Source organism: Callospermophilus lateralis, chromosome 14 (assembly GCF_048772815.1).
Source record: "Callospermophilus lateralis isolate mCalLat2 chromosome 14, mCalLat2.hap1, whole genome shotgun sequence".
Lineage (NCBI taxonomy): Eukaryota > Metazoa > Chordata > Mammalia > Rodentia > Sciuridae > Callospermophilus > Callospermophilus lateralis.
Genome location: NC_135318.1, coordinates 62,496,449 through 62,618,344, shown reverse-complemented (window position 1 = coordinate 62,618,344; position 121,896 = coordinate 62,496,449). Strand labels below are relative to the sequence as shown.

Below are 121,896 nucleotides of genomic sequence, written 5' to 3'. Positions count from 1 at the left end.
CCTGCTGTCATATAGCATTGTTTTTAACAATAGGATCATAATATAGTCATATTCCTCGGTATCATGGAGGATTGATTTCAGGACTCACCAAGGATACTAAAATTCACGAATGCTTAAATCCATTATATAAATGGTATAGTATTTGCATATAACCTCCACATACCTTCCCACAGGAGAACGTAGATGTCTAGACAAGTTGTAATACCTAATATAATGTAAATAGTTGTTATACTGTATTGTTCCAGGAATGATAAGAAAAGAGCTTACATGTGCAAACATCAAGGCCTAACTACATTTTCAACTCTCAATCCGTTGGATCCCAGGATGCAGCTCCCTCAGAGGGCAACTGTTCAGGTTCTAACACACTTGGGGCATGAAGCAGCATCCTCTGAACTTTGTCCTTGTTATTAAATATTCTTCTATAATGCCTATAATATTCTTTGATAACACCATATAATGATCTTATCAAAGACCATAATGTAGGGCACATGCCAGTTACTTTGCTAATTGCTGAGGTCCAAATCATCCCCGCTCCCTGCTCTTTATCCCATTTCCCAGGCTCCCTTTACCAACTAGGTTCAGCCATCAGGAAACACTGCAGAACACTAAAAGGTGGAAGAGAAACCCTGGTACCTCTACATCCCCCACCCAGTTTTGTGGTTCCAGTTACTGCCTCTTCACTCCCCCACCCCCAGCTTTTGCACTCTGATCTAGGCAGCAGGATGGAAGCACCTTTTCCTTTTTTTTTTTTGGTATCAGGGATTACATCCAGGGGTGCTTAACCACTGAACCACATCTGCAGTCCTTTTGTATTTTATTTAGAGGCAGGGTCTCACTGAGTTATTCAGGGACTTGCTAAATTGTTGAGGCTGGCTTTGAACTCACAATCCTCCAGAGGCAGTTTTTTTTTTTTTTTTTTAAGTTGTCAATGGACCTTTACTTTTTGTTTATTTCTATGCAGTGCTGAGAATCAAACCCAGTGCCTCACACATGCTAGCTAGGCAAGCGCTTTACACTGAGCTACAACTCCAGCCCCAGAAGAAGCTTTTCTTGATGTCATAATTTCTGGGTTGCTTCTCTGTACTATTTGGCTTCTCCACTTTCCATCACCTGTATAATCACATCACTAAATTATAATGTTTGGAAAAACTGGACCAATTTACCAACTTATACTCCCATGATCTCACCACTTTGTTAAAAACAATAGGAACTAATTTTAATTTTTCCTTCATCATTGGCTCTATTATGCTCTTAGCCTTGATCATTTTCCTTTCTCAGTTATTGTCAAGCAATGTTGTCAGTGTCAGTGGGCATCACTAGGGAATCTGTTCCTCAGACTTGTGTTTTACTTCTTGGGGGCCTGGTAGGGAAAGACAGGCAAGTGCTTATTGGTTCACATCAGCACTATCATGCTCAAAGTAAACCATATCTGCCTATTGAGGACAGCTAGGACCCTGGGAGTGAGGCTACATCCCAGCCCAATTGTCTGAGCAGGAGAAGCTGGACTAGCCATGGTTCTTTGTGAAGTTTGACACCCAGGGGTCAGGAGTAACCCAGGAAAAGTTGCCTTTCAGTTCCATTAGGACTGGGTTTTGGAGAAGGGAAATCTATGGGATAACTCTTGACCCCATGCCTGTCAAGTTCAGTCACTCTCCATAGTTGGAGAGTCCACATCCAAGGATTCAACCAACCAACCTTGGATCAAAAATATTCAGGAAAGCTGGGCATGGTAGCATACACGTGTAATCCTAATGAGGTAGGAGATTGCAAGTTTGAGGTCAGCCTCAGCAACTTAGCAAGTCCTTGTCTCAAAATAAAAAATAAAAAGGACCAGAAATGTAGCTCAGCCCAATTCCCATCTTTAAAAAAAGAAGAAGACGGGTGGGGGAGCATTTGCATGTATATTAACCATGTACGTTATTCCCTAAACAATACAGCATAACAACTATTTACATAGCATTTACATTATATTAGGTATAATCTAGAGATGATTTAAAGTATGTGGAGGATATATCATAAAATCTATGCAAATACTACACTATTTTTTCTATAAGGGACTTGGGTCTCCAGATTTTGGTATCTTGAGGGGATCCTGGAACCTGTCCCCCATGGGTACTGAAAAATGAGCACTCTCAAAATCAAGATACCACTAATGATTCATAGACTGGCCAGGAGGTAGTACAGTGCCCCAGAGATGACTGCCTTCTTAAAAATGCATTTGGAAGATTTTGCTCAGATCACACTTTGAATATTTTGAAAAATGTTAAAATTTATTAACAATAGTTAACATCACATAGTTAATTCAACTACTTCCCTATTGTACATAGTGACAACAGTCAACATCTTCACAAGACTGCATGCTCAAGGATTTGAGATGATCCATATTCAGTGCATCCCAGTTGAAGATTGAGATCCACTGTATTTACGCCAAGCAAAGCAGCATCATTGAGGGGGCTGCCAGCCCAATGCCAGGAACACAGACAGTCCATGTGTATGGTCCATTGCTCTCGTTTGGGAACCAACAACACATCTTTAATAGCCATACACACATCTCTACCTTAGGGGGAAAAAAGTGTAATTTCATAGACAGTGCCTAAGTTTTAAAATTTACAAAGTCACATTTCAAAAATAAAATTCATTTGTATTTCACAGGCATCCTTTAGGGACCCACAAATCTAAAGCTGGCCTTCAGTTTTCATTGCAGTTGGAGGCACCCATATTTTGGATCAAAAACTGCAGATGGAGGCAGCAGAGGAGTAACATCAGACAGGCACAGTAAGAATGGAACAATCAAGGACCTGTCCCCTTTCCTCTGTGCTTCGAAGAAGGAGCTGGGCAGTTTTTACTAATTTCTACTCCATCTTATTCAAAAATGATAACCGGGCACTGTTCTCAGCACAAGTTTGAAAAATGTGCAAAAACTGGGTGTGATCGAGCCGTGGATTTCCTCTCCATCTTTCTGTTTTTGTCCTTGTGTCCTACTTAATAGTGGTACAAGGCCATTCCCTCTCTGTTATGTTGTATCCAGGTTTAACATCTGTGCTGATTCATATTTTAGGGCAGAGTGGGCTTTCAGGTTCAGAATTAACTGCACTCTTGGAAAGAGTATGGCAGCTATGATACCACGGTCCATCCCTGCCAACAGTTTGAAATAAATATTGTGTATAAAAAACAAACACGGGTCAGCAGACCAATGCCAGCTCAGCCCAAGGAAGCACATAGACAACATTTCTTATAAAACATTTATAAAACAAACCCAAGGTGAAATTTGCCAAGAAGGCACAAAATACACCAAAAATGTTGTCCCTGAGGTTTTGTTTGTTTGGTTGTTTAATTGGTTGGTTTTGGTTTGATGTTGACAATTAGATACAATTAAAAACAAAAAAAAAATTTGGTGGCTTCCTTTATCTTGCCAGACAGCTTCAAAATAGAACTGACTTTCCTAAGAATAAAAATTTCTAAACAGTGAGTCTATTTGAAATGCTTCCTTTGGTTTCCTTTGGTTAGCATCCCATGGAATATTGCCCCAGGAAAGTCTCTTGACAGATTAGCCAGTTGTTGTGGTTTCTCCAATCCATGGGCTCAGCCTTGGTCTCCAATCCCTGCCTTCCAGAGATTTCCAAATCTGTAGGGTCAGGAGGAGCCAGAAAGCGGATGCTTTTCCATTCACTCACCCCGGAGAGGCTTTCCTTCTCTTCCCACAGGCGAATGAGGTATTTCTAGTAGCTAGTCAATGTCTTCACTTTCTGTCCTTAACTGTACTGATCTACCAATGAGTCTAAGGAGACCCTGCATATCTATATACAGAACAAATTAACATATAAATACATTACATACAATCCACCGTTACATGATGAAGGAGCAGACCTACTTCATGAACTAAATAAATTTCAAACATAAATTAAAATGAAAATACAGTGTCTCCACTTTTGCAGGTAAATCTTTAAAAACAAACCAAAAGGCTCCCCCCACTCCCCCAAAGGTCCACTGCTCATGAGTGATCCAAGCACCCACAAGGAGATGCAGCGATAAATCCATATTGCAGGATGCATCTGGCTTTGGTGTCATTGCCCAGATGCGGGATTTCTCAATTCCAGTTTCAGTAAATGCTGGAATCCACGGGGCAATGGCAGGTTGAGAAAGGGCTGCCACACGGATTTCCATGGGATCTCCCTCCACTGCCGTGCTTCCTCCCTCCCCACATCTGCTTGCATGACGATCAGGCTGAGTGACTAGCAGAGACCTCCTGGATCTCTGATGGGAGAAACAGTATTGACATCCTTGCAGGGGGATGCTCTCCAACTAGAAGTACCTGGTCAGCCCCAAGGGGAGGCTATCCCCATCCTTTAGGATTGTACAGAGACGTGGAATTCCGGGAGGGGGGGCGAGGCGCTAAGGATTATTATTATTATTTTTTTTTTCTTAAGTTGTATGAGAACCAATGGGAATGGTTGTGACCAGTATGAACAGTCCTGGCTTCTGTATCTCAGGAAGGCCAAGACTTGGGCACAAAACTCGACGGTGAATGTAAAAAAAAATCTCAATCCGACGGGGTCCTCTCTGCCAAGGAACAGCTGAGGGGACTGTGTCTCTGACACAAGAGGATGACTCCTTATAATTTAAAACAGGGAAGAGGGGGAAGCAGAGAAGTCCCTTCTGAATTCCGGGGTCCTATCGCTGTCCGGCCTCACGGATGCGACAGGCCACGGCAGTGATGAGCGCGGCCCCCTTCCCGCTGCCGTCCTCTGACTCCAGGAAGGACACCTCACATTTGGGGGCCAGGTCCTTCACCGTCTCATGCATGACTTTGGCAAAACTGGAAAAAAGGGGGAGAAAGACAAAAGAACAAAGCACCTTAGTCATGACAGATTTGTGTGCTCAGAGGTGAGATGCTAAGAAGTAATGCTGGCAATCCACGGGTAATTAAGAGAAGAGCATGACAGCTACACTGTGGGTCTATGTATCTGTACCAGAAAATTAAGTCTCGGAGATGCTAATAATCTGTCCAAGTTCAACATCACAGTGTACCCACTTAGCTCTTAGCTCAAGAGAGCTAAGATTTCACTCTAGGACAAATGCCTTGGGATTCTGTTGAACTGTGCTCTTAAAACTAATCAGTAAAAAAAGTTCAACAGTCCTGTGAGCCACCTATGAGTCTTGCAGAAGTGTGTAACCTCCTCTGCAGGGGAGAACCAAATTCTGTGCATGTGGCTTTTATATTTTCCAAGGGTTATCACTTCACATGAGACCTACACCGACTCCAAAATGCCATTGAAGGCAAGTGGGGCAGATGTATAGGGTTTCTGTTAGGACATTACAGAGATCACAGATCATCTTCATATGGGACTGGAAAAGAGACAGTCACCATCCAACCCAACCCAACCCAAGAGGGTCAGGATGCCCTCCCATCTGTGAAGCTGAGGATGCCCAGTCCCAGGGTTGGGGGCTAGGTTTCCATACCTGCTATAGTTTGGATCTAATGTCACCCCCAAAGTCCCTCATGTAAGAGGTGGGAGGTTTTTAGGTCACTGGGGCTATGCCCTTGGAGGGAATTGTGGAACTCTGGTCTCCCTTTTTCTTTCTTTTCCACTTTCCAGTCACAAGGTGAGCAGTTTGGCTCCACACACACTCCTGCCATCGTGTGCTACCTCACCACGGGCCCCAAAGCAGCAGGGCCAACCAGTCTTGGACTGAAACTTCCAAAACTGTGAGCCAAAATAACCCTTTCCTCTTTATAAGTTGATTATCTCATGTATTTTTCGACAGGAAGAGAAAGCTGAATAAAAGTCCCTTTCCCAACCCTCATCTGGAGCCAAGACCCCTATTTTTTACAATGAGACTTATCACTGAGGAAAGGGACTTGGATTTTTGGAGGTTCCCCTCTTTTCACTAATAGTGCAGACTCAAAGAGCCTCTTAGGTCATTAAAATAAATGTGGTGACAGCTCAACTCATAATAGCTAAACTATGGAACCAACCTAGGTGCCCTTCAATTGATGAATGAATAAAAATGTGATTGATATAAAATTATATATATGACTATTACTCAGTCTTAAAGATGAATGATGGTATTTGCTGGTAAATGAATGGCACTGGAGAATAAGCTAAGCAAAATAAGCCAATCCCCAAAAAACAAAGGCTGATGTTTTCTCTGATATGTGGATGCTAATTCACAATAAGGGGGTAGGTTATGGGGATAGGAAGGATAGTAGAATGAATCAGACATTACTATCCTGTGTACATATATAACTATAAGACCAATGGGATTCTACATCATGTATATCCAGAAGGATGAGAAATTATACTCCAACTATGTGTGATGTATCAAATTGCATTCTACTGTAGTGTAAAAATTAAAACAAATAAAAATTTTAAAAAATTATCAAGTAGCTGCTATGTAGCTAGTGTATAATACTGTCCAAATATATTGAAACTATGTTTATAAATAAAAATGTTAATATAAACATTTTGATTTAGGAAAAAAAAAATACACAAATGTGGGGAGAGGTGGTCAGTCAATCCAGGATTCTCCACCCTCCCTCCACCCTGCGGGTGCTGTGCTGGCCGGGCACTGCTCTACTCTTTTAGTTTTTAGTTGAAAGGCTTCTAGAAGAGAGTATGTGGGCTACTTCCTGACTTCAAAATAAATTATTCAATAGACAAGTGAGAGAAGACAGAAGCAAAATGGTAATAAGAAGGGAGAAAGGAGAAGAAGAGGGAAACAAGGAACACAGTTGAAAGAAAGGGGAACTTGGTATTTCCATATTGAGGGCACGGCAAAGGGCCAGGCAGCAAACCCTTTCAGTGTCACAGGCCATACTTCTCCTGGGTAGCACAAAAGCGGCCATCGACAGCACATAAACACATGAGTGCCACTCTCTTCCAATAAAACTTGATTTACAGGAGCAATCATGGCTATTGATTGCTAATCCCCTGCCCTAGACCATAGCGGGAGAATCTTGCTTGAGTTCCAGCATGTTTGCTAGAACATTCACAGCAACACTGTTTGTAAAAGTCAAAATCTAGAAATAATCCACATAGCACATACTTGGGAGGCTGAGGCAGGAGGATTGCTCAAGACCCAGCCGTTTGAGACCCTGGACAACATAGCAAGACCCCATCTCCAAAATAAATAAACAAACCATAAATGCTGTGTAAGAAAAGCCAGTCACAGAAGAAGCCATGTGATTCTATTCACTGCAAGTTCAAAAATCACGCTCAATTTCTAGCATATGTTTACTAAACAATACAGATGTGTAACATAGAGTCTTGGGGAAAAGAAAAGCAAGAGACTAAGTTGGGGCAGCCCTTATTCCTGGCAGGGGAGGAAGAGGATGCAATTGCGGCGGGGTGGGGGGGTGGGCCGCACACTTTCAATACTGAAACACAGGCCTGATTCTGGTTCTGATTGCTGATCTTCAAACTATAAACATTAAAAACACTATTTAGAATGACCAATAATTTTCTATAAAGTTAAAAGGGGGATGGGGACAAAGACAAAGCGATAAACGTCTGGGATCAGGCACTCACTGAGGATGTAGCTTGTAGAGGGTCCCGTCCACACCCACTGTCACTTTGAGGGTGTCCAGCCCACGGTTTTCCCGTATCTTGTCCACAACAGCAGCCATGCCTGCGCCACAGAGCTGGGCGGCCCGCCGTGCCACCACAGTGCACACCTCCTTGACGATGATGCTGTCGTCACAGGTGCTCTCGAGGCCCAAGTGGCGCAGGATGGCACGGACCTGCAGCAGGGCCAGGCAATCGCTGGGGTGGAAGGGAGACGGTGAGAGGTCAGTCAAGAGCAGAGAGAGCTGGAGACCCCCCTCTTCCAGGCTTGGCTCTTTTATCCTGAGAGGCTCTCCGGGGGTCCGGCCCTCGGGGACCAGGCCCTACAAGGTGGGCCATGATCATGAACTCAGAGTAGTGCTCATCCCGCTGGACCACACTCACTCTTCCTGAGAGTGACAGGAAATTTTAAAAGAAGGTCCTCTTTCTACTTGGTGCAGGGAAGGTAGAACACTGTCACTACAAAACATATCCAAACCCAAAGGAACTTCACTGTCTACTCATTTGGAAATAATAAAGACAGTGGCCATGCCAGCATACGCATTTCTAGATGCAGAGCACGTTCATGTCCCTTCTCTCATTGCAGTCCCTGGGTCTTCAGGACAAGCTTTAACTCACTAGCATTACTCTCCTGCTTGATTTCCATTCCCCACACTGGGCAGTCTGCATTCTGCTTGTGCCCTTTTTATGAAATAGATGCACAAAAATTGTAGCGAGAAAATAAACCCTATTTTATAAAGAAAACTATTTTAGAGACCTGGAATCATTTCCTTATCCATCAGCTGAGCAGACTCTATTCACTGGTGCAGGTGCCCTTGGGGCCCACTCAGGTCAGTAACCCAGTTCCTGGTCTATGCCTTGAGAGTAACAGAGCATTAATTTTTTAAGGGCTCTGAAATTCACCATTCTAATTTGGAGCAGAGTTTGCTGCCATTAGACCAGAGGACAGAGGCTTCACTCTAACAAGCCACAACATAGCATGCCTCTGCCCTGCCTGAGATTTACTTAGTTCTTGATAGAGTGAAGACTGTCCTCTTTAATCAATCCTCATTGCCTGATTGTTGCAGCCAGCAGTGAAGATGGATCCCCAGCCAAGCATGGATGCTTCATCAAGTTATTTTTCTCTGCACATTTTAATTTATATCTTTTGATCAGGTTATCTTTCTTGTTCTGCTATTTAATCTAAAATATAACAATATCACTGTTCATGGTCCCATGCCATGCTCAGCACCATCTTTCATGTGTGAGCCACTAGATTGACTTGTGTGACCCCTGCTCTGATCTCACTTGAGTTGTGAAATCCTTCAGCTTGTCTGTCCATGAGAAATACACAGGACATGGCCCCATCCTCCCCCAATCCCTAAATAAACTCTCACCTCTCAATCTGAGACAAGAACTTTGTTTCAAAGATTCCCCTTGTCTTGAGCCGCTCTGAGATGCGGCCGCGGAAGAGCAGCCCACGCTTGGTGAAATCGATGAGGATGTTACGGACAATCTCGCCCAAGTACATGCCACTGATCATCTTCTCAAACCTGCAATTTACGGAGGTTAAATAGAAAGGTAGTAGGATGCGTTGAGACAGAACGAAAAGCGGAGGGCAGCATGGCGGGAAAGGAATGCCACTTAATTCATTGGGCGGGATTCCTATGTCCTCTCACACTGATCCTCCTCCACCTTCAGCAAAACTGAGCATGGTGCTCTCTGCTCACACCCTCCCCTCACCCCACCACCACCACCACCACCACCCATGGGGCTTTGTGATGCTGGCCCTTGACCAGTTCCGACAAGAGAGGATGCTAGACACTGGATGGCTGGGGGAGGAAGAAAGGATTTGCTCCTGTGTGGGCCGTCCCAGCAATGCTGTTTCACCCCAGGAGCAGCAGTGGCCCACTCATCATTTGTCCCTCACAGACTCAGCCCTAGGTTTTGATCCCACCCCCACCCCCGTTCTCCCAGGCCTCGCGGTGGAAGCAGCTTCCTCACGTTTACTAACTCAGAACTTTCCAAAAAACCATTGTCATCTCAAGATAATAAGCATCCTTGCTTATTATCTTTATTATTATTATTATATAGTCTGATGGAGACTCCCATCACTCATTGCTATCCAGTTCTGGGATACAAGGCCCACACCTAGTTGGGTGCCTACCTCTGTTTGCCCGGGTTGAGCGAAAGATCATCCACAGCCTTGTCAAATTCCGTGCGGAAGTCGTCCAGGCATCCATTGTCCCCGAAGGCCCCCCACTCCATGTTGACGCACATCCGCCCCTCTTCTCCATCCACCAGCTCCACGTTGCGCATCTCCTCCATGTAGCAGGCGTTGCTGCCCGTGCCTGCCAATCACAAGGGCACCAGGTCTCACTCAGCTCCAGCCTCCCACCCACCCAAGGCTGTGCCCCCGCCCCTGTGGGGAGGATGGTTGATATCCTTACCAACAATGAGGCCAACCTCACAGTGAGGGTCTTCATAGCCACATGTCATCATAGTTCCAACTGTGTCATTAACCACAGCCACCACGTCCAGGTCAAACTCCTAAGAGGGCAGAAGCAGATGCCTAGTCCACAACTGAACCCCAACATTCTCCCTTCAGACATTTGCAAGGACACTTACATGTATATAAAATATATCTCAAATGCTGTGATCCACTCCCTCATTTCATGCGAGGCTCGCTCAAGGCTTGCGTGAAGACTTCCCTAGTTGTACTACTATTAAGATTGCCACTTCCTTGCTCACTCTATCTGCTCTCCTTATCCACTTCATTTTTTCTTAGCCCTTAATAACAATTGCCATTGGGTTATGGGTTTAAGTTTGAGAACAAGTGCCTTTTTTTTTTTTTTTTTTTTTTGCAGTCACTTCTGAATCCCCACACCCAGAACAGAGCTTTATGTACAGTGGACACTCAACCATTGCTGAGCTGAGTGACTACATCAATTTTCCCGCCAGCCAAAGCAACTGCATTCAATGTTGCCCCTCACAGATCACTTCAGGCATCAAGGAATCAATGCATGGGGTCTCCTTTACCTCTCGCCGGTGGATCGCTTCCTTCAGCAAGGTGACCACGTCCTCACCCTCGCATCCAGATGCCTTGAAGCCTTTGGTCCACTTAAGGAGAATACTCTAAAAAAGCACAGAGAAGACCTCAGAGAAGGGCTCCTGGGTCATTTCTGGGCTCTCAACCTCATAAACTAGACAGATTCCCTGGAGTAACCAGCCATCTCACCTACCAGTGATCCTCAACCTAAGGTTGTTCCTAAGGTTGTTGCTTGGATTTACTGAGTACTTCCTGTGCACCAATGCTGGTGCTTGACATGTGCTACACCATTTAATCCCCACAGCCATCTTTGGAGAACATTTATCATGATCACACCCCACCTTTTACAGGTAACCCAGGCACCCAGGTGACTTGCCTAGGCCTAGTTTGAAGCAAGGAGCAGGACTCACCTCCAGACCTGCGGACTCCAATCAATGGCTCACAAGCACTGTGCAAATGTCCCAACACATGTTTCCTTCACTGGGCAAGGCAGTTTTGCCCTGTCCCTGTCCTTCACTTAAATCAGAAGGGCCTGTACGTCTCTTAATTTTTCATACTTCCATATCCAGTGAACGAGTACCTGGCCACAGCTGGGGAAGTGTCTAGGCCTCACACTCCTCCACATTTCTCAGTGAGGAAGCTCTCTAAGGCTTCTCAGAGTCCTCTGTGGGCCCATCTTCAATGTGGCCCTTGACCATGTCACAGGGCCATCTGGAAGTAGATGCCCGGTGGCTTTGCACGTGGGAGAAATCTTTGTTCACTGGAGCCCTCTGTGCTACAGAACATCAGGAACCAGTGTCAGCACTCCCAGATCCATTTCCCAAGAGGTTGGACCCACCAGTGGACTGTGTGCTCACTACCGCCCACTTGCATGGTGTCCCCAGGCCTTGCGTGGTGGTTCATGCCCATCCTTGGCATCTCATCCACCTGGATGTGTCACACCATGATCAGATCCCAAGAGACTCAGAAGAACAAAGTGCATCCCTGTGGAGCCTTGGTTTACACACCCACATCCAGACAAGGGTGTGCTCACCTCCACCCATCTCTCTCATCTGCACATTAGCTTCATATCTCTGGCAAAAGTTCGGTGCTTTAAAATTTATAGAATGTTCAAGTAACATCACTTCAGGTAATCCTTATAAAAAGACAGGAACAGGCCCCAACAGCTGGGGAGACTTGCCCAAGGCCAGTGGCGAGTAAGCACAGCCAGAGGCCCTCGGGCCTCCTGAGCACCTGCTAATACCTCATCATCAGGATGACCTCATCCACTAACAGATAGAATTGTCTTTCCCTTTGTTTGCTGTTCATTTTTATGATCCTAGACATAACATGTGCTCCTTACAGAAAATTGGAACATACAGATTAAGATCCAGCAGGATGACTGTTCTATTCAGATAGACTATTTCTATTCAGATAGAAACAGTTATCATACCCAATAAAATGTATAAAGATAAATACATGTTGGTATGAAAAGATAGTGTCTGTTTAAAATAAAATAAAATAAAAATTTGTAGGAAAAGTCTGGAAGGACTTTGTTGGAATGTTATTTTTACTTTTCTATTAATCATTTTTTCTTCTTTTCTATAATATAGATATCATAATTCTCAAAAAATTATAAATAAATAAAAAATAAAACCTCTCCCCATCAAGTCATTCTTCTAATTTGCTCCAAGTACTCCTCACCTCCTCCAGGACTGCACTCAGATCATCACCTCACTGCGTGTCTTCAGGGCTATAGTATCCCATTGCCATGGTCCAAACAGCAGCTCTTACTTTTCTGAGCTTGCTTCAACAGCCCAGTTTGGAAGCATCTAAGGCAGGAATCATGCCTTTTGCACCTGGCAACTGCATCCACAGCACCATAATCCTGCAGCATGCATGCAGGCTTCTACATGACTGGCTGAGTCAGAGAGGAACCACCGTTCAAATAAAAATACTACAATATCGAAGCCATCAGCCCAGATCCCAGCACTGCCTACTCAGCTGTCCTCCATCTCTTTATGTACTCCTGTCCAGTACATCTGGGAACACCAGATCTTCAATCCCTCTTTCATTTATCCAAGGCAAGTTGAACAGGAATGAGAGGCAAAGGTGAGACTAGAAAGACCAGAGCATCCACATTTACAGGAGACAAAATAAAAATGCCTGAGCCTGTAAGAGCTTCAGGAGCAGGAGACAGAATTTGAGCTCACGGGCTCAAGACATCAGAAAAACAGAATTCAAATAGTGGCTTGGCTACTCCCAAGCTAGATGACCTGGAGCAAGACACCAAGTACCTTTGTAGACCTTATCTTCTTTACTGAAAAATGGGCATATGAACACTTAACTTAGATGGTTGCTGTGAGGATTGAATGAGATAATGCACATAGGAAGCTAAATGTATTATGTGGCATACAATAAGTGCTTAAAATATGTGAGTTAATGTTTTGATTAGCATCACCATCATCATTCTTCCAAAGAAAGTTGGATCCTAACTAACCCACTTAACCTCCACCAGCTGCAACCAACTTATTCTTATCAATGCGCCCTTCCTCACCAAGGGTCACTAGTGCCCTTCTTTCACTCATTAGGGTCAATAAAGCCCATAGGAGAGCCCTGTAGGAAGGCACTGTTACCTCATCCAAGCTGTTCTGCTGGCAGGGGAAGGAGAAGGTGAAACCCAGAGGCAGAGACACACCCTTCATGCCCATGTACTCCAGGAAGTCAGCGATGCACTGGACGATGTGGTCAAAGAGCTGTGGGGAGAAGTTGGAGCACTAAGAAAGAGGCCCTGGCCTAGATGGGCTGCCCCCAACAAGGCCTCAGCAGGAGCTCAAGGTTTCCATCCAGAAGAAATGAAAGCTCAGGCACAAACCCAGAGAGCAGCCTGGGCCTGGGGCCCACCAAACCTTCCCCAGGTCCACGGGTGAACAAGGAAAGAGCTGTCATTGAAAGCAAGAAGCTTCCTGGGCCCTCCTGGAGGCTCCATGCTGCTCACCTCCTCGCCTGTGCCATGCATGACCTCCTGTGGGATGGAGTAGATCTTGTTGTGCATCTCTACTCCTCGCCGCTTCCCATTTCGCACACGCACCAGCAGGACCCGGAAATTGGTTCCTCCAAGGTCCAAGGCCAAGAAGTCCCCTTTCTCTGGAAAACAAATCCAAGGAGATGATGAGCTGGGGTGACAAAGAGTGACAGTTTATGTACCTTCCCCTGACAGGGGCCACCCTACAGCTTCAGCAGCCTCGGCGGGTGATGGAGTGTGAGCTCTATTTAACAGTGAAGAAAAAAGATGCCCAGGACGAGATCTCTGCTGGCTCCTTAGTGACTCTCACATGAGTCCACATGCTGGGGGCCCAGAAGTCACGAGTGAGCACTGCAGAGCTCTGGGGATGCTGATAGAGTACATTTAAAACTATCTAAATATGCTATTTGTGCCATATCAAATACCACCTTAGGTTAGATTCCAGACTAGAGAAGGAAAAAGAGAGTATAATTCTTTAAAAGAATTAGAAGGGAAATCTTTTAAAATGAGAAAAACTTCCACCATTAGGCAATGGTGTGTGTGTGTGCCACAAGCCTCACATACAGTCCCCATCCAACACTTAGGCCATCCTAAGGGATATAGTTCATTCTTTCTTATGGATGAATCAAAATCTGGCTGAGCTGAACAACATTACTTATGTAGAATCACATCAGTAGAAAAAGGGAGCAGGGATCAAACCCTAGTTTCTGGAACCTATACCAACTGCTACATTGGCCTGCTCAGCAATCATTTTCTCTGAATTGGGAAAAGACCTCCATTTATTAGGTTGCAAGACCTACAAGAGGGTTTATAGCAATCTTTTTCTGTAAAGTGACAGACAGGAAACATTTTAAGCTTCGTGGACCACATAGTCTTGCTGCAAACACTCAACTCTGCCAGGGTAGTGCAAAATCAGTCATGAATGCTGTACAGACCAATGGGCATAGCTGTGTTCTGATAAAACTTTATTCACAAAAACAGGCATAGGCCAAACCTGGCCCAGGTAGTACAGTAGGCTGACCCTTGACCCGGACCAAGTGATGGTTGTGAGCAGTGGCTCTGGTACCTGAATTCCTGGATTTGAATCCCAGCTCTGACATTTGCTAGTAGTGTGAACTTGGGCAAGTTTCTTAACTTCTCAGGCCTCAGTTTTTTGCCACCCAGCAGTTTGTTAATACACAAAAGTAACTACTGTTCTTTAATAGCTAACAAATATTAAAGGAATTAATAGGCATTAAGTATGTTGATACATAGCAGGCACCAGTAAGTATGGTTTGATTTTAACTGAGGTGTGTCTGGTTGACCCTAGGATTATAGTAATATAGCTTCAAAAACAGGTGGCAGTTCAAATGTCCAAGGCTAATGCTAACGGAGCTCCCCAAGCATCGATGCTAGGACAAAGGCCTGCCAGGTGAGCATCTCTGCTGCATACCTGTGCCATCGGGGGTAGCACACACGTAGGTGGGCAGCATCTTCACAGGGGCAATGGAGTGCGTCTCCTTGCTCAGACCTCGCTCCATTTCAAGCTTCATCCTCCTCTTGACCTCCAGCAGCTGCTCATGGCTCAGATTCAGAGGCTCCAGGGTCTTCTGGCGGGCTCTTTGTTGATCAGCCAGTCGGTAAGCTACCGCTGTCACCATGGCTGCCCCTTTGCCGCTGCCATCCTCGGAGCGCAGGAAGCGAATGTCACAGTCAGGCACCAACCGACGCACAGCCTTGTGAAGACGCTTGGCAAAACTGTAGCCGCCCAGGTGAGATAAGAGACAGGTGTCCACAGTTAAGGTCAGTGGTATAAATGGTTGCACAGTGGCTCACTGCCTCAGCCCCAAAGTTGGACCTGCAGGAGCAGAGGCTGCCCTCAGCCTTCTCCCTCCATTCTTTCCCATGTTAGGAATCACTGTATAAAAACTCAGATGACCGCCCTGGCGGGGTTTATCCCCCACTGAAAGGAAAGGACACTTCTAGCAAGCCACTGTTCCCTGAGTGCAGTCACAAGAAATCTCCTCTGCCCAGGAGATTGCAATCAGCCTCTGCCAGGGCAGTCTAATAGAATCAGGTGGCTCTAAAGCTACCCATTTTTCATGTTCTATTACTCATTTTATTTGATACTGTCTGGCAAAAAAAAAAAGAGAGAGCACATCTAGAAACATACTTCTTCTGCACTCTCACCTCTCTTTTGCCAGTTTCTGCCACCCATCTCAAGGTATCTGAACAGCTAAAGATAACATGTTATGTTCAGCAAAAAATTCTCCAGGTGATGACTGCTTTGAGCTATGGCTCTGCTACTCCAAGTGTGGTCCATGAGCCAACTGCCTCGCTGGAGGCTGTGAGATGCAGGATCTCAGGCTCACCTCAGACCTTCTGAACCAGAATCTGCCTCTTAAGATCCCCATGTGATTCATGTGCACATTAACTAAAGTTTGGGAGGCACTGAGCTAGGAGATTAGAGAACCTCAGGGCTGAGACCTTCCACAGTGACCAGCTCAGTTAATGATGCCATATTGACCTGGCACTCATGTTAAGAGAAACTAAGTGAGTGCAACAAGAGGCATCTTCCAGGTCCCAACTGAAACTTGAATGTCTGGATATATATAACCCAAGGGATCAAAACATGCAGCGTGGCATCAATTCAATACCCAAATCAGAGGCTGGTAACCCCCAGTGCTGAGGTGGTCCCTGGCAGAATACATAGCACATATAAGAACCACCAAGAATCATAAAGAGTAAAGAATGAAACTCTGTCTTATAAAGAAGAGGGTGGCCAAGAAGAGCACCCAGCAGCCAGGTCATCAGCAGCCTTCAGAAATCACCTCCACCCACACCAGGAACGACATCCCCCAGTAGCCACCCGATGGGAACTATAATTCTACAAAGACCCCCAACACCTTGGGATGCAAAACAGAGCTGCCCTATGGAGTCACCAGGTCCCAGGTACTCTGGGACCTCCTTCACTCCTGGGCCCAACCTGCTGACTCACTGAGGGTGTTTCTTGTAGACGGAGCCATCAACCCCAATGGTGGAGCGCAGCCGATCCTCGCCCTTGTTCTCCTTGATACGCCGCAGCACAGCAGCCAGGGTGGCTGCACATAGGTTGGCCGAGCGTGTGGACACAATCTGGCAGATCCGGTGAGTGGCCACACAGTCCTCCTGCAATGGATTCAGACCCAGCCGCACCAGTACCTGGTAGGCCTTCCGGATGCCATCCTTATCACTGGGAAAGAGAAAGATAGTGTGTGGGCACCTGTCTGACCCACTGTGGCCAATAGGAGGAGGGTATGGGTTGGCAAGAAAGCCCATCAGCTCCAGCAAACCCCATCTATCAGTGAGGGCAGAATCTCTCTTATGACCTTGCTACCTGTTTGTGAGCAGGGCGGGGGCAGGGACAACAAGAAGGGAATACAATGCAACATCGCCACCCTGAGGTTCCTTTCCCAGACATCACAACACACACACTCTCCCACTCATTCACACACACTCACATACAGTGCTACTCTGGCTCATTTTTCCCCCAATAAGAAAAACCAGTATTTCTTTTCTGTGCGCTAATATAAAGATAAGACCTGGTTCATGGACCTTCTGCACTCTTTGCATTTGCCGTTTGCTTGTCTTAGGGTAGACAGACAGAATCTCTGCCTCTATAAACAGTCATCTCTAAACATGTGAATCCAGCTGTGGTGCCCATCTGTCCTCTCTAAAGCAGCCAGAGTTTGTCTGTGACTCAAGATGGTGGGAAAGGGTAGGTGATTTGACACCATAAGTGCCCTTCTCGGGGGAACCAAATGCCTCACTGGACTGAGTACTACCCTCCCCTTGGGGTGTAGCAACTTTAGCCACTGTTTAAAGGTTCCACTCAGAACAAAGTCCTTGGAATGCTTTCACTGCTCCTTTTGGCACTAAAATCACCTCCTCTCTCTACCTGGTTCCTCAACTAATAAGACCCCCTCTATTCACACGAGGAAATAGCAAGAATGGAAAACTAGCCCCAGCTATCAGGATACTATGGGCCATCCTCACTCCCATCCCCCCAGCTGGACTATGAGTGGGTGAATATATCTGTGGGCATCCAAGCACCTATTTTTCTGTTTTGAAGTAGGGCTCAGCGTAGTCCCTTTTGAGAACTGCTGATAAGAAAAGAGATGTCAGAAATTCAGGAGAAGAATAAGGAGATAGATGCAAACATGTGTTAAGGTGCCCCCTTTAATGCCTCCAGGATTTAACCCAGTGCAACAGTCCAAGTCCCTGCATGCACAGGCCAACTGTTCCCAGTACCCTGAGTCACTTTGGTAGCATCACCCTCAAAATCCACAGGAGCACAGACAAGTAAGTAGAGTGAATTCACAGGCCCACCATGGGCCACCTTCAAGACCCTCTTGTGGCCAGGTGACATGGCACATGCCTATAATCCCAGCAGCTTGAGAGCCTGAGGCAGGAGGATCATGAGTTCAAAGCCAGCCTGAGCAACTTAGTGAGGCTCTAAGCAACTCAGCGAGACTTTATCTCTAAACAAAATATTTTAAACAGGGCTAGGGATGTGGCTCAGTGGTTAAGCACCCCCGAGTTCAATCTCCAGTACCACCCCCCCCCAAAAAAGACAATCATATGGACCTCCTGCTCAAAGAGTCAAAAGCCAATGCCCCATCCATGTTCCCCAAATGCCTCTCCCCATAACCAGACACTCGGTGAACAGAGTGGCATTGGGACCAGAAACTTACTCTTCAATATCTGAGACATCTTTGGTTTCAAAGCTGCCTGTGGTAAGCAATTCTGGGCTGATCTTCCCCTGGAACAGCAGCTCTTCCTTGGCCATCTTCACCAGGATGAGCCTTACCAGCTCCCCCATGTACATCCCACTGATCATCTTCTCAAACCTGCAGGGAAATACAGACCAAAACAATAATATCCCCCCACCGTCCATGAATGCACAACTTTCCTAGGGAGGCAAGACACAAATATGTGAGATTCAGCATGCTTTAGAGGTCAGCATGATTAAGGATTAACTTATTCAGGTGGGTGTCGATGTGACAGCTGGGGGGCTGCAGGAACTGTGGGGTTGGGACTGACCCTCAGGCTGGTGGGTCTTGAACAATGGGAAAGAACAGGACTTAAACAGCCAGATGAAACAATCAGGGAGCATAGAACATTCTGGAACAGACTGAATTTTAGGTAATTTAATTTTGTGTAGGAGAATGCTTTTTAAAATTTCTTCTCTCCAAAAAAAAAAAAAACTTCTTTGAAATAAAATCTCATGTAGAGTCCCAATATTTTGTTTCAAGAGGAAAAAAATTTCCACCTGATTAAATATAGGGCACAAGCCTCTTACAGGCCATTTGTGGATTCCTGAGAAAATGGTGGGGTCGGGGGACAAGTTGGGGCAGGAAGATAGTGAGGCAAGATTACAAGACCAGGTTGGAACAGATCTCAAAGAGTCTGGGGGTAAACACAATGGAAGTTTCTGAGCAGGCTGGTGATAGGAGAAGAAACACGTTTTAGAAAGGCAGAGATCAGCTCCCAACCTGAGGCAGTTTGGTAATTTAATTTTCCAGCACTAGGTGACACTGTTTTCTTTAGAAGTCTTTCCAGCGACGACTATGTGGCAGAGGAAATTCAATCTCTTTTGGGCAAAGAAGACCCATTGGTCTCTCAGAAAACCTCTGGGTCTTAGAAAGAGGAGGTTCCCAGGGCTACTGGTACTGTCTAGGACTGGCTTCAGTGACAAGGAGGCCCAGAGCAGGGGTGTGGAGGGGATTTGGACATGACCTACAGAGAGACAACTCAGGCCAAGTCAGGAAGCATTGGAGCTAAGGGACAGATGGCAGCATTTGTTCCGAGCACAAGGCACATTGAAAATGTCAAAGCACCAACATGGGCACCCGCCTTGGGAGTAACCTGGCTTCAACAGTAAGGATTCCACATCTTCACCCGTGAAGCTAGCTGTATGGGAGCTGAGGGAAACACCCCCAGGGCAAGCGGGTCTCTACAGTGTGATGTCAAAGCTCATGATTTTGGGGCTACCTCAGCTGACAATTTGAAAGATGACTTCCCAATCTTTTTTTTTTTTTTAATGGATAAACCAGGAATATGCTGTCAAGACCTGGCTGGCAATTTTGTCTTTTGATACTTCAAAGGGTACAGGGCTCTTTGGAATGACATGGGTGTGTCTCATTAATGGAGGCAGGCATTGAGTGACTTCTCAGCTCATAAACCTCTGGTCATCCATGGCAGACACAACCGGTATGTTCTTAAGTTCAGGTAAATGGACTCACATTCCAATACGTAAAAAAAAAGCTTATGACTTAATAAAACCATGTTTTGAGGAAGAAAGGACTCCCCACCACTAACCTGGTTTATAGGGCTAGTTTTCCTTTCTAAGTAGAGATCTGTGCGAAAAGACTTCCCAAAACAGTCCCAGCACCAAGAAGACCAGAGAGATGCTGCATTGCTCAAAATGTTTTGTAACTATGTTTAGTGCTTGCAGCAAGCCTGTCTCAACATCTTCAGAGACATTTGGCAAATGTGAGAATGAAATAAGGTTGTGTAAGAGTCGAAAGTAACATAAAACCAAGTCTGGCCTGGCTGGAGTGTAGAACATTCAGGTCACAAAATGCTGGGGCCTTTTATCCGATCTACTTCGAGATCATGGTTGGGCCACAGACCCAGGGTGGAGCCCAAAAAGGCTTCTGAGGAGCCAGCTTTTCCATAGGCTTTAGTCAGTCTACAGCTGAGGCAGGAGGCCCTGGGATTCTCTGGATTGGCAGTTAGCAGCCGTCTGACATAACCTGGTCCTTTAGGGGGGAGTAGTGGGTGGGAGCTACTAAGGGGCTTTCAAAAACTAGAATATGACCTTCCAGAGTGAATGTGCTGAAGGATGACCAGGTTTATCACCCGCACTGGTTTTAGAGCCCTCTCAGCAATTTATATTCCCAAATGTTCCCATAATCGGTGGGTGCCTTGGTAAACTTTGGGGGACAAAGTAAGACTATAGAGATGACCTGAAAACAAATCCCCTGTCCCCGAGCAGCCCCAACCTCAGTTCCCAACACACCCCCCAACCCCGCCACCCAAAGGCCCACTCACAGTTGCTTCCCAGGATTCAACGAGCCCATGTCGATCTCTCGGTCAAATTCCGTGCGGATGTCATTGAGCGCGCCATCGTCCCCAAAGGCCCCCCACTCCATGTTGATACACATCCGCCCCTCGTCGCCCTCCACCATGTCGATGTGGCGCATTTCCTCCATGTAGCAGGCATTGCTGCCAGTGCCTGACCAAAGCAAGGGACTGCTCAAGCACCTCCCTACACGTCCCTCCCTGCCCCCATCTTCCTCTCACGCTACTGTCCAAGGCTGCTCAGTATTAGGATCCCTCCCTGCAGACTCCTGGGCTCACCCAATATATGGTCCAGAACTCTACTACCCCCAGCTCCACAAGCCTTGGCTTGGCCCTCCAAAGCAACTACATTGTTATCTTCAAATATAACCCAGTCTACAGATCGCTCCCTTCTTTTCAGCCCACCCCCCCAACTGCACATCTGGCTCTCACACCCAGAGCTCACTCACCCACAATGAGACCAATCTCACAGTTCTGGTCATCATAACCACAAGTCATCATGGTCCCAACCGTGTCATTCACCACAGCCACAATGTCAATATCAAAGTCCTGTAGGGATGAAATGGAGGGTTCTGACCTTCTCACCATCACAGAAGGGATGGATACAGGATGTGAAGATGGAAAAAGAGCAGCAAGACACACAGCTCAAGTGCAATGGGCTTACTAACCCAACTCAGAGCCAAGGAAGGTTCGAGCTGGAAAGCTAGATCCACACCCAAGTGAACATCAGGCAACTCACTCCCACCCTGCTTGTTCTCATTGTGAAGAACCATTTTCCTGACACCAGCCCTGTAGTCTAGTTTGTAGCCATTACTGCATTAAGAAAAGTCAATCTTGTGTGCTTCTTCTACTTCTCTTTCTTCTCCCTCTCACCTCCTCTCTTCTTCCTTCTCTCTCTCCCTCCCTCCCTTTCTCTTTTTATCTCTCTCCCTCCCACTCCTATGACAGAACTTTATCTTGCCCACTCTCTGCCCCATTCTACCGTCATGTCACCATCATGCCAACTTCCTTACTTGAAATGATATGAAGTCTGCTTCAGGACTGAAGGGTTTTTCTTGCACCAAGGCTAAGATTACTTTCCACCATGCTAATCTCAAAACCCCAAAGGCATCCGATCATATATAAAATTACTGGGTAATAGCAGAGAAGAAGAAAACCTCCCCTTAAGCTCTACAAAAGCTTCTCAGGCTGAGTTTGAGGACAGACTTCAGAGTGAATCCCAAAGGGCCTGCACACCCGAGGTCCCACCACTCCACACTCACCCCTCTCCGCTGGATGGCCTTCCGGATCAGAGCCACCACGTCTCTGCCTTCCACACCACTGGACTTGAAGCCCTTGGTCCATGAGACCAGGAAACTCTACAAAACAACCAAGGAATGAATATTGATTTTCTACAATTACAACACAGGCCACACTTTGCCAAGCATCATTAATAGAGCTCTCTGATGCCCGGCTAAGGTCATGATTGAATTTGTAGACTGTCTCCTAACTAGCGGAGGAAAAAGAAACTCAGGCTCCTCCCAGGTTCAGGAAAGGAGATCAAATGAGTGATTCCTTCATGATTTACCATCTCTAAGAAATAGAAGGAGCAAGCTATATACTTGCCAAAATAAGACACCTATATCCTTGAATCATTAACTCCCCAGGCATCCTTCTTCCAAGACCCTTCATCAAAACACTAAGGATCAAAAGAGTTCCTAGCTTCTCATTCCTGTCACCCTGGGTGGGATTGGGACACTATGCAATATGTGTGAAAGGGAGAGTAACAAAGAGCACCCACCTCCCCGATACTTTTTCACCCCCCAACACCTCCACACACGCACAGTCACCTGGAGGCCAGAACTCTCAATAATGAATCCTTAGCTATAAAATCCCGCGGTGCTACTGCCGATACCACAGCAGCAGATGGTCACCAGGGACTTCTTCCCAGTCCTCCCAGCCCCAGGAGCGAAGCAATGCAGCAAGTCTTCTGAAGAACCCATCTTACCTCATCTAGCTTAGTCTGGTGGCAGGGGAATGAGAAGGTAAAGCCCAATGGGAGCTTCTTGTCTTTGATTTGGAGCTTATCCATGAAGTTGGCCAGGCATTCGGCAATGTGGTCAAACAGCTAAGGACACATGATACAGGAAGATGAGCAGGCAGAATGGCACAGAAATTAAGACTTTGGGCTCACAAAGGAATTAGTTGAAATTGTACCAGATCCTCTTCCTACCCTCTGAGCCTTCATTTGCTTTTCATCAAAGAAATGGGAATGGTAACTGGACCTGCCCACAAACAGTTCCCCAAATGATTAAATGAGTCAGTTCATATAAGGGCTTAATACTAGTTAGTACTCATTAAAAGCTGTCCTCCACTTAGACCATCTGTCAAACCTATCTGTCAAAATAACCCTGAGAGGAAGGGGGAAATCATGGCCAAAGTTATCAGAAAGTCCACGCACACCCTACAAATAGGACATCCTTTGGTGGCCCTGGCAGAGACCCCCGGACACAGATGCCTAGCCAATTATCTTACCAGAAAGGAAAGTTCACCTCACCACCACGTAGTACTTCAGCATCCCTGTTTCTTGTGACTGGGGGAGTGGTGGAACATTCTGTGTTGGCATTCTATGAACCAACTTAGCAAAAACGAGTAACTTTTTTCTATTTCTTCCTCTATTCTAAAAACTAATTGCCTGGGGGCAATCCAAAGAAGTTATCTTTGTTTTCTACTTTCAAAAAACGGAAGACTCAGTTCTCTCTGAAGAGCAACAAAGAATAGGGTTTTGTGGATGGGCACTCTCACAACTGTGATCACGCTGAGCAGAACCCACAGCTCCTCAGCCCTGGAGAAAGATGCATTCACAATGAGCCAGGTTTTCAATCAGCCCCAAGGAAGCCCCCTGACTTCCTTCTTGGCCACTCAGCACCCTCAAAGAGAAGTTGGTGACCCTCTAGATGCTGAGAGGATGAGGCCAGAGGTTTGGGGAACAAAATATAAGGAGCTGCCAAAGAAACTGAACACATTCCAAGTGCAAGGTTAACCAGGTGGCAAAAATGAAAAGCTAAGTGGGGGAGGGGGAAGTGGAAAAGAACAACTATCTTTTCCTTTCCAGACAGAAGTAAAGATTCTACTAAAAATTTTCAAAGAATAGTCCTGGGCCAGCACCACCACCACCACCATCACCTGGAAACCTGTTAAAAATGCAAAATCCAGTCTCTCTCCTCCCAAGATCTACCATAGCAGAAACTCTGAGAGGCCCAGCAATCTACTAATAAGCCCTCATCCTGATGCTGTGGTTTAAACCACAGAAAATTATTTGCATTTACTTAGAAACTGAAAGGTTGAGGGAAGATTCACAGTCCTGATTGGCTCCCCATGTTTGGGGTATGGTCAGCAGAAGGCAGCTGGAAGGCAGAGCCAGCCCAACCTGGGAGGGGCCAGTTCTAACTGGGCTCCCTAGGTGGATTCTGTCCCTCAGTCTGATCCCCATGAAGTCAACCACAGCTGATACTGAACCGTCTACCTCTAAACCAAAACATTCTCAAGGACAAGTGCTAAGCCAGGACTGGGGTCTCTCACCAAAGGAGAGCACCAGTGCACAAGTGCCAACTTCCTCTAACAGAGGTCAAGTGTTTTAATATGCAAATAGGGTTTCTAGAGATATCTATCTTGGAGGCAGTTCTGCTCTTCTATTGGGGAAGTTGAGAAGAGAGAAAATATGGGATGTATTAAACAAATTCCCAGCACCTTCTTCCTGACACACTAGTCAATGATCTTTAGTACAAACAGTTTTATCCCCCCCAAAAAGGAAGTTGCAGCAGCTGTTCAAAGAGACAAAGCAATCTTTAGAGATGAAGAGTCTTTAAAAGGAGAAGCAGAAAGTCACCTTCCCCTCACCAGCCCTGACCATGGCTCCCTCCCTAGATGGGAAGGCAGAGGAGAAAGGCAGTGAAGATGCTTTAACTACTGCCCTGCCCAGAAAGTAACCACTGGCCATCTGGGGCTATTTCAATTCATTAGAAAATAATAAAAATAAAAATTCAGCTCTCCAATCACAGTAGCCCCACTTCCCAAGTGCTCAATGCCTCAAGAGGCTGACAGCTACAGGATCATACAGGCCAGATAGAGAGCAGTTCTCCCCCTGCAAAAAGTTCCCTTGCAAAAAGAACCCAGTGCTGGGTTCAAAGAAGTTTTTTTGTTTGTTTGTTTGTTTTTGGTTTTTTGGTACTGGGGATTGAACTCAGGGGCACTGGACCACTGAGCCACATCCCCAGCTCAATTTTGTATTTTATTTAGAGACAGGGTCCTACTGAGTTGCTGAGGCTGACTTTGAGCTCACAATCCTCCTGTCTCAGCCTCCCACCTTCTTTTAAAGTGGGGAAGAGAGACCATCTGCTTCCTTGAACTGGAAGCCTAACCTTTTTTCTGTTAGTTGAGGAACCTACAGATAAGATGCTGAGAGAAAGAGCTAACACCTTCCTGCTATAAAAAGGCTCAAAGGGCATCACTGTGTGGAGTTTGAAAGTTTTCCTTTTCTTTATTGGTCTACGGATCCACTCACTCCCCTTCCCACAAGATATACCTTAAGGATTGTAAGTGCTACTATTCAGGTTTATGACCTACTGCTTAGAAATGGAAGTGATGTGGCAGAAGACACAACTTCCTTTTTGGGGGGATAAAACTGTTTGCACTAAAGATCATTTTGACTAGTGTGTCAGGAAGAAGGTGCTGGGAATTTGTTTAATACATCTCATATTTTCTCTCTTATCAACTTCCCCAATAGAAGAGCAGAATTGCCTCTAGAATCTTACACAGGGACCCACTCTGCCCAGGTTCAGAGTTCCTCAAGAAACATCTGCGAGTTCGGAGTTTGGAAATTGATCTTGGTTTTAACTAAATTTGCATTTTAAAAATCCATTTATTTTCCTTTACTTAAAATACTCATACATAACACCCCAAAAGGGGTAGGAGGTATAGGAAAAAAACAGCACCATTAATTTATAACACTAAAATAACCCCTTAGATTTCCTTTCTGTCTTTTTTCCAAATACTTTCTATCATTTTAGATATATAATGTTAATTCTCTTGCTTAGGAGAAAAATCAACACCCATATTTTCTCCTAGTTTTATTTCTGTTCCATTTTTATATAGTTTTTTTTTTTTTTTCATTGATTCCAAACCTTCCTAACAACCCAACAGTTCTTCATTTCCATGTAGGTCTCATACTCTTTGGTTTTTGTTTATTAATTTGGACTAAAACATTTTGCCTATGTATATACATGAAGAACAGAAACTAGATGGTTTAAGAGATTTCTAGGTAAGCTTGTCAAGGAAAATTTCACTCAGATCATAAATGTTTGAAATGAATTCTCTTTCTGGATTGGCAGAGATACTCCACTTTGTCTGCTGGAGTCCCACACCCTTGCCAGGTCCTGGGGAGGACTCTACAAGGACTGTGAGGTCCTTATGCCCCTCATGGTGAAGGGTTAGTAATAGGCTACAAAGATGTGATGTGTCAGATGACATAAAAATCCACCTTACACATCTTCAGTGAACTGCAAGCATAGCCAAACTTCAGGTGCTATTTTTGGTTTTGTCTTATTTAGTTGATTCTCAAATATTTGTGATCTGGGGGATGAGGCTCAGAATGGGTGAGGGAGGCAATGGGAAGAAAAGATGATCACATCCCCCTTGGTGGCCACAGGATCCTGGAGCAGAGTACAAAGAAGCAATTGGAAGGACAGAAAAATAGTTGAGTGCCAGTTTATGGGCCAGGTTGTGTGAAATACTTAATGTGCATCCTCCTCTCCTCTAACCCCACCACAGTTTCCATACTCTCATCCCTCTCTTCAGATGAATAAACTGATGCTCTACGAAGTGCCATCATTACTTGCCCAGAATCCCTCAGCCAGATTGCCTGAACACAGGGGCCCAACCTCCTCAATGCAACAGCATGACACAGGTACAGGGGGAACCAGCGGAAGAGACTCACCCCTGTGTCTCCCTGACTTTATGTTGGAGCCACGTGACACCCTCCACAGAGATAAAATGCCCACAATCCCAGGGACCCAGGCTCCTTCTCCAACCCCAGCATTCAAGCAAGGAAAATAGGTTTACCCTCAAGGCCACTCCCAAAGTCAAATAAAGGATCTAAAAAAATACCTTCTTCACTTGCTCTGCTCATAATCAGGAATTCCTTTCCCAGGAGTGGCCTGGTTTGGTAGAAGGAACAGGGAACAGAATTATGAGGGCTCACCACCTCTCCCAAGCCTTAGGCCATCTTTGTGACAATGCTGAAGAGCATTCTACTCCATTTCTCCTCCAGGCATTCCTTTTTATTATTGAGCACGCGCTGCATATAAAATGTGGCAGAAAGAGCCAGGCTCTGGCCGACAGGGATCCCTACAGCTGTGCTAGTATAGTATCCATTCATGATAGTGTCTCCAATCTGAGAGCAATGGGAGAAGGTGCAGAAAGGACATCTCAAGGAAGGTGTTCGTAGACCCTGAGAGAGAGGCCATACCTGAGTGCCACTGCCTCGCATGATGTCCTCAGGGATGGCGTAGATCTGGTTCTCCATCTCAACCTTCTGGAGCCCGTTGTCCGTTACTCTCACACGGAGCACACGGAAGTTGGTCCCTCCAAGATCCAAAGCCAGGAACTCTCCATGTTCTATACACAAAGAAGGGGACACTGTCAGTTTGGGGAAGACAAAGTGAAACTGCCTCACAGAGACCAATCAAGACTTCAAACCCCGAGTCCCCTCACGGACACTGGCCATCTATAGGTGACTGCATGGCCAAGGGATTTTACTTCTTTTCTACACACAGTTAGATTTGATCTTCTTAATGTTAAGCACTTTTTTAATTTCCTTTTACAATTCACATCAACAATGAGGCATTTTCACATCCAACAATAGGGTGCTCAACCCCTCAAGACTGACTCTACTAAGGGATTTCTGCAAGTCCTCATGGAGCATATGGACCCCAGCAAACCCTGTGCCAGGCATCCAGGCCTCAGTCCTCAGAATATCCAGCAGGTCTGAGCCCTGGACCTGTGCCAAATTGTAACCACTGTACAAAACTGCCTAAAAATGTTTGCACACTCCAATGGCGATCTCTTACTACAGAATGAAAGAATCACATGATGGAGAATAGAACAACTGTCTATGTACTCAGTGGCCTAGCAAATAAGCCAACCAGGTGCCCCCAGAGGATCTCAGGCTTATTAGAGTGTGAGAGGATGTTGACCCCAGAGTGTGAAAGACATGAGTTAGACCACCAGCTGCTCCACTCAACCCCCAGAACTGTGAAGAAGTCAGAAAGGAGACAGTAGGTCTCTAAAATTTCCCACAGACACAAATCGGTCAAATCTTCACGTGCACCAGAAAGGCAGAGTTCCTTCCCGCCAGGAAACAAGCAGTGCAGACAGGAAACATCCAGATTCTGGATAATAATACAGCCGACCACAGGGAAGTGGCCCATTGTATGGCACAGAATGAAAATGCTGAAGAGGCGCGGAGCCCAGAGCCAGGGCTGGGAGAGGAGGAGGGCTCACGTGCACACCTCCTCAACCCATAATGGCTCCCAGAGTCTTCTGCGGCCCTACCACACAGCATGGCTTCTGGAAGGATACAGGGTAATTTCCTGGGAAACACTAATTGACATGTTTGTCAACACTTAGCCTCTTTCCCAGTGGAAGCCAGCCACTGAAGTAAGGTGCAATGGTTGGGAGGGTCAGGTACCTGTTCTCGCTAGATGAAATGAAGGGCTCATTCTGTGCCAGGTCCCCTGAGCACCTTCAGCTCTTTGGCCCTGAGAAAAGCTAAAACTTGCCAACTCCCTGACAACACCACCACAGTCCCCGAGTGCAAAAGGGACACTGGGAGCAGACAAGACGCACTGGAGATTCCTCAGGTTTCATCTGCACACAACCAGCTGTCAGGAGGTATGACACTGGTAGACAGGCTCTTCTGCCCATGTTACCTACATGAGAATCCTGGTGCAATCACTTTTCATCCAAGACTGGTTCCTGAGCCTCTGAGCCTCAGCTGCCTCATCTCTAAAATGGGAACAGCATACCTCATGGGATTGTTGTGAAGAGAAAAAATAGATGTTATGCCCCCAGCACTGTGCCAAGAACTTAAGGAATGCTCACTAGGTCCCAGATATGTCCTATCCAGGCTCTCAGAAAACACTGCCCCACATGTACGCTGGAGAGTCTCCCAGGCCCACGATGGCAGGGGAGACTATAGACATCTGTCCAAGTCAATGGAAGCAGCTCCAGTGACTTCAGCATTCCTCCTGAGGACTAATTTTCCATTCCCTGCTGGCATCTGGAGGCAGCCTCATCACACACTACAGCTGCCAATTCACTAAAGCAACCACCCGTCTGGGGTGGCTCTGCCCCCTTCATGGCCATGGGCGACTTTTCCAGACACTCCGGTTCTGAGCCTCCCCTGGTAGTGGGACCTCAGCCAGATTCTAGGAAACGCTATGTGGTGGTTGTCATGAGGGATGAAAAGGAAAATCAAAGATGAACTGCCTCATCAGCACTCTGAGGCCCAGGGCACACACGATCCGCTGAATCAGTGACCATGGGGGACGAGGCAGCCAGGGCTGGCCCTGGTTGGTTATCATCCAAGGCCAGCCCAGCTGGATTCACTGCAGGGGCACAGCTCCATCAGGAATGTGGTTTTGCCGTATTTTCTGGTGGGCTAAAGGGAAACCACAAATAATAAAGTACTGTCAAAAATTCTGTTCTAAGAAGGAAATGTCATCCCTTGCTTTCCTCACAACAGGCTCATCTAGAACAGACATCTCTCCTCATCCTTCCACATTTCTACTCCTCGTGACCCCTCCACAAACACCATGATCCCAACTATCACAGCCAAGGACTACTTCTGAGTCCGGAATCTGAGCCAGCACAATGACTCCATAAATTCTAAGGTGTTCTCTTCAGGATAGTAGACAGACCCTTCTTCTACTGCCCATATCCCCACCATGCATGACAGTCCCCCCCATGGTTCAGTGCTGGACCATAGAGACAGCAGACAGACCTTGTGAATTCTTGCTCAGCTGGCGTGTTGCCCTTGTGGCATGGGCACACAGTGTCCCATGTTATGTAGCAATTAATCTTTGCCAATCTGCTAAGTGAAAGTGATATCTGATTTCTTTAAACTTGGTTTCTTTCATTGGTATACAAGTTAACATTTTGAAAGGTTGAATGGAGTTTCTTTTTCTGTGAATTATCTATTCATGACTTGTTTTTGTTTTTTTAAGATAGTCATGATTATCTTTAGACTCTTAAAAAAAAAACTCTTTGCATAGTAAAGAAAACAGCTTTGATGATTATATATTTGCAATTATTTTTCCTAGTTGGATGTTTATCTTTTAATTTGATGCATGCTACTTTCACCCATGCAGAAAGATTTGATTTTTTATATTGTCAAAATATTCATAGTTTGAAGATTTTTAGTGTCCTATCTCCAAAAATTCTGAAGAATAAAGATTGTATTCAGTTACCTCCCTTTCTAGCTCTCTCCAATTCCTCTTAAACATGGTCACAACTGTTCTAATATAAGGAGGCAAGGGATCACCAAAGGTTTGTTTAACAGGGCACTGAGCCACACACCCGCCAGCCTTTTTTTTTAAAAAAAAAAAAAACAAAAAACAGGGTCTCTCTCTAAGTTGCTTAGGACCTTGGTAAGTAGCTGAAACTGGCCATGAATTTGCAAGCCTCCTGCCTCAATTTCCCAAGAGACTGGGATTACAGACATGTGCCACAGCACCCAGCTAAAATTCTTCTATTATGATCTTTTTGAAAAATAAAATCCAGGACCTTATCTTCATTTCTCTTATCCCTAGCACAGAGTTCAGACTTATTCCCATTTGGATGGTTATGCTAAAAAGAAAAAGAAAAGACAGAGGCAGGTGATAGGGAGATTTAGCAGACTGATGGCCCAACGGTGGATGTCTTGAACAGGAGAGAAACTGTTATAAACATCTCACTGATCTTCAACAACCCAGTTAGGCACCCTAATCCTAAATTGCAAAGGAGAAAAACAGGCTCAGGTCAAGTCATTCCAACCAAGATTCCAATCCAGGACTAGCAAAGGTTTCTGCTGCAATGAGCAAGGAGGCTGCTCATAGGAAAGCTGTAAATTTTCAAATAGGGAATTTTTCACTAACTACAGCAATTTATAAGACCTTGAGGTGACAGCAGGCCCCAAGCTGGCCTGGGTGACAAAGGAAATGATTCTGTGTCTCAGAAGCTGAATCACTTGGTGAAGGTCATTTGGGGGTAAATGAGAGCTAGGATTGGAAACCAAGTCCATCTGACTCTAAATTAGTCTGTGCTTTTCCCTTGCTACCACACCCTCATCTTTCATGGTTTCTGGAAGCCATAAAGTAGCAAGGAAGAAAGCAGACACCCTAAGCTTTTATCAGTAACCACAGCCCATATCCCTGGGTTTATTAGACGGCTATATCCTCTCAAACTGGACCTTCCATATTGAGTGGAGGATAGGACAAGTGAGGTGGCAGGTACATAGCCATTAGTAAGAGGTGACACACCCTTCTCTACAGTGGAACTCAGAACCTACTGATGCAGGCTTTTTTTTTTTTTTTCTTTTTGGTAGCCACAAATTGATGCTCTCTCCCGTACAATTATATCAAACCATTGTTCCCACCTTGTAGGACACTTTCCAAGTCCTCTCTGCTGAAGGACTCCCCACTCTGGCAAGAGAAGGGGCACCAAAAGAGGGATGGGAAGGAAAACACCCAAAGAAATGACAATGGTCTCTAGCTAAGAGGAACTGGAGATAGGAGTGTTTGATGGTGCCACCCTCCATCAAATTGCCCAACGGTGAGAGTTGAAGAGGTGCCCTCTGGCAGGGTTTGTTTGCTGACTCATTTCTCATCCTGGACTACGGGCAGCCCACTTTCAGTTCCACTCAGATACATAAGGTCAGCAAGATAAAGGGGTTTTAATTTCTCCTGGGAACTCACCTGTCACAGGGGAACCTTGAGGACTGAAATGACATTTGATTAACCACCTGACCATGATGGTCAATGTAACCTTAGTTGATGTGACATAACTAATTTATTTGGTGCCACCACTCCAGCATTGTTAATATTGTGTACTAACAGGTATCTGGTCCCAGCAATGTCTGAGTTGTATTTTTTCCAACAGGGTCTATTTTCAATCGTTAGGTACTTGCCACTCATTAAAATAGATCACCACCTGTTCCTTTCAGGCACTCAGAGCAGAGTGCCAGTCAGTGCTCTAAGCACTTGCAAACAGTTTTGGTTTTGTTTTGTATTGTTAAGCAGCAGTGCCCTTTCATCTGAGGCAACTGTGTTAACAAATGGTAGTGCCCTGGTTGATTGAGGCTGGAGCAGAGTCCAGCCCCTCACTCCCCAGCCTCAGGTAATTAAAGATACTTCAGACTGCAGGAGTCTCTTTCTTTCCTTTTATTCTTTTTCCTCGTTTTATTTATTTATTCTAATTTATTATACATGACAGCAGAATACATTTCAATTCATAGTAAACATATGGAGCACAATTTTTCATTTCTCTGGTTTTTCACAAAGTAGAACCCCACCATTGGTGTCTTCATACATGTACCTAATGATGATCAACTCATTCCACCATCTTTCCTACCCCTACCCCTATGCCCCTCTCCCTTCCCCTCCCTCCCCTTAGCCCTATCCAAAGTACCTCCATTTCTCCCATGCTCCCTCCACACCCATTATGGATCAACATCAAGAAAAAAACATTACCAAGAGAAAACATTCAGTCTTTGTTTTTTGGGATTGGCTTACTTCACTTAGCATGATATTCTCCAATTTCATCAATTACCTGCAAATGCCATGATTTGATTCCCAGGAGTCCCTTTCACCTAGTGTTCCCAGAGTGCTAGGCATCCATAAAGATGGCAAGGTCTGCCCTTAGTGAAGGTTAAGGGAGGTTAATTAAGATACAGCTCACAGCCAGGTACAGTGGCACACGCATATAATTCTAACGACTAGAGAGGCTAAATAGGAGGATCCCAAGTTTGAGGCCAGCCTCAGCAACTTAGTGAGGTCCTAAGCAACCCAGTGAGATGCTGTCTCAAAACAAAAATAAAAAATAAAAAAAGGCTAGGGATGTGGCTCAGTGGTAAATTGTTTCTAGGTTAAATTCCCAGTACCCCCCCAAAAAAAGATACAGCTCACAACAACAACAAAAAATTTTAACTAACAAATAAATATAAAAAAGATACAGCTAACCTCCCATACCCTCACTTCCAATTTTTATTTCTTCTCAGTGCTTCTATCGTTTACGTAGGGCTCTATCCTGTAAGATTTCATTTTGTTAAATTTGAGACTGGGGTCCACAATCAAAAAAATTGGAAAAAAAAAAAAAACTTCATTTCAAAAAATGTTTGAAAAAAATCACTATTTTAATTGACAAAAAGTGAATTTGTGATTGAACCATCTCACAAAGTACTTTCCATTCTTGCCATTAGTTGTTTCGCCAATGATCATGGGAGACAGTTACTAAAGACTTCTTAGCTATCTGGTGCTACATTAACCCCAGGCCCAGACTTAACAGGGAGAGAGGGAACAAGTATTGAAGGAAGGATTATTTCTGCTGTGACAAGGAAGGTTTCTTGGGAGGCAACACAAGATGGCCAGGATTTAGTGAATATAAAGTTGCTAGACAGAGAAAAGGGGACATGTAGATGCAGTGGCCATGTGTGAAAGTCCATGGCATGCCCACATATCCAGAAGGCAGGACAGTGGATTGTTTAACTATACAAAATGGCTCTGATTTGTGGCTTCCAGAAAATGGTATTTCCAAAGTGTGTCCTTGACACAAGGTTTATATAACATGGTTACAAGCATGCAGCTAATGCCATTGCCAATAACTTGGTTCTTCAGCAGGTCAGATTTGCATTTTCACTGGAGTTGGTGGCGATAAGGTAAGGGAGGCTGGCTAGAAGGCTGCCATGACAGCCCAGCTAAGTAGCAACAAAGGCCTGGGTCCCAGGCCATGCAGATGGTCATCTGTCCCATTTGCCAGGATGGAAGGATTTCCTATGGTGAAACTAGGGGAGTCCCAAGCACACCAAAATGGTTGTACTACACCAGATCCAACCATACTCTTCCAGCTCTTCCTCTTCACCCAATGCCTAAGCATGAAGCCTTCAACTTTGAGGCAGATCAAAGACACACATCCAGTTCTCCATATTAATTCAGTGCCTCCAAAGGGACCTGCCCCTTCCTGCCCTGCATTATCATTTTCAGTGGTCCTAGGTGAATGCACTGAACATCCTGGATCACCTTCCATGAGATGGCTTTGGTTTGAGGAGACCTTGTTCTTCCCCTGCTCACACATAGTATGGATTGCTCTAAGAATGTAAGGGCATGGGTTCCAACTGCATGGAGAACTAATAAGGTAAATCTCCAGGTCCTGGGGAGGCAAATCCAGCAAGACACAGGTTTTGAGGTGCAATTTCCCATGTACTTGGAACCACCACAGTCACTACCAAATCTGGCAGCCTTTTCTTAAGCTCCAGGATCCTGTTACTCTGTTACAATGCAAAGCCCACCTCTGCTCAACAGCTCAGCAATAAAGTGACCCCATTATCATTAAAGTTATTGTATTGTTGTGCTTAACAGTCAGCTGGTGTCTGGTACAATCAATTAAGATGGAAACAGGATCTTCTACACCTTTGGTTTAGAAACCATTTTAAGCAACAAGATACTTTTTTTTCCCAAATAAAATCAGCATTCTTTAAAAAAAAAAAAAAAAATAGAGCTGCTCCAAATGAAGTCCAACTGAAGGGAGGGAGTTGAAGCATACAAAAAGCACATGGTTAGTAGATTCAGAAAGCAGAGTCTGTTGCTTTTTCACACTGGAATGTTTCATACTTTCAAAATATGTGCCAGCCACAGAGAGGTGTTCCATTAGCCCCACAGAGATGAAATCATCCTTCAAAGGATTAAAACATGATTATGTTTCAATATTGTGCATGCTTTGAGCATGTTAACTTTTTTAGGTAGGAAGATCTAGGTTTGAATCCTGTTTTAACATGTACAGTATTAGCCACATGACTTCAGGTAATTTATTAGAAATCTGATACTCAGATTGCATCAGCTGTTAAAACAAAGGTGGGCAGGATAATATAACCTCCTCTTTAACCAACACCCCAGGACACAGGATATCATATACGCACACTCATAGGAACACCATCAAAATTCAACACAGTCAGGGCACAATGTGTGACGCAAGTAAATGCCATCTACTATAGGGAGGCTATCGGGGCAATCTTTGATTTATATTATCGGTACTACATAAATCCATTTATTAACTTGCTTGTGTGCTAGCTGTTGATTTAGGCCTTTACTGCATGGCTGTTGATATAATGTGCAGCAACCAAGATAAGGGCTTCTTTCAGGGTTTCACTGGCTTCCATGCAACCGATCACCAGCCCAGTCTCCCTTTATCATATCGTGTGCTTTGCATTATATGGCCTGGTATCACTCTCTAATTGTCTCATCTGGGTAAGCTTTATCTCCCCAAAGACAGTTTCCACTCTTCAAAGGCAGGGCACAAGGCAACTTGGCACACCGCTGCCTCACAGAAGGCCAAGTCTCACAGAGGTCTTTCTTAATCAAACTGATCAGCTAGACCTGACTTTGGAAAAGAAGAATGAATGCATTGTGCTAGCCACATAGGCAACACATACACATAAAATGTGCCACGAGAGTTGTGCTTAAGGACCCAGGCACTGGCATCCAGCTGGCTGAACTAAAATCCCAACCCTGCCACCTGCTTGTTTTATGACTTTGGGCAAGTTGGCTGCTCTTTCTAAATCTAGTTTCTTTTTTCTGCAGAATGAAGGTCAGAGGACCTACCAAGAATTCATGCATGCTGCCAGGCACAGTGGCACACGCCTGTAAATCCCAGCGGCTAGGGAGGCTAACGCGGGAGGATCGAGGGTTCAAAGTAAAAGGAAGGTGATAAGAAACTCAGTGAGACCTTATCTAGTAAAATACAAAAAGGGGCTGGGGATGTGGCTCAGTGGTCGAGTACCCCCGAGTTCGATCCATGGTACCAAAAAAAGAAAATAGAATTCATGCATGCTTAGCACAGTTTCTGGCATTTTAATACATCTACAATGTTTATCATCATCACCACCACCAATACCACCATTACCTACTCTCCAGGGAGTTAAGCCTGTGTAAGGTGGAGATACACTCACCTGTGAACATAAATCACAGTTCAGGGGAGGGCAGAAATGTTGATGGATCAATTTGAAATTGACTTGCCTTCAATCTACCTGATAAGGCAGTTATATCTTAACACACTAGCCAAAACAAAGAGGCGAGAAACACAGAAGATACTGTATTTCAAAATTAGAATGTGACTGGAAAGTTTATAGCTTTTCAATGGATTGTACTTAATTTTTGTTTTTATTTGTTTTGTTTGGGGATTGAACCCAGGGGCATTTTACTACTAAGCTATATTTCCAGTCTTTTTTTTTTTTTTTTTTTTTTTGAGACAGGGTCTCATCAAGTTGCTGAGGCTGGCCTCAAATATACAATTCTTCTGCCTCAGCCTCCCAAGTTGCTGCACTTACAGGTGTGTGTCTGTACTTTAAGATTACAAAGTCAATCCATTGATGATCTATTTTTAAAGATAATCTGATTTGTCCCAGAACCTTTTGTTCAGCAACATGAGCCAACAGAAACTACAAATCTTCTGGCCAGGGGGTACCTACCTCACTCCAAATTCTAACTCTGTCACTAACTGGTCACAGGTGACCGTGGCAATCGTCAATCCTCTTTTAGACTCACTTGCCTTATTTTTAAAGTGGGAATTTCTCTTTTGTAAGGTTTTTATGGAAAGTAAAATAAATTTGTGCAGACAGTTTAATATAGACATTATGTACACTCATTAAATAGTGCCAATTATTCCTGCATTTCCTCTTAATACAGAATTCTTCTCTGAAAAACTGACCCTTTTAATGTGTGTGTGTCAGGACCCTGACAGTACTGTGAGTAGGACTGGTGTTGCAATCCTCTGCTCAGTGATGGCATAGATTAGGGCTGCCTGCAGAGAGTTCAGGCTGGTGTCATCCCTGACAGACACAAACAATGCTTCCTTTACCTGATTCTTCACTGCAAAAGTCAAGGGACACAGACAAAAAAAATATTGGTGAGGATATGAGGCATGCAGAAGTCTTTCCACTTCGTAAGTGGAAGTATAATATGGTTCAACAATTTAGGGGAAAGGTCTGGGATTTTTAAAAATTGAAGCATATACCACATCAAACTATGACCCAGTAATTCCATTCCCAGTTGTTTTACCCAAGAAAAATGAAACTTGTGCCCCCGAAAGAGCTTGTGCAAGAATGTTCATGTTAGCTTTACTCTTAATACCCCTAAACTGGGAACTTCCTAAGCATCCACCAATATTCATGTCAAATATGACTCCAATGAGATCATGGAATCAATAACCAAAAGGAACAAACTACTGATAGAAACAACATGAATAAATTTCAGATTATGATGCGTAAAAGACTTGAATAAAAAACAAATACTCTATGAATCTATTATGTGAAGTTCTGAAACAGGCAAAGCTAATATGCATGGAAAATATTAAAATATGCTGGCCTCTGGGTTGTCAAGGATAGGAACTGACTGGAAGGAGGCATGAGAGAACTTTCTGTGGTGTATTTATAAGGATTGTATTAAACAGGTGCACATATTTTTGTCAATTCGTCAAATGATACATTCAAGATTTGTCATTTCATTGCATGTAGATCTTACCCCAAAAGAATATTGAACTCTAGACATGCTCAATTTTTAGAGTTGAACTGAACAGATTTTGGCAATTTATTTTGCAATGCTTAAATAAGATGGACTGATAAAAAAAAAAAATAAGATGGACTGATAGATGGAAGGATAAAGAGGTATAATAAGGCAAATCTAGTAAATATTATGCTCACTATGGAATACTTTGAACTTTTTAAAACTGGGGGGAAAACAAGAACTTTTTAAAATTATTTTATTTTTTTAATTATTAATTTAAGTGTAGAAACTCATGGGGTACCATGTTATAATTTGATACAATGTGTAATGATCAATCAGGGTAGTTAAGATTTCTATCTCCTTAACATTTTTAATGTTTAATTAACACATAATAATTGCATATAACCTGGCTGACATTGAACTCAATCACCTGAGTAAGATATTCTCGGACTTGTTTATATCCATCATAATATAGTTATTTGTGTTAACTATACATCTTCACACACATAGTCCACTCAGTTGATGAAGCAAAGGTACTTGATAATAGTCTTTGAACATCTCCACGACAGCAGGGTTTGGGATCTGCTGACATACCCTGCCTTCTCACAGAGAACCCATAAAACATGACTTGGAGGTTCATTTTCCTTCAGTGTAATGGAACTACCCATCAAAAGTGGATGCCCTGAAACTTCCTACGGTCTCTCCCAGATTTTCTACCTGGACTTACTGCCAGTCTAGAACAAGACTGGGCCAAGGATCATTTAAGGCAGATGCTTTTGAACTTCTAATTGAAAAACACCTAGTAGATTCTGGCTAGCAACTTAAAAAAAAAAAAAAAATGTAAAGTAATAGATCTAACTGCATCACACTTGAGAGTAAACATTGGTCCCTGAATCTAGTGTTATTTTGGATAAACATTAATGCATTTGTGTTTCCTGCTGTGAGGATATGGTCCAGAAAAGTCAGAAAGCTAGTGATTTAAGGATTAGGTCATTCTAGATGAGAGGTTTAGATTCAAGGCTTAATTCCATGGATTAGAAAAGTAATGCTGGAAACCAATGGGCTGAGAACCAAAGGCTCTGATAAAGGTGGTATTGAATAGACACCACTGGAGCAAAGGTCTCGAGCCTTCTATGGGAGAAACACCTTATCACCAGTCGCCAACAACAGGAGGCCAGACCTTGGCCAGGAAGCAGGTGCAGAAGTGCAGCCCCCACGGCTGCGCATGACGCCACTGTCTGCCCACAAGTGTGCCTTTGGTCTTTCCTCTCAGCATTTTATTGTGATACCAAAGAGAGAGAGAGAGAGAGAGAGAGAGAGAGAGACAGAGAGAGAAATCTTTATTTTTAGTAGTCTCTGTCAATTTAGGAATCCTCAACCTTCACTGCCACATTCCATCACTCACTCCCCAAATGACAAAACATAAACTTGAAAGCCTTGATGTTGACCACTCTAAATTATTTCATTCCTTCACCTCCCCATCCCCAGTTCCATTTTCTTCTCGAGAAAAAAACCCAGTTGGTTACATGGTGTACATGTTCCAGTTTATATCCTATTAACTTCAGGATGTGTATAGGTATGGGTCCATAAGCATGTATAGCATTGCTTTGAGGGATTCTTTTAAAATTTACATTCAACATTAACTTTGCACATAGGAGATACATATATTTCCACATTTTTTCACTCACTCATTACTTTTAAATTTTTTTGTAAGGTACTACAACCCAGGGGCTTTCTACCATGGAGCTACATCCCCAGTCCTTTTATTTTGTTTTGAGACAGGGTCTTGCTAAGTTGCCCTGCCTGGCCTCAAACTTGCCACCTTCCTGCTTCAGTCTCCAGTGTTGTTGGAATTACAGGTGTTTGCCACACGCTGAGCTCTTTTATTATTTTTCAATGTCTCCATATTCACACGTGCTCATTCCTATGCTGAACAGTATCCTATCACATGAATATACCACAGACTGTTTCCAATATGCTGTCCTTATAAGCAACACTGCTATGAACATTATTGGACATGTCTCCTTGGATTCATACAGGAATGAATCATATGAGAGTTTATTCAGAGTATATGGTTGGAAATGGAATTGCTGAGATGTCATATACATGGCTTGCCCCATAATCTGTTCTTCCCAACAAATTTATTCACCTGCCTGTAGTGCAGGCTAAACCACCAGCCCCAACCTCATTTCAAAAAATTTTTGTTTGGCACTAGCTACGTGCTGCAGTTCCAAGTGCACAGGCCAGGCATGTGCACAAAGACACAATACGTCAAATGTTGTCTTGATACCTCAACTTTAGCACATTTGGGTTTGATTCCTGGCTGAGCCTCTCATTAGCTGTGTGATCTTTGGCAAGTTATTTGACCATCCAATCTCAATTCTTCATCTAAGATAGGCCGATAAAATTTGCACCTTTTAAGGTTTTGTGAAATGCAAATGAGTTCACACATGTAGGTGCTCAGGAGAGTCCTAATCCCATAATATATATCTGGACAATATTTAGGGTACTTACTTGATACTACTGCTGGGTAAATAAAAACTGTCCTTCAAGAGCCAGTAAATTTATCAGAATGTCAAATAGGAATAATAGAAATGGGTGTGGTTTCCAGTCCAAGAGAGATAGGTTCATTAAATGTGCCAATCTAGAGGGCATTGGAGGGAGAACTCCTGAGTCTGCCACCTCCAAGGACTCTTTGAAGGGCTGACACACACACACTCAGAACAACCCTGAACAAGGTCACACCATCAGCACTGAGTCCAGACTGGATCCTGAGGCTTCAGCAAACATAGACTTATTTTAGGAATTATACAAAGTCTTGTTAGACAAACAAGGTCCCTAAAGACTCTCAGGATGGTGAGCCTTAAGGACACAAATATGATGCAAACAGGCATGTGGTACGTGAATAAGCTGTAACCCATGCCTCCCTGCAGCCCGTAAACTCCAGCTCTGTGACTCCTCTGCAGCACCTCACCAGAGACCAGCTGACATCTTGGAGTCCTCTCCTCCCTTCTAGTTCTTGGACTTGGGCTTCCACTGCCCTGGCAACTGCTCCCTGGGCTCTTTCCCCTGTTCCTCTAGATGTGAGGATCTTCCCCTGGCCCCCCACACTCATGGGCTCACAGATGCTTCGTTTCTGACATGGGATGCTATCATGAGGACTGAATGAAACAAGTAGTGTGGAAGCTCTTACAGCTCATTATAACCTCTTCTCTAAGGATGCTGCCATCCAGGCAGCTGTGCTCAACCTCCTGACATTCCCTTTGAATCTTCTCTGCCCAACACAACATGCCAGGGACATTTCTGTATCTCCAATCTGGACCCCTCCACTCCCGCTCTGTTCCACAATTACTGTTGATGATATAACATTACCAAGACAGTTCTGCTCACAGTCCTTCTATTGACTCCCCAGTGCCTACGAAGAAAGACTGGACGTTTGAGCCTTGCATGGGTGGCACACCATGAAACAGGGATTCTGTATCCAATTAGGGAATTAAAGAAAGCATAATAGGTTCTTATTGCAATAGAACTTCAGAACCTTTGATACCTCATGCGCACTGTGGTTTTTCACATTTCCCCAAGTTTATTCAGACTTCTAGTATTTTTTTCATAAAGCTCAAAAAATAATCTAGGATGAGCCAGGCATGGTGGCACAAGCCTGTAATTCCAGTGACTTGGGAGGCTGGGGCAGGAGGATCAAGAGTTCAAGGTCACCATCAGCAACTTAGAGAGACCCTGTTTAAAAACTGAAAAAATAAAATGGCTGGGGATGTAGCTCAGTGCCCATGGATTCAATCCTCAGGACAAAGAAGAAAAAAACAAAAACAACAGGCAGGTGTCACATGCCTACAGTTCCAGCTACTTAGGAGACAAAGGTAGGAGGATCACTAGATCCCAGGAATTTGAACCAGCAACCACTGTGATATCCCCAGCTGAAAAAAAAGAAAAGAAAATGAAAGAATCCAGGACGATCTAAACTACACCATCTCTCCAGCATGCCTAAAGAATGTGCTGGCTATGTGCACACAGGTGGGCCAGAAAGCAACTGCCAGAGCCCATGGCTGTGACCATCACAGTATGCTTGTTGTGGCTCATCACCACAACTGTGAGCAATCTGTGTGGGACTGTAAAATCCCAAACAGCCAAGAAGCCTTTCTCAGCACATGATGGAAAACAAACAGCTGTCAGAGTGTCCAGGTAGCGCTGACAAAGAGGTGTTTCAACCTTGCCTGCCCAGACTGCCAGCTTTCCCAGCTTTCCTGCCTAGCCCATTCCACAGCCTTCCATTCATTGCCCGCCCGCTTACATTAGCCTAGATTGGCTTCTGAAGCTTAAAACCAAAGAACCTTTGGGTCCCAAAGTAATGACAACCAAACTGCTCAGGGCTACCACCCCCCAGCTGCAGTACCTGTCCCATCTGGGGTGGACCTCACAAAAGTTGGCAGCATTTTCACTGAAGCAGTGGGGTGGGTGGTAGCTCCAAGCCCTTTTTCCATCTCCTTGCGGAACCGCTTAGAAATCTCCAAAAGGGTTTCATCAGAGAGACGCATGTGGTAGAGATACTGCTCAACCTGAAAGAGAAAACAAGAATAAAGACCTAGGGATTAAATACATACATAAATATATTAAATATATATAGTTACATATATAAATATAATATTAGGTTCATCTAATAGAATATAACACATCCCTTCAAAAGAATAAAATCTGTCATTCGTAAAACGTGATTATTAAAGACTACTAATGGGAATCAAATTATCAAGATTATCTTTTTTAAACTGAAAAATTAAAATAATGAAAATAGATTTAATTTTATTTCTAGAGAATATTTAAGACCTGGGGAAAGGACAATGGGAGGAGAGAAGTTAGTTCTTTTCAGACAGGTTGAATTAAAACACCTGACAACTAAAATTCATTACTGACCCTCCTCTATTCCCCACATACCTCACATGGCCAGTCATGTCAATCCCATTGTCCCTCACCCTAGGCCAAGCGCCTCTTACGCCTCTTACCTGGGCTCACACAATCTCATATATCTTCCATCTGTTTTTCAACCCCCAAGCCAGACTCTGCTGTTCTCTTGCTTAAAAATCTATCCACGGCTTCCCATTGGAACCAAACCAGAAAACCTTCCAAGTTTCTAGGTGACCTGGCCTCTGCCCAGCTCCTGATCTTATGGTATGTCTCTGTACCCTTGAGCAGACTCTATCCCTGGTTCAGTTCCCAGCCTGCTCTTCCCTGCCCCAGGGTCCACGCACCAGACCCGGCCATCTCCCATCAACTCTTCAGGCCTCTCTCCACAGACTCCTCTTCTCTGACCTTCCTGAATATAATGGTTGGGACTCCCTGATACTTTAAGGACTCTAGCTTTCCCCAACACCATCCACAATTTGGAAATGATTGTCTATAGCTGCTCCTGGACTTAGGGTGAGGTTACATCCTGAGAAACACATCCTATACTGAAAAATGTCTCAAGTTGAAAATGTATTTAAGCTCTAATCTACTGAACAATTATAGCTTAGCCACGCTACACTGTAGAATATCAGTCATTCACCCTTGCAAGCACATGGCTAACTGGGAGCCACGGCTAACTGGCACTGCCCATTATACTACCATTATCCTGGGCCAAGATCAAGATTCAAAATTCAAAGTGAACATGTATCATTTTCTCAGTATCATAAAGTCAAAAAATTATTGGTGGAACCACAGTGAGCCGGGGGCCATCTATATTAGCGGCTAGACCATAGCACCAAAGGCTAAAAGACCGATGTTTCTTTGTTCAGGCTCATATCTCTGGAGTAGCAGAGTGCCTGACACATAACAGGGACTCTGTATAAATCACACCTCTCTTGTGCTTGGAGGTAGAAACAACTCTCCCTAATTATTTCACTGATCTTGTTTTCCACAATAAATGTACACAAACTTTTCCAGACTGAACACCAGAAGGAGAGGCCTCCAGTGTCCCTCTCAGACAGTTTCCTCCTTGGAAGCTCTCTGCCTTGGCCATGGATATTCCCAGTTTTGTAGGAAGAGGGCTGACAGAGGCCCATCCAAGGAGATGCATGAGTTTCCATATAGCCAGGACCCAGTTGTGACCTGAAGGTATGAGTACATGGTCCTCCTGTTCTTATCAGCCAACTGAGGGACTAGAGGGGATACCACATCCTTCACCAGCTCTGAAACTCACGGATTCCGAAGGGAAAAGGTTGGCTGATGTCCACTACCAATGTTACCCGCCATAAGAAACAAGCCCTTTACCCTGGCCCAACTTTAATGAAGGAGCAAAATTAACTTTCTCAGCCAAATATGGTCATTAATATTATTATAGCCTTTTATATTCTCCACCATTTTTTGTTGGCTCCGCTTGATTTTTCTTTTTCAACGGAGCTTGCAACCTAGGATTTCCAAAGGAACAGTACAGGTATTTAATCCTTTCATGGAAAACCCAGTGTCCTTCTTTGTGACAAAAGAGAAAGAGAGAGAGTCCCCTTACATCTTCTCCCTTCCAAGCCCTATTCTAACTTCCTACAGGGGTTGGACTGTCCCTTCTCTTTGGGACTGTTTCTGGCCCTGTAGAATGAGATGGGCCGTCAGATCACTTCAAAGATCTTGACCAGTAATGACTTCTTATCAATCTTCCAAGATTCTAAAAGTGGAAAGACCAGAGTCTGGGGTAAAATGTTGAAAGCAGCCGTGAGGAGCAGGATAAAGGAGAGCCCGTGATGCATCACCCACCATCATCCCCTTCCACAGTGCCAGTGCTCCAAACCCAAGGAATGGACACACACAATCCTCAAATGGGCTGGAGAAGGACAAAATAGGAGCAGAAAATGGTGACAGGACAATTTCTTCCCACTAAGTCGGCCCTCAGCCGCTTCTCCACTCCTTCCCCCAGCCTACAAAAAGATCAGTCTTATCAGTTGGGTTTAGAATTGCACAACAAGAATTTCCCAGAATTCCCCGTTGCCGTATATATTAAAAAACTGTCTCAGACTACTTAATAAGTCCATTGGTTTAAATCAGAGAAAACCTAGCTGTCCATTCTGTTTCATTTCAGGGTCCTAGCTCCTCACTTGCCTCATGTCCACTGCTTCAGCCTCCCAGCTTGGCACCCCACCTCCCAGGCCCAGGCCAGGTCACTGACCTCCTGCTTCCTAACCACTAGAGTGCACAAATGCACAAAGTTTAGGGCAACCCAGACCAGAGGCCAATACCAGGCCACATCCAGGGCCAGTGTTGAGCTGCCCTCATGGACAACAGTAATAACAGTAAGCCCTCCCATAGTGCCAGTTCTTGTTGTCAAAGCTTGGCACCCATTAACTCATTAATCCTCACAGGAGTCCTTGGAGGTGGGTACTGTTATTACCTCCATTCCACAGAGAGGTGAAAGCGATGTGCCCTAAGTCACATAGACAAAAAGGGCCAGGATGGAGCAGGGACTAGATGGAGCAGTCTAGCTGGCCTGTGCTTTTATCTACTCTGCTAGATGACTGCCCCTCTCCTCTTAGACTACAGCAGGTCTACACAGGCCTAACTAATAGTACTGCAGTGAACTCAGGCTGGCCACACCCATTAAAAGGCAATCTTTTGGCTGGATGCAGGGGCATATGCCTGTAATCCCAGCAGCTCGCAAGGCTGAAGCAGGAGGATCATGAGTTCAAAGTCAGTCTCAGCGACTTAGCAAGGCCCTAAGCAACCAACTTAGTGAAACCCTGTCTCAAAATTAAAAAAAAAAAAAAAAAAAAAAAAAAATTAAAGGGCTAGATATGTGGCTCAGTGATTGATTAAGCACCCCTGGGTTAAATTCCTGTTACCAAAACAAAAAAAAAGGGCCACTTTCTAGTCTAGTGATTCCCAAAAAATAGAGATCAAGGGCAAATAGCACAGTGTATGGCCTACAGGGCTAATCTGGCAGGTCAGGGGCAGCAGATATGTCTAGGGACATTTTCCTAAGTATGACACATGACAAAGTTAGAGATTCCATCTTACTATTTTCCCAAGGAGAGGAAAGCCCAAAGTTTCACTGAGGCCCCTTACCCACCTCCTCCACAGATGGCTCTGAGGATATACAGAGGGGGCAGGAGAATCCTTGGAGAAGAGCTGATCCTGTACTGCCTTAAGAGGTCCTAATACCACTTCCTAAAGTGAAAGGTCATGTCCACAAAACGGCAAATTCACAGCAGCCGTTCTTAGTTTACCTTTGATGTTGAAACTGCTACAAGACTTTTGGGAAATCCAGTCAGATACTTCTCATCCTTAACACCCAAAGATCAAGTTAAGCAGTTACACCTTACTCAAGACATATCATCCTTTGCCCAATAAATAGATTAGAATCATCTTTCCGTGTCCAATGGCAGATGAAAATCATGATGACCAGGATGTTTGTTAGCAGTAGCTAAACATTTATCAAACATTTCTTACTTATCAGCAGCCAACCTAACACTCTACTGACTTGATTAATCTCCACTGTCTTTTTGTAGAACTTCTATCCTGTTTTTAAGGGCATTTGGATGGTGAGAGGCAGACCTGGGGTTCAGGTCTACATATCCACCTCCAAGCCCCAGGACCACCATGTTTGCCCACTGCCCTTTGGTTTCTTGGATGACTCCAGGACCTTGGTTTCTTCTCCATCATAAGAGAAGGTTAAGAGAAAGGATGTGGAACAGATATAAGATGAAAGTCCTACATCTTGACTCAAACGTCCTCTCTTTCACTTTGGAGCTCTTGGAACACAGGAGTAGATGGCACCTGAGCATGATGATGTGTCCACCCAGTTTATTAGAGCCACAAGGAAGAGATGATTAGTCGCCTAATGTCACAGCTTCCAAAACACAGCAATGGAACCCACACAGGGGGCACTGCAGTGTGGGGTGAACAGTGGCCAAAGAAGCAGAAGTCAGAAACAAGACACAGCCTCCACGCAAGGAATGGTTTTCCTGGGTTGGGAGAGAAATGAATGCAGTTTTCAGAATTCTGCCAACTTTCTCCCCGAGTGCAGCCAGAGAAGGCCCAAAGCCAGAGGAGAAAGCCACGTAGGAGTTGCCATATGTACACACGGCAACAGGTCAACAGCTAAACAACATCCACTCTTAGAAAGGAAGGCCCTTGGGGTAAATAGTTCAAAATCCCAGTGAACACAGCATCTGAGTTTGTGGACTTCCTGTCTCACCCCAATAGACATCAGGCCCATGTTTGAATGCTTACAAGCATCAGAGGCTCACACTTCTTTAAGTTCCATTGTTGGTCAGAATTAGAAAGCTTTTCCTCAATCAGAGATAAATCTGCTTTCTGATAACTTTTATTCTCCATTCTCCCACTTGTGATGAGTTCCCAAACTTGACTGCTCATCAGAAATCAAACAAGGAACTTTTTAAAAGCATTAAAAGTTCCAAACATCCATTCCAGACTAACTAAATGGATACTTCTAGGGTTGGTGGCTCAAACATCCTCCCATGTCCTGGGCAGGTTTCTACCATGCCAATGATGTGATAATGACTGGCCAACACTGTTTGGTCAACACTGTTTATAAAAATCATTTTTACCACTTTTCTGCTTGGGGTCTCTAAAAGCCAGTAATTAAGACACTGACTGGGCCAAGTGTGTGCCTCTGAAATAATCCTGTGTTGATCCAGGGTGCTGGGAGTTGGAAAGACAAACCCTGCACTTGCTGGGAAAAGATTAAGTTGTTGGAAACTATCAAAGCAGAATCATTCTGGCCAAGCCTCATTTTGTAGCTGGTGGTGGTAAAGCAAGGACTTTGGCAACAGAAAAACCAGTGTGCAAATCCTAGCTGTAACACGAGTACAGGTGTGAGACATTGGAAAAGCCACACTTCCCCTGAGGCCCTGTTTCCTTGCTCTAAAATAGAATGAGGAGCCCTAATACAATGGTGACTATAATGGCAATGCCAAACATGAAGTTCTATGTTGCCCTGCTTTCTTTCCACCTCTTCTCTTTCTTCTAGATTTCTCTCCACCAAGTGGCATCCTTGGAAGGCCAAGGATGTTTCTCAACCCAACTTAGTCACACTCAGAGAACAAGGCAGAGCCTATTTCCCAAAATGCTTCCTTCTATGCCTGTGGTGGGCATGTGGCCTATCAGGACTGCTTCTCTTTATCTGGAAGAAAGGAAGAAGCCTTCCAGGCTAGGGAACAAAAGGCAGGCCAGGGCAAAGCCGGGATAGGGTCTGGGAAAGTTGCCTGCTTGCCCAAGAGGCAAGGGTGTGAATTAGAGAGAAAGAGTTAGCAGTTTTAGTTGATACCTATTCAGCAATGTTGAGGAGATTAGAACTTCCTCATTGGGCAATTTTGGACAGTTTCGTTTTTCCCATAACACACCAGCTCTTCCTCTACAGAGCTGGGGGTAGGGGCAGGGGTAGCCTTAATAAGAAATCAACCCCATACTTTTTATAAAACAAGAACCCAAATTATGATGCCATTAACACCCATCCCTTTAAATGTCCAAATTTCCCCCTGGACCAGCACTAAAAGGAAGGCAACATGTGTCGTGGAAACAATATAAAGAATGGAGAAAACAAAAGGTCAATCTAATAGAGATTCCACCTCAAAATGCACAGTGGACAGGCTGAGTCAGGCACAGCCCTGACCAGAAATGGCAGCGACCCAAGGGCACTGGAGGTGAGAATTAGAGGCCTGGAGGCGAGAACTAGAAAGGGCTTCTCGGAGGCCCATCAGGGAGCCGCCTTCAGCAAGTCCGGAGTTAAGACTAGAAACTAGACCACCCAGATGAATGACAACCTGGCTGGTCCTGAAGGGTCCACCTCATTTCATAGGCCAAATCCAACTGAATGGCTGGTGACCAATGCCTGGATCCTGGAGTCACCCTATCTGGTCTCAGTGAGAAACGGGCCGGATCAAATAATGTCTAGAAAAGAGCAATAGTCCAACTTTGACAGTTTATCTAACAGGCTAGGAATTCAATCTTGGGTACTTTCAGAGGTTTAAAAGGAAAGAAGAAACCATGAATCTCAATGTCCAAATCTGAGGAATTCATTATCATTCAGACCTGAATTCCTAACCACTGATGCCACCTCAGCCTCCTATGTTATAGCAGCTATTGAACACCAATTATCTATAAAATACTCTGGGGTATAGAACCATAATTTTAAGAGAAATTACTTTTGGATATGGATAGTGGTAATGGCTGTGCAATAGTGTAAATGTCCTTAATGCCCTTGAATTAATTGTACACCTAGAAATGGTTAAAATGGTAAATTTTGTTTTATATATATTATCACAATAAAAATTTTAAGAAATCAAGGTCCTGTTCTATAGGATTTTATAAGATAATGAAGAACCTGGTTTAAAATATAGACCAATAAAGGCCTCTAGAATGCACAGAGGGATGCATCTGGTAGATTAGAAAGACAAACATGATGCAGGGCATCCCCTGGAGTGTCACAGGTGTGAAAACAGTATTCAGAAGAGAGACATCTTTTTTTTTTTTAAAGAGAGAGAGAGAGAGAGAGAATTTTTTTAATATTTACTATTTTTAGTTTTCAGCGGACACAACATTTGTGTTTGCATGTGGTGCTGAGGATCGAACCCAGAGCCGCGCGCATGCCAGGTAAGCACGCTACCGCTTGAGCCACATCCCCACCAGAAGAGAGATCTCGAGCTAAGTCATCTCAGGGAATAAATGTTGACCTGGAGACCACAATGTGAAAAGTCTCAGAAGGGGTGAGCAAGCCCAAGATCTAAAATGATTTCAAATTCTAGTCAGGCATGGTGGTGGTGCATGCCTAAAATCCCAGTAACTCAGGAGGCTGAGGAAGGAGGATTGCAAGTTCTAGGCCAGTCTCAGCAGCTCAATGAGACCCTGTCTCAAAATAAAAAAATAAAAAGGACTAGGGATGTAGCTCAGTGGTAAAGCACCCCTCAGTACTTTAAAAAAAAAAAAAAAAATTATATATTATACACACATATACAAATGTGTGTATAGATATAAATATATTTTTTCTCATATATATGTATATATGATTTCCAGGTGCCAGGAAGCTATTCGAATCACTACATTTCATAGTTCCTCACTAATTGCTTTATGATTTAACTCATTTTTCAGAGCTCTTTATAATTTGCAACTGGTTATTCATAATCAACTAGTACAATGTAGAATCTGAGATATTTCAAATGGGACAACAGATAAAAAAAAAAAAATACTAAATTGTTTAGATGCTTCTAGGATCTAAAAATAACTATCCAGACTTTTTCTACCTAGTTAACAAGAGTCCCTGAGAAGCAAGAAGCTGGCCAAATGTGATCTCATTATTTCTAATCACAGGAAGGAAGGACTATGAAGACCACCCTACTCTAAGGACTTCGTCCTATTCACTAACTCTTCCTGGGCTGGTCATTTCCCTGTAGGGTTGAGTGTCAGGAGAAAGTTTGTCTGCCCAGATACACTGTGCTTCCTGCTATCCCAATGAGATGAAAATACCGATTTAAGGACAATGATACATTTTGTCTTGACTGTCAGGAAGCTCAGAGCTTTGTCCTTAGCTCCAATTAAGTTTTTTGGAAATCATCCCTGCCTGTTTGATGACTCTTGTTCTAGAAATCCTTTTACTGAAAGCTGACCCAAATCGCCAAATCCTTTTAGTAAGCAGGCAGAAAATAAATAATACACGAACGAGCAAATGCTCATCAGTCATTTCTATAGGACACACCCTCCTGGCAGAAGGGTAAATTCAAGTGATCAAATAGGATAAGAAAGTGGCTCTACAAGCTTAGAAGCATCAGGGCAAAGGATTCAGGGACACCTGAGGCACAGTCCGGTTCCTTTCTTCAGTTTTTGGATGTTTCTGTTAATATTTAGAATACTCTTTCCAGGTGACAGTGGAACAATCTTTTAGCTTCCAGACCCCAGCTTTCTTAACACTGTTCTTGCCCGGAAGATACAACCAAATCATCTATATTATTAGGCCAATGCTCCAAGCTGGCCTCCTCAAAAGAAATTTAAGAAGGACTGTGTTCTCTGGAAGTATGACTTAGTCTTGTCTGCTTTAAATCAAACACAGTCAGATCAGGGTGGGACAGGAAATACCACTTGATTTAAGAACATATACCTACAGCCACCCACAACAATGTAGATGAAGCTCACAATGTAATGCTGGGTGAAAGAAGCAGACGTGAAAGTGAGTCCACTCATTAAGTATGAAACAGATCTATGCTGTCAGAAATCATGATATGATCACACTGAGTGGTGGGGAGGGTGGGGGAAGGTGGGGGAGGAGTGTAAGCGCCTGAAAGTGGGACTGACACGAAGGATCTGTAATCGTGTCTGGGTGGCATTTGCCCCATGTGTTCAGTATCATATTTTTTTTTTTTTTAATGTGGTTAAGAAAAAAAGGCAGATGGCACTGACTTGACCCTAGTCTACCTACTACACATGGTCAAAGCACCAAAAGAAATCCAAGAGGTCACAAGAGGACATCCAGAGGGGAGATTCGTAGCTTAAATCCAGCCACACACAGCCTTCCAGTGACTCTGTGCTGACACATCTGGCAACTTAGGTTTGAAAGAATTTCATATTTTTTGCATTATTCCTTTGCCAATGTTTTACCACAAATCTTTGACAAGGAAACCAAAGCTTGGAGAAGCTTCCCCAAACCGCAAGCTAGTTCCTGGCAAGACCCACAACATCCGGTGGCCAGTCGAGTGCCCCAACCTGGGGCACAGGTGTGCCCATCCCGGGAAAGCCGGGCAAATGCTATCAATGACCTCATTAATAATAATGCCTTCACAGACTCCTCCTGGGAGGGCCGAGGCTGTGCAAAGAGCAGCAAGTTTATCTTGTAAAATTGCCAAGGCAAAACCAGATGTTTCTGATACAAAGGAAAAAGATGAGTTGGGGAGGAAGACATGAAGCAGAAGAACACCGGTTCATTAAGCCCCTGTCCTCTGAAAACCAGTTGAACAAAAAGTAACAGATCTGCTACAATGCTTTCTTCAGATGGGATCAGGAGGCCCCTCAGCAGGGCCACCATGCCACCTTAGGGAGATTCCAGCTCTGACACACCATGTACTCACAAGCCTCAGGCAGCAGGGTAAGTGTGGAGTTGACCAGGGAGGCATATGGGCCACTCCTCCAGGATCCTGTTGCACCGTGGTGAGTCACAGGGTTTCCTGTTCTTCCAGTTCTCACTCTCAGCTGCATCAAGTTACAGACAGACAGACCTCAGGCAGCAGCACCTGTCCCAGGGTCCAGGAGATGGACATTTGGGAGGCCTAGCCCAGGGCCCCTTCTGTCCTCAGACATTGTGTTCTGGCTGTGGAGCAGCAGTGCAAAGGAATAATATATCCCAGATGTACACGACCTGGCTACGTTCATTTACCCAATGGATATTGACTGAGCACCAAATTGAGTGTGCCAAGATTGGGCACTAAGGATACCAGGGTAAAGCAGACACTAGCCTTTTCCAGAAAGAGTCTCAGTCCATGGGTGGCAGGAAGCAAATAAGACAACAAATGTTTGACAAGGAAACTGAGGCTTGGAGAAAATTCCCAAGAATAAGTTCCAATCATAAAACTGAAGGTGAGGACAGACAAGAGGTGGTTTCTTTCACTGTAATAAAATGCAGACTTATAATCACTTAAGTCACACACATCAAATCAATTTTAAGGATCCATTGTCTTGAAAAAAGGTTAGAAACACATGAATGTGTAGACTCCCATGCCTAGAATGTTCTCCTCTGACCTAACAAACTCCCACTCGCCCTTCAGCACAAATGGCCTTTCTCCAGCCCATGTCAATGTACTTTTGACACCTCTTTCTTTCATTCTTACCAGAGGACTAAAGGTACCAGCTAAATCTACGTCATACTTGTGATGCCCACAGTTCTCAACACTCAAGATAAACTAGGTGCTCAAGAAATCTTTGTTATGGTTACCTACAAGGGGTAGGAATGCCAAGAGAAGAGTTGGAAGAGCAACTTGGTGAAGGGGAAGAGTGGGCTACACCACATTGACAGGTGCTGTGTATCTGACCTTGCTCTTCAGGCCTGCATTCTCACTGTATAAGATCCTGACATCATTTCCTCCCAATCCACCCCGCCGCCTGCCCTACCTAGGATGTTAGATTCCCTAGAGATAACACTCTGCCCACCCCTGGACAGTGCCATGCCAGTGACCAGAGTCTGCCTTCTGAGCCTCTCACCTCACAGTGACATCTGCACTCCCCACTTCTGCTGCTGCCATCTGACCACCTGCTGAACCAAATCCCTCTGGTTCTATCCCTCTGCTCCACATGTCTAGCACCAGACCTCCCAGTCTGTTTGTTTTGATACCCACCCCAAGATCACACCCACCATAGGAGAGGCACCCATATGTCCCAGCTTGCCCAAGACAATCTCAGTTGGCACCTGTGGTAGTAGCATGGCTGTGAAAAGTACTCTCAAAACTGGGCAATAAATTATAGGGTCCCCACAGGGACAGCCCACAAAGCAAATTCTTACTTTGTTTTTGAGGAACCTTAACGATATATTTAAAGGAAACAGGACAGGGATTGGGGGATTGGGTTCCAGATCTGGTGCTTATCCTACAAAAGCTTGGGCTGATTCATTTAGTTTGTAGCAGCTGGCTTCTTTGACTGTAAAAAGGAGTTTGGATTACGTGATCCCAAAGATCCCTTCCCGGCTGACACCTGACTCATAACCCCATGAAACTGAAACATTATCAACCACCACCAGTTGTCCTGAGCAGCCCCATGCTGAGGGGAAAGTGCATGGGCTCTGGAGTCAGGCTGCCAGGTTTTGAATTCTAGCTTGTCCTTGGTTCTGAGCCTGTTATCTTCATTTGAATGGTAAATAATAAGAAAAGTTCCTACCCCGGGCAGTTTAAGGGTAGCTCAGCTACCACACAAAGAGCAAGTGGTCAGAAGCCAGCTCTTAAGCACTATACTTGTTTGTTACCTTTTAAGTCCTTTGTGAGGGGAAGGAACTAATGGGACATCATTGGAAGGCTTCAGGGAAGGTTTTGTTTGTTGGTTTGGTTTGGTTTTGATACTGGGGATTGAACACAGGGTCACTTTACCACTGAGCTACATCCCCAGTCCTTTTTATTTTTACTTTGAGACAGGGTCTTGCTACATTGCCCAGGCTGGTCTCAAACTTGCAATCCTTCTGCCTCAGTCTCCTGAGTAGATGGGATTACAGGTGTGCACCACTGCAGCCAGCTCACAGAGGGTACTGAAATAGGAATATTTGGGAGAGCGCATAAGCAAGAGGAAGTCCCTCAAATGGGAAAGAAGAAACTGGCAACAGTAAGACAGGCCTGTAAACCCAGCTACTTTTGAGGTTGAGGCATGAGGATACCAAGTTCAAAGCCAGCCTAGGCAACTTAACGAGACCCTATCTCAAAATAATATAAAAAGGGCTGGGGATGTGGCTCAGTAGCAGAGCACTTGGCTAGCACGCAAAAAGCCTTGGGTTCAATCCCTAGTACAGCAATAATTAATTAATTAATTTGAAAATGGGTATGGAGGAGGCAACCTAAAAAGCTCTCATTAACCCTAATTAAAGTAGTCAGGTAGTTTGTCTGGCTTCATTCCTTCCTTCATTCAATGATATAGAGAAAAGAAAAAGGTTGAGAATAGGTCTTTTGAAAATACGGACCACCTCCAGCCTCCAGGGGCCAACCTAGGAGGCGTGGTGAAGGAGGTAAGAAGTTTGGGTAGGTGCGGGGGTGGGCACCAGAGCTTGGTTTTCAGAGCCTGACTCAATCTGCTGGTGAACTGTGAGATAAGGCTTAATATCAAGGTCCCTCCAGGGAAGGAATGTCAAGGAAATGCTTAGAGATCCAGAGACAACAGCACAAAAAGTTTGTGACCCACCTGTAAAAGAGGGTGGCACTCCTGGGAAATGTGTGACTCTATTCACAGGAACAAGGTCAAGACTCCAGACCTCCAAACTGGGTTGTTTTGAGATTTTTTTTTTTTTTTTTGGTTCTGGTGCTGTGGGCAAGCACTACCTCTGAGCTACACCCCTATCACCACCACTCCCCCCCCCCTTTTTTTTTTTTTTGGATACAGGGTCTCATTAAGTTCCTGAGGCTGCTCTTGAACTTGGACTCCTCCTGCCTGTCTGCCTACAGGCATACACCATACCCGGTTTCCCGAGTGTGGGTTCCACACAAAGGATCCTTTGAGGTTTGTCAAGAAGTAGGGGCACCCTACTCTCAGCAGGAGGGAAGACATGAGAGTGGGAAGACACTCTATGGCCAGGGGTCTGAATATGAGGAGCAAAGAGCTCCCTGCTGAGACCCTTCAGGGAATCTCCAGGAGTCAAGGGGAGCCAAGCCTCTCAAGGCCTGTCTTATGATTCTTTAGCCCTGGATACCTCAAAGGCTTTCCTCAGTGGGAAGACAAGGCCTATGGCAGACAGGAGCAAGGGTGAGCAAGGATCCAAAAGGCAAACTCTACAACAGAAGAAAACTTCCATAGGGAGAAGCCTGAGCAACTGCCCTTGGGGTCTCTACCCTTGTACTTTCTGGGAATTTACTGGGGAACAGTAGGGAGGGCATTCACCAGTGAACAGGAGTGAGTAAACTAACACCATGATCATTCAATTGTGTTTCTCATGGCATCACAAGGAAGATGCTTCAACCTGGGGTGCACCAATGGGCAAGGCATCCCAGAGATCACCAAATGGGGTTGTGCCTCAGAGAACCAGAAAGAAATCATGTTAGAGGAGGGGGTCAAGGCTGGCTCTCCTAAGTTCAGGGAAGAGATTTTAGAAGCTGAAAGGGACAGCAAAGATGTTTCCTTTTTTCCCAGCTCCAGGACTCTCCCCCACCCCAGCCCTTGGTCCTCTGATCAAATCTATCATAAGGAAGCACAGGCAAGCTTGGACCCACATACTCTAAAAGAAGCTCATGGGAATTATTTTTAGGTCCAAGCAGGGCCTCTTTCTGCTCCTGTCCACCTGGGTAAGGCAGGAGGGTAGGTAACAGTGTCTTTCTTTTTTCCTTCTGTGTACTATTATTTCATTATATAATAACTATATGTCCATAATAGTTCTAAGAGCTTGACATATTAACACTGTCTCTGTTTAATCCTTAAAATGATCCTCTTTAGGATGGTATTCAACAATCTCTCCCTTTTATAAAAGAAAGACACTGAGGCTTAGAGAAACTTCAAAACTAGCCCAAGCTCACCCTGTCAGGATTCAACCCCAGGGAGCCAGACTCCATATCTCACTATACAGCCTCCCCCCAAGAACTGCTGGGCTGTCCCTGTACCTCAGTGGGCACCACTGGCCCCTCTCCTCTGCTTCCCAGCTACAGCAGCTCCTGAGCTCAGGTTTCACCAGGTCACACACCTGCCTTGTCCTTAAGCCTGGCAGATACTCAGCCTCCCTAGAAACTCCAACACAGCCACAGCGAGAGTTTCCGAAGGACAAGAGCAGACTTCTTTCCCACTGGTTTCCTGGAAAATGGGCACCGCCTCCATTTTTCTGGTTGAGAACAGAAAAACCTCAGCTGGCTCCTGCCTCAGGAAACCCACCCTTCAGGGAGAGATCATGGGCATCTGTTGATAGCTGGAGACTGGTAACCTCACCTTAAATTCCTTATTTGTAAAAGCCTATCTCCCACCATGACTTCCCATGATGTGACACACTATTGAAAGCTGAGGGCTTTGGTCTCAACCAGGGCTGCCAACTAGCTATACAACCATGAATGATGTACTTGAAAATTGAAAGAAAAAAAAAAAGGAAATGGGCTATGTTCTTCTAAAGCAGTTTCTCACCTCCACTCTACAGGCATTCTGAACCAGATAATTACTTACAGAGAATGGGGCCGGGGTGGGGGGGACGGGACACAGGATGGGTATTTATCATCCATCCCTCAGCTTTTACTTATTAGATGCCAATAAAACATACTCACCCACCAACTGTGACAACCCAAAATGGTGACAGTCATTGCTAAAGTTGCCCGAAGCACAAAATTCACTCCTAGTTTAAAAATACTGCTCTAAAGGAATAGTAAAAAGAAACAGAACTCCATAAAGCTGGATAGGGTCTACAAATCTTGACTCTGTTGCTGGGATAGGCCCTCACGAAAAAAATTTCTGGCCCAAACTGTCAAAAGCACCAAGGTTGAAAAAAACAGTTTTAGAAATAATCAGGAACAACCCCTCCAGTGCAAGAAAGAGGGACAATGTCAAGAGGCATCCAATGAACGTGGGGTTTTGATTTGCCACACCCCACCCCTACTGCTTTGAAATGGCAACAGACAACACACAGTGTTAGAAAACAAACCAAACTTGCTGACTTCAAAACTCCACAATGATAATGAGGAACCTCTTATCAAGAGTTGGTTTTTGAAACAGGAAGTATCTAAACAAAGGAGGCCCACTTTCTGGGGCACCCAAGATTTTTTGGTGCATCAGATCTCCTTATTCCAGCTGCCACATTTAACTCTGTGGTTTGTGTTGCTCTGATTCTCCCTAGAAAAGGGCCCTCAGCTGCCCCCAAACTCCTCGGGGTACTAGAAAAGTTCAACTTTGAAAAATGAGAAGAAAAAAAAAAAGTAAAATGCTGACTTTGGCTGAGCAGCCTGAGGGAATTTTAATCCTTTCAAGAATAAAGAAAAAAAAAGTGCTTCTTAGTGAAAAGGATCTTGGCAAATGGATGATTCACAAAAGCTACAAAGTATTCTTACTACCACCAACAGCTGCCTTCTGAGCAACAGAAGGGGTTGTATTAAGACAGTAAAATGTTACAAACTGAAAAAATGACACATTGTACCTGACAGTTAACCCAGCAGGAATTAATAGTCAAAAATAATTTTATTAAGGTTTTAGCAAGTAGTTTACCCCCACTATTTTAACCCCTTATCTAGAGATTAATTGGCACTCACTCCCACCAACCCATGGCAATGTATCCTCTTTAGGTTTAATAGCCATAAGTTATCTTTTCCTGGAGACTTAGCTCTCCAGATAAATGCAAAGTGTTTCTGTTTCCTACATGGTACCCAGAAAGCCTTGCACCCTTAGGTGAAAGAAAAGAAAGAAAGAAGGAAAAAAAAAGAAAGAAATTAAAATTCTTATCTGTCTTGACTCTGGTTGCTGCTGAATCATTCTGCTTCCAAGATGCTCCCCTCAAGTCCACAGTTGAAGGTCACCACTTGCTTATACAGCAAGAAGCCATAAGTGAGCTCTGTATATTCCAGAATGGGCATAAAATGTTTTTCAATCTACATGTATCAAAACAATTTGATCAATGGATAAAGGAAGAGGTAAATGCTTAATTTCAGATCTACAGTTAACTCTGCTCTGATTCTTATTCCTACGAAACAAAAATCTTGTAGTTTGTATATTAATTTACCCCAATAAAATGAATCTTCTATTTCTCCAGATCGGACACAAAGCCTTGATTGCTAAAACAGGAAAGGTACCCCCTTCTTTCTTTCTGCCACTCAGGATCAGTCTTAGGCCATAATCCCAAGGAAAGAGTAGCCCTGAGAACTGCATTTCCTTCTGCCCATCTGCCCATTCTTTATTCCGCTTCTTTCTCCAAGAAGGCCTCCTCTTTCATTCTCACTGAGTGGCCACCTCATCAGCAGACAGAAATCATGGTGATAAAATTGAAATGGTCAGGATTTGGCCTGTCCTGAGGAAGGAACTGAAACTGAAAACCACCAACTCTCATGTATGGTAGAAATGCAACCAACACCATGCAAGATTCAAGTGCAGCAACGTGGGCACACAGGAGGGGTAATAAAAAGCAGGAAGAGGAAGTAGCATTGGAGCTGGAAGGGGTCATGTTGAGAAAAGCTAGGTTGCATGTTCAAGGCCACAAGGGCAAAGGTGGAATGACCCAATGTGAACGGCATACACTTAAAGGTATGGCAACTCAAGTCTTTGGGGAATGAAAAGAGGGAGGGGAGGAAGAGGCTGAAGATGAAGGATGGGGTCCAGGACATGCAGTAACCAATACAAAGTTGTCAGAGGCTTTTGAAATAATTCAGTCTAGCTCCAAAAAGAGAATAGAAATGGGGGCCTCTGAAGTAACCCATAGACCAGCTGACAAAGGTGGAGCAGTCAGAAAGGAAAATGATTTCAGAGCTCCCAATAGGAGACCTAGTTCTATTTCTGGACATTATTGAGTACAGTTGCTACCAGTAGGCATAAATCAGTAGTCCACTATGTTCCTCAGAGGTAGGCAAGTAGTGGTCATAAGCATGGTACTCTTACAAAAAGAAAAATAAGCAAAAAAAAAAAAAAAAAAAAAAAAAAAACCACCACAGTGCTCTTGCAAAAAAGCTAGTGACCTTGGGCAAGTTACTCTGTGCTTCAGTTCCTTACCAGCAAAATAGGGATGCGCTTAATAATGGTACTTATCTCATAGAGTTGTTTAAGTGTTTTTGAGGTAACCTATGTCTAGAGCTTAGGACAGTGCCAGGTACAGAGTAGATATTTCCTGTTTGCTCTTGAGTTCCAAAGTTTCAATCAGCAAAAGTGAGCAAATAACCCTTAGTGTTACCCTAAAGACCAAAACATTAGGATTGTCCATAAGAGTCAAGTGATTCCTAATGGGGCTAGTTCTGGACAGGTGACATAAACCTTCCATGCTCTCAAACTAGAATAGGTAAGATGATGTCATCACAGAGGAACTTCAGAACAGTTCAAATAAAGACCTTTCCAAATGACTATAAAAATTAAATTCAAACTTCATCCTTCTCTCCTAATTCTTCCATCCAGAAATTCATTCTGATTCTTTTCTTACTTTCCATGTAACTACAGCTAGAATCAAACAGCTTTGCTCACCCAAACTAAGAACTTAAATCCGAGATCTGACACCTGGTGAGTTAAAGGTCTGATTCAACTCTGCCCCCATTGGTAACTTACAGGAAATACATCCAAATATTCTCAGGGACATTTCACAGGCTGAAAGGTGGCTCCTAGAGAAGAGAAGCCTACAGGAGAGATATTTTCACTTTGTTGTGTCTCATCATACTTCTCTAAAATGGACAAGGCTGCTCCCTTATGCATCTTACAAAAATAAATAATAAGTCCAAAGCGGTTCAAGGTCCTGTGGTGAATAAGCCACAAGACATTAAAACTCATTTCCAGATTCTCTGGCTAATTTTCTTTCCACTCTGGAATCCGGGGAGATGACCCCCCATTCCAGACCCCAAGAATGGTACAACTTCACAGTTCCAGTCTTATTTCCTCTGAAGGAGGGAAAAGCAAACTTGTTCAAGAATTCAAATGTCCTGGAGCGGTATTCACTCAACTGAGACCTCCCTGGGATTAATGATCCTCCACTTTGTATTTTAGAGCTTGCCAAGAGATGACAGTCTCCGCCCCCCCGCCCCCCCCACCCACCCCCCGCCCCCCCCACCCACCCCCCGCCCCCAACAGTTAACTCCTATCTTGGGCAGAGAAGCCTACAGAAATTGCCAAGATCCTGCCAGCCCAACGACACGCTTTTAAATAAACTGAATTAAAGTGCAGGGCCACATCCCAAGAAGGGGTCAGAAAGTAAAGACATTTACAAACAGAGTAAACCAGCGCCTCTGGATCCCCCTCAGGTCTGAGGTTCATCTGCCATGGCTCTGGAAACATCAAGATTATAACCTACCATTCTTTCCTATGCCCTCAGGACCGCCAAAATGGGAATATGAACAGCTCGCCCCACAGAACGATGTCAAGACATTTTCCCTAAATAAGTGTTCCCATTGGACCCTGAAATCTCAAAGTAATTGAGCAATGCTGTCATTGCCTCACAGCTATAAAAGAAAACTCCCACCCACCCCCAGCCCAGACCACCCCCTCCCTCAAATCACAGTCAAGGACTCAGGCCAGGAGCCAATACCCTTAATCCAAGGTATTTCGGAAACTCAATTCTCCCCCAGAGTGAAAGCGCCAGGAGCCTGGCCCTAACTAACCCACCCCCACCTTCATACCCCGAGGCAGGGAGAGAGAGGCTCGCAGCAGGGCCCGAGGCTCTTTCTTATGTAAATGAACCGGCAGGCCGCCGAGGGAGCTCGGGTCTGGGGGCAGCGGAAAGCGCAAGGGGCACCGACAAGTCGGGGCCTGGCGCAGGAAAAGGCTGATTTTCAGAACCACAAAATCTCAAGGAATCTGGGGAGGGGGAGGGGTCCTCTCCGAGCAACTTCTAAGGGAAAACCAAAAAGTAACAAAAAGGGCGACCCCCCACTCAGAGGCGGGACCCAGGGACGCTAGGCGGAGCCGTCCAGAGGCTGATCTGCTAGGGGGGATGTACGCCCCTCGTGGAGCCTCAGTTCCGGGCACCTCAGTTCCGGGGAGGGGGCGCGGCGGCAGAGCTAGTCTGCGCGCTTTCCCGCTCCTTCCTGGGTCGACTTTTCCTCTGGCCCTCCTCCGCAAGGCGAGGAGGGACGACTAGGGGGGAACAGCACTCCTCCTAAACGCGTCCTTAAGCGCTGGAGGCCCCCAGCAGCCCCACGCGGCCGCGGCGCCTCCTCCCCCAACTACAGTTCTCCCCACGTGCTCTCGCCGGAACTCAGGCTACCGGAGGGGGGTTCCTCCCACGTGGGCCCAACAGTTCTAGACTGCGTGCGGAGCTACCCGCCCCTCCAAAAGAAGCTGGGGGAAAGGGGTAGGGGGAGAGCGCGAGCGCGCACAGGACAGCAGGGAGGAAGGGAGCCAGGCGGTGCTCGAGCGCTGGCGCCTCGCACGCGCGCACAAGTCTGCCAGCGCCTAGCGGACGTGGCTCCCTGCGCCCAGGAGTTTCCCAGCTACTCAAGACTTTTCCTGCGTCCCAATCCCTGAATGAGGAGGAAGCGGGTCCCGGCAAGATCCAAGAGTTTCCCGGAGAACCACAACTTTATCGAAAGCGAGCCAACCCGCCCCAGCCCGCCACTACTTACTTTCTGCACTTGGTTATGGTTGAGCTCCGTGAAGAGGCAGGCGATCATATGCGAGGCAATCATCCTGTTGCGGCCAGGCGGCGCCGACTTGGGAAACTGAGGCGCGAGGGTTTGCGGGGGAGGCGGGTAGCGAGGTCCGACCGCTTTGTATGCGGGCCCGGTTGCCCGGCAGGAGCGGAGATTCCTGGCGGTACACAGAGAAGGTTAACGCGGGCTGGGGGATCTCGAGTCTCTAAAAACAGGTTTGGGGAGTCAAAATTGCTAGAAGGCGCCTAAGTATCGCTCCGGGCGACGAATCTGGATGCCCAACGTCAAGGCGCTAACTTCTCCCACAGGGTCACTAAGGCTCAACTTAGCAAGAATCACAGCCCGTCTCCACTAGGGCGATCGGACCTATCGGGCTCACTCGCGCTATGCTCCCTCCCGCGTATCTTAGCTGAGTGACACGGCGTTGCCAGCGGTGGCCAGGGACTCCAGCGCTGGGGTTCGTGCAACAATGTGGCTTATTGAGGGGCTGCCGGCTCATGGGCGGGCGGGTCAGTGACGCGCGCAATCTCATTGGCCGCGCAGGGAGGGTGTGTGCGCCCGCGGGCCGCCCGCCGGCACGGGACAACCAATCAGCGTGTACAGCCCGCGGGCGCGGCCGCTCCGACACCCGAGCGGGCAAGCTACAGAGACTCGCCTCGGGCAGGGGGCGGGGCCGGGCGCCGGGGATGGGACGTGTGTTCCGTGGCAAGAGGCTGGAACGCAAAGGCGCATGAGCCACCGCCGCGTCAGGCTCGGCTACGGGTGGGGGGCGCGTGATCTCTGGCCCAGGAGGCGTGGAATGACTGGAAAGACAAGTCACTGGACCCGCACACGCCCTGGCCCAGTCGCGGAGAGGGACACCGTCTGGTATTTGGAGATCATGTGAGGGGTCCCCATCACCCAGTCACACTTCTGAAGCATCCTGGTTCTCACCCTAATTTAGGGCTCAACCGGTCCGCCTAACGCTGATGCAAAGGGAGCCGCCTTGACTGCTTGCTTACTCTCACAGCCATTAGAACAGTCGGCCCATCTAACCCTCACCCCACTGATAAGCTATGGGTTTACTAATCCTGTACTACATATGAGGAAACTGAGGCTTCCGAGGCCTCATGGCTAACCAGTGTGGATGGTAAAAGGAGCCCATATCCGTTTTGACTTTAAGATCTTATTCTCTTCCCCATTATTGTATCCTTCCTTTCTAGGAGCAGGAATGAAGAAGGCAGGAAAGGAGCGTTGTCTGCAGCTTTGGGTCTAATATGTGGGCAAAAATAGGTGATAGTAAGTGTGAAACTGGATGATCTTGGACCTTGGTGGGGTGGAGTGGCTTAGAGATACTGAGAAAAGCAAGGTCCCCAGATTTACATATATTAAGCTGGGGACGTGGCTCAATGGTTAAGTGCTTGTCTAGCATGGCAAGGCCCTGGGTTCAAGTCCTACTATCAAGAAGAAGAAAACAAGAAATGAATGTTCATTGTTAGGGGAAAACACACACACACACACACATGACCCCACCTTTCAGCAAAACTTATAAGCTGTGTACCCTTGCCAAATGCACATCCTCAGCCTTCTTCCCCTTTACTCCAGTCAGGATTGAAACCAAACTGCTTTGATCATAGTCACCATAATGGCCTACATGTTGAAAATCTTGTGTTCTCTTCTGTCCCCTGCCCTTTTTCCCTCCATCTCTCAAAGATTCTAGGGACAGTTGTTCACATCCTGCATCTGGACTTACCTTCTGACACCCAGTCAGAACCAGATGCTTCCCTCTGATGGCTTTCCACTAACTTCACTCCCCAGGCTCCTCAACTCCTGTTTTCTATAATGGTGACTGCTGGAGTATTCCAGGACTACCTTCCACCCTATTCTCTGATCTTGTCACATTCTCTTCCTGAGTAATCCCTCCAGCCCCACGACTGTTATGTCATCTGCACAGGGTGACTCACAAAGATAATTCTACAGCAAGGACCTCTCCCAGAGCTCCAGACTTATTCCAACTGCCATTTGTCATCTCCATGAAGTGAGAGCATTGCACACTTAATATATACAACACTGGATTCAACCTTTTTTCCTCCAATTTTTTCCTTGTCCAGATGTGTCAGCAAATGGTATCCTATTCACTTTAATCATCCTTGATTCCTTTTTGCTATTCATTCTCACATTAATTAATCCAATCAACAAGCAGTCAGTCTGACCTATCAAATTGACCCTGAGTATTAATGACATTTCTCTCTCCATGTCTTTGGACACATCCTAGCCAAGCCACCAATAACTTGGCCAGAGCCAGTACTACTGTTTCCATTCTTTTCTACCCCTATGCATGTTGACCACTATGATGTCTTTTTTTTTTTTTTTTTTTTTTTGGTATTAGGGATTGAACCCAGGGGCACTTAACCACTGAGCCATATCCCTATCCCTTTTTTAATATTTTATTTAGAGACAGGGTTTCATTGAGTTACTTAGGGCCTTGGTAAGTTGCTGACACTGGCTTTGAACTTGCAATCCTTCTGCCTCAGCCTCCCAAATTGCTGGGATTACAGGCCTGTGCCACCACTTCCAGCTTATAATGTCTTTTTCAACCAGGAACCAAAGTCATGTGTTTAAAATACAAACCAGACTGTCTTTTCCTGACTCAAAGCCGTTTGCCAGTTTCTAGTCTTCGAATAAAATTTGTACTAACAATGAACACCAGACTTTAAGATCCCTGCTTCCTTCTCTATCCTGTAAGACTTTCCTCAGTACACTGCTGAGCACTCACTCTGGCATGCTTTCCTTGAAAATGCCAAGCTCTTTCCCACCCAAGAGCCTTTGCTCTTTCTTTTTCTTCGATCTGGAATATTCTCCAGACCTGTTTCTTGCTGCCTTTTCTCCCTCAATGAGGTTCATCTCAGATATCGCCTCCTCAGAGGGCTTTCCTCTGACCATTTTTTCTCAAGTTCCCAAGGCACTATTATTTGGCTCTGTTGATTTCCTATTCTTTCTTTTCTCACTAGACCAAACTACAAAAGGAGGTACAGTCTGTGTCTATGTTGTTCCCTCATATTTGCAGTGCCTAGAATGGTGCCCTTCAAATAGTACGCATGTAATTAGGTATTTACTGCATAAAGTAACAGAAGAAATCCTAAAGATGTCCATGGTTCACATTTTGTATAGCAGTACAGAGAGTTTAGCTTTATATATCATTTCTCAAATGTTTCCCATCTCTCTATCTACCCCAGTTCACACACTCAGTATCTCTCGCCTAATTACATCAGCCTCATATCTGGGCTTCTGTCTTTAGATATCCAGCAGACTTAGATATCCAACAGAGATGTTTAAAGCAGGAAGTGATATGATTACACTTGCTTTTGTAGGACAATAACAGCCCTCCATTGGATAAGGGAAGAGGGTCAGAGACCAGAGACAAGAAAAGAGAAAAACTATAAGATAAGGGTCTGAGCCAGTGAGCTGGCTATGGGTTTAGGTGTTATGAAGTCTGAGGCTGAATCAATGGTTTGGGCTAGAGGCAGGGGGTAAGAAGAAAATGCCTGCTACCTAGAAACACTTGAAAAGCCAATATCCCTGCACTATAAAAACCCATTGTCTCCAGGCAGGTGAGACCAAAGCCAGTGAGACCAGGTCAATTGCGGTACCTTTTCCACAGACTAATTGTAATGGCCCCTCCACTACCCTCTCTGGTCCCATTTCATGTGGACCAGATAATGATCACAAAGTGCTTTAAGTATAGGTCATCTCTTACAAAGCTCCCAATAATCCTGGGAGATGGTTGGAATAGGTATTGTTTTCTTTCTGGGTTTCTTTTTTTTTTTTTTTTTTTACCATATCATAGATTGAATCCAGGAGTAGTTTACCACTGAGCCACATCCCTAATCCTCTTATTTATTTATTTATTTATTTATTCATTTATTTGAGACAGAGTTTCAAAACTAAGTGTCTCACTAAGTTTCCAAGGGTGGCTTCAGACTTGCAATCCTCCTGCTTCAGTCTCCCTACTGGCTGGAATTACAGACATGCACCACTGCACCCAACTTTGGAGTAGTTATTGTATGTGCCACAATTCAGACATGACAAACTAAGGGGAAACTACCCACACAACACTGAGACTTGTATCTTTGATTTCTTTGGACCCCAAACTCCACACCTAGAGTTTGTTATTCATTGATTCTCGCACACACAGGCACATGTGGACATTGAAAAGTGATGGACAGTCATACAATTTACACTCCATAGCTCCCTGACAAAAATCAATCAACAAATATTTATTAAACCCTTACAATGATTCAAGGAAACAAACTATGATTCCTGGGGCTGGGGTTTTAATTCATGGTAGAGCACTTACCTAGCATGTGTGAGGCACTGGGTTTGATGCTCAGCACTACATAAAAATAAAAGGGTTAAAAAATATTCTTGCTGCTAAGGGATCAACTGTTTAGTCAGAGACTTAAAAGCAACACATGTGACAAATATTATGGAATATAAGAAATCTATCATTAACAAATCAATGTGTCTGTTTCTTTGTCTGTTTTTTGGTTTGGGGTTTTATGTATTAGGGATTGAACCCAGGGATGCTTTACCTCTGGGTCCACCCCCAGACCTTTCTCACTTTATATTTTGAGACAAAGTCTTCCTTAGTTTCCCAGGCTGTACTCAGACTTTTCATCCTCCTTCCTCAGGCTCCGGAGTTGCTAGGATTACAAGCATGAGTCACCATGCCCAGTAAGTCTATGTCTTTACCTGCTGTAGAGTTTTGGAAGAGGGAGGTAGAAGACACAGGCCAATGTCAACCAAGGGTGGTCTGACTAGATGTGGATGCCAGCTTTCCAATTTCATGCCAGGCTGGTGTTGGCACTGTCCCCACATTACACTGGCCTGAGCCTGGCCACTGGACCTCATGAACTATCCTAGAAAGACACTACTTTGCCAAAAGACCTCCCTCTGCCAAATATTATTTTTGTTGTTGCTGTTGTCGTTGTTGTTGTTGTTAGGATTTATCAAGTTTCAGCATGGGATTATGTAGAGAATTTTAAGAATGAGGGTGGTGGACCTGGCCTGTATATAAATTTCATGTTATTTTTAATATTGGGCACTGACAGTCTGTATAATCTCTTGTATTTCATGGTTCAATTATAATGAATAAATTTCAGAGATTGGGAAATTTAAAATTTTAAATTTAATGAATAAATTTCAGAGATTGGGAAATTTAAAATTTAAAAATGGAAGCCACAAGGTTTCACAACAATCTCATTTCATTTGTAAGAGGTGCAAACAGGACCCATTCAAGCTAACTTAAAGACAAAAGGAGTTTATTGAAGAATATTAAACCCCTTACTGGACCTTCTGGAGGATCAGAGAATTAGGCTTGGAAGCTAACCACCTGAGAGTGATGCCTAGGCTCCACCCTAAAACTCTGCTAGGGGAAATTCTATTGCTATGGTCACTGGGCTAGCATCTCTGCTCATACTCCTGATGCCAGACATGGGATGCTATAGCCAGGATGTGCCACATCTGCCCTTAACAGCTGGATGTCTGTCTCTTTGCACCCTTGATGGAAGGAATTCTGTATAGCATTTCCTTCTTAAGGGTATTGACTTTTAAATTGACATTTTACAGCTGGAATAGCAGAGATTTAGTCCCACACCCATGGCCTAGCTGCAAGGGAAGCTACAAAAGCAGGCCAGGGAGTCAGGAGTCATAAGGTAGAAAAATCTCAAAATATAAGAAAGATGTTCAGGGCTGGAGATGTGGCTCAGTGGTAGAGCACTTGCCTGGCATGCATGAAGCCCTGGATTCCATCTCTAGCATCACAAAAAGAAACAAAGTTTTTCAAAGGAGTCTGGGAAGTACCAAAGCTTGGCAAATATCCACCACACTCAACAGTCACTGACTGTGCTACATTGAAAAGTTTAAAATGCACTTAGACAAATTGACCTTCTAAAATCCAAAATGCATCAAAGGACTGAAAAATAGGATATCTGTACTCCATGAGTTAAATTGGGGGGAAGTAGTCAGTAGGCAAATTGACACCAGAAAAACTGACACAAATGAATTGACAATGAGATGATTTGCCATGCCGACCCCACACACAAGGTGTGACCCAGAACCTATCCACGCATGCATGCAGTGTCAGAGCACATATAAAAAAGCCACTAGAAATATTGCCAGGGGCACTGCTCCAAGACCATCCCAAATATGAGGGCTACGTGTCTAAATTTCTTATCCTGATGGGCACAGAGCCATGAGAAGGGTCTTGTGGCACATGGGAGGCTGGCATGGGAATGCCAGTTGGTCTCGGGTCTTTCCAAGCCCTAATTTTGTCATCTGCAAAGTTCAAGAGATCAAAAGATGGAAAGTGTGAAGCCTTTCGTGTAGTGAATCCTGAATACCAGTTTCCTAAATGCATTGTTCATAGTGACAACTCCTCTGTGCAATAAGAACTCGGGGCTTTAAAAAAAGTCCAGGTAGCAGGAACATCAAATGTAAAGTCCCGGGTATGTGGGAAAGATTGATTTGTTCCCAAGAGAAGTACAATGGCGCGGTCCAGATCAGTGTGGAATGAGACCAGAGTCATGTAAGCGATGATGAAGGTTTCTGTTAGACACATGGCAGAAGGAAGTGGTGAAAGAAGTGAGAAAAATGTGAGAGGCAGCCTGGACAGGACATGATAAGTAATTAAATGTGAAGGGCGGGGAGAGGTGGAAGACTCCCGGGACAATGGTTCTAAGCCTTGACTGCTCTTTGGGACAGGATTGTTTTGTTGATGTTGTTGTTGTTTTGTTTTGGGTTTTAGTCAGTACTGCATATTGAACCCAGGGGCATTTTACCACAGAACTACATCCTAGTTCTTTTTATTTTTTATGTTGAAACAAGGTCTCAAGGAGTTGCCAAGGCTAGCCTTGAACTTCAATTCTTTTGCCTTAGCCCCAGGGTCACTGGGATTACAGACAGGCACTATTGAGCGCAGTTCACTTTAGAGAATTTATGAGCCATAATAAAACCCTTAGTCAGTCTGGCTTTTATTGTTGTTGCTGGCAATTCTAAACAACATCAATGACAAAGTACTGCTTTCTAGATGAGAGCAACCCTCCCTTCCTACCCCTTATGTACCCATTATGTGAGGATCACCTGGAGAGCTTTTAATAATCCTGATGCCAAATTAACAACAGATGTTAATGGCATCTTTTCTTCTATTATAACAGTGGACAAAAAGACAGAATTCCTAGGAACTTAATCCCTGCAAGGAGCTCAGGAGACTTGAATACATCAGGATTCCTAACAGTACCTCATGAATTTCACATCCCCTTAGGTTAATCTGTAAGTTTAAAATGCAATACATCTAAAAGTAATGGATTAAAAAAATCAACAGACTGATTCTAACATTCATATGGAAAAGTAAACAGGACTACTCCCAAAATTTCTGCAAATCCTTGGGAAAATCTTGTTCATTTGCTTTTTAAATCAATATTGTTGAATTGTAGCCATTGTCTGAGAAAAACTAAAAACCTAAATGCCATAAAAGTAAAGACCATAAAAGAGCGCCTATTAAGTCATCAAAAATATGTCAAATACAAAAGGTTTGTTTTCCTACGATATAGAGACCTTCTTCAAATTACCATGAAAAATGCATCCAACCTGTGGGTGAAGGACGCAGAGTTCACAGGAAAATAACAAATAACTATTTGACATATGAAAATATGACTAACATCACCCACAAATAATAAAAATACAAGTTTACACTCTACTGACACTTTTTGCCCATCAGCTGGGCAAAAATCAAATAATGATAACACACCTTACCAACAAAGTGAACAGATCTCCCAAGGAGGAAATGAAATTCATGAAACACTGTTAAGCCTCTCTTCTCCTTCTAGTCATCTGAGTTACATATATATTGAAGTTCCTGGGTATTTTATCTTTTTTTTTTTTTCAGTATTATAGAATAGACAGTCACATTGTTGGTAGGAGCACAGATTAACCTCATGAGATCTACTGGACACTCTCCAACAATATAGGTACACTGGCTCTATGGGTAAGTCCATAGAGTAAGTCTATGAGCCAGTGATTCCATTTTTTTTTTTTTTTTTTACAGGTACACCCACATATGCTGTGTAAGAGTCTTCACATCTTGTGCCATAGAGAGACTAGAACCAACCTCAATTCTGTCTACTTGGGGACTGGTTAGGTAGACTACAGCACATCCACACAATAGAATTATTGGTCTGTACTGGGAATGGTGGCACACACCTGTAATCCCAGCAACTTGGGAGGCTGAGGCAGGAGGATTGCAAGCTTGAGGCTAGACTCAGTAACTTATTATGCTAATGGTATAGAGCACTTGCATAGCATGCATGAGGCCCTGTGTTCAATCCCTAGTTAAAAAACAAACAAACAATTTGACCACCAAATTTAAAAACCAAGCTAAGTATGAATACAGAATGATCTACAATTTGCAGTTAAGTCAGCAGAAGCAGGATGTAGAACAGTCTGCATAGAAAGTTACTGTTGGTACATAAAAAGGAATTAACAGTAAAATAAATATATACTTGTTGTTTTAGTCACTTTTTGTTGCTGTGATAAAAATACCTGAGAAAATCAACATGGAGGAGCAAAGATTTATTTTGGTTCATAGTTTCAGAATTTCAGTCCAGAGTCACTTGGCCCCATCGTTGTGGGTTTGTGGCAAGGCAGAACATCATGACAAAAGCATATGGCAGAACAGAGCAGCTCACTTCACAGTGGTCAAGAAGCAGAAAGAGTGAGAGGAAAGGTTCCAGGGATAGGATATAATCCCCAAGGACCTGACGCCAAGGACCCACTCCCTTCAGTTTCTATCACCTCCCAGTAGTGCATGCAGCTATGAATTCACCAAGGGACTTACCCATTGATGAGATTAGAGCCTCATGATTCAATCACTTCCAAAGAGCCCCAACTCTGAATACTGCTGTATTAGGGGACCAAGCCTTCAACACATGAGCCTTTGGGGAACATTTCAGATCCAAACCATAACACCTGCATATACTCATAAAGTATCCTCTGAGAGAGAAACCAGGTGTCAGAGACAGTATATCCTTTTTTTGGGGGGGGTACTGGGGATAAACACAGAGGCACATTTCCACTAAGCTACCCCCCTCTTCCAATTCTTTTATGTTTTATGTTAAGACAGGCTCTCACTAAGTTACTGAGGTTCTGGCTAAATTGCTGAGACTGTCCTCCAATGTGTGATACTCCCACCTAACCCCAGAGTCTCTGGGTTTACAGAAATACACCACCACACCTGGCATTTACCAGGTACAAGTATATCTTATTTGCCAAAAAAATAAAATTAAGAAAAGAGTCCTCTGTTGTGAAGGTAGCACAGAAAAATAAAAAGGACAAGGGCTGGAAGTAGAGAAAACTGAATCCATCATAATTTTAAATTAAAAAAAAAAAATAAACGATACCTGGACTACACTCTGTCCAATTACATCAACATCTTTGGGGATGGAACCCAGGCATCAGAATTTTTTAAAGCCTCCCCCCTCCCCCCTCCATAGTTCCAATGTGCAGCCAATGGTGAAAACCAGGGCTGTCGAATAACTCTGGTGTTTTGGTTTTAGTGCTTGGGAGATCAGCTGAGTCTGGGTCAGCCCTGACATCTAGATCTGACTCGGCTAGCCCCTCAGCACCAGTTTGACCCCTTGCCTATCTCCAATCTTTGTATCTCTTCCTGGCCCAGCAGCATCTTGTTCTAATCTTTGTAGCTGCCTCATCCCTGCCCCTAGATAGCAGAAGCTCAGTTTTCTTCTTATGAACTTGCCAAAAACCCAAGTGAACGTCTTAATCTCCTGTCAGTTCAATGATGGGAAATATAGTGCTTCTAATTAAGAAGATGCTGGTCCCAGCAGACAGGAGCCCAGACCCTGTTGGTGGCAGCTTCAGCAGACTGAAGCAGCCCTCTGTCTGTGCCACTCTCTCCCAATGACTTCATTTAGTTTGGTTTCAGATACAAGTAACAGAACACCCTGACTCCTACAATAAGGATATTTGTTGTTTCAAATAAAAAGCTGCCCAGGGGTGGGCCAGGTGCCAGTCCCGTGCGTCAGGGTCTGGCCCTACTTCTCTGAGAATCTCTTGGCTCTGCTTTGCTCCCTGACTTGGTTCCATCTTCAAATGGGTGGCAAGATATCTGCATCCAGGTTTTGTCCACAATGAGATAAAGAGAAAGAGAAAGGAAATCTCGTTACCATGGGTCCTTTTGTTAAAAAAAAAAAAAAATGGAAGAGGAAAAGGAAAGGAAAAAAAAAAAAAGCATTTCCTGAAAGCCTTCAGCAGCTTTCTTTCCCCTTAATTTCATTAGCCAAATGATCACATACCCATTTTTCAACCAGTTACCTAGAAAGAGAAATAGGTTTATAATGGTTAGCCTATATCAGGGGCTCATAACTGGGTGACAAGCCCAGCATTTGACAATATCTAGAGACACTTTTTTTTTTTCTTTTGATACTGGGGATTGAATCCAGTGGTGCTTTACCACTGAACTATACCCCCAGCCCTTTTTATTTTTATTTTTTTATTTTGAGACAGGGTCTCACTAATTTGACAAGGCTAACCTTGAATTGAGATCCTCCTGTCTCAACCTCCCAAATTGCTGGAATTACAGGCATGCACCACCACACCCAGCTCTGGAGATATTTTTGATTGTTACAACTGGAGTGGGGGAAATGAGACTGGCAATGACACTGCTAAACATTGTCGAATACATACAACAGGCCCCCTCCACCCCAAAATTATCCAGCCCCAAATCTCAATCATGCCAAGGCTGAAATATCCTGGCTTTCGACTAATCAGGGCTCACCTCTAGAGCTGAAGAGAGTCATCTCCCCACCCCACACCTTTTTAAAAAATATTTTTCTTTAGTTGTAGATGGACACAATGACTTTATTTTATCTGTTTATTTGTATGTGGTGCTGAAGATGGAACCCAGTTCCTCTCACATGCTAGGTGAGTGCTCTACCACTGAGTCACAACCCCAGCCCATCATCTCCCCTTTTGTTATTGGACAGATCCCAAACAATATCAAGGGCTTTGGGAAGAAACAAGCAGCAATGCCTGCTATGTCACTGCTTCACAGGGTCACAAATCCAGCGCCTGTTTTCTGCAAGGTAACCCAGGTAACCCAGATGGGCAATTTAGAAACAGGTGGTCTCATTACAATAGATTATACAGATCTATAGTTCTGGAACTCAGTGAAGCAAACAGTTTTGTTTTGTATTTATATTTCTGCAGAAGTAGAAAGCTGTCACTCAAAAAAGGCCACAGAACACTTACTCATTGATCAATCTGAGAATATTACAAAATTGCTTCCCTAAATCTTATCAGAGAGAAAAGTACGGCACCACTATTAGTAGGATTTGAGCCATCAGGGGAAATGTGGGGTTGGCTTCTCCCATTTGCAACATTAGTTGGTATTTCAAGGAGACATAGGAGTTCAGGAGTCAAGGAAAAAGTATCAGCTTAAACATCCAGAAGAACAATATATCCCTGTTCTTGGTTTTTTGCTTTGACAATTACTTGTCCAATATCTCTTTGGAATGAAAATAAAAACATTAATTACAGAGACCTAATTTTTAGGGCAAAGATAAGAGTTGACAATCCATTCTTGGAATGGTGTATGGTTGTATGTGTTTCTGATTGTTAAGCCTTTGGGAAAGTTTTGAGGATTTACTCATGCCTGCAGCACAGGCAGGGACTGCTGGTGTCATCAGTATGCAGCCACCTCCCAGTGGACCTCAGCTGACTTGTGAGCCAACATGACTCTATCCCAGAGTTCTGTTCAGAAATCTAAAGTTGGGTTAGTTCACCCTACAGTTCACATCCCTATAGGGATGGTGGTAATTATTAGTTCTATTCACCAAATATGTGTACCTCTCCCTCTAAGTTCATGGAAGAATTACTTTACTGTGTCCCTCTAAGGTTAGATACAGTAATGTGAATTTCTTTGGCCAGTGAACAGTTCAGCAAGTGCTCCTCAACAATTGAGCTTTGGCTATCATAGAAGCACAGAGACAGAGGCTGTATCAGTCTAGATCCCGGATGGAGGAGGATATAGAGTGGAGTCCCATCAACCTGAATTGACAAGTAATGTAGGTCTTAGTTTTAAGCCAAATGCGGAGTGATTTGTTACTTCATCCTCACAGATATGGTACTTGAAATGTTGGCTCTCCTACAAACATCTGCTTCTCCTAACACCTCCCTGCATGGCACCAGGTTGGCAGTCCTCCATCTGATTTCCTACTTCTCACATCACACCCCAACATCTGGAGTCTTGCATTTTGACTTTTTTTTCTTTTTTTTTCATCCATTCCCCCGCCCTTTTCCCATTTTATTTTGAGAGAGGGTCTTACTAAGTTGCTCAGGGCCTCACTAAGTTGCTGAGGCTGGCTTTGAACTTACAATCCTCCAGCCCAGGCGTGTGCCCGGCACCTGGCTTGACTTTTGATTTTTAAAGCACCCTATGTATAAATGGTTCACTATTCACACTCTCAACACACAATCCCTCTATTTCCAGTTTATTTCTTTTCACTTTTTTCTTTTTACACTTTGATCTTCATACCCTTTCTCCTTCCCAGCATTTGTCATAGGGCACTTCTAATATGTTTGATATAGGTCCTTAAATATACAAGTGTTCAAGCTGAGACAATCAGTTTTCTATGTTTATATTTTTAAATTACATAAGTGATGTGCAATTTTAAAAAATGAGACCTTCTTGTGAGGTCTTGCTGTGTGGCTTATTCTGAAGAAGTGACTAAGATTCACATCTCTCATTTACAAATATACAAACAATACCCCTTGTTTTTTAATCAGCCTCAGTGAATCTCTATTTCTTGCAACCAAAATAACCCACAGAACACATAGCCTTATAGGGTAGTCCTGGAGGCTTCAATGAAAGCAGGATGTGGTGTCTAGACAACCTCAGCTCGGTGTTCCTTAAAAGTGTCAGAACTTGTTTTGGAGTAGTTGGCACTGGGATAAATAAAAAGTTATTTAGACCAGTGTTAAGAATTCAGTCTCCATAAGGTCTAGTTAGCTTTGCCAGATACCAACATGACCTCTAATACAAGTCAAAAACACTGTTGGGACACCTCTGAAGAAGAAGAAGAAGAAGAAGAAGAAGAAGAAGAAGTTAAAAGAGTTTAAAACATGAAGATAGACATTTCACAGATAAAACAGTGGATAGAGCAAAAAACTCTGAAGCAGATCCAGAGATACCTAGGGGTTTAGAATATGATAAAATTTTGATTTTTCAAGTCAGCAGGGAAAAGATAGATTAACCAATGAGGGGTGTTGGAACATCAAGGTGACTATCTGGAAATAAAATTAACATGAATCCTTATCTTACTGCTTATAATTCCAGATAGAGCAGATTTATTTATCTAAAAAAATTAAGTTATTAGAAGAAGCTCATGAGAGAACTTTTATAACAACTCCATTTATAGCTTTTCTAAGTGTGGCACAAAAACAAACATATTTCTTGAAAGAAAGGTGAATTTAGATACATTAAATTTTTTTTAATTCCTTAAGACAAACCTACCATAAACAACCTTCCTTAAAATGTAAATAACTTTTACACATCAATCAGGAAAAAACTGTTGTCCCATTTGAAAAAGTGGGTGAAAACATGAAGAGTTCATAGAGAAGGAAACATAAATTCTCTAAACATAAAATACATACTTGAGATCAAGTGAAATGCAAATTAAAATTCTATGTCAAAGCATTTTTCAGTTCCCAGATGAGAAAAAAAAAATTGTGTAATCTGTATTGATAAAGACAGCATTTTAAAAAAATTAGAGGGAAATTTGAAACTCTTTATCAAATTAAAAATGAACAGAAGGGTGTGGTGGCATACTCCTACAATCCCAGCCTCATGGAAGACCAAGGAGGGAGGTTGGCAAGTTCAAAGCCTGCTTCAGCAATTTAGCAATTTCCTAAGCAACTTTGTGAGACCCTGTTTCAAAATTAAAAAAAAAAAATTAAAGGGCTGTGGATGTGGCTCAGCAGTTAAGAACTCTTGGGTTCAATCCCTGGTACAAAACAAAACAAAAACCCTTTGATTTCTAAAAATTTATTCATGATTATAATTGAATTATCGTGAAGTTGTAGTTTACATCTCTTCAAAATTATGATTGTCCAAATAATAGGATATTATATCGCTATGAAAAGTTAGAAAGCTTTTGGATTATTGATACAGATCACACTGTTTAGGGACAGAGCAAGGAGCAAAACAATGTAAAAGTGAGGAGAGAACGAGAGCAAAGCTGAACACCATGGCCCACACTTGTAATTTACCCAGCGACTTGGAAGGCTGAGGCAGGAGGATAGCAAATTCAAGTCCAGCCTGGGCAATTTTAGCAAGACTGTCTCAAAATTTAACAAGGGTGGAGGCACTATGGATGGAGCTCAGGAGTAGAGCACTCCCGGGTTCCATCCTCAGTACCACAAGAGAGAGAGAGAAGAATAGTGACACTATCTGTGTATTTGAAATGCATAGAAAGTCTCTCCGGAAGATTATGCAAGAAACTTACAAAGGGGAAGTGTGGGCATAGGAGGTAGAGCTAAGATTTCATGTCTACTTTTCATATGCATTGAATTTTACACTATGTACATCACGATAAAATATAATAAAAATTTGAATAATAATAATAAATACACACAAAATTCTACCAAGTAGTTTTTTCAGCAGTAACTTTGATGTCCATTCAGTTATGATCTTAATTTCTGTTGACTGCGTATACAAACAAACAAACAAAAAGGGAAGTTAAAAAAGGAAATAGAAAGAGACTGCAGAGAAAGGGATATGTCTTTATTCTGGGGAATGGTTTTCTAAGGACTTAGTGATGAAATAATGCCTCCTCCTCAAACCACAGGGGCATGAGAAATGGCTCTCTCACTCTTGAGAGAGAGCTGCACATAGACTGAGAGAGTGGGTGTTAAGTCACAAAGGTGACATCCTGATCCATCAGCCCACATGGTCAGACAGACCTGAGCATGGAGGCTGGTTAATCCAGACAAGGGCAAGAATGCTTGAGACCCTTCTGGAACATAAAGACCAAAAAAGAAAAGGTAGCCTTTAGCTGGGCACAGTGGTGCATGCCTGTAATCCCAGCGACTCTGGGGGCTGAGATAGGAGGATCACAAGTTCAAAGCCAACCTCAGCAACTTCAGGAGGCTCTAAGCAACTTAGCAAGACCCTGTCTCAAAATAAAAAATTAAGACTTGGGGACGTAGCTCAGTAGTTAAGTAGCCCTGGGTTCAATCTCTGGGGTGGGAGGTGGGAGCCACCAGGGGCAGCCTTCTGGGTGTAGAGAAAGTAGATTCAAAATAAATAAATAAATAGTGAAGATGGAACCAGAAGAGCAAAGAATATCAGGGCATGGAGTAGGAGTGTATCCAGGAGAAAAAAGGCAGAAAATCCTGTACTGATCTGTCTTCCTTGAGTGTATCTGGTGATCATAACAAGAGATAAGCACTGTGCAGATTGAGTTCACATTCAGGGCAATTATGGTGTGTTAATGTTTACCCCCACTTAAAGAACGTTCAGCACACAGTTCTAAGGGCTTTGACAGATGGGACTCTCAGAGAAGCACCAGCATCTCATACCCTCAAGCTCTGAGTTCCTACATATCGGTTGCAAGATGCTGCTCAATTCAGCCCTGCCCAGTACTCTAAGACCCTATTCCACTTGCCCTGTGGGCATTCATTCATTCATTCAGCAAGAATGTATTGAGAACATATTCTGCCAATCACAGTATCAAGCCCAGAGTTACAGAGATTAACATGTCAAGCATGATCCTTAGCTTCCTGGACCTTATAAATCTGAGACAGACATTAAAGGCCCAAATTAACATACCCTACAAATTATGATATGTACTCTTAGAGTGAGAAGTTGGCAGGCAGTCTTAGATTGCATGATCAGGAAAGAGGACTGCCTCAATGCATACCTCCAGGGGACATCGCTCATGGAAAACACTACGTGCATGGCACTGCCAGATGCTAGCCAGGCAAAGTGGGGGCCTAAAAGCCTTCCAGGAGGGGAACAGCGCACTCAAGCCACCAGAACAGGAAACATCTTGACAAAAAAAAAGTCTCTGAGAGAAGCACAGAGTGAAAACTGCCTAGATCATCAAGTGAGGCTCAGATTCATGGAGAACCCAGAAGGCCATGAGGTGAAGGTGAGATCTTTATTCTCACTTCAATGGGAACACTTGAAAGAGCACTAAGCAGGTGAGTCACAAGTCAACGTGTGTGTGTGTGTGTGTGTGTGTGTGTGTGTGGTGTCTAATCACTTTTTAAACTTATTTTAATTAGGTATATAGGACAGCAGAATGCATTTTGATTCATTGTACACAATTGCAGCACATCACTTTTGGCTGCTGTGAATTGGAAGAGAGCAGGACAGATAGTCAATCGATTCAGTTAGGAGGTCATTGAGTCAACAAGGCAAAGGATGGCAGAGATTTGGCAAAGAATGATGGCTGTAGAGAGGGACAAAAGTGGATGGAGTCAAGACATGTTTTGGAGATAGAACTGACACAACTTGCTGGTAGACTGGATGTGAGAGGTGAAGAATGACTCCAGATTTCTGGCTCCAGTAGATGGGTAGTACCATTTATTGCAGGGGCTGAGGGCAGGGTGGATACAGGAGAACAATGGGTTTAGTGGGTTGATCCAGAGTTTCATTTAGCACTTGTTAAATTGAAATGCTGTGATAATGTGAGTGCAGATGACAAGAAGACAGCTGGTTAAATGAATTAGGGAGTTGTCAGTCGGAAGTTGTATTTAGAGGTATGGGAAAGAATGAGCTCCCCTACCAGGGACCATGGACAAAGAAGCTATTGTTTCTAATGGGCTTGAAATCTTGCAGTCTCTCATACATTGTAGTCCACACCATATACAATTTTCTGAAGTAGCTGGGAGAAAGTTTTTACCTCTGTCTTTGGCAGAGGAGATGGTGAAGCTAATTTCTCTTCTTAAAGGCAAATGTTTGACCAACTTATAGTCTTGAACTGCAGCCTCTTCTCCAGGGTCTCAGCTCTCCTGTATGTGGATTTATTCTCCACCTCTTTACTTCTAATTCTAGATGGGTTTACATGTTGATTAAAAGGCTTTTCAGCAGGGCACACATCTGTAATCACAGCAGCTTGGGAGGTTGAGGTAGGGAGGATGGAAGTTCAAAGCCAGCCTCAGCAACTTGGTGAAGCACTGAGCAATTTAGCGAGAACTTGTCTCAAAATAAAAAATAAAAGCACTGGGGATGTGGCTCAGTAGGTAAGTGACCTTGGGTTCAATCCCTGGTTAAAAAAAAAAAAAAAAGGCTTTGCGCTGAGCACAAACCTATACTCCCAGCTACTGTAGAAGCTAAGGCAGGAGAATCACAATTTCAAGTCCAGCCTGAGCAACTTAGTGAGACACTGTCTCAAAGAAAAATAAGAAGGGTTAGGGATATAAAGCAGTGGTAGATACTCCTGGGTTCAATTTCTAGTCTGGTGCAGGTGGGAGGCTTTTTAAAAATTGTTTAGGACATAATAATGTTACTCTCTATAAGATTTCAAGGGTGAGTTAAAACAGAGATGAGGATACAAGGAAGTGTGAGGGCATACAGGATCTGTTTGTTTATTTTCTTGTGGTATAGGGATTGAATCCAGGGCCTCACACATGCTAAGCAAGCGCTCTACCACTAAGACGCATCCCCAGCCCTTTAGAATTTATTTTATTTTTTATTGTGAGACAGGGTCTCAGTAAATTGCTGAGTCTGGTTTCAAATTTGTGAAACTTCCTGTCTCAGTTTCCCAAGTAGATGGGATTACAGGTGTGCACCACCACAAACAGTTTGTTTATTCTTTTGTGTGTGTGTGTCTGTGCGCTTGCGGGTCGGGGAGCAGGGCAAGGGTACGTGCCAGAGATTGAACCCAGGGACGCTTAATCACTGAGCTACACCTTCAGCCCTTTTCCTGTTTTGAGACAGTGTATCTCTAAGTTGCTTAGGGCCTCACTAAATTGTTGAGGCTGACTTTGCACTTTCGATCCTCCTGCCTCATCTTCCCCAGCTACTGGGATTACAGCTGTGCACCCAGCTTGTTTATTCTTCTTAACTTTTAGTGTCTCCTGGATTTGGATGACCAACAGGTTTCATGGAGAAGTGGGACACCAATAGCTTTGTTTACGAAGGGTATGACAACATCTCTTTGTGGGTCTGACATTTACATTTATGCTTCTCCATGGAGAGGATTTGGTTGTGCTCATCTGTTCCATCCAATATAATTCTCCTGTACTAAACTGTTTTTCTCCAAGCCACCCAATAACACAATGGTGGAGCTCCATGATATAAAATCTATACCCAGTTGCCTATGGCATGGGTATGGATCCTTGGTTCAAACACTCATTATAATGGAAACAAAATCAGTTTCACTCATTGTATACAGCTGGGCTACTGCAACAACATACAACCTCTCCTTGAGCTCTCTAGCCTTTGTTAGGGACTAAGAGTTGACCTTTTTTAGGGCTTTGGCTTGAAGGAACTATAGTTCCTGGTTGCATCTGCAGGGCTGTTGTAACAACTTATACTCATCTATAGGCGCCAGAGTGTCATACTTATAAGATTATAAAGCAATGAGACTGGCATCTTAGAAGAACCCTCGAGATGTGGAAGTTTACTATCGTCAATTGCCTTGTAAAAATCTTTCATCAAGGTGTGTTGGTTATTCTATTTTACAACTCCTTTCTGCAAAGCTATAGATGCATTTTCTTTCTAATGAACTTGAGAAAAATCCCTTAGGAAAGTTTCCAAGCATTACTCATATATCTCTTAATTATGAACTCAGTCAGAATTTGTGTCCCATGGAATTGATCCAGTTTTACAAAACTAAAACCTAGTAAAAAATATGAAAGCTTCAAGATAAGAAGAATCAAAGTATTGTGAAGACCGGATCAATGAAGATTTATAGAACTAGCCATGTACAGACAAGTAGAACTTCCCTTAGAATTTCAGATCCTAGTAGTCTTTGAGACACTTTAAGGAATGTTGAATGTGGGCTAAGACAGAAGGGTCCAAAGTTCAAGGGAAATTTAGCAAGACCATCTCTCAAAATAAATAAATAAATAAATAAATAAGACTAGGGATGTAGCTCAGTGGTAAAGTGTCCCCAGGTTCAATCCCAGTACATGGGAAAAATAAAAATTAAAAAAAAATGAATGAGATAGAAGAATTAATCTTTTAGATAACTGAAAAAGTCATAAGTATTTTGAGTCCCTCCATTAAAAAAAAAGGTAGGGAATGAAATAATTTTGTCATCCCATCAAAATCTTGTTATGTTAGGAAACATGATTCTTCACAGATCTCTGGCATTTTTGCATATCTTGGGGTCAGAGCACTAGCTGTCTTTATTATAGACTATCTTTCCTTTTTTTTTTTTTAAGAGAGAGTGAGAGAGAGGGAGGATTTTATTATTTATTTTTTAGTATTTGGCGGACACAACATCTTTGTTTGTATGTGGTGCTGAGGATCGAACCTGGGCCGCATGCATGCCAGGCAAGTGCGCTACCGCTTGAGCCACATCCCCAGCCCTATAGAAAATCTTTCCAATGATGTCTCTGTAGCAAACAGCCTCAGAAGACAGAGGTAGTGTCTTCTTCCAAAGCAAAGGCAGGTTTGTTTACATTCCAGTATAATAGATAATATCTCTCTTCAGGGCAAAGTTTAGGTAAGTTTATTGTCCAGTATAAACCTTTTGGCTCCCTAAACTTGGGGCTCTGCATATGCAAGCATTATTGGCTCTTTCATCACCTGTGGAAATTGGAATTTGAGGAATTAATACAAAAATAAGGATTCTCTGGCTCTGTTATTACTTATGAGTAATAAGTTGTCCTTTCTCTTTAACCCAGGAGACATGCTTTCTCTCAGCATCTATGTGGCTGGCTCATTAGCTTGCAAGTTGGATAAAATTTGAAAGCTTTCACAATTCTTAACAGAGACCTGTGTTTTAGCACAGGGTTCCAGAGCAGTGTTAGCAGTTTCAAGAACTATGTTGGAACTTTTAAACAAAACTTTGCTGGTAGCGCAGAAGGAAGAGTTCTTTTACTTCTTTAGGTTGTTAGAGTGCTTGAACAAGTGCATACTATTGCACTTTTCATAAGACTATATTCAAATCTTCTTCCAGAAGTCTTTTTTTAAATTTTTATTGTTGGTTGTTCAAAACATTACATAGTTCTTGACATATCATATTTCACACTTTGATTCAAGTGGGTTATGAACTCCCATTTTTACCCCATATACAGATTGCAGAATCACATCGGTTACACATCCACTGATTTACATAATGCCATACTAGTGTCTGTTGTATTCTGCTGCCTTTCCTATTTCCAGAAGTCTTTTCAAAGAAGTCCAGCAGTGAACAAAGTTTAGAGAACAAACTTTGTAAGGACCACCTCTCACAGTGGCTGGGTCAGATGTTCTCAAGTTCTCCTCCCTGATAGGAACTAAGGATTCACCCCCAAACCACCACCAAGAATCCTCCTTCATCTCTCTTGTGGGTTTGCATTCTTTCTTTTTCTTCCTGCTACTTCTCTTTCCTAAATCCTTCAAACCTACCATGCTCTTTTCATGTCTGCCATTCATATCCTCATCATCTCTCTCACCTCCTTCTCTCCTTTCAATGAGATCATACAATGGCCATCATACTTTAGCCTCCCCGAATCCCCATCACTTTCAGCAAAGGCTTTCAAAACAGGCGAACTGATAGCTGTATGTATCTGTTTGGTATACTGGGCTTCTGCTAAGATTATTTTTGAGAAACAAAATAAAAGTTTCACTGCTTTAAAACTCTTTTGAAAAGCACTAGTCTGAAAGATCAACTTCAAACTCTTTAGCTTATCTTTAGCACAATTCCTACAACCATATCACCGTCCTACACACAAAAAACTTTACCACACTCGTGCTTTGATCAAACCTCACCACCCACAAGATCAAGTTTCCCAAGTTGGCATTCATTACCTTCCCTGTTTTGTCTTATTCTGACCTCCTTCCTGACACAAATTCTCTCCTCCAGCAAGTTTGGTCTCTTCCCAGTGTGGTGGAAACTGGGCTGCTCTGAGTTACCTTTGAACCTCTGTTGAAAGGTGATTACACCTTTCTCTCTTGTCCATCCCCTCCACCCTCATCATCCTCTGCCTTTCATACTTATGTGCATGCTTACTACCTGGCAATGGCAGACTCCTGGCAAATATAGTTTTCTTCATGGATCTCAAGAATCTTTCCTGCTGTCTTCTCTGTCTTATCACTTGAGAAAAACAAATTCCTGATGCACCCTGCTATCTCCAGTTCTCTAATTATGCTGGGTGCTGCCCCATCACCCTAATCTTCAACCTGGAATGCCCTACCCCTTCTCCCTGGATTGCCTATCTAATTCCAATTTATTCTTTAAGATGCAGTATAGCTGCTAGGTGGAAGGCACTGGCATCTTTGGGAGACAGCTCATGTGCAGCACCTTGCCATAGAGCCTGGTCACATCAGAACATCAAACAAGCTCCAGCACCTGCACAATAGCTGGCAGGTGGACCAGGCCTTCCTCTGGGAGGAGGAACTTATTGTGGTCAATTAGTTTGGACATGACTGGGACCCCACCTGCATAAAGATGGATGATGTTCCATAAAGTCTCATTGAAAAAATTTGAAGTTTTGGTTATCACAGAAGTACCTGACTTCAAGAAAATATGAGTTATACAATCCATATATCGTTATGCTTTTCTTCAGGAATAAGCACATCAGGATTGACTTGGGCACTTGGAAATGCTGGGACTGGTGATGTTTCCTAAGGACTACTCCCCTGAGCACTAAATACCTAGGCATATCACCATGGTCTATGCAGATAACTGCTGTGGAACCATTTTCACAGCCTTTGGAAAAGTAAGTAATGCTCAGGAGTTGAAGAGTCCTAAGGTTAGGGTTGCACAAATTTAAATAGCTGAAATAAACACATGTGAAGGAGCAAAACAAATTTTTTTAAAGATGTGGTTTAGTTGTCAGATTTTGTTCAATCTGAGTTCTGAGACTCCTGGACAACTTCAAAAATGAGGCTGATCCATTCAATGTCTTAGGATGGACCATGAAGGTAAGTCCTAGAATTCAGGACTGGACTGGTTACATAATTTGTGGATCCCAGTGTAAAATGAAAATGTAAAACTACTTGTTCAAAGAGTTAAGTGTCATTAAAGATACTAAAATATAAGGCTTTTTATTTTATTTTTTTTTCTCTCTCTTTTTTAAAATTGGTACTAGGAATTGAACTTAGGGGTGTTCTACCACTGTGCCAAAACCCTAGTCCTTTTAAATTTTTATTATTTTTATTTTGAAATAGGTCCTCTCTAAGTTAATTAGGGCCTGGATAAGTTGCTGACACTGACCTTGAATTTGCAATCCTCCTGCCTCAGCCTCAGGAGCCACGGTGATTACAGATGTGTACCATTGCACCTGGATTATTTCTTCTCTCAATTTATGTTGTTATTGATTTGCTATGTAGTGTCATCTTAACTACAAAACAGTTAAGATTTTAAATTATTATAATGAATTTTACTGTTTATCTTCATATTATGCAATGCAAACAAAAACATATTTGACTCATATTTGGAATCACCAAAATTATACAATTTATACTTCATAGCTTTGTACACCATGTGTATTTCATTCATACAAGCGAAAATGCTTTGCAAAGCAAATTTAAATGCTTTTCTATCACTTCTGATTATGTTCACTGTTAAGATTTTTATTGGGTGTCCCTCAAAAGCTCCTCTGTTAATGCAGGACTGGTCAGAGCTGAAATGATTAGATTTTGAGAGCTGTAACCTAATCAGTCCATCCTCGTTTGAATGAACTGACTGAGTGGTAACTATAGGCAGGTGGGGTGTGTGCATGTTTGGTGTTACACGCTTATATTCTCAACAACTTAGTGGAGGCAGAGGCAAGAGGATCCCAAGTTTTAAGTCCAGCCTCAGCAATTTAGCTAGATTTCAGCAATTTAGTGAGTCCCTCTCACAAAATAAAAAATAAAAAGGATAGCAGATATAACTCAGTGGTCAAGGGCCACTGGGTTAAATCCTCAGCACACACACAAAAAGGCAGATGGGGCGTGACTGAAGGAACTGGGTCACTGGGGACATAGTTTGGAAGTTTCTTCCCTGCGGGCTCTTTGTGCGCTCTCTCTCTCTCTCTCTCTCTCTCTCTCTCTCTCTCTCTCTCTCCTTCCTGGCTGCAAGAATGGAGAGTCCCTATGCCTTGCCCTTCTGGGACCCTGAGCAATGGACTCAGCTGACCTTGGACTGAACCCCTGGAACATAGACTGAACTTCTGGAACCATGAGCCAAAATAAACTATTCTTCCTCTAAGTTGTTCTTGTCAGGTATTTTGGTCACAGCAACAAAAAGCTGATGAAAACCTGAACTATACCCATGCTTTCTATTTTTGGCTCCCTGCTGAGTAAGGGAGGACCAAAAGTGAAGGGAACTGAGGGTTGTGCAAGCTCTCTCTTTCTTCCATGTCATCTTCTTTAGCGTAAGTGCTTGACTGACACAGCATGAAAGGATCTGATAGGGTTCCTTCATTGTTCTTTGCTTTTCAAAATGCCTTCCATTTGCATTCGAACAAATTTCTAGTTGGAATGGAAAGTGATCTCTGGCTGTTCAAGTCTCCTCTTACTCAGTTTTAGACATAACATGCCTACCTTGTACTCCCACACATCAGGAGTCCACCAAATTCTGGGTTCATGGGGCATCATGAGTGGTATCAGCAAATGGGGCAGCCAGGAATGGTAGACAATATGTTTCATTTCTCCTCTGTTCGTGGGTATGCTGCATTATCCCATTAGACGACACTAACCAAACCTGAGTTCAAAGTTAAAATTAAGATTGCAAGATGGCAATCAGGGCATTAAACCATGCACAGACCCCTTCTGAGTGTGGCTCTGTGGTAGTCATCGGGCCATGAAGCTGGCCCTTTCTGGAAAGCCATAGATGTCACTGATGAGATAAGGTGATAGGATGGATGACTCATGTGTGTCCCACCTCCCTTTACATCCCTCAAATGAGTTCTTAGCCACCTTCTTCAGGAATCACTTCACATCAGCTGTCACCCTCTGACTGGGTGACAACCCTGTCACTGCTTCATCGACTTCCAACTGCAGCCAGAGTCCAGGTGCCTGAGTAGGAAGGGGCACCAGAATTGAGCATGCTCCCTGAAGAATGGCAGCCAGGCCTGATCTGGGCTGCAAGTGTCCTGGTGATGGTATATTTAACAAGTGACTCAGTGGGAGCCTCTCATCCACTCCAGGTTCCAAGCATGTCCCCCCACAGAGGTTGCCATCTTTTGGGGGTTGCCTGTCAGCCATGGTTTGGAGGAATGGACCTGTAGGAAGGAGAGATTGATTTCCCAGGATCACCACCCCCACCACACCCACCCAGGCCTCACCTTTTCACTTTACACTGGGCTCCACCAATTATGTAACCAATCTTTTTTTTTTTTTTTTTTTTTTTTGTGAGAGAGAGAGAATTTTGTGAGAATTTTTTTTAATATTTATTTTTTAGTTTTCAGCAGACACAACATCTTTGTTTCTATGTGGTGCTAAGGATCGAACCCAGGCCGCACACATGCCAGGCGAGCGCGCTACCGCTTGAGCCACATCCCCAACCCTATGTAACCAATCTTGATGTTCCCTCTCCCTAGGATGTTTTTCCTTTCTTCTCCCTTTGTTGAATACAAAATAGTAACAACAACAATAGTAATTATCATTTATTGGGCTCTTGGCTATATGCTAAGCACTTTCGACTATGAGGAAGATAAGACGTACAGTACTGGTTGTAATTCCAGATGGAGTACAGAGGCAGAAAAAGTTAAGGTGAAGCAGAGATGGTGCACAGGTGAGTGAAGGTCAAATGTGGTGCATCTGGCCCTGAGGGGTTCACAGCAATTCAATGCACTAAAGGCATCTTTGTTCTGTGGGGTCAGCAGGGTGAGAAACTGTCCTTGAATAATGGGAACAAGCAGGGAAGAGCAGTAGAGTCTGGAGAAACAGCATAGAACACATTGTAACACCCTAGCACTTGATGACCCAGTGCCTTCTGAGCACTTCTTTGGATTACTTCCAGATGGTTTAACCCAGAAAGAAGCAGCTGGATTTGAAAAGTGCCATGAAGTCTGTCCCACCCTGAGCTTCATTACCTGTGAATAACTGTTCTTTTCGAGGCAAGTCCTCACCGGACAGTCATTATGGCTGAGAAAGAGGCTTTTCTAGGGCTTGGACAAACAACTCAGGGGACCCCACCCAAGAGGATGGAGGTGGCTGGCTTTTTTCTAGCACATGGGGGGCATGGGGCATTGTCCAACGTGATAAAATTTAAAATATTCAGTGATTTTCAGGCTTCAGTGTGCACCACAATTACCCAATGGGCTTATTAAAACACAAAGCTAGTCACTATCTGGAGTTTTGATGCAAAATGTCTGGAGTGAGACTGAGTGTCTGCTTTTCCTATTTTGTTTTGGTTTTGATTTTTAAAAATTTTTAATTCATTTTTAATGGTAGTGGGAATTGAAATCAGGGACACTTTACTGCTGAGCTACATTCCCAGCCCTTTTAATTTTATTCTAAACTAGGGTCTTGCTAAATTGACCAGGATGACCTCAAACATGCAATCCTCTTGCCTCAGACTCCCCAGTTGCTGGGATTACAGGTGAGTGCTATCATGACCAGAAGAGTCTGCATTTCCAAATTCCCAGGTGAGCTTATGCTACTGGTCTAGATAACACACTCTGAGATTCACTGCTTTGAACCTGAAACAGTGTGGCTTTAAGGGCCTTTGCAAAAGGGATTCCCCCAAAAACATGTCCTTCATGGCTATCTTCAAGCTCTCGCTCCATCTCCCACCACTTGCCCATACCCCTCAACTTCCAGCTTTACCTGATTTCTAGTGGTTCCCCAATCCCTTCCCACTATATTGCATTTCCATGCCTTTGTTTTTTTAAATGAAGAACCAGGCCTGGGAATGCAGTTCAGTGGTAGAGCACTTGCCTACCATGAGTTCTATCTGCAGCACTGCAAACAAGTAATTATATTATTTATATTTAATATAATATAAATATACAAACCATAAACAAATTAACATAAGAATTATCCCTAATTCTGGTACCAAGCAATAATAAACACTGACCTTTGAGTGTTCCTGGTAAAAAAGAACTGAGTGAAAGAAACTACTTGGTAAGTTGCCAGCAAGTCACTCTAGAGCAAAGCTTGCAAATAAATCTTTCAAGTGGCTTCTCTTAAATGCTTCAGTGTATGATAGGCATCATGACCTCAGAAAAAGTGGTACAAGACATTCTGTTCTGTCACAAGGATCGCCCTTTTAATGAAGTTATATCAACTTTTACAATAACACCTTGTATTTATAGCATTGTATAACATTTTTGCATTTGCTATCTTATCTGGATTGTTTGCTGTGAGTATTCTGACTTGTTTAAGGTCTAATAACCCGAAATTAGGGTTGAACTTGGGTCTTTTGGTTCCCGACAGCTCTTCTTACATGTTACATGGTTAGATTTCTCACCAATGGCTCATAGCTTGTGACTACAGTGAGCTCAAGGCTTTCTGAGAGAGTCTTTGACAATATTAATTACACTCTTTACCATTCTAGCAGTTTCTTCTCCTATAGAGATGCACCTTTCCCTGCTCTGTCCCCACTGCCAAATACCATGGTGCAAACACCTCACCTCCAAGCCACTCTCCTGGTGGCTTATGTGCCCTGGTACCAGCCACTGCTCCTCCCGCCCCCACCTCTTAACTCTCAAAGGTCTTCACAAAGGAAATAGTCAGAAGCAGATTGCTGGATGGGGAAAGATAGTGGAAACTTATGGAGACCATCAGACCCAGAGGTCTCTGTAGTTAGAGCCTTGGAAACCCCTCCAGATGATATGGATGCTGCCAATCCCAAGACCACACTTTAAGTAGCATGTGTCTAGATCTGGAAGCTGAATGACCTACATAGTAGGAGCTATAACTCTCACTGCCCAGTCACAACCTGCATTCAGTCTGTTCTCATATTGGTCTTTTTGTCTATCTCTGTCCATAATTGATTTCACCTGCCCCTGCCATGGATACCAACTTGAGCTTTCCTAACATGCCCTGGAAGAACTGAGAGGATTAAACAGAAAAGGTTGGAGGGATATATAAACATGAACAGTGAAAGGGGATGTTGTTGAAGCTGGGTCCTGGATTCGAAGACAGTTCGTTATTGATTCTTGTCACTACTTATGTATGTTTTTAGATTTTCAGAATAAAACATTCCAAAATAAAAAACTCAGAATAGAATAAGTCCTGCAGATAAGCAAGAACTCTTGGATTCTCCATCCATCCTTGTTTTAGAAAGTTAAAAGGAAGTTCTTTAAGTGCCCCACTCATATATAAAGTTTCCTTTTATCAAATTCTCTAGCCCACCTCAGTGGTTCCCTCCCTCCCTCCCTCCCTCCCTCTCTTCCTTCCTTCCTTCCTTCCTTCCTTCCTTCCTTCCTTCCTTCCTTCCTTCCTTCCTTCCTTCCTTTCTTCCTTCCTATTTTTTGATTGGGTGGGTGGTAAAATAAAGATGATATATGCCCCTTTGTATTTTCTTTTTTTTTCTTTTTTTTATTGGTTGTTCAAAACCTTACAAAGCTCTTGACATATCATATTTCATACATTAGCATACATTAGCTTCAAGTGAGTTATGAACTCCCTTTTTTACCCCAAGTACAGATTGCAGAATCACATGGGTTACACATCCACATCCTTTGTGTTTTCTTGTAGTAAAATACACATAGGAGCTGAGGTATAGCCCAGTGGTAGTGTGCTTACCTAGCATGCTTAAGGGCCTGGGTTCCATCCCCAGCAACACACACACACACATACACACACACTCATACACACACACGCACATGCACACGCACAGCAAAACAAACATAAAAATGTACCTTTCAGCCATTTTTAAGCGTTCAGTAGCATATATGATATTTACAATGTTGTGCCACTATCATTAAGGATTTTAAAGGTTGTTAGTGTGCCAAAGAACTCCTAAACAGGATAAGATATGCATATCCTAAACATTAGACCTCATTGGCAAATTTGGGGTCTTTGAAGGAAATTTTGACAACAGGAAATCTTGACAATAGTAAAGTGCTGACACCACCATCACCACCCCTTACCGGACTCCACCCCTCCTCCAAGCAGCCAGTTCTGAGGGCAGGCCCTGAGTTCCTCCTTCATCCCTCAAGTTTAAAGGGGAGTCCTGAAGTAGAAGCCTCTTTATTCACTTTGCCTACTGGACTATGACTTCCTGGGGCTTGTTTTTCTGCCCCTCACCTTCAGCAAGTCCAAACTTCAGCCCACATTGCTACTGCACAGCAGTATTCAACAATTTTGTTCAAAAGCTTCTATCATTTCACTTACTAAGAAGTTCTCAACCTGGGGCAGTTTTGTTCTCCGGGGACATTTATTTGGCAATTATCTAGAGACATTTTTGGGTGTTGAACTAGGATAACAGGGGATGCTACTGACATCTGTGTGTTGGGGCAGGGGAAGCTATGAACATCCTCTAAGGTACAGGAGAGCCCATGAGTCTCCAGCCTTAGGACTGCATTTCAAGATGACTATACTTTGGAAGGTTCAACAAGAGGTCACATTGCTTAATATTATAAGTTCTCCAGGTTCTTGGTCAATGGTTATTAATAGCCACATTGGGCAACTGGTCACAACTCTTTGAAGCTTTTCCAGACAAAATATGCTACAGTCACACTTTGAGCAAAGAACAATGAAGCTTCCATGGAACTCCTACATGTTGGAGCTTGTAACATCAGGGCACATCCAATACAAGAGAGGTTTCCAGAAAGAAGTCTTGGTCCTCTGTGTATCTCAGGTATGTGACTTGGTTAGTATCTTTATTTTTTACTGCTTTTTTGTTCAGTGCTGAGGACTGAACCCAGGGCCTCCTGCATACTAGGCAAGTGCTGTACTAATGAGCTATTTCCTTAGTGCAGAAGTATCTTTAATTTTCATAGAGGAATGTCCTCCCTCCACTCTGCTTGGTTCACAGAACCATCCTCTAATCAACAGCATTATCTACATTCATGTTCTCTATATAGAATATCATCATGGCAGGAACAGCTAGTAACCCAATAAAATACCTGAGACGATCAATCTAAAGGAGGAAGGTTTATTTGGGGTCATGGTTCCAGAGATTTCAGTCCAAGGTTACTTGGCCCAGTGGCTTTTGGGTCTAGGGTGAAGCCGTCCAAAATTGTGAAAGCACATAGCAAAAGAAAGTGGTCACCTCTCAGCAAAAAGAGAGCAGCCTGGGACAAAATATACCCCTTCAAGAGCACACCCCCACTGACCTAAGTCCTCTAGTTCCTGCAACTGGGCCCCACCTGAAGTTTCCACTGCCTCCCAAATTCTGAATTTTAAAAAACCAGGCATGGGTGGCACACACCTGTAATCCCAGCTACTTGGATGGCTCAGGCAGGAGGTTCACAAGTTCGAGGTCAGCCTGGGTAATAGCAAGACCTTGTCTTAGAATAAAAAGGACTGCAGATGGGCTGGGGTTGTGGCTCAGTGGTAGAGCACTTGCCTAGCATGTGTGAGGCCCTGGGTTCAATCCTCAGCACCATGTAAAAATAAATAAATAAAGATATTGTATCCAACTATAACTAAAAAATAAGTATTTTAAAAAAGGGATTGAATTCAATTCCTCATACATTAAAAAAATTATGACTTCAAAAGGAATTAATCATGAGGTCAGAGCCCTCATAATCAAATTACCTCCTAAAGGCCCCATCTCTGAACAAACTTCTGTGTTGGGACCAAGCCTTCAACACATGAGTTTTGTGGGGCTATTTTAGATCCAAACTATGACAAGCTCTCTTTCACAGGGAAGCATCAGTAAATAGTATGTGACCAGCCAGGCAATATCTTTCTAAGCATGTCTCTCACTCTCCCCCTCGCATCTAAAAATTGCCATGTTGCGTGTGTATCAATTCTGAGCTGATATACCTGAGAAGCAGGCCCACCAAGACTATGTGTTGAGTCACAAGATAGATGGAAATCCAGGTCAGCCTTCAAAGGAGAGCCATCCACACCAGACATGGAATCCCCACATGCCTGTAATCTCAGCTACTTGGAAGGCTGAAGCAAGAGGATCATGAGTTTGAGGCCAGCCTAGGCAACTTAGTGAGACCCCAAAATAAAAATAAATAAAAATGTGTGATTGTGTGAGTGTGTGTGTGTGTGTGTGTGTGTGTGTGTGTATCTCCATTTGGACTTTACTTAGGAAGAAATGCACTCATGTAGTAGTAGCTCACAGACATTTTGAGTTTTGCCCACTAAGGTGGCTAGTATTACTCAAACTACCCTCAAACCCCTCTGCTATGTTGTGAATTTTTGTGCCCCTTTCTTTCCCCAAATTCGTATGTTGGAATCCTAACCCCCAAGGTGGTGGTATTAGGAAGTGGGTCCTTTGGGAGGTGATTGGGTCATGATGGCTCTAATCACTTAGTTACTCAGTAGTTCTCCCCCAGCAATTTTGTCCCCTGGGGACATTTGGCATCATCTGGAGACAATTTTAGTCATGATGGCTCTGCCCTCATGAATGGAAACAGTGACCTCATAAAAGAGGCCTAAGGGAGCTGGTTTGTTTGCTCCTTCTGCTACACGAGAATGCAAGAAGAAGGTGCCAAAGGGGAACCCAAGGGCAAACCCTCTCTGGATGCCACTTGTGCCTTGATCCTGGACTCCTCAGCCTGAAGAACTGCGAACAGTGCATTTCTGTTGTTTTCAAAGTACCCAGTTTGTGGTCTTTTTGTTAAAGTAACCCAATTGGACCAATTTTTAGTCAACTTTCTTAGTCAATTATAAGCTACTCTCTTCACAGAGGACCATCTGAAGCAAATCATGGCATGTGGACCAAACCCAGCCTGCCGCCTGTTTTGCACAGCAGAAATAAATTGTTTATTTTTTTAAAAAAAAAAAGATATTGTCCACAGCTAAAAATGGTTTTTACATTTTTTTTTCAGTTGTTGAAAAATATTCAAAAGAAGAATTTATACATGGACATTATAAGAATTTCAGATTTTAGTGTCCCTCAATGAAGTTTGATTAGAACCCAACCACATTCATTTGTTTATGAATTCTCTGTGGCTGCTTTTACAGTTTTCAGTAGTTACAACAGAGACCCAATGACCTGCAAAGCCTAAAACTTTAATATCTTGCCCTTTACAGGACAGGTTTACCAACCCTTATTGTTTTAGTCATATTTTTTGCTGCTGTCACTAAAAGATATGACCAGAACAATTGTAGAAGAGGAAAAGTTTATTTAAGGGCTCACAGTTTCAGACCATAGACAGTAATCTGCATTTCTTGGGGCTTGAGTTGAGGCAGAACCTCATGGTTGAAGAGTGTGGTGTAGGGAAGCAGCTCACAGGACGATCAGAAAGCACAGAGAGAGAGAGACTCCAATCACTAGATATAAAATATATACTCCAAATCCATGCCCCCAGTGACTCACCTCCTCCAGCCAAACACTACCTACCTTCCATTTCCACTCAGTTAATCCCATCATTGGATTAGTTGATTGGCTATATTAAGGCTCTCATAACCCAATCATTTCTCCTCTAAACCTTCTTGCATTGTCTCACACATGAGCTTTTGGGGGACACCTCAAATCCAAACTAAGACACCTCACTTGAAGAATGTATAGACCATCCATTCCCATAGAGATAAAGTTTGGAATTTTTCTCCTGCCCCTCAGCCAGGAAAGCCCACAGCACATGCCAGGCCTACTTTGTATCAAATCCTTAAACCAGTTTCACTGGATACTTCCAAGGGTCTTTATCAAGGGGCTACTTTCTTAAGGGTCCCTATGAAATATTTTCTTAGTTCTCAAGACCAGAAAAATCTGTGCACTCCCTTTGGGACAACAAAATATTTGCTTTGGCTCTGAGGATGGTCTGAGTCAAATCCACAGCCCTATCTGTAATGGAACAGACTCTCAGATGAATTTCTTGAACATTGATGTTCCTTTGGAATTGTTTCATGAAGCCCTCTATCACTTTCTTTTAAAAATCCACTCAAGCTGAGCATGGCACCTGCTTGTAGTCCCAGCTACTTGGTAGACTGAGGTAGAACTGCTTGAACCCACAAGTTCAAAACCAGACTGAAAAACATAGTGAGATCCCACTTAAAAGAAAAAAAAAATTAAAATAAGACAAAATGCAACTCAATTGCTATTATAGTTTGACTCTTATATGTCCCCCAAATGTCCATGCAACAAGGTCTTGGTCCCCAGGACAGTACCATTTGGGAGTTGGTAGACCCTTTAAATGATGGGGCCTAGTGGGAGGTCATTAGGTCATTGGAGGCTTACCCTCAAAAGGGATTGTGGGACCCCAGGCCTTTCCTCTTCTTTCACTTCCTGGCCATGAGGTAAGCAATTTTGTTCCACCATACACTCCTGCCATGATGTGCCGCCTCAACACAGGTCTAAAATCAATATGGCCAACCAGTCATGGACTGGAACCTCTGAACTTTGAGCCAAAATAAAATTTTTCTCTTCCTAAGTTGATTATCTCAGTAGAAATAATAGCAGAAAACTGACTAATGAAATTGTAAGTTTTTCTCCAAAACACTTCTGAAATTATGTTTTGAAGGCCAAATTCGGTTGACGCACAGACCACTTCTACTCAGGAGGCTGAGGGGGGAAGGAGGATTTCAAGATACTTAGTAAGACTCTATCTCAAATAAAAGTAAAAAGGACTGGGGATATAACTCATTAGTAGAGCATCTCTGTGTTTAATCCACAATACTAAAAAAGAAAAGAAAAGAAAGGAAGAAATAAAAGGAAAAAAGAAGTTATTTTATCTATGAGGCAAGGTACAAATTCATAAAGATGTAAATAAACTAAAGCAACCATCAATGTACATCATTATAATAATGCGATAGCATCAACTTGGCAATGTTGGAAATTCTGTCTCACAAAATCCTCTTGCCTTGAAGTCTCAAAGTTGAAGTTGAGTGAGATGAGGGGACCAAAGCAGCAGTCATCAAGTCTGAAGGTCACCATACATTAGAGGAGATGAGAGACAGCAGTAGAGAACTACAGGTGGGCTCCCCTCGTGGTGACCAGCTCTCCTTCTTGCTCTCTTTCATAATTGCCAACCCTCCTGACCAGTGGTGAGCCCAAAGCCCACCAACTGACACTTGCTTCAAATCCACAGGGTCCACCACCAACACCAACCCGCTTTGTGGTGTCACTCCAGCTGCTTCCAGATTTCTCTGCAAGTTTCAGCTCATTTACCAGCATTAGGATCACTCGTGACTCTTCTCTGATCCTTCAACTTCCCCCTTCAGATCTGTGCTTTCCCAGGCTCTCCTGCAGTAGTGTAAGGTCTAATTCCTCTAATGCAGTCTTGATTTTACAATACTCATAGGATTTCAACTTCTGTGATTGAACCCAGACTGATACAATAATGCAACCTATTTTATTATAAGCAGGATTAATGGTGAAGAGCACTTCTCTATTCTACTTCCTAACTTCTGATATTGGTCATATCTGATCTATTCACTTAATGAAAATGTGCTCACTTCTAGATTTCAATCAGCATTGGAAGTATTCCTGACTATGCGAGAGTTTGGTTATGAAAATTTCTCAGGTCTTGAGCCAACAGGAAGGTACAGGCTGCATTAGAGGGAGGTAGAATCAGCATCACTTTGAGTCACCTCCTCCCTTCCACTATGAACCAGACACTTGGGGTGGTGATCCCCTAGCAGCTCCTTGCTAAGAGACAGAAATTAGGAATTTTTTAAATGATTTTTAAAATTTGTTCTTTTTAGATATACATGACAGTGGAGTGTATTTTGACATATCATGGGTACATGGAGGGTAACTTCCCATTCTTGTGATTGTACGTGATGTGGAGTGAACTGGTCATGCATTCATATATTAATATAAGAAAGTTATGCCCAATTCATTCTATTATCTTTCCTATTCCCATCCCCACACCATTCCCTTCATTCTCCTTTGTCTAATCCAATGAATTTCTATTCCCCCACCCCCTTATTTTGTGCTAACATCCACGTATCAGAGAGAATATTCGGCCTTTTGGTTTTTTGGGAATGGCTTATTTCACTTAGCATGATAGTCTCCAGTTCCATCTTCTTGCCAGCAAATGCCATAAAGAAATTAGGAATTTTGCTACCTGGGACCCAGAACGAGTCTGCTCATCAAATTTCCCTAGATCTTCTCTTGGTGAACTGAGATTAGCATTGTCATTGCCTTTTTGGTAAATTTTAAAGGATCCTGGAATTTACTCATTAATAATTCATCCTTTGAGCTAAACTCAGTCATCTCATTCTTAGTCTCTCTTTTTTTAAAAAATTTGTTTTAATTAGTTTCACATGACAGTAAAATGATCTTGACATATCATACATTTGAATCAGATGTCATAGTCTCTTTTAAAATGCAGGCCCAGGCCAGTAATCCCAGCTGCTCTGGAGGCAGAGGCATTAGAATTACAAGTTTGACGCCAACCTGGGCAACTTTATCTTCTGTATCAACTCATTTAAACATCACCACAATCTTTGGAGGGAGTTACTTTTATTATCATCCTCCCCCTTTTTTTAGATGAAGAAACTGAGATACAGATAGTTAAGTAGCTTTCCCAAAGTCTTCCAGCTAGTCAATACCAGGCTATGAACCAGAAGTCTGATTAGAGTCCAAGTTTTCTTGTTTTTTGCAGTATTGGGGATGAAATCCAGGGGCACTCTTCCTCTGAGCTACATTCCCACCCCTTAAATCTTGAGACAAATTGTACCAGACTGGCCTTGAATTTTCAATCCTCCTGCCTCAGCTTCCAGAGTAGCTGTGATTACAGGCATGCACCACTGTACCTGGATCAAGAGTGTTTTTAAAACACGTTATACTATATTGCTGGAGAGATAAGCAGTTTGGGCTTGATTTTATTTTTTTATTTATTTAGTCAAACATTTATTGAATACCTACTATGTACCAGGTATTTTGCTAGGACCAGGGATATGATAGTAAATATAATCCTGTTGTCCCTGCCATTTGGCCCCTGTTCTCTGAGAGCTCATTTCCATTCTCATATGCATTAGCATTTGCATTGGCCTGGGATTTCCAGTGTATGGAATACTTTCAAAAATAACAGTGTGAAAATAATCATAACTACAGTTTATTCAATGCCTACCATGTGCCACACATTATGCTTTTTCCTATAATGGACTGTCTAGTTCCTACACAGGACCACTGACCAACCCCATCCCATCATGCCACAGTCAGCCCCCCATAGCCCATCAGAGGAGTCCTTTAACCACCTTCCTACCCACAATTAGCTCAGTTTACTTGACTTGAAGAGAGGAGAGGCACTGGGGTAGGACCCCTGTTGGCCCTGCAAGTGGGAAACTTGTCATTACACTAGAAATAGGTTGGGTGTTCCTTTCCTTTATCTAAAAAAAGGCCTGGAAATTTCCTTTCTTTCTTTCTTTTTCTTTTTGGTTACTGGGGCACTTAACCAGTGAGCCACATCCCCAGACCTTTTTTGTATTTTATTTTGTATTTTATTTATTTTGTATTTTATTTAGAGACAGGGTCTCACTGAGTCGCTTAGCGCCTCACTTTGGCGAAGGCTGGCTTTGAACTTGCGATCCCCATGCCCCAGCCTCCGAAGCTGCTGGGATTATAGGCATGTGCCACTGTGCCCGGCTGGAATTTTTTAAAGAAGGATTTTTAAAAGTATTTACTAAGTACCTTTTTAGAATAGATTTTTTAAAAGAATCAGGGTAGGAGTATAATTCAGTGGTAGAGCTTGCTTAGTGCAAGCTCAGTGCAAAGCACTGGATTCAATCTCCAATACTACAAAAAAAAAAATAAATAAATAAATAAAGGAATATTTTTACTGTTATTACTAGTTACTTACACAACATCAAAAAATATTTACAAAATCCAAACTAGTTTACCAAACTAGCCTCTCACTCCCACCACTCTGAACTTTGCCATCAATTCATGCTCCTGTTGACCAGCACTGGTGTGCAATTGAGGAGCCCTGGATTTGAATCCTGACTTCTTCACTCTCTAAGTCAAATGAGCTCAAGGAGGCATTTCACCTCTCAGACCTTCAGCTTATCATCTGAAAATAGGAATGAGTGTTGTAAGGATCGATCAACATGATAAAAGCAAAAAGCTTTTCTCAGTGCCTGGTACATGGTACAGCTGGCTCTCTGTATCCACCAGTTCCACATCAGCAAATTCAACCAAGCACCAATCAAAAATGTATTTCAACCCAGACATTGTGGTGCACACCTATAACCTCAGCTATTTGGGAGGCTGAGGCAGGTGGATTAAAAGTTTGAGATCAGCCTGGGCAATTTAGCCAGACCCTGTCTCAAAAAAAAACTAAAACAGGCTGGGGATGTATCTCAGTGGTAGAGTATCCCTATGATACTTTTATCTTTACTGAACACATGAACACTTTTTCTTATCATTATTCCTTAAATAATATAATGTGATAACTATTTACATGGCATATACACATTGTACTTGGTATTGTAAGTAATCTAGAGATGATTTAAAGCATACAAGAGGATGTAAATAGGTTATATGTAAATATAACACCATTCTATAGAAGGGACTTGAGCATCTGTGGGTTTTGTTACCTGCAAGGGTGAATGGTATCCCGGAACAGATCCACTATGGATACTGAGAAACTACTATAAATGTTGAGTAAATTGATAAAACGTGCTGGGCACAGTGGTTCACACCTGTAATCCCAGTGACTCAGGAGATTGAGTCAGGAGGATCAAAAGTTTGAGACCGGCCTGAGTAATTTAGCAAGACCCTGTCTCAAATTTTTTAAAAAAGTGCTGGGCTGAGGATACAGTTCAGTTGGTAGAGTACTTTCCTCATGTGCACAAGGCCCTGCACAAGGCCCTGGGTTCAATCCCCAGCACCACAAAAAAAAAAATAAATAAATAAATAAAAACAAAAAGGGCCAGGGATGTGGCTCAGTGGTAAAATACCCCTGGGTTCAAACCCCCTGTGCCAAAACAAAAACAAAACAACCCCCCCCCCCAAAAAAAAAAAACCAGTAAAAAGTATCAATAAAGTGCCCCTGGATTCGATCCCTGAGACCAAATAAATAAATAGGTAAAAAGTATCAGTTCCTTCCACTGCAAGTTTCTTTCTAGAGCTCTAAGGCCTGACTGTATTTTGTCAAAAGTCTCATTCCCCTTAGCCTCCCTCATTTGAAGGAATACCTTAAGACACTGATAGAGAAGCATAGGTTCCAGCAGAGGAAGATAACCGGTGTGTGTGTGTGTGTGTGTGTGTGTGTGTGTGTGTGTGTGTATGTGTTACAAATGCAAAAATCAAGTTCAAGTTTCAGAGACAAGAAGCTGGAATTAGAACCCTGGCATCCCAGCTCTCTGGTAGGAGCTTTTTCAATTCTGAAAATTTTGCTTACAGTGGTTCTCCACTTGGAAGGGTAGAACTGCATTCTTCAGTCCACAGGAAGGACTGGAGCAGCATTTAGTGGCCTGCTGCCCAAGGGCCATGCTGAGTTAGTCTTCACTCTCTCCTCACCCTTGGGCTCTCTTCTGAGCTCCAGACTTGTGGAGTTCCCTGACCACTGGATGGCACATGGGTGTCTCACGGGCCCCTCAAACCAAACAGTTCAGAACAGAGGTATGATCTTCCTTCCTAAAAATATGACTATATTCTTCATCTGCTTAGTAACATCTCCATTCATCTGGACTGGACCCCAGGAAACATCCCCACCTCCTCCACACCTTTGCCCACCTTCTCCTCTCCACATACAGTTAAGCCAGCTCTTAGCCTGTCAGTTTGGGGTGGGGGGCAACCTGATCGGCACCCAGAGCCTGCCTTGTCCAACCCCAGATAAGCCCATGGGAGACCAATGGAAGCTGAGATCCTAAGAAGGAAAATGGTACTTAAGGAATAGTCTTCCTTCTGCTTTGTCTCCAGCCAGTCTGGATCCTGGAAGGAGCTTGTTCAAAATGCTTTCAAGAAGACAAGTGTACAATTAGGTATTATCTATCATCTTAGCTAAATGTTTGCAAAGCAGGAAAGGTTGGGAAGCTCATTAAAATTCTGAGGTGGGAAGCATTTATCTTCCAATCAGCAGAGGCTGGGATGCTCACCTGGTGGGCTCGCCTCAGAGCACAGTCTTCCTCTGAGTGGCTAATCTGAAACTGCCCTATAAAAGCCACTTGGCAAGAGCGCCAACTGCCAGTCTCTGGGAAGACTGGTGGGGTACTTGGGAGCCGAGTTGGAGCAGAAAGCATCAATTTATTGGGCTAAGGAGTCAGACGTCAGAATAAGCAATTGGACAATGAATAAGAAGGGAGTCACAGAGGAGGAACTCCAAAATCTGTGTGCAAACTCCCCTCACGTTCTTGGCTGACTCAAAACTGTATATTTAAGGAAAGAATCCAAGAAAATAAAAAGAAGGCAATACCTGGGAGGCCGAAAGGGTACAGAGATTTAAATAGCTTTCTGGTACCAGGAACACTGAGTTTGAAGTTCAACCCCCTGATTTAGAGGGCTTTAGTTTTCCAGTGAAACTCCAGAAGGGCTAATTTAGGAGTAAGAGCCATGTCCTAAGACTAGGGGCTAACCAGAAGGAGCCAGAGAAAAAGAGCCCTGCTGTAACAGAACCTAAAAGAAACATTTCTAAGAACAAGGTGATCCTCCTGTGATTGAACTGGCAGCTAGAACAAAACTCTTTGGGGTAAGATGAGTAAACTCAGTCTCTACAATATAATATCCACAATATTGAGTATACAAAAAAAAAAAAAAATAAATATATATATATATATATATATATATATATATATATATATATAACTGGTGAAGAAGCAGGAAAATGTTACCCATAATCAAGAGAAAGCATTCAGTAGAAGGAAACACACCAGAAGCTCATATGCCTAATTTAGCAAACAGGACTATAAAATAACTATAATAAACATATTAAGGCATGTGTGGATGAATATGATAGATGAAAGCATGGAAAGTTTTAGGAGAGATGTGAAAAACTCTGAAGAATAACCAAATTGGGCTCATAAAATTGAAAATTCTAATATCTGAAATTAAAAAAAAATTCTTTGGATAAGATTAAGAGTAGATTAAACAATGTAGAAGAAAGGATCAGTGACCTTAATAATAGGTCAATAAAAATTATCCAAACTGAATCATTGTGGTCCTATTCATTTAGTTTAATACAAAAATAAACAAAAAAGAGGAAAAATTGAAAGAAAAAAGAGTAGGACCTCCCCTGGTGCCGTGGCACATGCCTGGAATCCAAGCAGCTCAGGAGGCTGAGACAGGAGGATCTCGAATTCAAAGCCAGCCTCAGCAATGGCAAGGCACTAAGGAACTCAGTGATTCCCTGTCTATAATAAACTACAAAACTGAGTTGGGGATGTGACTCAGTGGTGGAGTGCTACTGAGTTCAATCCCTGGTACCCACTCCAACCCCCAGATTCCATTCTTCTTGAAGGCTTCTTGATGTCTTCCAGGGCCTGGCCAATCTTTCCTGATATGTTAGTATTATGTTAGTTTTCCCCAAAAAATAGTACCTCAATGATTTGCAAGATTGTAAGAAGTCTAACACATAGGCAATTGAGATCCCAGAAAGAGAGAAAATTAAAGAGAAAGAATGTTTGAAGAAACATCAACCCAAAAATTTCCAAATTGTATGAAAAACAACAATTTAAAAACCCAAGAACTTCATCAAAACTTTAGAAAGATAAAAAACAAAGAAAACCATATTATCAGTTACATTTTTGGAAAACAAAGAGAATGAGAAAAAAATTAAACATACAATGGGCAGTGGGGGCATTATATACAGAGAATTAAAGAAAAATAAATGAGAACTAATTGCTTGTTCACTAAGAGTTGTAGAGACCAGAAGAAAACAGAACTGTATCTGTGAAGTCTTGGAAATATAGCACTGTCAAACTTCAATTATTCAGTGGAAATTCCTTCAGCATTGAAGGTGAAAAGTATTTCAGGCTGGGTGTTATGGTCTGGATAAAGGTGTCCCCCACAAACTCTTGCGTTAACACAGGAATTTTCAGAGGTGCAAGGAGTCAGTCCATCCTAGTTTGAATGGCCTGTGTTAACTGTAGGTAAGTGAGGCATGGCTGTAGGAGGGTGGTCACTGAGGCATGTCCATGAAGGGATCATCTTTCCTATGGCCCCTTCCCCCACTTTCTGCTTCCTGATTGCCAACACCAAGTAGCGCTCTCCCACCATGCTCTTCCGCCATGATGATCTGTGCAGAGCAATGGGGTTGGTCCACCACGGACTAAACCTTGGAAATCACCAGCCAAAATGAACTTTTCTTCCTCTAAGTTGTTCTTTTCAGGTATTTTGGTCACTGCCACAAAAAATTAACACATTGGGTAGGTGATAATCCTATCTACTGCAGAAGCTGAGGCAAGAGGATCAAAAAAGTTCAAGGCCAGCCTGGGTAACTTAGGGAGACTCTGTCTCAAAATAAAAAAGGGTGAAGGATATAGTTCTGAGGTAGAAATCTCCTGGGCTCAATCCCTTGTATTGCCCCCCCCCCAAAAAAAAGGAAAGAAAAAGAAAGAGAAAGAAAAAAAAGTATTTCAGATAAATAAAAACTGACTTTGTCATCAGCAAATCCATATATCAGAAATGTTTTGTTGTTGTTTGGGGGTTTGTTTGTTTTTTGGTACCAGGGATTGAAACCAGGGGTGTTTAACCATCAAGCCCCACCCAACCCCCCTCTTTTTATTTTTTATTTTGAGATAGGGTCTCATTAAGGTATTTAGGGCCTCACTAAATTGCTGAGATTGGCCTTGAACTTGTGATCCTCCTGTGTCAGTGTTCCAAGTCACTGGGACTATAGGTGTGCGACCACCACACCTAGTTTACATATGAGAAATGTTGAAGGAAGTTCTTCAGTCTGAAGGGAAATTATACCATATGAAAATCCAAATCTACAGGGAAAAATAAAGAGCATCAAATGTGGTAAATAGTTAGGCGTGGTGGTACACACCTGTAATACCAGAAATACTGAGAAATAATACTGAAATCTGAGAAATAATACTAAGAAAACTGAGGCAGGAGGACCATAAGTTTGTGGCTAGCCTGGGAAACTTAGGGAGACCCTAAGTTAGTCTATAAGAAAAAAAAAAATACTAAGTAGCTGGGGGTCCTGGCATGGTGACACACACCTGTATGTAATTCCAGCAACTTGAAAGAATGAGGCAGGAGAATTGCAAATTTGAGACCAACCTCCACAACTTAGCCCTATCTCAAAGTAAAAACATTAAAAGGGCTAAAGATGTAGCTTAGTGGTAGAGCGCTTCTGGGGTTCAATCCCCAGATAACCAAAAAATAAAAATAAAAAAGTAGGTGAAGAAATGTTTTTTTAATGCTTTTTGTCTTTCTTAGACTTTAAAAGGCAACTGACACTGGGCACAGTGGTGCACACCTGTAATTCCAGAGGCTCGAGAGGCTAAGATAGGAGGATCGTGAATTTAAAGCCAGCCACAGCAATGGCAAGACATTAAGCAACTCAGTGAGGCCCTGTCTCTAAATAAAATAAAAAATAAGGCTGTGGATATGGTTCAGTGGCCAAGTGCCCCTGAGTTCAATACTTGGTTACCCACCCCACCCCCCCAAAAAGACAACTGACTGATTAAAGCAAAACTAATAAGATTCATTATACTGATATTGTATTTTAGGGATTCGTGGAAGTAAAGTATATAACTACATCCCAAGACTTCTTATTTTCTCTCCCACTACCTAGATCCCTCAAGGATAAAGAAGGCATTTAAAATTGGCTATCTTCAGATGAACTGCAAAGAGCATCAATTTTCTCTTAGGAAGGAGCTTCATACCCAGATTCCATTCTTCTTGAAGGCTTCTTGATGTCTTCCAGGGCCTGGCTAATCTTTCCTGTTATGTTAGTTTTCCCACTTCTTGTTCATTCTCAAAAAAAAAAAAAAAAAAGGAAGCTCCCTGATTGTTTTCAGATAGCAGGCACTGATAGTCTCCTCTCCAGGTCCTCCAAGTTTGGTGTCCTGTTCTTGGAATAATTTCCTCCTCTATTTGTGTAGTGCATTGATACTCATCCTTCAGGTTTTAGCTCAAACATCATTTCCCAGGGAATCTCTCACCACTCCTCCTACCATGCACCATGTTTGTGTCCATGCCTGGAGGCCCTGCTCAAAATCTCCCAGTTTCCTGGACAAGACATCACCCTGGTCCTGCCTCAGAACCCTGAGGCTGAGTCCATGTGACCATTGACCAGATGACCATGGGATATCTACTGCTATAGTTTGGGTGTATCCTCCCAAGGGCTCAGGCATGTCCATTTAATCCCCATTGTAAGATATTCAGAGGTAAATTTAATCTGAATATGGTATTTAGAGGTGGCACTTTTGAATGTGTTTAGAATTAGATAAGACCTTCAGGGTAGAGCTCCTATTATTAAATACTTGTGACAATATAAAAAGTCAGCCTCTCTGTCTATCTGTCTCTCTCTCTCTCTCTCTCTCTCTCTCTCTCCTTTTCTCTCACCATGGGATACTGTGTGTCACATTGGGACTCTTCATCAGATGAGACCCTTAGCATCTGACTTCCAGAACCATGAGCCAAAATAAATCTCTTTTTCTCATATAGTTAACCAGCCTCAGGTATTTCATATTGGTAATGCAAAACCGAGTAATACACCTATCTATGTAGTTTTCACCTGCCTAGCAGGAGAGTCATCTCTCCCCAACTGCTTGGACTTTCATGATATTGATTGATCTCCATTTTAAATTTCCCATTACTAACTGTGTAATTTTTCCTGCCAGGGCTACCTTCAATCCAGCCTGTTCATCAGCACTACCCTTGTTCTGATCCATCATCCTGCCAGTAAACACCATTTTATATCTGCACAAAAATGAGTTTGAGGGAATTCCCATCCTGAAGAGACAAAAGAAGGACAAACATATGTGGGGCCAGCCTGGGTTGACAGTCTCTCCTAGGTCCTCCCATGGCACCTTCAGAGCACACATGACTCTGGTTGCAATTGGCTACAACTCTCCCCTCCATTGTATCCCCAGCACCCAGCCTAGAGGCTGACTGCATATATACATTCAATCAATATTTTTAAAATACTTTTTAAATTGTCAATGGATATTTATTTATTTATTTATTTATTTAATACATGGTGCTGAGAATTGAACCCAGTGCCTCACATATTCAAGGCAAGAACTCTACCACTGAGCTATGACCTCAGCCCTCAAAAATTTTTAAATAAATACCTGAAGAGTCAAGAAAAGTACGAAGGGAAGGGGTTTGTTTACTAAAGCAAAGGACAATTTGAAAAAAGTATTAAATGTTCTGTTCTTGGCCCCATATGGTAGTTGGTAGGTGGTGGTCACCTGAAAGAGTCCATCCAATTCCGATACTAAAGGACACTTTACGGTCATACCTGTCTAAGACGGTTTCATTGATGATTCTCTTTTGCAACAAAACACACTATATAATGAGATAAGTGGCATCACTGCCATAAAGGCCTGGGAGTAATAAGATAAGGTGCTCTTAGTAGAGTCTGTTCAATTATCCAAGTGCACTTGACATTCCCCTGTAATTCAGCGATTTGTAGTTCTGGTGTGACTGGTCTCAAGGTGCCTCTAATTATGTCAAGTATGGCAAGTATGTCAACAGACTCTCAAATGAAATGAATTTACATTCTTCTTAATGCAGACTTCTAGGCACCACCCAGACATATTTAATAGGAATCCCTGTAGTTAGGCCTAGAAATCTTCCCTGTGTAATAAAGATTCTCAGATAATTCTTATAGAGTGCTTTGAAATCATTGTTCTGGTCTAATTCTCTCACTTTCCAGATGAGTAAACGGAACCACGATGTCAATGACTTGCCTATGGTCACATGGTGCCACAATTGAGGTCAAAATCCAGGCCCCCTAATTCCAATTCCAGTGCTCCTTCAACTGCACCTCACTGCCTTGGAATCCCCAGACCCTCACACCTGGTTCTTAGGAAACTGAGCCAGTTTCTTAATGAGAACACCTCCTGCTCTGCCTGACCTTGCCCTACTCTTCATGCAGTCTGTGGGTGCCGGGAGTAGAGCGTGATCTGTGAGGAGGGCCTTCTCTCAGCAAAGTGGCTGGATTGCAAGTGAGGGCATGAGACACCACCCTCCTGCTGGAAGCCCAGCACCCAACAGTCATTTTCCCACCCAGGCTTCACTCCACTTCGCCCACCCCATTTGCCAACAAATCCTCCCCAGCTCTTCCCAAGGATGAGATTAAAAAGGAGCGAGAGGTGTGCACGTGTCTCCTTGAAACAGATGATACGAACAAACGAACCTAGAGGTTGTGAGTGGAAAGGCTGCCTGGGCCGTTTCCATGGCAATACCTCCATCCATGCCCTAGCAGCTACGTGCTGCCTGACATGTACACTCTGCCAGGTCCCTGGAGGGCACTGCTGGCTCTCACTTACTCAGGGTTCAGGAGTGAGATGTTAATCCGAGGATTCAGACAATAATATCTAAAGGCAATCATGGGACCTTGAACCAGCTGGAGCTGAAGGCTCCTGCCTGTGAGCCCTCCAGGGAGGGACCGCTGCATTCCTCCCCCCACGTCAGGGCCTGGCATGCTGCAAGTGCTCTAGCAGCTCGGATACTGTTGCAAGAATGGCTGAATGAAGGAGGGTCTCCCCAAACTACAGTAAGCTCCTCTGCTGCTGGAGGTGAGAGGAGAGCAGATTCCGGAGGAGAAAAAAGGCAGGCCCTTCCCAGTTATCAAGGACACACATTTATCTTCAGATGGCTTCAAAGCAGTCCCCTCTGTATTCCTTCCACGCCCCGCCATCCCCTGACCTGCTGGCCCCCCGAGCTGCAAACCACTGGTACTAAGATGTCATTGACAAAGTATTATCTATCTCCCAGGGTCCCGTGCTCCCTCCCTCTGCAGAAATTTCTTTTCACACCCTCCAAGCCACACCACCACATTTTGGGAGAGAGATATGCAGCATCAGATTCCTGAGAGAGAGAGATGTCAAGCACCACTGAAGAAAGTCATATGCAAAGAGGCTACGTGGAGTCCAGCAGGTTGTTTGTCACATAGCCTGAAGCATGGTTGAAAGCATACATCCTCAACCTCTTCTTCCTTTGAGGGCAGTTGTTATATTTGGAAATGGCAAACAAGGCTGAGATTGAGGTAGGTCAATAAGCTGGATAATGCCATGTGGGATAAAAATCTTCTGACAACCAGCATCAATAAAGTGGTTAAGACAGGGATTTTACTTGTTTGTTTTGGGTTTTTAATGGTTTGCTGTTTTTGTGTTGCAAAATCAATGGAATGATTTCTTCTTCTTCTTCTTCTTCTTCTTCTTCTTCTTCTTCTTCTTCTTCTTCTTCTTCTTCTTCTTCTTCTTTTCCTATTTTTTGCTTTTTGCTTTTTTTCAGTGCTAGGGGCGGAACTCAGAGCCTCCTGCATGATACAAGGCAAGCACTTTACCACTGAGCAACATCCCCAGTCCCACTGAGTAATTTGAGAACTATTCTTGAAGTGCATCCCATAATCAAGTACCCACTCAGGCATGGGATCCCTGCCCTGGAGGTGGGAGAGGGTCTCAGTCCACTGGGGAGACAAACAGGCAACCCATGAGACCTAATTGCTTACCATCTCATCACAAAGCTTGAGATCTTGTCTACACTCTGACCCCCACCCCCACCCCCACCCCCGCCAACCCACCAGTCCCTTCCCTTTGTCACTTTCTTCTGGCCTCTGCTCAGAACACTGAACACTGCTGGAGAAGACTTCTCAGTCAGGTACAATGCCAGGGCTACAGCTCAGGAGACCCCCCCAACAAACCCTGGTTCCTTGCCAGCTCTTATCTTCTGAGCTTGCTGGCTTTCCCACAACTGTTGCTTTACATTTTAACACTGTCCTCATGCCCCCTGGGCCATCATCTCATCTCTCACTAGCAGCAGATAATTTATCTAATATTTTCCTGAGAATATAGAGGCCAGGGCTGGGCGTGGTAGCACATATCTGTAATCCCAAGACTAAAACAGAAGGATTGCAAGTTCAAAGCCAGTCTCAGCAATTTAGCAAGGCCCTAAGCAACTCAGCAAGACCCTGTCTCTAAATAAAATTCAAAATGGGCTGAAAATGTGGCTCAGTGGATAAGCTCCCCTGGGTTCAAACCCCAGTACCAAAAAGAAAGAAAATAGAGGCCGTGAGGCAGGAAGCCTGGAAACCTACCCAGGCTCCCAGTTTCATCTCTCTGAGGATTAATCCTTTCTGTGTCCCATTTCAGGGAAGGAGGCCAGTCTTCTGTTCAGAGCCAAGGCCTCCCTCCTAGGCTTCACTCCTGCCCTCCTCCCCAGAGAACTGGCTCCATCAACTTTGTCCTTCCTGTTGATTTTATCTCTACATCACATAAACATACTCATGTGATCCCCTGATATTTACATACAAGTCTAAGGCCACAGCGACAATAAACCTTGACCCCCTGTCCCTTCTAGGTGTCTTTTCATATCACTCTTTCCCTCCCTAGTAAAGTTGTATTTAAAGAAAAAAAATCTTTTGAGAGGTTAAACATTCATGGAATCTAAAAAATAATCATATCATTGCCAAAAGCTCCGTCCTTGTCCCGGATGCCAATCTAATAACAAGACGTGATTTTGAGAAAGAGAGCCAATCATTCATAAAAGTATATATACAGATGCTGGGGTTTTTTTAGCATCCACAGACTAACTAACCCCAAGGTTCACACAATGGACATATCAATATTTCACAAGTCTTTGATTGGTAGATGTTTGTATCTACCTTTTGCTATTTCAAATAATTGCAGTTAATAACCCTGTACATTGTCATTTTGTATAGGATAAATGACTATATATGAACGTGTGGAATCAAACTGTGTGTGCATTTGAATTTATTTTCTCCTTTGGTACTAAGGATTGAACCCAGAGGTGCTTAACCACTAAGCCACATCTCCTTTTCATTTTTAATTTTGAGACAGGGTCTCATTAAGTTGCTTAGGGCCTCACTAACTTGCTGAGGCTGGCTTTGAAAATGCAATTCTCCTGCTTTAGCCTCCTGAGTCACAAGGATTATAGGCATGCACCACTGTGACTAGTGCATTTGAGATTTTGACTGATACTTCCAAATAAGCTCATGATAGAAAATATACCAATTTATACTCCCACCAGCAAAGAATGAATGGCGATTCTCTAAGGCCCTCACCAACAACTGTTACCCAACTTTTTCTATTTCTCCTCAGTCAACCTAAGTGAAAATGATATTTTAGTGTAGCTTCATTTTTTCTCTTATAGTTAGTGAGAATGGGCTTTGGGCTTTTTCCTATGTTTAAAAAACATTCCTATTTTCTTTTCTGTAAACTGTTCATATCTTTTAGCCATCTTTACTTTGGGTTGTCTTTTTACTTACTGGCTTGTGTTAGCTCTTTATATATGAATGAATTTTTATGAGGAGTGGCCTCTTTTTTTTTTTTTCCAATCTGATTTTTCTATTTGGATAGTGCCTACAATGGTTTTTATAATATGATTTTTTAAATTGTGGTAAAATATACATAACATGAAATTTATTCCCACCTTTTGTTGTTGTTGTTGTTGCTGTTCTGTTTTTTAGAGTTGCTGGAGAGTCAACCCAGGACCTCACGCACACTAGGCTGAGCTACATCCTCAGCCTACAATATACCGTTTTTACCACTCTCAGTGTACAATCAAGTAGCTTGAAATACATTCACACTGTTGTGCAACCATCTCTTGAACTTTTCATCTTTCTAAACGGAAACTATGTTGAAACTATTAAGCAATAATTCCCTACTACTAAATTTATCAGCTGTTTCTATAGAACTTTTAAGTTTCATAACGTGCAAAGAACACTTTATCCTTTTACAGATTTTGTTTTAATTTGTCCATTTTTCTTTTCATCAGCAACTTTCCATACTGGTTTTATTCTAATCATCAATCAGGGATGCTTTTTTTTTTTTTTTTTTTGGTAGCAGGGATTGAACCCAGGGGTGCTTAACCACTGAGCCACATCCCCAGCACCCTCCCCTTTCTTTATTAGAGTTGCAGAAAACTTTTTTTGTTAGCTACTCTTTTTTTAATTCTAATTTGTTATATATAACAGCAGAATGCATTACAGTTCACATTACACATATAGAACACAATTTTTCATATCTCTGGTTGTACAAAGTGTATTCACACCATCTGTGTCTTCATAGATGTACTTAGGATAATGATGTCCATTTTATTTCACCATCTTTTCTACTCCCTTGACCCCTCTCTTTCTCTTCTACCCCTCTGCCCTCTCTAGAGTTCGTCTATTCCTCCTATGCTCCCCCTCCCTACCTCACTATGAATCAGCCTCCTTATATCAGAGAAAACATTTGGCTAACTTCACTTAGCATTATCTGCTCCAACTCCATCCATTTACCTGCAAATGCCATAATTTTATTTTCTTTTATTGCTGAGTAATATTCTATTGTGCATATATTCCACATTTTCTGAGCCTCACTAAAATGCCCCATTGACATTTGCTTTTATTATTTGTTTCAGTCACTACATGAATGTGTGCAAGCCAACACAAATACCATGGACTGTTAAGCATTACAAATTAAGCTTTAAAGAGTTTCATCTACATGAAATATGTATGCATTAAACACAGACTATAAAGGAATATACTACAATATGAGCAGTGGTTGCATTCTGGTGAGGGGAGATCATGAATTCTTTTCTGCTTTAATCTTTCCTATATTTCTCAAACTGCCTACAATGGATATATATTGCTTATATTCAAGGTGAAGGAGGGGGAGTTTTAAAAATTATTCAGTAGCATGTGTTGATCTGGATTTCACCCCTCAGCATATATCTGTCAGGCACAATTTCATGTGTAGGTGTTTTTTGTTGTTGTTTTTTGTTGTTTTTTTGGGGGTGGGGACAATTACTGGGCATTGAATCCAGGGGTGCTTTCCCACTAAGCTACATTCCCAGCCCTTTTTATTTTGATACAGGGTCTCATTAAGTTTCTGAGAGTCTCACTAAAATGAATGAGGCTGGCCTCAAACTTAGGCTCCTTCTGCCCCAGCCTCCCTGGTGGCTGGGATCACAGGTGTACACCACCACACGAGCTCATGTGCAGTTTGATAGGCCTGATTTCTACATTTCATCCATGTCATAGAGAGCTTTCTGGGGGAGATGGCCCAGAACTAGGTCTCTGCCTCCCTGTGGGTTCAAATGGCACTCTCTGGGCAAGTCCAACCCAATTTATTGTCCTTGCATTCAGCCTGCATTATACTATGGCTTTATCAACCTGGCTATGAATGTCCTTGTCAAAACCCTTGCAAAATCCCTCATTCCTTCAGTCAACAAGGGTTAATTAGGTCTCAATCATGCTCCCAGTCTGTGCCTATCTTATTTCCTTAACAAATGAGTCTAGAACAACATGAAGGAAAGAAAAAGGTCAAGCTGACATGTATTTTTAAAATCTCAAGCTGAATGCTAATGATTGTATCTGTTCCAAAAGTCTGCTAAACTTTATTATTATTATTATTTTAAACAATCTTGTCTGGGACTGAAGCCAAACTCTGTCAGTAGTATTTTGAGCAAGCTGTGTTCTTCTCCCCTTGGGCATCCAAAGGACTTATATTTTACTCTCTTCTTTCAGGACTTCTGTCATTGTCCCGATATGTTTCAGAGAGAACCAGTGGGCTATTCCTCTATCTAACAAACCTTTCAACAACTGGCATATAGTTCCTTTGTACCTGGAGGCTGAAACTCAACGTGCTCAACACCAGGCTGAAAACTCTTTCCTTGTCCTGGCACCAGTGTGACAGAAAGTCCAGAGGACTCCAGACACTGATCAAGTCCTAGAGAAAACTTTTCCTTTAAACTCCAAATACCATCGAAGATACATAGTTTTAAAATAAAACTATTAAAAAACAAAAGCACATCTGTTCTTTCTCAATGAGCAAAGAACAGCTAGATAATAAATACTTCAAAGAACTTATTGGTGATAATAAATACTTCAAAGAACTGAATGGCAAATGAAGGAATGAGTACAGTATCACAAAGTAGGCCCATTAATTAGAGGTTCCAACTATAGCAAATTACTTTTTACTTTAGAATTTAGAAGGGAATTTTAGATGTATCACCCCAAGTTCTTTTTCTTTCTTTCTTTCTTTAATTAATTTATTTACTGTAGAACTGGGGATGGAACCAGGAGAGATGTACCACTGAGCCATATCCCCAACTCTTTTTACTTTTTTTTTTTATTAGTTACTCAAGACAATACAATGATCTTGACATGTCATACATTTGATTCAAATAGGGTATGAATTCTCATTTTTCTTTTTACTTTTTATTTTGAAAAACGGTCTCACTAAATTGCCAAGCTGGCCTGGAACTTACAATTCCCCTACTTCAGCCTCCCAAGTCACTGGAATTATAGATCTGCATCTCTGCACCTAGCCCATTGTTATTTTTAAAAGTGAGCCAGAGCCGGGTGTAGTGGCACATGCCTATAGATTCCCAGCTGTTCTAGGGGCTGAAGCAGGAGGATTGCAAGTTTGAGGCCAGCCTAGGCAACTTAGCAAGACCCTGTCTCAAAATTAAAAAAAAAAAAAAAATAGTCTAAGGATGTAGCTTAGTGGTAGGGCACCTTGTTTCAATCCCCAGTACCAACAACAACAACAACAACAACAAAAACAAAAACACATTCCAGAGATGTTTTAAAAAATCATACTGTCTTTAATATGGTGTCTTAGTGCAGCAAGTAAAAATTTTTTTCAGGGTTCATTCTTTTTTGGAAGAATCTATTTTAGATACAGGACTTGTGGGAGCTTATAGAGCAAGAGCTTCCTAAACTCTTATTCAGCTCGTGAGAGTAATTATAGAAGCTTTATTTCTAACAGTGGTTCTCAAAGTTGAGTGGGCCTCAAATTCCCAGGAGGTCTTACTAAAATACAGAGAGCTGGGTTTCACCTCAGACTTTCTGATTCAGCAGATCTGGAATGCAGCCAGTGAATTTGAACTTCTATCAAAGTCCCAAATGATGCTGCTGGTCCAGAGATCACATTTTGAGACCCAGTGTGTGCTATAAGACCTTGGAGGTTGCAATGAACAAGCTGATGGGCAACAAACAAAAACACAGGCTCTTGGTTTTTTGTTTTTGGGGTTGTTTTTTGTTATTGTTGTTTGTTTGTTTGTTTTTGGCACAAGGGATTAAACTCAGGGGCTCCTAACCACTGAACCACATCCTTAGCTCATTTTTTAATTTTTTTTTTTTTTTTTTTTTTGTTTGTTTGTTTTGAGACAGGGTCTCACTAAATTGTTTAGGCTGTCTGTGAACTTGGGATCCTCCTGCCTCAGTCCCTCCAGCTGCTAGGATCACAGGTGTGCACCACTATGCCTCGCTAAAACACAGGTTCTTTCTTTGTTTCCTACAGGTGTGTGTCAGTCCACCTTGCATCACTATACTAAGTGCCTGAGATAATCAACATAAAAATAGGAAAGGAGCTGGTGTGGTGGCACAGGCCTGTAATCCCAGTGACTTGGGAGGCTGAGGCAGAAGGAATGCAAGTTCAAGGTCAGTTTCGATAACTGCCAAGATCCTGTTTCAAAGCAAAATTAAAAGGACTGGACATGTATCCAGTGGAAGAATAATTGCCCAGAGAGTGCAAGGACCTGGATTCAATTCCCAGTACCAAAAAAGGGGAAGGCTTGTTTTGACTCATAGGTGTAGAGGTTTCAGTGTGCAGAGAGTTGGCTTATTGTTTTTGAGCCTGTGGCAAAGGAGTAACACCATGGTGGGGAACTTGTGGCTGAGGAAGCTGCTCACAGCCAGGAAACAAAGAGAGACACAGAAACAGGCTGGAGAAAAACATCTAAAATTAAGATAAAGAAAGAAAAGTGTGAGGGAAACTCTTATTGAAGAGCTTCACAATTCTATCACTAGTTACTGAGAGCAAGGGGGGAAAGAAAGTATGAAAATACCAGCTAACATTTGTAGCGAGCAGTTCCATTGTTCTCTGTTTTCATGTGCATCAATTCATTTCACTTTCCCCAACCTGAGATGGGCATTGTCAGGTTCTCATAGTCATCATCATTGTCTGCATTTAATAGACAAGTAAACCGATGTACACAGCTAGTAACTGAAAAAGTTGGGATTTGGGGCTGGGGCTGGAGCTCAGTGGTGAGGCATGTGAGGCACTGGGTTCCATCCTCAGCACCACATAAAAATAAACAAATAAAATAAAGCCATTCTGTCCATCTACAACTATAAAAAAAAAAAAAAAAATTTTTTTTCTTTTTTTTTTTTAAGTCAGGATTTGGACCCAAGAATTTTGACTTCCGTGTTAGCATGCAAAACACATTGTGGATCTTCCTGAGGAATATCTGAATCTTTGGCCCTCTTTCACTAGAAAAGATCTTATACATGTCTTTCCCCCATATTCTCTTACATAAATGCCTTATGGACAGTCATTTACTCAGGGCTACTGAAAAATCAGAGCTGTCCCATTATACACCATGAGGCAAAAGGCCCAGACCCCATGAGCACCTGGATGGTTGTAGGCCACATTGCACCCGGCACTTTATATATATGTATGTTGTCTCTAATGCCCAACATCCTCCAAGGAAGATTGTTGTCGTTTTCCCTATTGCACAGGTAGAGAAAGTGTAGCTCAGAAAGGGGTAAGCGACTTGCCCCATCTAACAGCAAATGGGTTGCAGAGCTGGGATTTGAACCATGGTCTCTAATTTCAAAAACCCAAACTCAGCCCATTTCTCTGCCTCCTAGGTAGGTGGAGTTGCTTTCTCATCATGGTAGTCAGAGGTCAGGAGGGAAGAAGGCAAAATGCCAGGACTGGCTTCAGTCTGTGGACTTGGCCAGGGCGGGGCGCTGGACTAGGGAGACAGGGCAGCATGGGGTGGGAAATGGGAGCAAACTAGGCATGTGGGACAGGGAAGGAGGGAGAACAAATGCAACAGTTTCTGCACTCCTAGCTTTCTCAGGCCAGCCCAGCTGATTGTGCTGTTCTGGGGCGTCACCAGAATGTGGACACCCTACCCCAACTGCCTGCAAAGGAGGTTAGAATCTGTGCTGAGGTACCAGATCCTCATTAGACAGGTAGTTTATGGTTTTTTGTTTGTTTGTTTTGTTTTGTTTTGTTTTTGTGTGTGTGTATGTGTGTGTGTGTGTTGTAGGATTTCTTTCTTTCTTTTTTAAAATTCTGGACCTAAAAATAGGTCAAGTGGGTGGAAACAGGAGGAAATAGATTTAAAATAATCTGTGTGATGATAAGCAAAGCCAACTATTTATAAAATCTGGGTAGAGGAAACGATGTGAGGTTTCTTTTTCAACATTTCCCATAGACAATAATTTGAAGTAAAAGCCCTGGTACTAAAATATGGAAGCATTTTTACAAAAGCTGCATTACTAGTGTAATATACACATTTATTGTAAATATACACATTTAAACATAACATGGTTTCTTTCTTAAAATTTATTCTGGCAATGACAAATACTACTCAAGTTGATATTGTCTTTTTTAATGTTATTATATTTTTTATACCTTTATTTATTTTTATGTGGTGTTGTGGATCAAACTGAATGCCTCACACATGCTAGGCAAGCACTCTACCACCGAGCTACAACCACAGCCCATAAAATAATTTCTTTTTTCATTTTGTTTTTTTCAGTATATTTCTGGATTCTCATACCCTCCCTGGGCCTTGTCTCTTTGGGAGCAACCCAACCTGAGTACTCTGGGTGGCAATTCTATGACCCTATGACACCCCCCCCACACCCCAACTTATTTGTCTTTCCCTGGCTCTTCAAAGCTTAGAGATCAGTCCAACTAACCTCAGCCTCCTTCAAAGCAGACTTTGCAAGTATGTTTCCTAGAGATTTTCAAAGATTTTGCTATCTGAGGGTAGGTGAATACAGACTGTTAGGAACTGGCATTTAAAACACGCTGAGGCCTTGAGGGTCCTCTCCCAGATTCTCAGCACCCCTGGCCACTCGGGGTACTACACTAACCATACTGGATATCAGGGTCACTTGCCACTCCCTTACTACCCTTCCCCTACATGCCCAGCCTCGTAGTGTGGTGGATAAAATTGGGCTACCTGTTCCTACCCAGTCATACTAAAATTGCCTGGCCTCCCAGTATAGAGGAAAAGAATTTGAGTTTTGCTGTCAGATAAACCAGAGTTCAAATCCGGACTTTGTCACTTACAGCTAAGGGACCCTGGGCACACCCTTTACCTTCTAGGTTCAATTTCCTCATCTGTAGAATGAGGGTTAAAATAGCACCAATTTCATGGAGTTGTTATGAGAAACAATAGACCTAAAGTGATCACTAAATGCATGAAAATTATTTTATTATTTTATTATTCCCTCCACCCCCCACCCCCACCTTTTTTTTTTTTTTTTTTTTTTAATTAGTACTGGGGATTGAACACAGGGGTGCTTTACCACTGAGCCACATCCCCAGTCCTTTTTATTTTGAGACAGGTTCTTGCTAAGTTGTTTAGGGCCTCCCTAAATTGTTGAAGCTGACCTCAAACTTGTGATCCTCCTGCCTTAGCCTCCCAGTTTTTTGTAATCTCTGGGATTAAAGCATCTTCCCCCTTTATCTACCTCTGGCTCACTTCCTACCCCTCACAGGATGGGATTTAGAGGTGTTCCTGCTCCATCTGACTTTCTTTTGAGCCTCCTCCCACCAGGCTTCCCAGTTTGAACTGGGGCCCAGAACTCATATATGGGTGTGGTTTTAAATCAGAGCCTCTGGGAGTCCCCTTGGAATCTGCTTGGGGAGAAGTGGATAAAAGAGGTGTCCAAGGAGGAAATGAGTTTGAGGAATGATTTCTTTTGAAGAAATTCATGATTGTCTTTATATTTTAGATTGAAATCGTGGCCTTGCCACATTGTTGCATGAGGGAAAATGTGCCTTAAGGTCCAGACCACACACTTTGGGGACAGAACCAGTTCCTACTGCAATTTCTGGAAAGACACAATCAATGAGTTCCTATCAACTGCTGTGAGAGGTTGTCACTGGTCACTTAGCTCAGACATCAAAAGCATTCCAAGCTCAAGAGCAGCTGATATCATGGCTGGTTTTCTCTGCTTTCAACTAAACGTATCTATCTATTCATGGTTTATCAATGATTTATCCAAACCCTGCTAAGAGTGAGAAGCACAGTTCTGCATTGAGGATACTGAGATGAATAAATTTCTGGGCCTCACCTTCCAGGAGCCATCATCCTTGTGGGAAAGATGGATGGGAAGCCAGTGAGCCTTCTTTAATGGGGCTGATGTACAAAGAGACAGAGGAGGGGCTCTCAGGGGATGGCCAAAGCTGAGCAGAGGTAATGCAGGATTGAGGCTCAAAAGATGAGTAGGGCCAAACAAACATGGTGGTGCACACCTGTAATTCCAGTGGTTCAAGAGACTGAGGCAGGAGGATCACAAATTTGAGGCCAGCCTCAGCAATTGAGTGAGGCCCCAAGCAACCTAGCAAGACCCAGTCTCAAAATAAAAAGGGTTAGGGATATAGCTTAGTAGTAGAGCAAACCTGGGTTCAAACCCCAGTACCAAAAAATAAACATAAATAAAATTAAAAAAAAAAATAAGTAGTGTTGGAAGTGGGGATAATTCTAAATCATGGAGCACAAGGTAAGAGAGCAAAGGATATGCATGCTTTTTATCCCCTAGACTCAGAAGCATGAGACAGGAGGGTTACAAGTTCAAGGTCAGCCTCAGCAACTTGGCAAGCACTCAAGCAACTTAGCAAGACCCTGTCTCAAAATAAAAAATAAAAAGGGCTAGAGGATGTGGCTCAGTGACAAAGCACCCCTGGGTTCAATTCCCAGTAGGAAGGAAGGAAGGAGGAAAGGAAGGAAGGGAGGGAGGGAGGGAGGGAGAGAGAGAGAAAGGAATAAAATAAAATATCAAGGCACAGGTACTAGACAGTTCTACCTGCCAAACACCTACCACCACAACTTCCCCTTAACAATGAACGGGTCATGTCTGCAGCCCCTAAACAGGTGAACTGTGATAGAGCTATTAAATGAATGGGTGGGTGCCTAACCCAAAAGCTGAGGTGCTCTATGAGGTGTTCAGTACAGCTGGTATTAACTAAATCAGTCAGTCACCTTGGGTTCCTCTGGAATTTACACAGGAAGTGTAGCTGGGATTGATCAGTTAGTGAATAGTCAAGTCCAGAGAAGTAAGGATGCCAGACTAGACTAGGCATAGACACTATAGTGGCCTCTGCCCCTGCTCAAATGTTGAGTCCTACCTTGAATCTTTTCCCCAAACCTAGTGGCTCTCACAATAATAATCATCCTCTTTTACAGTTGCATTGTGTCAGGAATTTGGGGAGGGCCCCACTAAACAGTCCTTATTTGGTTTTTGTTAAAATTTTTATTTATTGGGCTGGGGCTGGGGCTCAGTGGTAGAGTGCTTGCCTAGCATGTGTGAGGCACTGGGTTCGATTCTCAGCACTACATAAAAACAAATAAATAAATAAAGGTCCATCAATAATTAATAAAAATATTTTTAAAATTTTATTTGTTATTTTTAGTCATACATGACAGCAGAATTTATTTTGACATATGATACATATATAGAGTATAACTTCCCATTCCTTGCTTGTACATGATGTGGAGTCACACTGGTTGTGTGTTCATATATGAACATAGGAAAGTTATGTCTGATTCATTCTACTGTCTTTCCTTTTCCCATCCTCACTCCTTTCCCTTCATTCACTTTTGTCTAATGTAGTCCCTTCTATTCTCCCCATCCCCTTATTGTGTGTTAGCATGTACTTATCAGAGAGAACATTTAGCCTTTGTTTTGAGGGGATTGGCTTATTTCACTTAGCATGATAGTTTCAGTTGCATCCATTTACAAGCAAATGCCATAATTTTATTCTTCTTTATGCTAAGTAATATTCCATTGGGTATACTACCACATTTTCTTTATCCATTCATCTGTTGAAGGGCACCAAGTTTGGTTCCATAGCTTAGCTATTGTGAATTGAGCTGCTACAACATTGATGTGGCTGCATCACTATAGTATGCTGATTTTAAGACCTTTGGGTATATGCCAAGGAATGGGATAGATGGGTCAAATGGTGGTTCCATTCCAAGTTTTCTGAGGAATCTCCATATTGCTTTCCAGAGTGGTTACACCAACTTGCAGTCCCACCAGCAATATGAGTGTACCTTTTCCCCCACATCCTCACCAACACTTCTTGTTGTCTGTATTCTTGATAACTGCCATTCTGATTGGAGCGAGATGAAATCTTAGAGTAGTTTTAATTTGCATTTCTCTCATTGCTAGAGATGTTGTAGATTTTTTCATATATTTATTTACTGATCATATTTTTTCTGGGAAATATCTGTTCAGTTCCTTGTCCCATTTATTGATTGGGTTATTTGTTTGGTGTTAAGTTTTTTTAGTTCTTTATATATCCTGAAGATTAATGCTGTATCTGAGGTGCAGGTGGCAAAGATTTTCTCCCATTCTGTAGGCTCTCTCTTTGTATTCTTGATTGTTTCCTTTGCTGTGAAGAAGCTTTTTAGCTTCCATCCCATTTATTGATTCTTGATTTTACTTCTTGTACTTTAGAAGTCTTCTTGTGGAAGTCAGTTCTTTGGACCTGCTTTTCCGTCTCCCACTAGATAGTTCAGGTTCTTTTGGGCAGTTGCAGTCAGGAGTCCCTACAGCAGAAAAGCAGGGAGCTGGAGCAGTTGGTGGCTGGTGAAGCAGCTCTCCCTCTCTTGATGTCCGCTCAGAACTTCTCAGGCATCACTCCCCAGAGCTACTTCTTTGGGCTTCTTCACAGCATGGTGGCCTCGGGGCAGTCGGATTACTTATAGGGCTGCTGAAATCTCTGGGGGAGAGTTCCAGAAAGCAAGGTGGAAGCTACAATGACTTTATGATCTAGTCAAAAGTCAGAAAGCATCACTTCTATGCACCTTCTTGGTTGAATCCATTTTTAAGCCCATCTTCTAGTGGAAGGTATGAAAAAAAGTATGGACATACTTTAAAATTTCTAGAGTTGCACACAGCTCAGCCTTTCAATGACACGCCATTTTCCCCAGAGTTTAGGTTAAGGTTGGGGTCACTTTTTTTTGTAACATGCACATTAGACAAGCCAAACTTCAGGGGCTGGAACCTAAAGTCTGATGGAGCACAGAAAAATGTGCATCTAGAGAAGTGGCCAAGGATTGTCCTTGTCAGACTAGGGAGTCTGGACTTTTTCCTACAGGTGTTTACTCTTCCTTCCTGCATAAATGAGGACAGGTACAGGTGACTTCCATTATTAGGTGGTTTCTAGGACAGAGACTGAAGACTGGTGGCTCATAGCAGAAGGCACCCTATCCCAAATGCCTGTAATTCCATGCCTAAACAACTCCATTTTATACACTCCAGTTTAGTGAGACCCTAAGCAACTTAGCAAGATGTTGTCTCAAAATAAAAACAAAAGAAAAAATTTATCATAAAAAAAAAATTAAGCCAGGCATTGGTAGTAAATGCCTATAATCCCAGCAACTCAGGAAAGAAGATCTCAAGTTCAATGCCAGTCTTAACAACTTAGTGAGAACCTAAGCAACTTGGCAAGACTGTCTCAAAATTAAAAAAAATTAAAAAGAGCTCAGCCCTGGGTTCAATCTCAGTATCAAAGAAGAAAATTAACATTTCTGGTACTTCTTTATTAAATAATATTTTGTAGGAGGTCATAGATTTAAGCTAAGCATGTGACTGAACCCAACAGATCAAACCAATATAGACTTTAGCCAAGTTCAGTGGTACTCATCTATAATCCCAGCAATTTAGGAGGCTGAGGCAGGAGGATCAAAACTTCAACTCCAGCCTCAGCAATTCAGCATTTCATCTCAGTAACTGAGTTTTTGCTGGTTGTAGAAAACCTTGTAGCAAATAACTAATGAGGCTGTAAACAATTAACTAGTCAACCTGTAACCAATTAACTGTTTGACTGATTTATAGTTGAATTCATATTTTAAATTTCTCACCTCTAATTAATAAATGCTTTCCAATCATATTATTGGCTGGGGTTCTCAGAACAAGCTGTGTTTTGTACTCTGTAAAAATAATATCTGTCTGACATAATTTGTCTAAGAAATTTTCCTTTTTACAGTTTTCCCATAGTCAGTTAACAGAATCCAGAGGCCCCCAGGAGCAGTAGGTAAAGTGAGTACCATCTGGGCCCATCTGCTTACTGTCTTCTTACTGCATCTGTGATGATGGGCGAAGGGAAAGTGAGAGACGGGTACACAAGAAATGAAAGTCCAGGCAGAGATGCACACAAGAGTTTATTGGTCAAAACTGACAAATAAAGGCCATCTCTCTATAGGAGGGAGAGGCAAAACAGGCTTGAATTCAAAATGGGATTTTTATGGGGGAGTGTGAGGGTGGCCTTAGGCCTGAGTCTAAGTAACTCCATTTTAAAAACTCTAGTTTGAAACCTGCATTCTCACCAGGCACACCCACAGAGCCCTCCAGTATGGCTTCAAACAAGTTACTTCCCCTCACCCTGATAAACAGAGTGAAGCCCCTGGCAGGCTGTCCTTGCCTGGTAAGAGGGAAAGGTGAGAAGATCAGGGTGGAGACCACCAGACCAGAAGTTTCTGACCCCAGGGTAAATGATGTCATGGAGAAATGCGGTGGTAGCTGAGGACCTGACATCCCATCACTTGTCATCATTTCCTGATCCTCTGTGTGACTCTCACCACTCTCAAACTCTACCGCCTCATCTGGACCTTGGTGAGAACTGCAACTTCTCCCTATGACCCTCTCTCCTCAACCGGTTGTCCATTCCATGTCAGGAAAAGCCTGCCTTGATTATGGACCTGGTCACACGGTCTAAGTGAGTGTGCCTCTAGTGGACATAAAGCCTAAGGCTTAAGACATTTGAACTTAGCATGCAGAGGGAATGTCTGTCAATAGTCTGTCATGATTAAATGTGTTTTGCAGTGCTTAGAAGTAATCTAGAATTATTTGCTGGAAATTAATGAATCTAGAATTGTTTGCTGGGAATTGATTATGTCTATTGCAGTGCCTAGCATTGAGGATTGTCATTTTCTTGATGAAGAACCTATAGAGTGAAATTGTATTGAGTAATTTGAGTGAATAAAGCATTAAAAGGGACAGAAGCCCGTGGACATTCTTTGTTTCTTCCCTAGACTGCATATGTCACAATTTTGCCCCCCTATAAAGCTAGTTCAGTTTTAACTTTTAACTTTTTTTTTGATCTAACACAGACACTTGAGGTCTCTCTGCAGGACCCAGTCCTACTCCCAGTTCAGTTTCTGTCTGACCCAGTCGAAACCTA

The 121,896-nt window shown here is 43.1% G+C and overlaps 1 protein-coding gene and 1 long non-coding RNA gene across 4 annotated transcripts; one reads left to right on the top strand and one right to left on the bottom strand.

The window, feature by feature from the left end:
• Positions 1–2,249: 2,249 nt before the first annotated feature.
• On the bottom strand, positions 2,250–61,841 carry Hk2 (hexokinase 2). Of its 3 annotated transcripts, none has more exons than XM_076833538.2 (19): positions 61,752–61,841; positions 61,359–61,542; positions 41,897–42,059; positions 27,207–27,355; positions 22,689–22,808; positions 21,964–22,059; positions 21,151–21,250; positions 20,672–20,855; positions 18,310–18,465; positions 16,575–16,808; positions 15,030–15,334; positions 13,571–13,719; positions 13,209–13,328; positions 10,584–10,679; positions 9,995–10,094; positions 9,712–9,895; positions 8,942–9,097; positions 7,530–7,763; positions 2,250–4,816 (listed from the first exon to the last, which is right to left on the bottom strand). In XM_076833538.2, exons 2-19 carry the CDS (start codon positions 61,419–61,421, stop codon positions 4,672–4,674), a joined length of 2,754 nt encoding a protein of 917 aa, XP_076689653.1. In that variant the 5' UTR covers positions 61,422–61,542; positions 61,752–61,841; the 3' UTR covers positions 2,250–4,671. The 3 variants fall into 3 exon arrangements, with proteins under 3 accessions (XP_076689653.1, XP_076689652.1, XP_076689654.1); XM_076833537.2 differs by having other exon boundaries at positions 61,765–61,834; XM_076833539.2 differs by lacking the exons at positions 61,359–61,542; positions 61,752–61,841 and adding an exon at positions 60,089–60,114.
• A 28,373-nt stretch (positions 61,842–90,214) lies between these two features.
• Positions 90,215–111,435, top strand: LOC143380731 (uncharacterized). The gene is made up of 3 exons (XR_013088679.2): positions 90,215–90,334; positions 106,442–106,712; positions 111,198–111,435. It is a non-coding gene; the product is annotated as an uncharacterized LOC143380731 (long non-coding RNA).
• The last annotated feature ends 10,461 nt before the right edge of the window (positions 111,436–121,896 follow it).

Coding starts and splice junctions, on each gene's coding strand:
- Hk2 (XM_076833538.2), bottom strand. CDS start 61,421: ATGATTGCCTCGCATATGATCGCCTGCCTCTTCACGGAGCTCAACCAT. Junction 13,720..15,029: donor TGCTACCCCCGATGGCACAG/GTATGCAGCAGA, acceptor TTTGTTTTCCAG/AGAAAGGGGACTTCTTGGCC. Junction 7,764..8,941: donor TTCTTGTCTCAGATTGAGAG/GTGAGAGTTTAT, acceptor CTTCCACCCCAG/CGATTGCCTGGCCCTGCTGC.